Raw genomic sequence first — 144,179 nt, 5'->3', positions numbered from 1 at the left:
AGCTCACTGAGAGGAGTGATGGTGCATAAGCAGCAAATGAATTTTGGTGTCTGTGTCTAACACACTCCATAGCTCTGAGGGGTTCAGGAAGGCAGAAACCTTTTTTTTTTCTTTTAAGGTATAAGGCTATCATAAATTCAGAATTGTCCATACTAGATAAGGGGTGTACGTGTGTTATGATGTTTATTTTTTGTTATTTATGACAAGCAACCTGGATCAAAGTCAAAGCCCATTCTCTTATCTCCTGTATAATTACATGGGTAAAACAAACCCCAGACTGTCTTCTAAAAGTATGAGAGATGCTGATTTACTCCTCAGTTTGTTTGTTAGAGGGCAATGCAGACAAGGTATCCAGCAATAACTCTGAAGATGCAGGAAGGGGTGTTCTAGTAAGGTGATGTCTCTTTGCAGCATCTGCATTGCTTTGGTTGTAAAGCATAACAAGTGACTATGCAATAGGGAAAATGTCTACTCCAGCAGTTTTGTTCCTCACAGAGAACTCCCTGTACCTGCTGGGACAGCTGGATCAGTTGACTGCTACCTGCTCTATTTAATTGTCTGTTTTTGTGAGTGCCAAAAGCTGGAAAACAGGAATAACAACATGTTTAGAGGTCTGATCCTTTCTCACGACCCACAAGGACTGTTTCCACCACTCATTCCAGAGGGAGAGTCGCAGGTAGTGGAAGTGGAAAAAGTTATGAGGAAAGATAGCTGTGAAGGTTTGATTTGGACATGTTGATGTGAGCTAAAAACAATGATTATTTCCACTTCCCACCCTCCCTGTCCCACTCTCATTGTTCCCACCCTCAGCAGACTGTGGCTGCCTGTGAAGACACAGATCTATTGGCATACTTCTCTGTAATGTGGGTAAGACAAGTCATGTGAGAAGGGAAGATTTGGGATTCCCACTTTTTCTCCACTCTAACCCTCTTCTCTGGGCTCTCTTCTCCTCTGCTCTGTGCCTCAAAGGAGCTGTTTACAAAGTAGTGAATTACTCCAACCCCCAGAAGGTACCACTTCTTAGCCACAACTATAAAAGCAAGACCAACTATGGCACCAAATAAAGTGCTGTCACAGCAGCTCTGAGGACCTGTTATTCCTATTCCATTTCCATTTTACCCCTTGGTTTCACACAACCAGATTAATTCAGGGGTGGACAAGGTCTCAGGCACAGAGAAATGATTTTGGTAAGAAACACTGACTGTTGCCACAGGATGCTGGTGACCTTCAGACTTGCGTAGCTGCTCAGCCTGTGGCCATCTGAGACTGAGAAGAAAAGCTTCTTGAATAGAAGATTCCAATCATTGACCTCATCAGTACAAAATTTGTATTTTGTGGGGGGAAAAAAGCTCAACAGTAAAGAGCTGCAATTGGAAAGCACAACCTTGAAATGTGACCAAATGGGAATTGGAAAAACCTGGAAGTTACAAATGAATGTCACATTTTTCCCTTATACAAAATTTAGTGCTGTCCCTAGAGACCAGTGATTTGTCTTTACTTCACAAAGCTTACAGCAGCAGACCTCAGTGCTGCATTCTTGAGAATTTTGATTTGTGGGGCCTGAAGATTTCCAAGCAGCACTGCTCTCATAGCTAATCCAATCCTCTTGCTAGCACACCCAGTTTTCTGTGTCTTGTGCTGGACCCCTGGAGCTCCTCCAAGACCCTTGGGGACCTACAAATGATGGGCTGAATGTCTCTGTCCTCCAGCTCTGAAGCAGCATCCCAGTTTGAGGGTTCTTTTGTAAGCTGCACTGACTGAATGGAACTTTGGATTATGTTAGAGAAGGTGGTGCTCTGCCTCCATCATCACCTGCCTAGGAGAGCAATATATTGCTTAAGAGCAGCAAGTAGGGAAGCAGCAACTGCTGTCATGGCTCAGCATCCTGAAAATTCCCCAGGGGCAGAGAGCTCCTCCCCAAGCAGAGTAAAAACTAGGCTTGAAATATCTTTATTATTATTATTAATTAAAAATCGCTGTTCTGATCTGCCTTTGCCACAGCACAGGTTCCCCACAGGCTGAGTAGATTCTATCCAACTGAAACACACGTTCAACAACAAGAACATCCCCTGCCAGTTATTTAAGCAAAATGCCTCGTGACTGTGTGGGAGCTGCTTTGGTGCAGACAAGCCTGGTGCTTGTCTGAGAGCTCAGGGTCCATTTGTGGAGTCACTGTGACACTGGCTTGGTCACAGCCACTCATTTCTCTGCACCATCCTGACATAGAGTCAAGCACAGCACAGGAGAGTTTCCTCAAAGCCAGGTAGCTCCTGCTGCTGGGAGCAACTGGTTTGAAACCCCACACATGTCCAGTTTAACCAGGATCCTTCTTGTCTGGGAGTGCTGGTGACTGAGAATTCAGCTGAGCTCCCATGGAAATAAAGCCAGTGATCTGCTGCAGTTCTTGGCTGCGTGATGTAACTTCTCAGCAATTTGGTTTCCTCAACTGTAAAACTTAAATAAAAACTTTGAGGTGTTGTCTGACAAAGAGCTGTAAAAGTTGAGGGAACTTTGACTCCCTCTGCTCCAACACAGAATAACCCACTTCAGTTAATTATACTTCATTTTAAGGTTTAGTCAATATTTGTATACCTACAGGAACATATTAAACACTGTGTGCAGGCTATGAAGTTTTACCAGCTTTTTTTTTTTTTTTGTACTCATAATTCTTTAGATTTTTTTCCTCCTTCTTCTCTCTTTTCTCCTCTCCCCTTTTGTACAGTAGTAAGCACAGAGAAGGTATAGGAAGGGCAGAAGAGTCGCAGCAGAGCCTGTGAATAATTTTAGCTCTTCATCTACTGGGGTGATGTGTGTGAAATTCGCATGCAAGTGTGAGTTCCTTAAACCTTGGAGAAATTGAGAGTGCAGAATCACCTAATAAGGAGACTGGTTCAGGAATTGCTGGTCTTAGAAACATCCTCTTTGCACTTAACTTTCAGACCAAAGTCTGCTACTGGTGGGTAACTTTTATCCCTTCCTCATCTCACTTCAGTAAATTGTTGTCAAGAGTCATTACCAACAACCAAACCCCAGGTGAATCTACAGCTCCTGCCCTGTTCTGTTTGGAGGTTTCACTTCTTTTGATCTCTCTGGGGAAGCAGGCTGGCTACAGTCCATGTGTTTTTCTCTACAGCAACAGAAACTGGTGAGCACTTTGTTCAGCACTGTGATGGTAAAGGGCAAAGTCGAAGCAAATCTGGCTTTGCCTATTGTGGAAACACCAGCCAAGGGTGAGGTTGTTCACAGGGGTGGGTGGAAAGGGCTGCACAAAACAGTGTCAGATCTTCCAGTTCAGCCAGCACAGGGATCAGCACTGTGGGTACCACTGCTGTGGAAACTGCAAAGGCCATGCTTCCAGACAGATGGGGGTCTGCCCAATCATTAGGTACCTAACTTTGTTGGCATCCTTTAAAGACTGGGAGAAGGACATGGCCCCAAACACATACCCCAAGATACACAGCATTTGACAGGGCAGAGATGCTGCCAGGAATTTCCTCAGCAATACCAACTTGCATGCCCAAAGCTAAGTGTCTGCACCTGTACTGAAGGACTCTGTTGTCAACCAGCATCCTGTTCATCAGAAACACTGAGTGCCTATTATTTTCTCTTCATAAGATCTAAATTTTCCTAAAATGACACAAAGGAAGTCAGGAAAAGGGAATGTTGTAACGCACACATCCATAGAATCACAGAAGATTTGGGGTTGGAAGAGATCTTTAAAAGTCACTTCAACCCCCCTGCAATAAACAGGAATATCTTCAACTAGACCAGATTCCTCAGAGCTCCATGCAACCTGTGCTTGGATGTTCTCAGGGATGGGGCCCTTACCATCCCTCTGGACAACCTGTTACCATGGTTCACCACTCTCATTGTAAAATTTTTCTTCCTTATATCTAAATGGAATGACCCTCTTTTAGTTTAAAACCTTTACTCTGCATTCTTTTGAAAGAGACCTTGCTAAAAAGCCTGTCCCCATCTTTCTTGTAAGCCCTTATTAGGTACTGGAAGTTGCTAGAAGGTCTCCCCAGAGCCTTCTCTTCTCCAGGCTGAACAACCCCAACTCTCTCAGCCTGTCTTCAGGGGAGAGGTGTTCCAACCCTCTGATCACCTTTGTGGCCTCCTCTGGACTGACTCCAGCATGTCCATGTCCTTGTTATGTTGGGGCCCAGGAGCTGGATGCAGCACTCCAGGTGGGGTTTCACCAGAGTGGAGAAAATGGGAAGGATCACCCCTCTTGAGCTGCTGGCCATGCTGCTTTGGATGCAGCCCAGGATGCAGTTGGTTTTCAGGGCTGGGACTGCACATTGCTGGCTGAAGTCCAATTTTTCATCCATCAGAACCCACAAGTCCTTCTTGACAGGGCTGCCTTCAATGCCTGCATCCCCCAGCCTGTACTGATACCAGGCATAGCCCTGGGCCAGGTGCAGGAGCTTGCACTTGCTCCAGTGGCCAGCATGCAGGGATGCCATTCCCCCTGCTCAGCCCTGAGTGCCCCCACAGAGGCAGGCCAGAACTCACTGCCAGTGGATGCAAATGGTGGGGATCTTAGTCCAGCGTGCTCTCACTGCATCCTGGCAGCCTGCTCCAGCTGCAGACAGGTATTGATTGGGGTGGCCAAAGGCTTTGCCTTTCCTCAAGGAGTTTTGGTTGAAAAGTCTGGGATGTTTTTATCCAGTCACGATGGGTTTTCCTGGTACACCCAACCTCTTCCACTGCCATCTTGCATAGTTACACTCATTGGTTTGAGCTTGGCCTTGGGTTCATTTCAGATTTCTCTTCTATAGCTGTGCTCTTCCCTTCCATTGGTAGCTATCACAACCCTTCACCCTCTGCCATGAGCTCTGCCTTCTGCAGTCTGGCCCTTGCATAATCAAGGGAGACAGCCTTCCTGTTGTTACTGTTGAAGCTGCAATAAATAGCATATCCATTTCTCCATTTATCTGCTTTTTGAAATCCAGCCCGTAATGCCAGCAATAATTACTCTGTTTCTATATTTAGAGATCATCAGCACCTCATGAATATCAAATTGTACTGTTATTATCTCTGTACAATATGGGCCAGTCTCCTATCAGTGTAAACATTTATAACAGTGATTATCAGTAGGACTGCTAGAGATCCCAAAATAGACAAGGCTGAACAGGAGTCTGCCATTATTTGTTTACTGGGGGAGGCAGGGAGAGAGGCAGAAGAGCCAGCTGAAGGTCTGACAGCACAGAGCCCATCTAGCACTACTGTGGGAAGGCTGGTATGTGGGGAATTGCACCTGGTGGGAACATTAGGAGGAAGTGTGGGGAGTCTGCTAGCCCAAGTACCATCTTAAATCTTGGAATTAGGTTGCCATCTGCACAAACATCCTGCCCCACAGGAAAATTCCTCAGAACACTTCCTTAGGGTATATTTTTAGTATCTTCATTTGTCCAAGAAGGTGTTTTTTAGAGCTGTAGTCTGACTGGATTGGTAAATCATAGAAACAATTTCCAAATTACAGATTCAACTAATTTTGCTGTCAGTATCAGCTCACCAAGGGGAAATGGTTGGTGTCTCATCTTCCGTGGCACTAAACGGCTGCATCTGAAGGTGTCTGGCCTCCCCAGGCAGTGCTTGCTGTTGGCTTGAAATAAAACTGTGCTCTGAGCTCAGGCAAATGGCAGGATGCACAGACAGGAGGGTGGTGAGAGGCTGCTGGTGAATGTTAAGGGCATGGGTGAATGCCAATGGGTTTTTGCACTTGCTAACTTGTTTGGTTTTTTGTTTTGATGGATGTGCCGCATTGCATTGAGAAGGGCTGATCTAAACCTCTGTCAAACAGCTGAAGCTCAGTGGATCTGGCTGCCTCCTAAGAGACCTTTCCCCTGCTCTCCAGGAGGCTTCCAAGGAACAGTCACTCACCATCATCTTTCAGAGCTGTCAAGATGCTTCAGCTGCTCAGCTCTTGGCATGGTTTTCCAGCCCTTGCATGCTCTGCTGTGGCCCTGGCCATGTGTACAGTTTTCCATGCAGATCCATACCCCCCCACCTCAAAGGCTTTACTACCATAGATGACTGCAGTGCTTAATGGAATTGCCTTTTCCTTTCCCTCGCTTTTCCCAAGAGTTATTGCTCCTGAGTGTTTACTTTCCAGCTCTTTGGGTCACCTGGGCATGGCTAGGCAGAGCCACCTCCTGGCAGGACAGTAAGGAAAGCTCCCAACCTGCTAGCCCAACACTTGCCACTGCACAAACATTTGGCCACTATCAAGGGCATGTTCCCAGCCTGCAGAGGCTGGGAGCCTGAGAGGGCAGGGTTACAGCTCAGTACCCAGCTCTTCCCACCCATAAATGGTACATCTGTGCTTCATAGCACCCATTTTGTATTTAAAGTGGGGGTGAAGGTGAGAGAAAATTACTGGCATTTGGAAGGAGTTGGGCAGGAAAGTGACTGTGTAACTCATGTTGGGGCAGGTGTGCTCCTTGTAGATGGGACTGGTGGCACTGAGGGGACACCAGGAAAGTGGTAAAACCTTGTGAACACAGTGGATGCTGTGCAACTGCAGGTCCTGATACCCAACACTATTTTGCCCCATGACAGCAATATATCCATACCTAAGCACATCCTTTAGAGTCTAGCTGAGAACATTTTAGTGACACTAAAATCAAGCCCTAGAATCATATTTACTAATCTGAATAGAAAGTCAGTAAATAAAACTGGCTTCTTATCAATTCCTCATCCCTGAAAGTGCTGTAATACACCACTCGGCAATTTCTGTCCTAGCTAATTTCTAGAATCAGCTCTCTTTTCAGAGAAACTGCTGCCAGAAGAGGACATGACTAAGCAAGAGAGGAAACTCAACTGTAGCAAAATGTGAGTGAAACAGAAAATAATCACTGAGTAAACTAGTACTTGTCGGTTCAGCAGGGGAAACAAATCTAGATCATTCTCTGCAGCTTTGGAGAGACCTCACTGGCTCTTGTACAGCTGGCTTGGAGAGGCAAACAGAATACAAAACAGGAGTTAAGGGCTCCTGGGCTGTGCACAGCACCTCGCACTTTCATCTCTTGCACAAGGGGACGTGTCCTTCCGACAAGAGAGCTCTTGTGCACGTTTGTGCTGTGAGAATGCTGTCTATGTTTGGTTTGGAAAAGCTATGCTTGCTTAACAAAACCTGAATTTATCCCTGTAATCCTTCCCTGCATCTCCATGGCCAGATTGGAGCAGCCTGTGGAAAAAATTCCTGTCTATTTTCAGAAATAGATAAAAGCATTCAGATTACAGAGTGCAAATCTCATCTCAAAACGGCTGGAAAAATCCATTCAGCGCCACTGTCACTGACCCTTGTGACCTCTCCAAGTAATGAATTTCAGTTGCCTGTGCCTCTCCCCCCTGCTGCCTCCTTCTCCTACGACCACTGCCAGAACTGCCCATGCTCCCAGCATCTGCAAAATGTCAGCCTTGAGTCCCACTGTTTATCCCATGGGGAGCAGGAAGGGAAGCGTTATATAAAAGAGCCGAGTGTGGAAATTATTATTGATGCCAGTGCTTGAAACCACTAGTCGGATCTTTTCAGTCCAGTGTCCATGCTCACAAATTTTGGCAGAGCACTCGTGTGCCAGAGAAGAACTGCTCTTTACCACAAAGGTAAAAGTGCCAGGAGCTAGGTACAGTGTCATCCCCTCCACTGCCACGAGATCCCAGAGCAAATGAGCCTTTAGCACCACTTATTAGTTCATGAGATGGAAGATTCCGTGGAGGAGATTACTGCTCATTTAGAGGGATTGTGTGATTTAGGGAGTCCCTGAGGTTTGATGAATTCCTGCTCATGGTGGATTAGATGCCCCGTTAGCAAGCAAAATATTTAAGACAACAGCAGCGAGCTTACATCTCGCTCTATTTTGTTTATGGATTACAGTCTTCATAATTAATACCAAGGAAGAAGGCACCCAGATGGACTGTGGCTTTTGAAAGATTAACCTTGATAGAATTTCTTTTTTTAATTTAAAACTTTATTAGTCTTTCTGTGATGTTCAGAGCAGACCTGGGATGCTGATAGCTTTGTGTCTGACTCATCAAGTGCCTAACAGGAATCCTGTGGTCCTCCCTTGGGATTCACACAGCTGACAATCACCATGCTTGTGTTCCCTCTGACAAAATCAGGCTGAATCCTGGGAGGTTCTGAAAAAAACATTTTCAGAGCTGAGGATGCCTCAGATGTCTCTCCTTCTGCTTCAGGATGATGAGCAGGATATGAAAATCTAAAAGAGACATGTACGGCGAAAAAGAGATGTTGGAGAGATCACCAGCTCTGATGATGAGTATATGGTTTAGAGTGATAATGTGGGTGTTGCTCCTAGCACTGCTAACCTTCCAGGACCTGGGGGAATCAGCTCACTTCACCAGGAAACCTATAAATATATCCACTTTGCAATAGAGATGAGAGGCTTAGTTGTTACCAATCTAGTGTGGACAGAGAGAAGCACAGAACTGAGTGAAATGTGTGAAGAAAGGACAAGGTATTTAAATGACTTCCAAATACTTTGAGATCTTGGATTACAAGGCAGCAGCTACAATATAAGCACAAATTCTGTATTTAATGCATGTTCATGTTCAGAGCTGGATTTATCTCGTGCAGGCACATGAATGTGTATTTGCATGCACATCCTTTGAAGCCCAAACACGGCTCAGCTGAACATGCAAGTGAAGAAAACTGGGCAGTGTGTGTGTATCTATAGATACATGCATGGTACATGGAGTACATGTGCCAAAACACACTGGAAAGCACAGTGCACCTATTGCAGTCTGCCTGAAAGTCTAATGCTAAGATCAGAATTTGTTTTGTCCCACTGCCTTATTTTTTTAAGCCTAGAGAAATACGCACACTAGCCAAAACAATCTGATTCCTGAGCTTGCTTTGGTATTTTCCACAATTTTCAACCAGCTGTCAGGTGAAATTTTCAGCAATTGTAAATGGCTGTTGAATTTTTTAGAAATGCTCTAAATGCACCATTTAAAAGAAATGCTAAATGGTTCTTCTTTTAAGATATTACGAACATTTTTTATAATTTCTAACAAAGCCAATAGTCTTTTTGAAAATCATATATCTGAAAAAATGGATATAACTTAATTATTTCAGATAATGGTGCAAAACAAGGATACCACAGGAAAGGTCATTATTGCCTATAAAGGTTAATGAATTTAATACCTCTTAAAGTAGTCATGAAAGGATACATATTGATTCAAGGTTACTGGATCTATAGATAGGGAGTACATAAACCTGAACTATATTGATATATATATATAAATGAAGGTGTTTGTTACAATGTAGAACCAAACTGCAGGTTATAAAAAATTTGTTTTAATTATCTTCAGAAGATCTGGAGGTGTTTCTGTTGTGATCATGAGCCTGAGAACTATAACAATGCCTTCTCCAAGTGAAAATCTAACCTGTTAAGAGAAAATAAATGTGGAAATCCAGTAAAAGATTCAACTATGACCCATTTGGAAGACAAAATAAGCCTGTGATATCCTGTTCGTTCACCAGGGAGTCATACTTATCATTGAATTGTTACAGCTAGACAGAACACAGGTATTTATATATTCTGTATGATCCAAGTGCTTAAAATTGCTTTCAACTGTTGACTTCACTGCAGATGAATGAAAGACATTAATAGGACCACTGCGATCCAGCCTCTTCCAGCACTGTGTAATGGCCCCAGGAATATCTCTTGTGTACATCATTCCCACCCATTCCAGGAGTTCCCATGGCATTGTGTAAACCCCAGCAGAGAGGTCACCACAGCTCCTGCTGCCAAGATCCCCCACCAGCTGCTGCCAGCTGATGGCTGCTCTGCAGGAAAACAGCTCTACAACACAGGCAGCTCATGGGGCCACTTGGATGGGTGCCTTCTGGAACAAAAAAGAGGAGGGGAGGGGAGGGAAAGGAATGGAAAAAAGAGGAGAAAAGAAGAGAACTAAAATGAAACACATGGATATGGGTGGGAAAATGAGTTCTGTTCCTCGCTGAAGCTGCCCAGGCAGATTCTCTAACCTGTGTCCATGTCACACAATGTGTTTGGTCAGCCAAGAGAACAGACATGTTATCCAAACACCAAATAATGCTCTTCACTGCTCCATTAGGACACTGACCAGTTAACGTGACTTCCCCTGGGCACCATCCCTGTTTGATGGAGGCAGAGATGAACAAATCTTCTTGGATAAATGCCCATGGACAATTCATGTTGCCCCTTTGCTTCTGCTTGGACTATCTCTATCTTTTCCATGTAAGTCTCCTTTACTCCTGACTCCTGCTGTTTCTTGCTCTGCATTTAAAACCATGTATTTTTGCAATGAAGGATTTCATGAAAGGAGAAAGCACCTTCCTTTTCTTCCAGGAAAGGTAGGTTTAAAGGGTCTCAGAGGGATTATTTTAGGTCTTCTGATTATGTTTCTAGGTTTAGAATGGATGTAATGTATAAATTAGACTGACAAAAGGTTGAAATACGCAAAACCTGGAAAACGTCCAAATCCCCCACACATAGGACTTTCCACATACAATACACCTTCCCAACAATTTCTAACTCTTCAGCTCTGAGAGTAATGCTTAGTTTTGAACTTAGCTTTAGCTAAACATGGTGAAGAATCCATCCTAGACCTCACTGAATTGGTAGCCAGCCCATGGGTATGTCAGTAAACTCCAAACAGACTTGGTAAAACAGAGTGGAAGGGGAGAGTAATAGACACTGTAATTAGAAAGCTGTCAGTCTCCTAACATAGACTAAACACGGTAAATCCTCCAGGACTTTCAGACTGAAGATCAGCATTTACAACTTCAACCTCACATCATTCACAAGCAGTTGTAAATGATGGCACCCACGCAGAAATCCCTCACGTGGTAAATACTACCCTGGGCACAGCATAGTTAGCATGAAGCAGCAGCCTCCAACCAATCTGAAATTATAAGTTCTGGGCAAAGCAGGTTACAGCAACCCAATAGGCAGGAGAAGTGAAGTTCCCACCTCCAAATTGGCATGATGCAACCTCCTAGTAAAGCACAACTGAGAAGATCAAACAGTTCTGGAGACCACAGTGATTCCTTTCCAGCCGTCTGAGGCCCAGAGGCCTTAAAGACACTTGTGCTTAGGACATGCTGAAATGAAAACCTGACTTTTATGATAGTGCCGTGGAGGAAGCAGCATCACAGCTGCATGGGAAAGTGGTCTGTCCTTTGGTTCTACATTCTAACAAACACCTTCATTTTCATATATATCAATATAGTTCAGGTTTATGTACTCCCTATCTATAGATCCAGTAACCTTGAATCAATATGTATTCTTTCATGACTACTTTAAGAGGTATTAACCTGGATTACTTTCATGACAGGCCAAAAAAAGGGCTGGAATATGTTTCTTCTTCCACCTCTGCCTGTAGGCTCCACAAGGAGGTGGAAGTATGGGTACACTGCACTCCATCACCAGTTTGTTGACAACTGGAGGACATGAGTTGATGGCACTCTGCTGCCTGAACTCCTGCCTTGCAACTCTGGCCACTCTGTGGCCTGATTCACCCGGAGCTGTATCAGTGTGTGTTCTCACCAGGTCCTTGGGTGGTTCTGCAGGCAGCTGACAGATCTTCTGTCCATAGCACCAGTAGCTGGGGTCCTTCTTTGCTCCTTGGGTAGGCCTGCTCCCTGCTCCTGACCCTGGCTGAGGTGTGGAGCCATGGAGCTCTCTTTGGGGCACCTTTTCACTAGATAGGGGGAAGGGACGTGGACCTCTGCCAAGAGATTTGAAAAAGTGGGTTCTTTTGCTCATTATCTGGATATATATTGCCATTGCTGGCTTTGCCTGGCTTTATGACTGTGCTCCCTCTTGCCTAATAAAGATCTGGGAATGCAAGTGAGTGGTGGAAATCCATCTCTTTAAGAGCTCCTGGGGAGGGTATGTTTAGTTTTCTCAGGTTTCTAAGTGGAGATTGGAATTTAGTCCTTTATCAAGAGGGGCCATGGGTATATTAAATCCAAACATTTTTCTCTGCTGTTAACCACCTGGCAGAAAGGTTACACTAATTACATCAGATGTATTTTCTCAAATTTTCCTGCTTCTATTATAAGCGTGAGGCTTATGGCAGGGGAACCAGTCTGAGCACTGGGAAATGCAACCTGTCTTATTCACAACTCAGTCCCCAGATTAACCAGGAGACAGTAACCCTTATGGGAGGTAAGATATGGGGACAGAAACAGGCAGGTCATGGGAGAAGAGCATGGCAGAAATTATCCAATTCTGTCACCACAGAGTGCCAGGTCCATACTCTTGGGCAGGGAGTGGACAGGCACTGTGCCAGTAGAAAGTGCACAAGACCATGGTGCTTGGAACTTAGAGCAATGAAAGCAATTTCTGCGCTGTGCAAATGGCTCTTTACCTTCCTCCTAACAATCAGCAGACATTTTTTTGGGGTTGCCATTGTGAGAGTGGTGGGAATGGCAATGCAGATGTTGGCTTGGTCTAGAGAGGGAGGAATAGAAAGGAACAAGAGGTGGGAGAGAGGCCATGTTTATGACACTAAAGATGAGCCTTCATACTCTTCAACAAATCTGTGCCCCTCTGACAAATGCCACAGCGTGGCCAGCCATCATCTCAAGCCCTGAAGTACCACTCACATAAACTGGAATGTCTGGCCTTTTATCATGTTTTCCTGTGTAGTATTTTTGCTAAGGGTGTCTCAGAACTTGGATACATAGGCCAGGTTTTGGTGGAAACTTAAGGTTCTAGGATTTTCCTGGAAAGCAACAGTGTTAATTTTTATCTCCATCCAAAACCAAATTGCTCAGAAGTGACAGTGGTAAAAACAGTATTTAGTAGAAAAACACTGTCCTACTCAAAAGAGAGTATAGAGAAAAAAAAAGTCACAGTGAAAAAAGTAGAGGAGTAAAATATGATTTGACTGTATTCTTTTAAGTGAGACTCAGGCATTAAAGTGCACTGGGGGCTGAACTTCTTACATTTAGTGACAGATACTCTGACACGCTCCCACCAGATGCTTCTGTAGATTGGAAATGAGCAACAGGGAAGAAATATGGTAGGTTTTTTTTCAAGATGCAACAAGATGTTGTACTTCCTGGCCACATGTAAAATGAATTTACAACGGAAACATGCCAGAAATGCCTGAGGGTAACACTAGCCATAGCAGAATGCTGAGTCTTTCTCTTTTTTTTCTTTTCCTCCAGCATTGAATAATAGTCCTGAATGTCATTTTTCTTAAAACAACCCAGCATGGGTGACTGGTGAGTGAGATCAAGGTTCCATGTTTCATAGGGCACATCAGGAAAAAGTTATTGTGCAATCTGATCTCAACTGCACATACGTCCTCTGTCACACACACTGAGATAGCTCTCAAGGTTATTTATTGCAACAGGCCCCTAAAGCGATGACATTGTGAAATTAATATTATTACTATGAATAATTGCATAATTTTCTCTGACTCTAGTTATTCTTGTTTTCTGCTAATACATGCATGTCAATGCTGTTCATTGCTGGAGTGACTGGAAACAATTCACATGGTTTGCAGAGAACAGTTAACATTTTCCAAGCAAAGGGGAAAAATGCTCTTTGACTCTTTTTGGCCAGGTTTGCAAAATATTTAAGCACAGGGCTAGCAGGTCTCTGTCAAGGTCACTGTAACCTTAAAAACACTCCCCATGATTCATTAGGTTTTCAATTACACTGGAGTGAGCAGAGCTGCCTCTTAATTCAAAGAGGAGAAAAGAGGGACAGCCAATCTCATAATGCAGGTACAACAGTAAATTACCCTGCACCAAGCCCTGTGTGCCTCAGAGGGCTGATGGCAGCGCTGAGCTCTGGGTGATGAAGAGCCAGGGCCCTGCAGCCTGAGGGGCAGATTCAGGTGCTGGCTACAGCACTGCAAATCTCCCTTTCAAGCACAAGCAGTGCTTTATGCTTTGCACAGGGAACAGGAGAAAATACCACTGGGCAGTAAGCTGAGAGACCTGGAAGATTTTTATGTCTTAGTTAGGGCTCTTTGCGTTAGTGTCAGCTCTTCCACACTGATGCACATATGCTTTCCTAACCACAATGCTATCCAAAGCCTCCATCTTGGTTAACATTTCATCATTCACACTCCGGGAATTATCATTTCCTCTAGACATGCTGACAAAGCTCATTGTTTATTGCTCACAGCATGTCAGAACTGCTGGTTTTGCTTTGGACTGCAAGATGTTTGGAAAGCCACATGCTTTTTCTGAAGCCGGCTCAGTCCCCTCTGTGCCAGCTTCAGCTGCTGCGTTCGCTTTCGCCCAGAATGTCGGATCCTGTCCAGATGAGCCAGAGCAGAGGAGAGTGTCAGCTTCAGACTGACCAAACAGCACTGGATGTCATGTAACCGTGGCCAAAGTCTTCCTGGCAGCCACAGGTACAGACTTTCCAGCAGAGAGGGCTGGCACTTAGCTACCTTGCTCTCCTCCAGACCCGCGGATAAACATGCTGCATGAGTGAGCCAGTGAGTGTGACTGGGACACGTGCCTGTTGTGCCATTTCCCAACCCAGGGGAGATTACAGCTCTTCCTGGCAGCAGAATTGCCCATGGAGAGACTATAGCAGGGAAGGAGGCCATGCACCACCCCTTCTGGAAAAGTAAACGATCTTCAGCCATGGTTCTGTGCTCCACATCTCCCCAGCCAGAAATGGGGGCAACACCTGTCTGCTCACTGACCTGTTACAACACTGCAGTCATGAGCAGTTGCTAAATGGTGCAGAAATGCAGATCATTATTTATTAGTTACTGCATTTCATATGACAGGACATATATTTTTCCCTAAATCCCTGAAAGCTGAATGAACACAGAAAACACAGCACTACAGTTTCTACAGGTCTGTACAGCATTACCTCTGGCTGCATGGCTGAGCCTTCCTCTCAGTCTGGGAGGGGTGAGAGCTGAGTATTTTGGTGAAAGCTTAATTTCTGTCTTGCAGGTAAAGTCCTGAGCCACATAATCTGACCTCCCTGGCTAAAATCTCTCCTGGAAGATCTGTCTTGCCCACAGCAGTACCACAGGCAGGAGAGGGGACACACAGCACAGGAGCTGCCTGTCCGGGGAGAAAGAGTGCAGCTGCACCCATGAATAGAGGCAGAGCAGTGGGAATGGACTGAGAGCTGTAACACCAGCAAAGCAGCAGTCAGGGGATGTCCTCAGCACACAGCAATTAATAGCCAGGGATGAGCAGGGTGACTTCCACACTCCTTACTGCATGGACAGACATGCTCAATGGCACAGAACACATTCTCTGCAGGATGGAGGTTCCTCTGCATCCAGTGATTGCTCCTGAGGTTGTTACTCCCCCCACAGTAACCCCAAAGGGACTAGTCCAGCCTAGGGAGGTAGTAAGGAGGGCTGGAGAGTCTGTTGTCAGTGGGAAATCAGTAAGTGGTTTGAGTAAGTTTTTGGGAAAGCAGGCAACTCCTAAGGGTCACTGGCACTGATGACAAAGAGAAGCTTTACCACAAAGAACCCAGGCAGATCTGTGTTCCTGGGAGCACTGCCCTTCCTCACCCCTCACCTGCACCTCACTCTGTCTCACTCTGCTGCTTTGGCCTGACAAGCCCCTGTAGCTGTGACCTGTCTCTTGGAGCCTGTTATTCCACATCTTATTTGCATCATGCAGGATCTGTCCAGGTGGTTAAACAGAAGACATCTTTTCATTATTGTTGTTGTTTTTACTGTGCCATTGCTATGTCCTTTATAAAAGCTTTGCTTTTCCTGTGAGGAATAATCTCTGGAAACTTGGATAGAATCCTTTGGCTCACACTAGAAAAGGTAATAAAATCCTGGGAACCCAAAATGTTTCTCTGGTTTTTTTCACTAAACATCTTTTTCCAGCTTGAAAAATGCATTTCTTGTTTCTGATTTGTTTCCTGATTTAGGGAAAATTTCTTCCTAACCTGCCAGTTTTCCTCCTGTCCAGCACACCTGGGCATTTGGAAGACTCTGCCCAAGAGCTCAGAGGGCTCCAGAGACCTTTCTCTTCTCCCTACCACAACTCTGACTCTCCCTACAGGTACAAGGAAGCCCCTAATTTCCTCATTGCTCTGGTTTCTCCATCTGCCACCTTATGATATAATATTTACTTATCTTTTCAAAGCATTTTAAATCTCTGTAGGAATGCGTTATAAAAGTGCATTAGTGTTATTACTTTACTCCATTGTGTAACTTTGAGGAATGGCTTACATAAGGCCAGCTCCTCTATCCCCTCTCTGACCCTCATCCATTGTCCTGCTGCTCTTGCTGCCTCCTCCCAAGACAGCAATAATTAAGCTCTGGTTTCCCAGTACCCTCCTTGGTTCCTACCAGAGTTTGGGGAGTTGGCATCCAGTTCTCTCTACATCAGTCCAGAGATTGGCAGCTTTGGATTCAAAGGTTCTGCTGCTTCTGTCTCCACACCTCTGTCACCTGCATTAGGGTCACAAGATAAATTTTCAGAGGCTCCAGAATTAGTTGTATGAACTCAAAGCACCCTTTTCTGGCATCTAGAAGTACACTATCAACCACAATCTTTGATACTTCTTATAACTGTGACATGAGTTTTATTGGGAGGGCATTTGTAACTTCTTAGCCCCGTACTCTCTCAGGTTAAGCCTTCACAAACCAAGACAGCAGGACCAGAGGAGCAGTCCAGCAATAACCTAAAGCAGAATGTGTTCAGATGGTGTGGTGAGAGGAATGGAGTTCTTAATGAGAATGACATAGCTGACTCCTGATGAGCTACTGTGACATGCTTTTTTTTCCACAGCATTTTTCTTTTTAGTAGGTAAGTGAATTTTTTTTTGCTCCTTGTATTTTCTGTCATGCCAAAACACCTATTTGCAGCGAGATAAAAGGTTGTCAAAAAAGCAGGAACTTGAATTAACAATACTGTGTAGAAGAGCTTTCACTAAAGGGCCAGATGACAGGAATATGAAGAGTGCAAAGTAGTCAGACTCCTCCTCCATGCTCTTCCTCTTTCTCTTCCTCCTTTCCTGAAGGATATTGGTCCACATCTTGACCATTTTATGTGAAACAGCTGCCAGGTTTCATGCCAGAGGTGACTGCATTTCAGAGACAAGCAAATGTGCTGCTGTACTACTGCCAGATACTGACCTCATGTGCATTAGCCTTGGCTTTTCAAAGTGCTCCATTGGACTTTGGTGGTGCAGCTCCAGCCTGACCCCAGCACAAAAGAGATCTGAGCCCATTCCACTAATTTTTGGCATTGAAAACCATAAAGTGTGTGTCCTATAACAATGTGTTCACACACTGCCACCCTGCTAACACCCATCTCACACAGGCTGTCTCTCTCTCACAGTCAATTATTTGGACAAGAACTGGTGACTAATAGAAGCAATTTGTAGGAAACACGCTGTTCCCAAGTGACCAGCAGCAAATTGCTAATGACTGACATGAACGACCATTCTCCAAAGAGGAATAGTTGAAAGCTCACTGTGCACAGCACTGATCACATTAAGCAACAAAACAACCCCTCCTGATTCTGGCATCTGCCATTTATGCTGGCTACTGCTTGCTTCCTTTCCCTGGTACGTCCATAGGACCAATTACACTGAAATTAAGCAACCCCATTCTATTTGTTGACATAAACATGAAATGTAATGAAAGGTACACTTCACTAATGTGACCTTATAAACTTGATGGACAAAACATTAAAAAATACAAATGCACTATAGGGAGAAACACTGCATTTTTCAGGAGATGGATCATTGGGCTTAATAGATCATTTCCATCACTGAAATTTCTGAGTTGTGATGAATGGAATTTCTTAGTATTTGAGGCAAGAGAGGGGCATGTTTAAACAGACTGGAGAGGGCTGCAGTGTAAAATCTTTGCACTATAAAAAAGGCAGCCTTGGTTTTTATTGCCCCTGTGGGGAGTCTCCTGTGAACCAAACAGCAACTAAATCAAATAAACATTTCTGAATCAACTCCATCTTCTCTTCAGCTTTGGAGAGTTTAAAAAACCCTGTAATTTATTGAATTGCCTTTTATGGTTGTACCTACAGATGTCTTTTGAATTTGATAGTAAAAACATTTAAACTCATAATGTTTCCCAAATCAGCTAAATCCATTATATCACCTGTGCCAGTTACTATATTTGTAGGGTAGTAAACAGTGGCCTTTATTGTTTGCTGTTCATGGGGCTGTACATAAGAACGAGCTTAGTCTGTCTCCAGAGATATACACCTACCTTGCAGGCACCAGAAATATTATACCAGCTTAAATCAGTGCAAGCTTTCCATGCTGTCACTGCCTCCCCTGTTTTGATTTGGTGACGGTAATCTCTATTCACTGCTGTGCTGATACCCTTCGAGTCAAGGCCCCTTCTCTACTTTTGCTGTTTCTGGAAGAAAAATTAACAAGTGCAGCTTAGGCATGTTATGAACAGTTAGCAAATTTCCACACCTAGGAGGGTATGTGGGCTCAGATAGCTGATTTTCTTTGCAAGCAGATGGAGAGGTGAAAATCCTTATGCAGGCTTGTCATATCCTTATCTCAAACCCTCCAGAAAAGTAGGCAAATGGAGGTGAGACGGTGAATTATCCAGACATCAAGTAACTTAGCTCTTCTCACAGGCAGTGAAATTTGCTCAGAAAAACCCAGAAGAGAGGAAAAACCCAGGTGGATGTGGAGCATGGCAGTTTCAGAAAATGAGCTACATGAGGTCTGTTAGGGGAGAGCATGGGTGTGAGGGCAGAGCCATCCCAAGGTGCCCTTGGAGTAAAGGCAGTAGGGGCCCTGAGGATCACATCTGCACTGCTCTCTGGGGCACAGGGCTTTGGGGAATGCAGGTCATGAGCTCCCACCTCAGGCATTTAATAGCTCCTTCTCATCTTTCACTTTCTCTCATGCAATCCTTTCCTCTTCCTCTTCTTCCCTTCCTTGAATTTATCATTTAATACCATCTCTGGGGCTAATTTTGCAACTGTTTACATGGTATAGGACATTAGGAAAGCAATTAACACATTCTGATGAGATTTAGGAAGTGGAAATAGCCATGTAAACCGCAGATCCATAAGTAGCTTGTGAATCTCAATTTGAAAACCATTTGACGCAAGCACAGCCCAGGCCATTTCTCAACAAGAGCTCCTAGAAAGTCTCTTTATTCAAGCGACTGAGGCTTTTCCAAGGAACAGGAGAACATGAGTTATCTTTCTGCTGTTCTTTGGCAGTTATAGAGAGGCGTGACTGGCTGCCTAATGATATTTTCCATACTGTTTATCTTTTCTTCCCTCTGAGTGCCACATGGTCTATCATTCCCTCAGCTCAGATATGGGCCCCAAGGGGACTGACTTAGTCTGCAAATAAAACACGGAGCTAAGCAATAGTGATTAAAACCCCAAATGTTTTAGGCATACTGCTCTTGTTAGTAACACTGGTTTCAAATGATTTCCCTCCTCACTGTGTCCCCTCTTGGAGACTTGTTATGAGCTCCATGATGCCACTTGTCATCCAGCTGAGCTAACACAAGATGAATGGAGGGGTCCCGCTACAAAGCATATAGCCAAAAAATGTTTTGTAAAGCTAACCCCAGCTATAATAAAAGAAATTCCTTTCTCTTGTGTTCCGATGAAGACCTTAAATTCTTCATGCCATATGTTTCCAGGTCCTGTCAGTGGACGGATAGTAGCTTGTATCATTTTCTGTTTTCTCTTTCTATTTCTCAGGTGCTAATACAAGTTGAAGGACTTGATAATTTTCAATTTCACCCCCTTGCAAAAGGATTTTAATTGTTGTAAGGTCTTTTCCCCCCACTGTGGGCAACTTTCTAGTTTTTCAATCTGTTTTTTCACATGAACTTTCCTTATGTGGCCATGTTTTCAGTTGGCTGCAAGTCCCTTTCCAAGAGCTTTTGAACCTACTTGATGAATTTTCCTCAAATTTGATGGAAGGGCAGAAAGGCAGAATTCTCAGAAACAAACATGCTCTTACAAGATCTGTTAATAAAGACATTATGATAGACAAGTGAGAACTAAATTCATGCCATGACTGAGCAAACATTATTGTTTCTCTTGGCAGCTGGTACTCGCTGGCCCACCTGCACCTACGGCTTCTTGCTTTGCAAGGATGCTGTCCATGGAGTGGGAAGGAGACAAAATTAATGCAGTGGGGATGGAGATGGGCTAAGTGGCACAGGGAAGCATGTCTGTTTGGAATCAGGCCTTTCTGCTTCCAGCACTCCCCACAGGAATTGTTTTGTGGCTAAATTAAATCTATATTGTTTTATTTCAAACACGTGGAAAGCTTGACTTCAGCATCAAATGGCATTATTTTTGTGGACATAAAGCCAATACCTTAATATTATTTTAACAAAGCCTTCTGAAATGCACATACATTTCCAGTCAGCCGGATTCTTCCTTTTTGCTGAATACTGAACATTCTTTTCTTCCCCTCACTGTTGTCTTTGGCTGTAGAAATTGTACTTTCCACTTTCACAAAAACTGTAGGGGCATTATGAATGCCTATATTTTTCTTGAGCAGACTTTTTGCTTTCTAACAAAATGCCTACACTAACTCACTTCACACAAGTTCAGCTTTCAGTGCCTTTGTGTAAAGCACAAGGTGCTTATCTACTTTGCCTGTGTAGTTGCAACTGAAAATTAAATTTGCCTTTGTATTTTCTGCTAGAGTGCTAGGGTGAATGCTTGAAAAGATGCCATGTCCTTCTTCAGCTGCCTGCATGTCAATGTGATAGACAAAGAGATTTATCTCCAAATGGTACAAAATTGCTCTAGGGTTCTTAAGGAAAACAGGAACACCATTACTCATTATTGTTTGTCTTACCAATTTGTTTTCTCCACAGTTTTAAGTAAAATATCTTAACAGAAAGTTTATATAGCAAGGTGTTGGCATTGAAATGAGTGCTGTATAATGTTACACATTTTCTAATCAAATTACAAACTTTGATTATCATCTCCTGACGGCACTCTCAGCAAGAAGAAAATGTCATTATTCTTACTACGCCGATAGGAAAGTGAGATGATTTATCCAGGATCACCCTGCAAGTGGCAGAGAGTGGGCTGCAGTAAGATTCTGCTCTACATTTTGGTGCACGGAGTGCCAAAGCTCCTTACTTAGCTACTTGGAAAATCTTTCTCAGTATTTTATTAACCCATTTTAGCATGTATTTCCTCCATGCAGAGAGCTTCAACCCAAGAGGCAATTAGCCATATGCATTTTTGCCCAGTTTATCAAAAGAGCCATGACTGCCCTTTGGTACAAATGCCAAAAGCCACATGTAGACATGACTGCAGTTTCACCCCTCTCACCTTTCCAGACTACAGCAGTATAAAAATCTGGGGACAGCTTTCCATTTAGCATTACAGGGTTGTACCAGGAATTTTTGCAGATACTGCAGATGCAAACTAACTATTGCAGATGCCAGCTTCAAACTTCTGTTTGCAGTTTTAAGGTTGCCCAGGAGCCTGGCCACAAGTCTATGGCCGACAGCCCACGGCACATGTTATCCTTGGACACATTCTGCTGATGCTATGTCTTTCATGCTAAGTTATTGCTATTTAAAATCTAGCAGTTTGCCTTGCTCTTGTCCTTTTTTTCAGGAGGCACCAGTGAGGATTCATTTCACCTGGCTTTAACTATGTCATCAGCCAGAGTGACCTCAAGGTGAGCCATTTCAGCTCCCCACGTGCTGGGCTGTTTTAGACATCCAGTTTGGGACAGAATGGGTCACTTTTTGGAGCTGCCTAGAGGAGGGAACTCTTGGTGACTAAGTCTGACCAAATGCCTGTTTCCTGGTTAGCACAAGTCAGCTGAGGTGAATCACACAACAAAGAGCCTCCCAACACAAGAGGCAGAGCGCTCCTACACAGAGCTGCCTTTGTCTCTTCAGCTAAAGCATTTCGAAGGATTTGGGATGCTATTGTTAATTTTACATAAGACCTAGGTCCATTCTGGGTTTGAGATTGCACAAGGTCTTTGGGAAGCCCATTCCAATGCTTGACTGCTCTAATTTTGAAGAATTCCTTCCTATTAACTAATTGGGATTTCTCCTGCTGCATCGTGGCACCAGTGCCTCTCATTTGCTTTCTGTGCATCCCGGAGAAGAATCTGGTGGTAACTTCTCAATTACCTTCTGCCAGTTCTAGACAACAGCTAAGTCCCCCACTTAGCTCCTACTTCTCCAGGCTGAATGAACAAATGAGAGCCCTCAAAAAGCGATGACAGCGGAATTTCCAACATTTTTATGACTTTTAGGAAGAGATTCCCCAAAGGCTCATTCCCTATTTTTTTTTTTTTTATTTCAAGTTTTGACCAAATTGATGACTGATTCTCAAGCCCACAAAGGTACTCTCTAAGGCAACAAATTCTCACTGGATCATTGTAGGCGTATTGGAAGAGACAATGTTGTCCTCAAAGCTAGCTGCAGTGGGAAAGAAGGATCTCACAGGGGGAATGGCTATGGGGGATATATTCCTAAGTGAATATGGGATCAGGTTTTGCCCTGGCATTTGTCAATTTGCAGGAGTTTTGCAGAGGAACATGTTCATCTATAGATATGGAACTGATGTAGAATCAGAAAGAGCGCCCAGGTTGCTTTGGTCCCCATCCAGCAACCAGGCATGGACTCACTTTGGTTTCACACAAACATAAAACTTTATTTAAAACCTCCTGGAGTTTCCCTTCTTGGGGAAGGGGGTTTCACCAGCTTTGTTTACCTTATAAAAACATACATGTGGAAAGACTGTAAAGAGGTTAATTCCATCAACAGAGCGGTGGCAAAGGCGGTGCAATAAAAACTGAAAATACGGCCCGTTTCGGGGAAAGTTAAGACAAACCATCTCCTCACAGCAGTGGAAAACACGCCACGGTCGTTTTCCACTACTCTCCCCCCGCACAGGCTATTTTATGACGAATTCCGGAGCTAAGCAGGAGTACGGTTTTCCCCTCGGTGCAGCGCTGTGGGGCGGACGAGCCGCTGTCCCTTTTGGGCTCGTGCCCCACAGACCCCGAGCCCCGTCCGCGCGGTCCCTTTAAGGGGGCCCTGCCGCGAGCGCTGCCATGGCAACGGCGTGACCGCCGTGACCGGAAGTGAGCGGGGTCAGAGGCCGCGGGAACATGGCGGCGGCCCTGGCGCCCGTGGGCGGCGGCGGCGGCGCGGCGGCTCCGTGAGCTCCTCCCGCCGCGGCGGCTCCCTGGGCTCCTCCCGCCGCGGCGCTGCCCTGTCCCAGGTGAGGGAGGGGCGGACGGAGGGGAGGCCGGGCCGCGGTGCTGGCGGTGGCAGCGGCGCCGGGGCTCCGCAGCTCCGCAGCTCCCCAGCTCCCCTGGCCTCGCCGGGTGGTTCTCGCCCGCCGGGCTCTCTCTCAGCCGCCTCCCGTTTGTCCCTAGGCATGGTCGCCGCGCTGTAGGACGGCCGGGAGCCGCGGCGATGGAAGAGAGCGCTTGAGCTTGTCTGCGGAGGCGTTCCATGTGTGTGAGACGTGTACGGTACCCGAAACCTCGGTTTCAGTGCTGCTGCTTTTGTTGCACCTGGAGGAATAAATAACCGGAGGCCTGTTGTTATAATCTCATCTTTAGCGTCTTTCCTTTTAGCTTGTACATACACAGAAGCCAGTTAGGGTTTTTTTCCAGCTGTAACTGAGTGGTTTTCCTTGGTTATTGTGCCTGTTGTCACTTTTCCCGTTAGTATTGGCGTGTGTGCTGCCGCCTGGGTTGGATGTGCCCTCTGGCAAAGCTAAACTTTGACCTGAATGGTCTCTTGTGCAGTGAATGCAGGGTGAGTGCTGCAACAAGGCTCGTGGCTTTGCACAACCGGGCTGTTCAGCGCATAGCTGTGGCTGCAAGAAGCTGCACACTAAAAATAAACGCCGGAGTTTTAAACTGGGCGTCCAGCTTCACACTGGTGCTTGTGTGTATTCATTGCAATGCAGTTCTTGGTCACTGGGCTTCTTTAATCTCTACTTCTGTTAGTGTGTGGAGTGGGCTACACTAATGGGTAGTGTATTTTACTTACTGATTGAAAACATCACCATATCTCACTTACTTCATAGCAGCTGGGTGTTCTGTCCAACAGCCCAGACACTGCTTTTGGACATTTCAGTTGTAAATAGTATGGTAACCTTCTAATGTTTCTCAAGCATGAGCTTATTCTAACACTGTAAACCAGAGATGAATAGATGGGTCCCCCTCCATCCTGCTTCTTACTTAACAAATGGGGAAACTAGGATTAAAAAAAAAAAGTCAAAATATGTCTTAAATTGAGCACAGAAATCTAAAATGAGTTGGTTGACTTTGCAATCATGTTTTACGGTATTATCTCATAGTCTGAATGTAGAGCTGTACCTCAGCACATCAAGGTAGCCTTTACCAGTGTGAGTTCATAGTTTGGTCAGTGTGTGGGCTGCAGCTGAAGAGTGTGGTCTCACTCCTTTCCATGGCTGGCCATGGGTTCTTGTTACTCTCTTTGTAGTGGATTTAGTGGTTGGATGATTTCAGGGACAGCTGATCTAAGAGTTTTATGGGGATGGAAGTTATTCCAGTGAGTGCTTGCTCTGATATGAATGAAAGCTGTTTCTCCTTCTGCGCTAATGTAACCCAGCTGTGGGTCAACCATAATGTGAAACTGTACCTCGAGAAACCAAATCTCAAAGTGGTCATTCAGAAAATCAGAACTACACCTCAAACTTCTGAAAAGTTTCAGTTTTAAAAAAAGAAAAGTCAGCCATGTGTAGGGAATATATGGTAAAACTGAACAGAGTATAAGCCTGTGAAGGAGCTTTCTCATCTTCCAAGGGTTTTTTCTCCATTCACTGCTTGCCAAAGTGTTTCTGTGCTGAAAGAGGGAAGTCACTTACAAACCTTTATTTAGACCTCACATGGTCCAACATGTGTACTCAGTGAGGCAGAATCTTGAAGGAAAGATAATTTTGTACCCTACTGTGAAAACCAGACTGAGATTGTGCAGGGAAACCTTGATTCTGGTATGGTCCAGCTCCTCAGTCTCAATGAGTTTCGCCTTCTTGGCGTTGTCTACCCCTGCCCTCCCCACAAACGCAATCTGGAAGGAAGATTGGAAGTGGAGTAAGGTGTCATCTTCACACCCACCTGGGGTTTTAGCAATGTTAGGATTTGCTGGATCACATAACCCTTTCTCCAGTTGCTCATGTGGGAAACTCTCACGTGTTTCATCTGTTCCTGCAGACTATCTACTCCTTTAGCAGCTATTTTTAGTAAAGCCACATTTTTAATCCCTAGGTTCTTAATGTGAACTGCCATAGGTGCAAATCCTCTTGTCCTTCTGCTGGCTTTCTACCTGATTCTGTCTAAGAGTTTTCCCCATAGAGTATTTATCTTAATTTTTGTTTGGACAGTCTCATGTATGTCTTTTCTTTCTTGTCACTTGTCCCATCCTTCAGTGTGCTGCTACCCCTTACTCCTCTCATCTTTGCTTTGCCAAAGCACTTTTTTTTTTTTTTTAATTTTTTTTTTTACTTTTGTTGGCTGCTTCTTCCATCTTCTTGGGATGTGCAGAGTCTTTGCCTCAATTTATGCTTTCTTCCTACCTCATGATTATTTATAAATAATTGTGTTTTCCTCTGTCCTTCTTTCCTTATTTCATTCTCCTCCACTTACAGTCTTGTTGAAGGCTGTCCCTTCCTTGTTCCCTTGTTTCTTCAGGTCCTGGTGCTGGGAGCACACAGACACGAGGCACTGAGCTCCACAGTCTGGTTCAATGTTTTCTTGGCACTGGCCTGAGGAGAGCTGGATTGTTTGTGTCGTGTGTGTGGTGCTTGGTCAGCACTTAGGGCTAAGAGAGGGGGAGATGGAGCCTTTGGAGGGTTGAATTTTTGGAACGGGTCCCTGCTGACTGTGGGCAAAAGCTCACAGTTTGATTTTACTGTTTGTTGCCTTGGCCTAACAAGTAAATTGCTCCTGAAAGACAATTCTGCATTGTGAATTGTCCAACTTTTTGCTATAGCAGGGCACAGTGAGATATGATAGAGCTATGATAGCAGAATTCTTCAAACATACCCAAAATGTCTCTTCATTTTCCTAATTTTTTTTTTCTCTTAGCTGAGCTAGTTCACTTGTGAACTTGCCCTTATTTCGATACAATAAATATAATTTACCTAATTACATTTGTTTGTATTAGAGTTCTTGAATGCTTAGGGGTTAAAAACTGGGAGAGTCTTTACTTGCCAATGCAAAATTAGTAGCTTTGCATGCTATCTTTTCATGAGTTTGAGGACATTAATTTGCCTTTAATCTGATAATAGGCTTAAGGTGGTTTCCCCTTAGGAACAGAACAGCTTTTTTTCACCCTGCTTTTCCAAGATTTTGCATGTGTGATCCTAAAACTCCCCTGACTCTTGAGGAGCTTGTTTCAGGCATCCTTTGGTGTAAAACCTGCTATTGATGTTATTTTAGGTATCAAGGGAGCAGGTATTGCTTTCATTCCAGTGTTTCTGAAAGATATTTCTTAATTTTGGGTGCTTTTTCATTGAGCTTACGATGGTTTTATTGTTTTTAAGGCATCCAGCATCTCTTACTGTTGAGAGAAATTGATCTCTATTTGCTCTTCTCCTTTGATGGCAGCTCCAGAGGTGCCATGAAGGCTAAATGAAGAGTTCCTCATGAGTCTGTATGAAGCAGTTATGTGGATCAACTCACACTGCTGGTAGAAAGAGAATTAATTTTTACTGAAAAGTTTCTCTGGTCCTTTATAAAATTACTCTTTGAATGGTGGTGGTCCTGTGAACTGCTCTGTCCCCAGACATGCTCCTCACAGTTCCTGTGTGTTTTTATCTATAAATGACAGATTGTTTTGTACTCCTTTCACCAAATCAGTGAAACAACAGACTGGGCTGAAGTCAGAAGAGTCAAAAGATAACTGAACACTCAGGCTTTCAAAGGAGACCCAGAAATAGAAAACAACCAAGTCATTAATTTTTCTTCTTGAATCAAAGCCAGACTATAAAAGGCAGTGCAGGTACTGACAAGTACATGCCATCATGATTTTTAAACAAGAATGGGGTTACTTTGAATTTCTTACAATCCTGCTAATTGCATCAAACTGTTCATGATTGTTGCAGATCAAGATTTAACTTACTTTTCAAAGTAACTGGAATTTACAATGGTTATACATGAAATGGACAAATAGATCCGGGGTGAGCATGTGGTTACGTTTAATTTTTATCTCCTTTTAACTTTTGCATGGTCAGGTATGATAATGATCCCATGAAGATATGAATGTTAATTTTTTGAAGTAACAGAACATATGTTCTATGACCCTTTGCATCTATTTGAAGACCCTCTCTGGTGTTTGAAGGTAAAAATGTTGCTGTCTTGCTACACATGAGAGCTTGGGTGAAATGCTTCCTGATGCAGTTTTAATGGGGATAAAATGGCTGAGGACCCTCTGTTCAGCTTGAGCAGCTTTTGGAGAGACAGAGGCAACAGAGAGAGATTCTTTTTTTTTCTTCTCCTCAGAGAAAATTCTTGAAGTAATTAATTCCACATCACTTGGTAATTCTGCTCTAAGATTTCATTATGGTTACTCCTATCTAGTGTTGGTATTGATGTTTAACATTGATTTCCTCAGTCTTCACACAAACAGTCTGCATTTGTTCAGATGGAGTATTAGCATTGTGTTTGAATTCAGAAGATAATTGTATATCTTGCAAATTACCCGATGGCTGTTTCATATTGAAACATTTAGAAATCCATTTCAGTTTCTCATAATTATAATGTTTTAGTCAGACAGCCATCTAAACTTAGGACTGCACTTTGGCAGTGATATGCTTGTTTTTCTAAAATGAGCACAGTTTTTGTGGTTAAATTTTCCTTTCATTTAAGTATAGATTTTAATCAGTGTAGGCCAAACTTTTCCAACCATCTTTAAAATTAGCTCAAGCCATATTTTAAAGAGTATGTTCTCCTAATGGGATTTGACTTACATAGAAAAATGTATGCAGAAATTAATGTTTTTAAGCTGATTAATGTTTTTGAACTGTTTTTACAACAGCCTCAAATAGGATACTAGTAGTCTCTCTGTAATAAATACCACTGAAAGCACTTCACGCTGTATTTCTGAAATTTGAAAGGTAGCTGTTCAGAAAGAAACTGTAAATTCCATTCATCGAGCAGCTAAATTACAACATCAAAACACAGTAAAATGCCTCTGTTTTTCCAGACTTCTCTGCAAGCAGTGTGTGAAGTTTTGGAGATTACTGAAGTTTTCATTGGTTGTCTTGTGTGTCCTTGGGCAGGTTATAGTTAGCATTTTCAGTTGGTGAGTTAAAGCTGTAAACAGATGTCCACCAAGTGTACAGCTCTGGCTAGATGATATTCAGCATTTTATGTATTCCCACGCAGAAGTGGGAAGGAATTTGAATTGCATCTATCAGGTGACTATTACGACCTTCTGAGTTGCTGCTAAAGCTTTGCTTGTTTCAGTTTCTAGAAAAGTGCTAGAAAAACCCTCAAATAAAAAGACCCCAAGAACTGTTACCAATCTTGTATCACTGTTTTATACCCAAATGCAGAAAAAAAGGTCTTGGCTATACTGAGAGTTTTCCAGTTGGCAGAGTGTTCAGAGATCAAGGGAGTCAATCTGTCAGCAGACTTCTCTTCAGATAGACCATTTCTTCTGATCTACACAGGTAGAGTAAATTCCTTTCCCTAAGTGTGAGGAGAAATGTAAGAGAATGATGAGTCCTCTGGATTTCCATTTTGTGTTTTTATATGAGATGTGCTGGTTAGCTTTGATAAACTCTTTCTCCAGTGAAAATAATGTCAAAAAATTTTGTCCTAGTTTGGACATGGAATTGTGACAAAGCTCATTCGGTTTTTTTAGATGCTTTATTTTATTATTCAGATGCTAGAAGGACTAGATCCTTCTGGTTTTTAATACCTGCAGTAATCAGACATTTGTTCAGCTGAACAATTCCCTTTGTTTTCAAGATCATGTTTGTGATCTGCTTGAGTGTAAAGAGCATTGGTTTTGAAAAAGCAGATAGTACTTTAGCAAGAATAAAACATAATAAATTTAATAATGGCTGGTAAAGTTTTTTTTTTTCTTCTAATATTTGCAGCTTGTGCTATTACCTTTAAGAAATTTATATGATGAAGCACTTTTAATTTCAGTGAATGATTTTTTCTCATAAACTTGACTAACTCTTCCCCAGAATTCTTGTGGTACAGTGGGAATTTCTTAAGCATTCTGTTCACTGAAAAGCAGTTACATGTTTTGTCCTCATTGAGAAACAACTTTTAACTGTTCTGGTATGATAAGCCAGGAGACAGTGATGACCACATGCTGATCCATGGAAGATATAACTGTTCAAAGTGAGCCAAGCTGCAGATGAGCTTTCAGGCTGGTCAGAACTTGGAGCTTGTTTCTGGTTCTGCTGGGTAAGTTTTTGAGATTGTGTATCAACATGGGGGCCATGTGATCCAGGAAGTCATTGCTTGGTTCTTTAACAAAGCCAAGGAAAACTGCAAAAGATTTCTCAAAGAGCAAAACAAGTAAAAGAAATTCTTACCTGTTAAGTCTCTGTTGGGAACCAGTTCATTTTTTTTTTTAACACTTCACTCATGGAAATCCTCTTTGCTTGAAGAGCCCAACATTTTAGAAAGTGTGAGGTAATACACTCATGCCAAGGTTATCTAGACAACCTGTAGTCTGGTAAGGTAAGGCAAATAATTTCCTTTCAACCTCCTAAACAGACAGTAGCTTTCTTCTGGTCCTCCCTCTTCAGTGTGAAAACACCACTAATCTGTCAATTTACCTAGTGAATTCCTTTAAAAAGAAAACAGTTTTAGCAATTTCTTTTAGGATCTCTTGCCCAGGTTAATAGATTTGTCCTTGGGACAAGCAAAATGATGGCTTGCCAGTCAGCTATTTATGTGTAATTCATCATCAGATAGTGGAGTTCCCAGTTAATGCCCTGGGAATTGGCATGCACTTCACATTTGGAAAGGGGGTTTTTGGTTTGTTTGAATCTCTCTTAAATAATTACAGACTGTCTAGGAAGATGGAATGTAGTGTTCTGGTTATGTTTGATCTTTCTAAACTTTGGTGATAGACTGTTTGAGGAAAGGATTGGTTTTGCTGCATTTTGTGCTGCCTCCATGAGATGGATTTTGCACTAGAGTTTCCTTAAAAAAATACTCGTGTCTCAATATGATTTACAGTAAATGTTTTGCAGACTCATCTATTTCTAACCATTGGAAGTGACAAAGGGTGTGTCTCTCCCAAAATTATGGCTTTGCTCAGAGAAGTGTGTTCTTTTATTAGGAACATCAGGTTTAAATTTTCTCTTGAATACCAAGTTTGAAATGAAATCCTTATAGTTATCTGCTATTTTGAGTGCCTGCATGGGTCTACCATTCATTACAGAATGAATACTTCATTAATTTGTCATAAATTATTCTATCTTGAGATGCCAATTTCCACAATTTACTTACATTTTAATAGAAAATTTTAGAAATTATTATTTTATCTCATAGAGTATTTTTACTTATGTTGCAATAAAGGTAGGCATTGTATGTATTGTATCTCAGTCCTGCTATGAAGAAAGAATCTTGGTCTTTTTGGTAAATATTGAGAAGCATTTAGTTTTGCACCTCTCTTGGATGCTGTGTTAGATGTTGAACAGTGTCAACTCCACTCAGCAATAAAAAACCCCACACTTTCAAACAATACTTGAATTGAACAGCACATCTCATTTAGACTATGACAGTGGGTAAAAAAGCTGCATGTTTATCTTGTCTGCCACCTTAACAGTTTTTGAAAGACAAATGCCTGCTGAGTTGTCAGAGGTCAAACAGCTATTTTTTTGTGTGTGTTCTAATTACAGCAGCCATCAAAGGACCTTGAGAGATGACTGACCTGCAAAATTGAGACAATGGCTCTGTAGTTATGAAAGTAGGGAAATTAAGTTTAGGCAGAAGCAAATGTGCCTGACGTGGTCACAACAGGGATATTGCTAAAATGATTCTTGATATCACAGGAATACATATTCTGTCTAAAGGGAAAAATAGCTGAAATGATGTGGGTTTTGTTGAAGTAATTGTGGTAGGCTGGTCTGCTGAAGAACAAATATGATGTGTTACACAGCACTCCTGTACTTCTCTTTGAAAACATACTAATAGCAACTATTTTTAATTGGAATGAACCTTATGAAAAGCTTAGAGGATTTAGTAAAGTTTTCCTTTCAGTCACATGTTAGCTGGATTTTCTGATAGTCTGCCTTCTCTCTGTGTCTTTGCAGCTTGGCAGACTTTCACCTTCCTGCAACAGCATGGGGCCCCTGGAATGGCTGTAGGAAATCCTTCCTCTTTTTAAAGGGAAGCTGTCAGTTATTCCCATGTTCCTTCAGGTCCTTGTTCATTTAACATGTTGTCAGTGGCAAATAGAGGTGCCAAATACAGTTGTTCTTTATTTTTTAACCTTATGGAAGGCATCCATAAAACTCTTTCAGGCAAACTGGCACTGCACGTATGTCCCAAGCTTTGTTATCATGGGCTCTGGGCATTCAGCTTGCCTTCAGAACTGAAGGTAGCATTGCTGTGAGCAGAAAGCTAAAATGAGTTTGCATACTAGAAAGAAAGATTATATTCCCAGTCTCCATGATCTCTCACTGTGTATTGAAGTACAAAAGTCGCTGGAAAAGGTATATTTAGGACAGGGTTTTGTAAAGTTCAGAAATACATAATATCTTCATAAATATAAAATAGGCAAGCCTTCAAATTTTGGAAACTAACTGGTAGCTTTGGATTTCAGTGCAAGATATTCTCTATGAACACAGTATTAACACAGATGATAATGTTTACTAGAAGTCTCACAAAATGGCATGTTGGCTAAGAGATGCCCAAAAATGGAAAGTAGCAAAATATTACTGTAAATATAGTTCCACAGGCGGCAGAATATTTTAGAATAAAAATTTTTGGCTGTACAGAAAATTATTTGATCTGTTAGAAAAGTAATATTTTAATGAATACTTATAGTGTAACAAGAGGAAAAAGAAATTATCAACAGGTATTTCTTTATCACCTAAAGACTGCTCTTACTGCTATTGCCCTCCAGCCATTTAGCCAAAAGTTTACAAACTTTATAGGGAGTGTATATTACAAGCTGCAAACCCAATACATTTGGCCTGAGTATCCTGCAAAGATATTTCCTGCAAATTCCATTTCCCCACGATTTTTACTTGTGGAACCTTAGTTCTTCTGCATCCAGCTGATACAAGTCTCCCTCTTAAGAACTTGTGTTTTGTTGTTAATATGGAGGAGTGGCTCATCCTTAGGAGCCACATCTACTTCTGTGAGACCTCAGTGTCTGTCCTCCTTCTGAGAAAGATTATGGTGTGCTTTTCTGCTGATTTCAGGGTTTTGATTGATTTTGGAGGGAAGGTATAAGAACTTTCCTTTCTGGTTTGGGAGGTATTTGTTACAGAATTACCAGTCTGTTGTTCTTGAAAACAGTCACCCAGTTAACATCTCTCTCCTAAGCTGAACCTTACTGAGATCTGTCAGATTTCACCAGACATGGGACTGAGGAGTAGAACATAAAAGAGAAGTTAATGTTGGAGTGGGATCTGGAGAGAAGCAGTGTTGTGGGCAAGTATTTTTCCATTTTCCAAATGTTAAGCTTCAACCATGTTAATAATATTTCTACAAAAATATTACTCGGCTAATTTAAAGCAAAACTCTAGAACGCTTATATCCCACATGGCATGAAACATTCCTGTTTTTTTTTCCTTGGTGTATGAACTTCTTACACAGAAAGGAAATGAATTTTAGAAAGAATGTTATACATAAACCATTTGAGACAGTCTCTGTTAAGGAAATACCATCTGTCAAGAAAGATGCAGCCAATGTTGAGTTATATTAAAAACATTGTAAAGGAAACATTTCTCAAGGAAAAGTGGTTTAATTAAAACATTTTAACTGTTTTTGTTCTGGAAAAAGCTTAGTAAATGTCTGTATAAGCATTCTAAATGCAATCATAATAAAGGGTCAATTAATTTTTTCAGAAGGAAGTTAGCTTGGATAAGTTGTTCCTTAATGTAGAATAAAGAAATTTTCTGACTACAATGTAACTAGTAGGAAAAAAGAAAAAGAAAATACTTAGAATCATTACTTTATTACCTTCAAATTCTATAGTTTGATTGATGTAATTGATTTTTCTTGATGGGCAGAATTTATTTCAAAGGGTAAATAGGTTACATTTTAGGATTTTCATATTAATGTTTTTATTTGAAAATCAGTTCTTTTATGAGCATTTAATAGCACTAGAAGACATTATTTTGCCTCTGTGGAGGAAAATAGTGAAGTACTCATAAAAAGGTACCTAGATTAGGCATAAGAAACATTAAATATGATAGGATTTGCTCTTTCTTTAACTCAGTTGAGTCTGCTGGTTTAAGGAATTGTACACTGACTATACAGATTTAAACTAATGGCTTGAAATGAAAGCTTTTGCTTTAATTAGCACTTTGCTCTTCCATCCATTAACTTGTTGGTAATACCAGACCTACCCTGAAACATAACAAATACAGAAACAGTTATGTCTGATCCTTTTCTAGCTCCAGTTGGTTTTTCTGGGTTTTTTTTTTTGTTTTGTTTTGGGTTTTTTGTTTTGTTTTGTTTTGTTTTTTGGGTTTTTTTTGTTTTTTTAATTTAGTGAAAGAATTTGAAGGGAATGCTTGGAAGTTATGGGTTTTGGCCAACTTAAATGCTGAGGTTTTGATTTTTAGGAAAGCGTGCATATCGTACATGGGAATGTTGGGTCTTCCTCTGTTCAAGACATCCCACCTTGTCATTGGAGTGTTTTCCTTTCCTTTGTTCCTTGGAAATAATAAAATGACATTTCTTAAGTTACACGATTGCTATTAGAGATGAGCAGCTGTTACTCTCCCAGATTCTCTTCACAGTAGGCTCATGATCTTAGACTTCATTAAAATACCAACAGAAACATAAGTGACAAGTGATATATGGGCTAAGTTTTTTAATGTCACCCACATCTCCTTATTTGAATTGACAGGATGTACTTTCATTAACACGTTTTTTCCCCATTAAAAACTTGCTGTTTACCATGGCTTTTGGGAATGCCTTAGATTTAAAGAATGTGGTCTGTAGAACACATTTTACTTGTTGCATGTGCCTGATGTTGTATCCTGAACTGAATAAAGGATTGGAGATGATCATCTGAAGGTTTCTGTAGTTAAATGTCACTGAAGACCTGGATTTTACTTTTTGCTTAAGAAGCAACATATGTAACATTATTAACAGTAACCACTTGAGATCCTTGTATTTGAATAGTAAGGTTCCAAATTGGACATCTATAAAATAAAGAATGCAAAGCTTTCACAGCTGCAACTGAAGCTGATAACAACTGTGAATTGTGCTTGTGATGTACTGCACAGTGACAAATATTCTGAAAAAAAATTAGTCTGGAAACATTCCAGATTAAGCAGACACAATTCATATGCTGTGTGCTGAGTTATAATATAGGCCTTGAGTTATAAAAATAAAAATAGGATCTTTTGTGAAAATAAGTTAGTGAAATACAACACTTTCAGATAGCAGTATAATAAACTTAAGATGGAAGACAAAGGAGAAAAAAGAGGGTTTTGCCCTAGAATTTTAATATCTAAGCACTCTACTATGGGAAGAGGAAAAAGAAATACAAAGTAATTTCTCCTTCTTCACCCTGCTGTCATGGCCTGTGCATTAGATAAGGTGGGGTTCCTGTGTGAAAAAGCAAACCAGCCAGGGAGCAACAGCTTTAAATCTGGTGCTTTATAATTTCTCTATGTTTCATTGTGCAGCTTCAGTATCCCAAATGTTTTTTTGAGTGGTGCTGAATCCCCTGATCTCCACTGTGGATGTAGCAAACTGTACTTACACTGAGGATGACCCCTTGATTAATGTCATCTTCTCCCTCCTGTAAATTCCGATGTTGTTGTATCTGACCAAAACACTTTCTGGGCCAAAACTAATCATTATGTGTTAGATTTCCACAGCATCACTTCATCTGTAGTCTGAGACTATGATTTCCTGGCAGTCTGTTTTATTGTAAGCAAATGATAGATACCTGAGATCAATGCTGACTCCACAGAGATGTCACTGGAATGAGTTCCTGAATATAGGATCAAGAACACCAGAAAAACAAAACTGTCAGTATTCCAAGTTATTTCTACAAAGCTATTTACAATCACAAATGGTCCTGTAGTTTGACTGAATTCTGCTTTATGCCTCTCAAATTCTGCTTTATGCCTTAAATCTTGCTTTGGTCCAGAGTGAAGCAGTTCCTTGTCTATTTACATATGCATCATTGAACACACAGGTTATTGTTCCAAGAAGTAGGAGGAAAATAGCCTGGTCTAATTTCTCAACTCACATTCTGAAATTTTCCTCACAGTAACTTGTGAAAATTGTATTGGCCATCCAGGACCACTTCTTCTAGTTTCAATCTGATAGCTCAGCAGTCAAGGTGAAGGATGTTGATTGGGATGCCTTTCTCCCAAGGAGTTAATACTGAACCTCTGTGCTTTGACTTTTACTGTCTAATTGGTGATAGACAGCTTTCCCTAATCTTTGTTGGCTTTCACAGTGAATTTCAGCCTCCTAAAAATGTACTTGAAGTTACTTGATGTAAATATACCTTAGTTTTTTATGATATTTAGAATGAGACAAAGCTGACTTGATGAACTGGCAGACATCTTTGCAGTTGATAACTTGGAGAGATTTGAATGAAGTGTGAAGCTTGGAGTTTTAGATTTATCATACTTTACCTTATTTGGTAATCAGTTCAGTCTTTTTCAGCTTTTGATGGAGGGCACAGTGGTTGCCTTTATTGGCACATCTGATAACAAATTACAATTAATGCCTTACCCTGCTAGCGGTAAAAAAAATATATTCCTCTATGCACCAAGTAAACTTTGATGGCAAAAAGTGTTACCATTTCTGTTATGTGGTCTGCATAATAGAAAGTGACTAAATTATGCTATCAAAATGTGTAACAGCTTTACAGAAATTGCAGGTTTTAGATATTATTTTATAGGGTATCTTGCAGTTGACTTGAGGTGGTTTGTAATGTATAAACAAAACTACTTTCAGCTTAAAAGAGTCAATTATGATATCTCTTAATATAGTTTCCCATTTATATGCTTGATATCTCTATCTGACAGTATGGAAGCTAGAGGTAGAAAGTTATAAAGAGAAATTATTTGACTAGATAAAGTGTTATGGGAGAGTTCATATTGAGTCCCATTAGCTATGTTGTGTTGAACTGCAGCCAGACATTTTGAAATACTTTAAATCCCTAACGTTCCTGAACAACTGGAGGAGAATCCTATTCTAATATTCCTTCTAAAAAGGATTATTATTTATTTTTGTTGTAGTTTGGTCTAAGAATTTCAGTGAAGTATCAGGAAATTATTATATTTTTCCTTACTGCCTCATGCAGTCAAACCTGATTTGAAGCTTGGAATCTGTTGCCAGTAAAAAAGACTTATAAGTATGCTGTTAGAGGCTTTAGATCACTTTCAATTTTGTATTTTCCATAATATACATAAAATCCTATTTCTTGCTTGCTCTGTTGCCATTAATCTCTTTCTTCTTTACTGCAGTGTAAGTTATTAAAAATTCTGACATCCTAAGAAATGCTCATCACATAACGTCTCATTTTCTTTGTCTGTTACATCCCTTTTTCATAGTGCAGATTACTGCAAACTGCTCTGGAAGCACTGTGAAAGAATAATGGCTTAATATAAATAAGTGTAAAGGAACTTGAAGTTTTTGCTCATGTCTTCTAGTCTGCCTGGGTATTTGGTCCTCTTACCAAAATGTGGAGGGAAAAAAGTTGGAAGATGGGTAAACTTTTTTTTTTTTAATATATTTATGGTTTCCTAAAGTAATTTGAACTATTTTAATAGGCCATGCTGTGACACAGATTTGCTATTTTTTTCTCTCAGCCTTGCAATATTTCACAACAACATTATCTGCTTTATTATTTGCTTCATGACGCTTAAACTGTTTGAAAGAAAGCTGAGGTCTGGTGAATTTTTAAGTGACTTTATAGTCTTCCTAATTTTGCAGCTAGGGAGATATTTTCAGACAGAATTTAGTTTCCTGAAAGCTGGCCTTAATTGTTCTGCTCTGAGTTAGGACCAGGACTGAATTATTGTAGTGGCTAAAGTAGAAACCCCCTCATGGTGAATTTGGAGGGCTCTGTGCCTTCTTGGAAAACCCTGTGCAGCAGCTTAGGTGAAACTTTTAACCCTTCAGGCTTAATTTCCCAGCTTATCAGAATACTCTATTTCTTTCAGAAATGTTTAGGATTGATCCCCTGCACAGACACATACTGGATGTACAGGAGAGAGTTCAGTGAAGTGCCACAGAGATGGAGAGGGGACTGGAGCATCTCTGACATGTGAGGAGGGGGTGGGAGCTGGGCTGCTCAGCCTGGAGGAGAAAAGGTTTGGGGAGGGACGTGTTACCAGTGTGTGCAAGTGCCTGAAGGGAAGGTGCAGAGAGGATGGAACAAGGCCCTTCTCTGTGGTGCCCAGTGACAGGACCAGAGGCAATGGACACAAACACAGACACTGTCATATTTATGAGGTGCCCCGTGGCAGGAAGGAGTGATGAATCTGACTCCATGTTTTAGAAGGCTAATTTATTATTTTAGGATACTATATTATATTAAAGAATACTAAACTATACTAAAGAATACAGAAAGGATACTTACAGAAGGCTAAAAGATACTAATGAAAACTCGTGACTCCTTCCAGAGTCCCAACACAGCCTGACCGTGATTGGTCATTAAGTCAAAAACAATTCACAGCAGAAACCAATGAAACAACCACCTGTGGGTAAACAATATCCAAACACATTCCAAAGCAGCAAAACACAGGAGAAGCAAATCAGATAATTATTGTTTTCATTTTCTCTGAGGCTTCTCAGCTTCCCAGGAGAAGAATCCTGGGCAAAGAGATTTGTCAGAAAGCATGAGAGTGACAAGACACATCAGAAAACACCTTTTTTGACTGGGAGGGTCAGTGAGCACCAGCACAGGTTGCCCAAGGTGGTTATGGAGTCTCCCTCAGATATTCATAAGCTCACTGGCTGCAGTTGGTCCTGCTTGAGCAGTATAGGACCAGAAGACCTCCAGAGATCCCTCCCAACCTCAGCCATTCTGTGTGGATCTGTTGTCTGTAGGGTACTGTGTATGGGTTTGAGATGACTCAGGGATGATTCTCTTCAAAAGAAAAAGATGTCTTATTAACTCCTGTAAAATTCTCACAGGAAATAACTACTTAGCTTTAAGTAAGCTGCAGAATAAGGGGTGTTATTTGGAAAACAAATTTCCTTTCCACTTTTAAGTCCTGGGAATCATGGGAATTGAAAACAGAAGCTGTAGTTTTAGCTGCTGTTGGAGCAACTTAAATGTACGTTTTAACTAAGCCACCCTAGGAAAATAATTCTCTTTCCTGAGGAGGGGAAGGACAGAGACACTTGCTATCTAGTTTTGCTATAGGCTTTTTCTCCTCTTGTGTTAATGGTCTTGCCCTGTAAGAAAGGAAAGAAGCACTTTAAAACACAGGAAAATGTGGTTGTTGAGCCACAAAAAATAAGTTTCAAGAGTGGTTTTGATGCTATTCACAATCTCTCTCCTTCTTGATTTTTGCTTTGATTTTGATAGTGACAGTTTAAAGAAAATTATTTGAAAACCATGGTTTTCCTTAAGGTAATGGAAATCTGCTTGTCGTTTTTGTCATGCTTCCATTTTGAAAATGCTGGTTTATTTTCATAACTCTAAATTCAGTGACTTCAAAACGTGCCTGTACATTTTAATTGGCCTTCTTAACACATGCTTTGTTGTTAAATGAAACATTTTTATTGGCACAAAGATATTTGCCCCACCTATTTTCATTTGCTAGTGGTGGGAATGGTAACATTAAAGGCTGTTTAAAATATATGAAGGGAGTTCTGGGGTCATTCCCCACCTGTTGTTTATTTTGGTTTATGCAAGTACAGTCAAAAGTAATCATGTTGGTGAAGCTCTTTCATTTAAGTAGTGCTTTTGGAGACTCGTAATTTACACATCAACAGGTTTGGCTTCTTCAAGCAAAACTTGGGACTTTTATGTTAGTGAACAGTGAATACTGGCAAGAAAGGTCATAGCTTTAAAGTAACCTGGAGTACATTGTACTGTTATGGAACAAAAGACAGTAAATACAGAAAGTCTTTGATTAACTTCTCCTGTTCAAAGTGTCTTGACCTTTATTGAGTTCCTCTAGCTGACATTTTTAGAAGATTTTTAGTATTCCTTTCATTATAAAGGGTTTATTTGTGTATTTGATCCCACATATTTCATTGTCATCTTCTCTGCCATTTGACTTTCTTTAGTTACAGTGGCATCTACATTTCATATCACGATGTTTTCTGTAGTAGTGGAATGATGTAGTCCTTTTTTGTACAAAATTCTAGAAATGCATTTCTGTGACTAGATGGTATCTTGGTACACAAAAGAAATAGAAAGCAAAATTGAGTGAAAAACAAAAAAATTACCAAAGCTGAAAGCACCTCGGAAAACTTTTGAAAGACAGCATAATATATTCATGTTAGGAGTAAGTCCTATAGGATTCACATCACATATCTTTCTATTTTTAGTTTTAAAATTATTAGTTGCCATTTCTATTTAAAGATAATGACATATTTAGTCAGACTTAATGCAAGTGAATCATAGTATTGCATTATTATTGTATTAAACAGTGATTGTTGGTTGTGTTTCTTATACTCCTTATATTTTGGAGGGTAAAAATAACTTCTCAGTGCTCTGGAAGTTGCTCAGACATTTCAGTCTGGGGTGAATAAATTATACTCTAAATAAGGAAGGCAACAGGAATTCATATTTTTGTTTTCTTCGACCAGCCTTCTCCAGCTGGCCCCTTTCCTTCTCTTTACCCCCTGTGGTCTTAGCCATGTAGGCTGGATAAGATTACAGATACTTGTTTTACAAGGAGTCACTGCAGACTTGGTCTTTTTACATGACTGTTTGTGCTGGTTCTGCTGTCTGGTGGCTCCCAGCTGTTCTTTAAAGGGTGTGCCAGGGGTGCTTTTTAGTATGGTTGTGTCCTTCCTTTGCCCAGTTCCACTCCTGGGCTTGCTGCAGGAGAATAAGAGCTTCCTCCAACAGTTAAAGGTTGAATAATCTTAGTAGTTGGTGCCTTGGACAGCTGGCCCATCCAACCAGACCTCCTGGCTTGGAGAGGCAGCTTCTCAAGAGCATCCCGTGCTCTGTAATAACTGAACAAATCCCAGATGTAAGATTTAATCTTCTCCTTACTACTTTCTTCCTCTGTAATACTGTGTTCCCTGAAGCCTTGAAGCTGTTTTACACACTCTGAACCAGCATTCACAGCTATCAATGTCTCCTAGTAAGATAGTCCATAAAATGGGAACTTTTCCTTAGAACAAGATACAGCATTTAGACTTTACAATAAAGTGTGGGGCTTCTGACTGATTATCTACTGCTAGTAGCTGAGGGAACCCGAGGGTGTGATTTGTACCTTTGTTGCTTGAATGGGCAGGTTGTCTGGCTGCTGTCAGTCCTTTTCCTTCATGAATTTGGATACTCAGCAAGAGTGTAGAAGGCTTAAAAACTGCTTGTAGAACAAAAGGATTAGGTCTTTTTATATAGAAGACAAGAACAGTCTGCTAATGAATGAGTAGTAGTGAGAAGAATGTAAGCCTGAGTATTTTATGGCATAAGATAAATGTTACCAGAGGCTAAGAATAAACTCACCATCTCTGTCTCTTGCAGGCTTTCTTCCTGCACTTTCTTATTGAGGTGTCTGACAAGACACTGTCAGACAGGACAACTAGCCAGCACTACTGCTGATTGTTTGGCAGTTTCTGTGGTTTTTCCACTGGTCATTTCTTTGAACTTCATACAAGATAACAAAGTTTCCTAGGTCAAGACACTGGAAATATTAATTCTCCATAAATGTTGTTCTGTTCAGCACAAGTCAGATCTGAGTTTATAGAATACTTTCTTTCTTCAGCCTCGGCAATTTTCCAGTTTTCTGAGGGCAAGCAGCCCAGCAAACACTCCTTCAGACAATTCCTCATCTTTCTCCTTTTTCCAGAATGAAAATCCAAAAATCTTGGCAATGGGGGCCAAAATAACAAAAGAAAAGTGGGTGTTGCCACTTCTTGCCAAGTTTTTTGTAAATGTTTCTCTCCTTCCCTGTCCCAGCATAACAGCAAAACTTCCCAAAAATCCACAAAATAAACCAGACTCTTTTTCAACCTCTGCTCTAATTCAGAATAAATGCCATAAGGAAAATGCTAGAGAACAAGTACTGTAAAGGGTATATGGTTTATCTGACTGTTAATGTTTTATTCCTCATCAGTTAGGTCGCAGGAAACTCTAGGGCCACCGGTAGGTCCTTGATGATGCTCAGGTTTTATTCTTGTTTCTAGGATATATCAGTTGAGTTGGTTCCAGTTGCTTTTTACTTGGTTGCAAGGAATCTTAACTGGGGCATGAGTGGATAGATCTGTAGCTTTGGGCAGGCAGGAGTGAAATACTGTTTTAAAGAAGTGGAAAACAAGGGGGTACAAGCTTCAGAGAGTGATTGTAGGCTAGGTGTTCTCTCTTGCTTGCTTGTTCCTCCTCCAGTGTCAGTGAAATGATTAGGAATAGTAGGGAGGGGGAGGGGGCATGGCAGGCAGTGAGATCCAGGAATTAGTGTTAAGCAGACCAGAGGTGAGATTAGAAACCAAGGCTGTGCTGGCAGAATGAGTTCATACAACTGCGGGGGCAAAGAGCACTGCTGGATCAGAACCTAAGACCAAAGGGCAGCAAGAGGGACAGTAAGCAGGTTCTTAGAGCAATAATCACGATGTTATCTGTAGCTACAGAATAAACCCTGTTTGGGTTTCTTCTGTACCAGGAGTGTGTGGCAGCCTCCGTTGGTGGAGTTCACAAGGTCAGCTCTTTGGCTCATGTTATGCTGGTGGCTGGCTGCAGGTTTTGTCTTGAGTCACATGTGCTGCTTTTTCTACAGGTTGTTCTTATTTTAATTGAAATTCTTGCAGCTACAATGAATTCATTAGTAGGAGAGTTTTAAGAGGTTTTTTCCCCCCAGAGATGTTTTTTATCAACTAACCATTGAACTTAAACGTGTTCATAAGTGCGATAAGAAAGAATAATTTTTTCACCAGTGGCTTTACTAGAAGAAATTCTGTTTGAATTTACACATTCAAACTGTTGAGATTGCTGCTTTTTTATGTGTCAGGTCTGCAAAATTGATTTGTATAATGAAATGGCTGTGTGTGAACTGTGCCATGACACATTCAAACAGCTAATAATTGATTCCTTGAAACTATCTATATGTGTGTGAGTCATGGTTGGACTTGTGACCTCCCTAAAATGTTGGGGTTTTTTTCAGGATCCTAATTGTGACCTTTCCCCAGGAGTTAAGTGTCTATAAAGTATTTCCAGGTCAATGACTGTCAAAGTAGAATTCCAAATCAAAGGGAACAGCCATCCAAATTGAGACATAGTCTGGAATCTGAGTACCATGTCTGTGTAGGAAAAGAGCTTCTCAATTCCTGTGCTTTTGCTTCTATTTTGATTGCTAATATAGTTTCTTTTATTTATTTTGGAAAGTGCTAAAGCTAGAAAATCTGATTCACTGAATCCAGGCAATGTCTCATTGGAAGACTCCTGGAAAACCACACTAGTTCAAGACAAACATGATGTCATTTCAGTAGCAGAATCCTTTTGTGAGCCTCCTGGAAACAAATGTTTTGCATGAGGGCTCAATTTTTCTTGTTCTGGATTAATTCAAACAAATTACCCTGCAGACTGTATTTGTGGTAAACTTTTTTTGAGAAAGCCTTTTCTTGGGCCACATTCAGAGACAAGACTGACTCTGAGTGATGTTTAGAAGCTGCAGAGGTTGTTAGCTTGTGAACAAGTAAATGTATCAAGCAGAGCAGTGTGCTTCAGTCTTCTGAGCAGCTGGGAAGATCAGTGTTCTTTAGAGCTTCCAGCAGGTGTTTCCATCTGCTCTACAAACTATTGTGCTCTCCATAAGCAAAGTATGTTGGCCTGGAACAGCAAGGCAGCTTGCTTTTCTTTCTTTAATTAGGTGATGGCTTAAGATATTTACAGAGGAAAGAAGATAATTTGCTTAAGTAAAGCCAATTTATAATAGGGATGTTGAGGACTCAGCTTTATCTCTTGGAATCTTTTTTCCCCTTCTATATCTGAACATTCCCAAGTTTCTGGTTTCTCTAGTGCAGGAGCAAAGACAGAAGGCTGCCTCTGAATGTCAGGGAGGGACTTAAGATATAAATCCAAATGACCTTATTGGGACTTTGACACATTTGCTTTCCAGCTGATTGAGAACATAGCCATGAGAAGAACGTGCTTGGGAATTTTCCACCTGCCCATTTGACGTAGGAGAAGAAAGAAACCATTCATTTCCTGACAGCATGTCTGAAAACTGGAGATGGAATGGTTATTTAATGTGTTTGGGTTTTGGCAATCTGATTCATAGTTTTTGAATGCTTGTAGTTGCCAGTTCTTGATGCAATGCATTTTTTTATTCCATGAATAAAAAGATGCAGCAGACAAATCTTCAGAGTGTCAGAGCACACTGTGGCCCGTTCTCTGTTTTGTTCTCCCTCTAATAGCAGGATAAATAAAAGTATTTTGAGGCCTGTCCTCTTCCATCAAGCTTCTGGGAAAGAAAAAAGAAAGGACGGGGGGGGGAGAGGGGGAGGACAACAGCATGGAAAACTTTATGAAATTGCTTATGGGTTTCCTTTTCATGAGAAATTTCCCTGAAATTTTCCCCATGACTCATTTCCTCCTTATTCCTTTTTAAGTCTGTAGTTTGGGCTTTTTAATTTTTTTTCCTTTTCAAAGACAAGTTGGTAGCTTTTTCCGGCCCAGTGTGATGTTGATTTTGCAATGGTGTATATTTCACTTATGGGCATTGCAGTCTATTCTCCACGTGGGCAGTTTTCCTCTTGTCTCTAATTTCTCTGCACAGAGCAAAGACAGGAAGCAAGGAATGCATTTCCACAGAAAACAGATGTAAATCATGTGTATTGTGTGAGGGAAGAGGTGGTGGGAAGTAGTTTTTTTATTTTAGCAGATGTGTATTGATGCTTGCAAAGGTCCTGTGCTGAAAGAAGGTCAGTGAGAGAGTTTGTAATGATTTCATAGCTTCTGGCTTGCAGTTTTCCATTCATGCTGATGTACACTCCCTGCTGGGTATAGAATTTTCTAGAACTCATTCCCTGAAATGTGACCCACCATCTTCTGAGTAATAAAGGCAGCTCTTTTCTGGATTGAAAACTTGTATAATTAACTCATTTTCCTTGTCCAGTGTGGGAGATGCAAAAGCTTGACAGAACGCCAGTCTTTAACCAAGACATAGTCATTGCTACTCAAAAACGGAACCCAAAAATATTTACTGTGAATCCATCTAGTCTGACCCAATTCTTGCATATGCTTACAACACTACAAACTGTCTTCTCTTGCAAGGGAAAAAAAAATCAATACTCTCAGGGTTCTTGTTGTACTGCTAAGATAAGGTTTACTTCTTTTACGGAAATATACACAAAAATGTGTTCCTCTTGTGCAGCTAGTGTTTAGTAGAGCAATTCAGTGCATCTGAAGAATTATAAACTCTTCAGGACCTTGGCAGTGTTTCTTGGAATATCTGATTCCATAGGAGCTTGTGTGATCAGATCACCAAACTATCTGAGTGCTCCTCACAGTGAATTAAGGCTACTCCTCTCCTTACCCTCATCCAGGGCTCAGATAGATCAGTGTGAGTATTTAAGAAAATCGTGTGATCCCCCTAGCGAAGCAAAAGTATTTAAATTCCCAGTCAATAATTTACTGGGAAATAAAGCATAAATACTATAAGTAAAACTCTCTGCAGAGATAAATTAGATTTTGATCTCTACATTGGTAGAGGTCAAAATGATGACATAATGATTTACATAAACACATACTACTTCTATCACTAACTGTTCCCTTTTTAAAACATAAGCAACCAAATGGAAAACCTTGAAAGGAGAATGTCACTTGCTCTTTAATTAGAAATACCTGCTCTCCTCTTAAGCAGTACAGTCCTCCTAAATGTCGAAGATTTCATGGTTTAGCATCCTCATCCTTTATGAAAAAAGAGCTTTTCTTTTAGAGAAATTGGCTTCTTATCTAGGCCCTTTCTACATCATTAATAACATAATTTCTTCTAGTTGGACAAATTGCTACATCTGAAACAAGTTCAGGATACTCAAAAAGAGGTCTCAAGAACAAACTGGAAACTGAAATCCAAAATAAGATTAAAGTAAGTTTATGAACAATATTAAACTACCCATGCACGCCTTCCTATCCCAATATAACTAGAAAAATATCCCCTGCATTAACTTACAGCTGTTACCTGGTAGGATCTTGCAAATACTAAGAGAAAGGGGCATTTTCCTCAGCTGTGGAAATGATGTCTTAGTTCCTCATTCTAAAATCAAGTGAATTTTCCATCCAGGAAAATTGCAGCTCACTTTCAATTCTGTATTTCCATGTGTAAAGGGTGAATTCTTAGCTTGTTCTAGGATATCAACGCATCTAAACATTGATAGATGCTCTCTAATTGTTTGTTCAGCCAGATAGGAGCCCTGAGCAAAAGGTTTGCAATCTAATTTTTATGTTCTTGTCTCTGAACATACAAATAAATGTGAGGAGTACTTGTTGAAAGGCCAAGTTCTTTAAAATTGCTCAGAAAATCTCCTGTTCAGCTAGGAAAACTAAATTTTTGAGCTTGATCACTGTTTATTCTTTTGGATTATGAATAACTTGACTGGAGACTGGCTGAGCATGGTATATTATTACTTTTATCCAGTTTCTCTAAGTGAAGACTGAAGTTTTGTGGTTAGCTTGCAATTCACTTTATATATCAAAATTACTGTATGAAAATATGGGGAAACCTTTTTGCAGACCAACTGTTGTTGAATATTGTGGAATAGCATTCTATAAACATTTGATTAAGTGAACTAATGACATCTTCCGACCTTCAGCTTTGAGGAGGGCAAGTCCATGATAATTAAAATACCACCTCAATCTAACACAGTTTTTCCAAACTGGTGGCCTTGATTGAAGGGTCTTCTGTATGTTCAACTCAAACTGAAGGAAAACTGAAGAGGGAGCTATTTTGTAGAATCAATTAATTTTGCAAACAGGGATTTTTTTTGTTACTGAAGTTTGTTATGATTCTGCACATTTAGTAATTTTTTATATGTGAAGAGGAGAATGGCAATTTTATTGTCACTTTTTATCCTTTACATATCTCAGTGAGTCTGATGATCTGGCTCTGGAACTGATCTCCAAACCAGCTTGAAAGGGCTAAATTACATTCTGAAATTCAGTTTAGAAATCCAAGATGTGTGGGTCTACAGAGATAAGCATGTTCTTGTAAAGAAACCTTTTATTCCTAACAGGAAGCTCTTCCATGGCATCTTGTACCTTTTTCCTTCACCCTCTTTTCTCAGAGGAAAAACTTGAAAAATCTTTGCTCTCACAGTAATTTGCATTTGGAGGGTCCTAATGGCATTCCTGAGGTTAAGTGTCTCTTTAGCTTTTCCTACTGTGATTGCAAATTTTACCTAGGAGTTCTAAAATATTAACCCCCTGTAGATCAAGCCTTCATGAAAATAAGCTGTATGTATATTTGCTGCTTCACAGGGAGAGAAAGTGCAGTTTTCTTTTGTGAAATTAGATTATAGGATGAGCCTTCTGAATAGAGTGAGATGGGATGGGGAATGAGGGAGAGTAATTCCAGTGACCCAACTTAAGGTACTTATGTAAATGCCCAAAATGAAATGAAGGAAATCCTTCTTTGATGGATTGGTACTGGGCTTGGCAAATTCAGAATTGCATAAGGTAGTTTTGATCCAGGATTTTAAAAAGTCTGTACTACTTTGCTGGTAGGAAGCAGAAGGCAGCTAATTTCTTTTCAATTTAATCTTTTCTCAAAGATTTTTGAAAAATAAAAACAACCAAACCCTTACTCCAAAAACACAGTAATGTATGTATTATACATACAAAAGAGGTGAAAGCTGAGTTAGAAGACCATTCTTAAAAGTACATTAATATCTATTTAAACTAAAACACTTGAAGAAATGTGCTCCTTTACATAAGCAGGTCTGGCTGTGGAAGCTGCTTGTGGTTTAATGTTTCATCACAATAATGGCAGCTTATATGTGCTTGCCAAGAGACCATTACTGTTTCTTCTGCTGCTCAGGCTCTTCCAGTGAAATATCTTTAAGGTGAGAAAATGCATATTTAACAGAACCTGTCATCACTGCCTGTGCAGTGAGAGAGCTTTGTGTGAACTTCTTACCCCATTCCACCAAGCATAATTGCTGGTGTTTCTGTGGAGCAAAGTTTAATTAAAAAAAAATTAAAGGAAGAAAAGGATAAAATAAAACCAAACAATAGAATTAAATGTGACTTACAAGGAGAGATTTTAAAAGTGACTTATGTAAATAATAAATTTTTTTGATTGTAAATACTGTAGTATTCTACAAAAAGTGTTTTCCTTTCTGTAAGGAAATAATGGGTAATGTTCATCTGATGTTGTCAGAAAATGGATTGTTCTGTAATAAAATCTTGATGCTTTGAGTTTTTTATTTTTATCCCTTAATGATATTCCTTTCAAAGAACCAGCTGTACCTTTACCTCAACATCCTTTGCCTGATGGAAACAAATCAAAGAGCAGCACAGACTGGGACTAATGAGGGCTGCCCATGTGCTATTTGATCAGTCAGCCTCTTCCAAACAGAGTTCATATGGCTGTGTTACTTCACTGGCTTTGTATACATTGGTTATGTATTTCTCTTTGAAAAGGGTGTTAAATTGTCATATCTTTAAACTAGTAAAGGTGGGGGAAGGATCTAAAAATGCTGGGTTTGATTACTATTGCTAGCTTACCTTCTATAGCAGAAATCCTCAAAGGTGTCACTTTTTTTTGTCTGTTCCCATTTCTCTATGGCAAAAACGCCCAAACAAAATAAAACTTTGATTGCTTATTTAAAGCTGAATTTACTGTATGCATTGACCATAAAACTTCTAAAAATATTGATGAAGAGGATTGTTTGCATTTCTTAATATTCAGATCCAGGGCAGAGGGAAAGTAAAGACTCAAAGAATAGTTTCATGAGCATTTGCCTTCAATTTATTTTCCTCAATACTCTGTTCTAAAGTTCTCATCAATACATTGAAATTAATAATGGGATTTAAGTGCCCAGCGATCCTTGCCATCACTTAGTCTGATGATTGATTCCTCTTACGGGCATTGCTTTAATAATATATCTGTTTGATTCCAAAAGAGGAGAGCTTCATAAAGTTGTTGTGAAAGCTTCTTTTCTTACTGTAATGGTTCAATGAAATGTTCAGCTGTGGCTGAATTGGAAAGGAAACACATGCTGTTGTAGCTTGTATGTAGCTTGGAAAAAAATTTCAATACAATAAATCTTAGCTGTTGTTGAAAACTCTATGCTCAGCAGGAATCCATGTTTCCTCAAGTTGTTTTCAAATTTTCTCCTTATTGCATGTTCTAAATTCTAAGCAGCTCTACCCCTCCTTCCATGAGTTAGACAAGGATTCTTGGGAAACACGGGCGGTGGAAAACTCAGGCTCATCTATGCCTGAGTCAGTACATTAATCTTCTGGCTTGTAATTGGTTTCAAATTGTCTTTGTTAGAAGGCGTGTTGTATTGCCTTGCTTAACTAGAGTACAGGGCTTTCCAATGACTTTAGGCTTCCCCTTTGACACAGTGTGTTCCTTCATTCCCAACGCTGCATTGTTCTGCTGCTTTCTGTCCTCTCTCCCTGTTAGTTCATCTGCAACAGCAGCAGGAGCAGGTGAAAATTATTTCAGCAGGTGTGAGAAGGAAGTTTTGAATGTTAAGCAACTTAATGTAAAATTAATATTCATATGTATTAGCCTTGAGAAATTATGGCCTTCTTTCTTTTAAGTTATTTGAGTTCGTCCAAGTATCTAACTATACTTTAACTGCCAGGGATTTTTCTCACAACATATTTGTAGAGACCACTAGAAGTTGCAATTTATCTTCTATTTAAACTATGAAAAATGCATTATTTATTTTTAAATAAAACAATACAATGCTGTTTGCATTTCTAAAGAGAGCTTTTAAGGCCATCTACATATTAAGAGCTATCCTCATGGAAGCCTGTGCTCCTGTATGAATTCAGATCAAAGTATATTCAAGAGCTCATATTTAGTGTTAGGAGTGGAAGCTCTTAGAAGTGTCCACATATGTTCTCCTGTGGAAGTTGGAGAAATTAACAATCAAAGCTAACTTTTTCAGAGATGCTACTTCCTCAACCACTGTTCAAGGAGGGTCTGCTGAGGGGAGAAGTCAGAACTATGAAGAGCAAGGCCTTGCTTGTCACTGGGGCTCTTATTTCACTGCCATTCTGGAGAATTAGGTGTAAAACCCTACTTAGTAGGAATTAAGACATAGGAGTGAGTTATCTTCATTTGGAGCCTCCAGTAGAGCAGAAATTCCCATACTATTCATTCTTCCCATGAGATTGGAAAGTGTTGTCTCTGTGTTGTTGGGTTTATGCCTTTGGGAAAGACAGCAAGTTGACCCAGCTGCCAGTTAATTAATTCATAACATTTTAGTAAAGTGTTGGAACAATTTTCCTGTACCTTGTTTGATGAAGATTATGTAACTACAGTTTCTCTAAATAGTTACCATGTACTTACTTATGTTACCATAAATTAATGGCTTTAAGAGACTCCAAGTGATCTTGTGTAATTTTAGGTCTTTGATCTCTGTGTTGCATCTTTTGCTATCACTACTCTTGCTCTTGTTTATCAAACTCTGATGGTCTTTCTGGCAACAAAAATATTTCAGAGGTGAACATCTCAGTGTAGGAGAATATAGTTGTTTCTTTGTTGCTCAGATGAAAAATGTCACTTAACTCTAGAACATAAGAATATTTCATAATCAATGCTCTTACTTTTAGCGCTGGCTTTTCTGTGTTTAACTTTGTACCTGTGTTTGTGATGTTTTTTCTTAACTTGAGCATGCCTTGCAGTCATACTTAAGGTGGAGTAATTTTCTTGAGGCTGTTGCATTTGAATACAAAGTATCCCAGTAACTAAAAGCATACTGTCCTTTGATTATTTGAAACTACTCTGGGAGTTTCAGCATCGTGTTTACTTTCAGACAACACAGGGAGAGAAGCCTCAACCTGATGAGGAAGAGAGGGAAGTGGAATGTCATAAGCAACTATTTTTGAGAAGTCCATAATTTATAATTTCCCCAATAAAAACATCACTTTCTCAGTGCCCATTGCAATGAACTCATTAAAAGCATTTCAAGAGCTGTGGTTACATTTGAGAATCCTTCTACAAATGCAACTAGAAATATGTGCTTGCTTTCTCACATATATCCTTAATTAGTTGCCCAGTTACTAATGAAAATGTTTTATACCTTGAAGGTAAGTGCTAATCAGAAAGAGCAAATTCTTTCCAGGAATTCTGTGTTTTTGTATAATCTTTTTCCTGCAAGGTCATGGCCCTTGCTAAAAGGGAAAGTGCACACCAGGGTGTGTTCCCACTTGGAAATAACTGAGACAATACTAGGTCTTCTTGGAGGAGATTCTTGTAATAAAACAAAAAAGGGAAAAATCCTTTTAATGAATTGGTAGATCATTAAATCTTTCTGGCCCTAACAAATAGTGTGGATATGGCTGATGTTAAATGTGTTTCATGACTATAAGAACTGCTGTGAGAAGATTCTTGATTTAGGTATTTCTGGTAGCATGACCTGCACAGCCAGATTTGAACAGTATCTTCCTTTTTTGGATAAGATTTATCTAATGCAAAGATTGACCCACTGCATTTCCTCTTAGATTCCTTTTTCATTGTCATTTATTTTAAGGGGGAGAGGGGATACCAATAAATAACCTTTTCTAGACTATTTCTACCTTGTCACCTGTTTCCTTTATCTTCCACATGATAGTTTTGGTGTAAGTCAGGGTATTATTTATCTTTTGGCCTCTCACTCTCTAGGTATGTGCTGTGGAGTTTTCTGAATGATCCAAATGAATGTGTTTTTTTGCTTCAGTGGTCTTTTAAAAGTTGTTCTTTTTGTTTCTTTCCGCTATCACTTTTCAGCTTTTAAGGCACTTTTGTAGCAACATCAGTGGTACTGAGTCAGAGACTGGAAGGGGTTTTACTTGGTCTATAACAATGCCCCAGATGTTGTTGGGAGGCTCTTTATCTGTAGCTCTTGCAGGCTTTCCTTCTCGCCCGCTTTTTTCCTAATAGCTCTTGTTAAGCCAAAGCATTGCTCACGTGTGTAAAATCTAGTAGTCCCTGAGTAGCTGTAATAGGTTATTTCCCTGACTGGGTCACTTGCTGTTCCGTAATTATTTCATGGATACTTTGTTCTTGGATTGACTAGCATCTATGTGTCTGCCCCAGCATGTCTGTCTAAAGCATCTGCAAGTGCCAAATGTGTTTGCAGCTGACTTGAAGCTCATTCTTACTGTACATTGACTTGGTCTTTGTGATGGGGAATGCAGCACCTATTAAAACACTTCTAATTATTTTTATAAGCTCCTTTCAGTTCTGGCAAACTTTATTAGAAACCGAGTTTCTGTTTCAAATGAGCTACTATTTTACATAATAAAAGGCTAAAAATCATTGTCTTAGATGTTGCTTTTTTCCCCCCTGTTTGTCTTCTGGCAGCTTAGTAAAGTATTGCATAAGCACTGGCAGATAAACTTCCCCTGTTGTCTCGGCATTGAATTGCTTTATTTAGATTCTTATGCTGGTAATTTGTTTTAGGCTAAAATGACCTTGATAAATTTTCATGGAAAACATTTTGTTACTCGTTTGTCAATAGCCCTGGATCCTTTGCATCTAAATGCCAAAAAATTTACAAGTAAGAATCAAATGGTCACTTATGTCTTTGTAGGTGTTTGAGGGACCAAAGCCATTCAGCTTTAACAAGGAACAACATGAATTGCTTTATGGTACTGTACTGATGAGACATTTTCTGGCTTTGAGAGCATTTAAATCTGAAGAAGAATGTTTCATAGAATCAGATTCAGTAGCCCTGGAAGCAGAGGCAGCCATGTCTGCATCAGGCTGCTGCCATGAGTACCCCTGCCGAGCCCTGGAGCTTTACTAGCAGAAGTACAGATGGACCAACTTAGTTGTGCTTCTTCCCAGGCACAGCCTGCATCCATGCACAGCACAATACCCATGGTTTACACCCTGAAATGCTCTCCTAGAAATGGCTTTGAAGACCTCAATCCACCTGAAGCCCTGGGGACATCCTTTTGGAGTCTTGTCAGGAGAGAAAAGCTTCCCGTTGTAGCTGATGGAAAGAGGAAATTCCAGAGCTGAAGATGGGGTTAAAGGTACCCGGCTTAGCAGTAGTTTGTAATGTAATCTTAGAAATAGCCAGGTATGATTGATCTTACTGGTGAGCTGTGCAAATGAGATGTGAGGGCTGTTGTCTAGAAGACTGAAAAGCACAGCAGATCTTCATCTCTGACTGTAAGGTCCTGAAGCAGAAATATTGTTAGTTAATAGTGGGATGGTAATTCAGCAACATGTGAGTTTTGACTATGCTTTGGATATTGATCTACATCAAAATATAGTAGATTGAAAACAGCATTTCATGTCCAGAAATGGAGAAAATGCAAATAAACTCTTTTCTGCTGCTTCTGATGGGAATGAAACATTTATAAATTTTCTGCAGAACTGCTGCATTTTTCTTCTTTTGCTTTGGAGCCTGCCAGGTAACCCATCTATTGTTTGTTCTATGCTTACCTTGGAAAGCAGCCAGCTTGTAAGCACAGCTCACTAGAAAACTACAATTTATGTGACTTTTAAAGTTGTTATAAACTTGTGATACTTGCTGATGTGTAGGTATGCTTCAGAGTGCTGTGTACTCCTGACACAAAGGCAGCCCTGCAAAATTTCAAGTTCTCAAATGGAATTTCCAATTAAACAGCTAGGACTTTTTTAACATTATTTGCAAATGGTTTTTTTCTTTGATATTTGTCTTGGAAATACATTTTTAAAAGCCTGAGGCGGTTGCAGAGACTCAGAGGCTTGGCAGAGTTATATTCCATTGATAATAGCAATTTATCTTTATTATTATTCGAAAAAAATAGTGGCATAACTTTGTCCATAGGTGCTCTTCTCCATCTCTCATCTAAGTACTGTTGAGCCAGAATCACTTACATGGTGGGCAAATGAAGATAAGTGTCTAGTCTTTCTCTTCAGTCATTTAATAATTCTGAGAGTAGATAAAATCCATAATCTGATCTTGTATCTGATTTTAGGTGGAAACTCACTGGCTTCAGTAAGTTTGCTGTTAGATTTTTAGCATAGGGCCTGCTGAACTTTTGCAGCATGTAATGTGCTATTGAAAACAAGAATAAAGTAGTTTAGCAATTGTTGCTGTACCGGTGATGACTGTCACAGGATAAAAGATGCTAAAAACCAACAAAGCTGCAGTGGATAAGAAAAACAAACCAGACTGCAGTATTACCCATCCAGAATCAAATTCATTTGCAGCATACATTATAGCTGGAAAAGGAGGAATTATTTGGGACAATATATTCTGTTATGAAACTGAGAGAGGTTTTTATAGAGGATGGTCACAAATACAGAGCTCTCAATGAAACTTTTTCCAAGCTGGGTACCTTGCTTAAGGCCTCTGGAACTCTGCTTTTACATCCCCCCTCGTTCTTTTCATAATTGCACTCTCTGAGTAATATGATTTAGCATAAGCTGCCATGCTGTTACTGTCCTGGTGATAGCCACTGGTTTTCCCAGGCTACATGAGTTTTCTTCATATGCCTTTCCTGTATTTCTTGAGTTGTTAACCTGATGAGAAAATTCTGTCTAAATGAGGCCAAAAAAAAGCCATTTGAAATTTCTTGGATGTCTCCTTCTCCGAGAGTGATTTTTAGTTCAGTGCCAGTGGTAGAGATTTAAAGATACTCCTGTGAAAATTCTGGTTTTCTATTTGAGTAACTCTTCTTCAGCATGGAGTCCTTTATTTCTGTTTCCCTACTGAGGATTTTATTGTGAAATAGATACTTCTGAAATTATAAATGTCACCCCTTCCCACCAAGAATAGCTCTGAACTAAAGTGTTGGGGTGCTCTTATGCAGGGAAAAAGAAATTGATTTATTGGTTTGTTTGTAACATCTCCAGTTACAAAGTGGAATATTTTATCTGTTTTTCATAATTTCCACGTGGATTTGTTATCCATCAATGTTGGTCAGCTTTTTGGTCTGTAGACTTTGAAAACCAAAGGACACAGATTTGCCAGCTGTTGACCACAAGTAACTTTTTTGAAAAACAGAGTGGGCCTCAAGCTGACTTGCAGGTTTTATATAAAGTACTTAATAAACCCGTACAATTGACACTGCTCCATGTTTATTGCAAGGTTATGTTGGTTTTTTGTTTGTTTCTTTTATTTAAAGAGGAGCTGGGAGGAATACAGCAGCTGTTTTTCATCTGCCAAACCTATTCTTGATGACTTGTCAGCCAGGGCACTCTATTTATATTGGTTGTTGTTTAATACAGGCTTGTGGGGCCCCAGCAGCTTGATGGATGGTGCAGAGCACAGCTCCATGCATAGAAAGCCATGAAGAAGGAATTCAGAATTATTAGTGTCTGTGCAATATGCATAACAAAAAAAAAAAGATGCAGCTTTTGGGAGTAAAAGCTCTTGTGCAGTTCTTCCTACAGCAAATTTGTCAATTCATCTAGATTTTCTGATTATAGTAAGGAATAAAAGCAAGCTACTTTTCCATAAATCATTCTTTCTTTTTTTTTTTTTTTTTTTTTCAGGAAGCAGCTGTAGCTGTTGCATGATACCCTCTTACAAATGATTTCAAATACCTTTGCTCATGCTTTCATTCAAGCTTTATTGGTCTAATGGTTGTCTGGAGCAACAGTGGAAAGAGAACAGGTAATCAAGGGTGAAAAAGCATCAGACTGATTTGATGTCTATACCCTGACTGAATTACCTGCTTACAGTGTCTAAAGGCTGTACTGCAAAGAATCTCAGCCAGCATTTTTGCATTTGGGAAGACACAATTACTTGGAAGAGCAAATTCAATATTCTATTAAATTTTTTATTGAATTATAATAGTCAGATTAAGTCTTGGCAAATAAAAGAGATAATAAATTGTAGGATGCAGTAATAATCATATTTTATTTGTAATATTCACGGAAATTGCTCATTAAGTTTTGTATTTTTTGTATTTTGTGTGTAAGCTAATATCTGCTATACTGTCAGGTGTAGGGCTTGTGGTGATATTACCTTGTATTACCCTATCCTATATTGTTTTATGATGAATGTATCTCTTAAGTTTTTTAAATGCAAGAAGTGTATAAAAAGGAAGTAATTTCAGTGGTCAAGTGCCTTTTTCTTTCACTTTTTTTTTTGTGATAGTGATCTGTGCCATATTTGTATCTTCCTTAAAATACTGAAGTGCTTAAGAGAAGGATCAGAAACAAAATACAGTTCATGAAGAGTTCTGTAGAGACTGATGGAGCTTCCTGCCTGTGTTGCATGGACTTCTGATTAGAGTGGCTATTTCTGCAATTAATAATTCAGCTTCCTCCTGCCATTGCTTCCCCTAGAACATCTTCTATTTCTGCAGTTCTTTTAACTGAGGCACAAGTGAGAAGTTACGTGATCAAAGAGACGGGGTGAGTTGTAGATCTGGAAATACAACTGAGTCAGTCTGCACAAACTTGCTGCAAGCAAGTTCCTTTTTAAATACGGTGCTACACAGAAAGTAGTTTCTTGCTCTGGGTGCAAGAATTGATAAAAATTTCCTTTGAAATGCTGTTATGGAAAAAAAACGTAAAATGCTCAAATAGAAAAGCGTGGTGATTTTGTTGGACTTGAAACCTTCTGCTAGGATGTGTTATTTCCACTGAACTTTTGTTTGCTTGGCTGATGTTCAGCACCTGCTCAGACCTCTCATTTGCATCACTAAAACTGGGAAGGGTTGTCAATCTGCCTGCTCTCTTGTCTAGATAATTTTGTTTAGTAACCTGAAAAAACAATAAACAAGTGAAAGTTTGGGTCATTCATTTGCTGGTTCATTTAATGGACACCTAAGTAGTTGGCAAACTTTGTTCCTCTCTTGCCCACCTCCTGGAACTTCAGTTCAGTGCACCCAGATCAAAGGTTTTTAAAATTGTTGTGAAAATGGTATCTTCTGATTTGGAAATTATGTTTCCAAATGCAAAATTGAACATGGGATCTGGAATTTACAGGTCACCTGTTTAACTTGCCCTGCTTGGAGGAAATGCAGAAGTTAAGTCAGTTTGGAGTTAAGTGCTGGCTTTCTTTGCAGAGCTGTTAGAGAAGAGGTGTCACTGGCTGTCTGTGTGAGTTTCTGCTTGATTTTAATTGAAGATGTTTACCTTTTCTACTGGTAATTGACTGGAAGAAGCATTAAATCCAGTGCCTAGTATTTCTCATTCAGGTTTGAAGGCTAATGAGCAGTTTTATTGCCCATGCTGATTGAATGGAAATGTGATGACCAGTAATCCACCGTTGTTTTATTGGCACTGAAGAGCGTTTACTTTTTCAATGGTGTAATAAAACCTGATTTGCTCACTTGGTAGTACTAAGTGCTTGAAGATTTCTCTCGTTATCAGGCAGCTGGCTCTGTTTGTCAGGTAGTACTGCTCAGTGCTATGCTGAGGCTAAAATCTTGTTTTACATAGAGCCTGGAAGATGAATTAACCTGTTTGTACAAGCACTTTGAATTAGCTGGGAGCTGTTAAGGAAGTTTGAATCATGGGGTGAGTTGACTATGCTGAGACTTTCATACGTTAAAGTTTTGAACTTTTCTGTTTCTTATCAGATAAACTTATTTTGCATCCTTTGTCCACTTACGAGCCACAAAAGCAGTTGTGAAGAAAAGTTTTGTTGTAGAGAACAGTCTGTTTAAAACCTTTTGAAATCACCATCACAACAAGCTGTGGTTTGTCTGTCATTTCAGTTGTACCTTCAATAAAAGTATTTAGATGTCAAACGAAACAAGCCAAACTCCAATCACAGGAAAATATCTTTGCTTTATGTTACTATGCAAACATTTTGTTTGCATAGTTTATCAAAATAATTTCATGTAAATATTCTAATAAAAATGAAGTTTACAAAAACTGTTTGGGAAAGTATTTTCTCCCCTTGTAGCCAAGAATTTTTCAAATTAACTGAAATAGAAAGCAAAAATTTTATTTAAAGAATTATTGTTTCCAGTTACCTGGAGACAGAGCATGTTTCCCTTCTGCTATGGCAACAAGAACATGTGAAGTACAGTACCCCAATAACTTGGAGTTCTGCCACGAAATAGATGAAGAACTACAAGCCCAGTATGAGGGTGCTGTCTTTATCACTTTTTGCAGCTTTCAGTCTGAATTGTAAAATAATTTTGACTGACTTCCCACAGCTCTGACCCCTAATGGAAAGTGGCTTAAAGATACATAAAGATCATCCTACACGTTAAATTCAGTGTTGAGGGAGATTGCTACATTAGAAAGAGAATTGTCAGCAGCAGTAAGAGAATACTTCTGTACTTTGAAAATGCTTGCATCCTGTTCAGGCTTCCTGTTGAATCCTGTAATTCATTCCTTGGGTGTCTAATCTCTGACATGAGTCAGCTCCAATTTTCTTTGTTTTGAGATTTTTCACATTTGTTTTAGATCATTTTCCAAGTCCTCATTAAGAACTCCTTTCTTTGGCTGGTTTTTATCATGTTTTGAGGTTGCAGGCATGTATTTTGCATTGATTTGTAGCTGTTGCTTGTTGAATGCAGGTGTTAGATTTGGGATGGCTGACATATCTTAGAGACAGTTTGTTTCTGAGGTAGGTATTTAAGGGCTGGGGAGTGCAAAAGGATGAAAATAGTCAGTTCCTTCCTGTCCTTGGTGGTGGGTGTGTGGAATGGTAAACTGGGTACAACAGCCTGGGTTTGCAGAGCCTGGCCTGGCCCAGCTGTGTGCCAGCCCTACATCCTCACCCTTACAAAATTGTGCACTGCACTCCCAGTTGGATCTGCTGAATCTTTCTCCCTTTCTCTCCTTCATTGTGGTGGAGGTAATTCAGAGAAAAAGTCCAAGTCTATCTGTTACTCTAGATAAATGCATGTGTAAAGATATATAATGTGTTAAATAGAAGCAATAAGCAAAATGGGGTATTTATCACACTAAAAATGTGGCTTTTAGAGTGATAAATGGCATTGATTGAAAACACACGTGGTATCTTTTGTGTCTTAGAAATAAACAGCGCAGCATTTAACCCACTGGAATGCACTGTAACTTATAATGTATAAAATGGAATGTAAAAGAAAGTAATGCTTGGTGCTGGTTGAAGAAGGGGAATTTCAGAACATCCTCAGGTCTTTTCCATAGCTCAGATACTTTCATCTAAAAGAAACAAACAAAAAAGTGTTTATGAGGCAGTTTTTCACAGAAAAGACAAGATTTTTTTTTCCTTAAATCTTTGGTTGTGTGTAATAATTTGAGGGAAGGACCAGTATAAACTGTGAAAAAGACAGCCCCTAAATAAGTGACCCACATTGCTTTTCTAAGAGTCTAGAAGGATGACAGAGCAGTGTCTCCTCTCTTTAGCTCTGGGGGTACCTGTGTGCAGCAGTCAGGTGTTTGGAACTGGAGCATGTCCTCAGTCCCTGTTGTCTGGCAGCCTTTTGGAGCCACAGTGTCTGCCTGGCAAATGTCACTGTGTCTGACTGATGGCTCTGAGAGCCTCACAGAGGACCAGAGCAGCTGGCTAAAGCCTAACAAACTCCTGTTCTGTGTCTGGTGGCAGGTTTTACCTGTCTTAAAGCTGTTTCCAGTTGTTTAGATACATTTGTTCCTCAAAAAATGCCTGTTCAGATCAAGCACATTGAATTTTAATTCTGTCTGTTGCCTTTTGCAGTAGGTCTCAAATCTTGATGTCAAGAGAAGCTTTTTCTTCTGGTCCTGCTGCAACTAATAATTCCCCCCCAGCCCCCCTTTCTGTTGGTTCCTGCTTTTTTCTGGGTTTTTTGTTTTGGTTTTTTTTTTTTTTTTTTTTTTGTCCTCTTCTGTCTTTATTGTGAACTTCCCCCACAGAGGTTTGCAATAACAAATAGAAAAAGTCCTAACAAAAAGAAAATTTCCTCCAGGGCCTTACTCTTCAAGGATCCCTTAATGTGTCAGAATTGATCCTACTTAGTGCATGCATATGTGCAGACATGGTTATTTAGTTCCTGGTTTTGTACTCCAGATATAAATATTATGTATTTGTTTGAATTCAAATTTCATTTCCAATGCAGCAATCAGCAAACATTTGTATTTAGTGTTGCTTGTTTTACTATGCTGCAGAAGCAGAGTTAAATACAGCTTCCTATATCCTTCTTGCATTAAAAATTTGCATGGCCCCTTGTCTCAGACTTTCTCCAAATACCATACAGTTTAGGCAATTGTTTAAACCTAAAAGTATCTCAAGAGTAGACCTTCTTTCTTGTTATTTGTCAAGATGAAGTAGCAGAAGCAAATTTCATCTGCTAGCAACCCTAGTGTTGCCATTTCTTGACTGTCAAATACTTTGCTGTGCAAACATCATTGCTATGGACATTGTACAAAACATGCTTGAGATAAATCATGTATGTTACAATACACAAGGCTTAATGGATTGCTTTTCCATTGCTCATTTTAAAATTAAACCCACCAGCTTCCTGTTTTTCTTGTCCTGAAGTCCTGTCTATCTGAGCTCTTAAAATTTCTAAAATAGCCTGTCAAAAAAAGGAATTCAGTAAAGTGACTAAAAAGTGACTTCTGCTTAACCTTTGGTTTTATAAACAATTGGCTGAGTCCTAAATAGATGAAAACAGTCTATTTTTAGGCCCTAATTTAGAGAATTGATATTTCCACATTTGCTTTGTCATAGCTGGTAGTAGTTGCTAAATTGTGAAAGCTTGTAGCTATTACAAATGCTTGGAGGATTGCTGAGTGTTCTGCCATAATGCACTAAGAAGCTCAGTGTACTGTACATTTCAATTTATAATAAGACAGTGCAGCTGATAGCACAGACACTGAAATATTTCAAGTCTAGACTATGCCTTAAAAAACACAGGCTTTTTGGTGCAGCAAGTTGGAAAATAACTGATAAGGGCAGTTGAAGTACAGCAGACTTCAAAGAGTGATGAGTTCTCTAAGCCAGGATGGGTTGGGAGGGTTCAGCCACTGCTTGCCTGCCTTGTTGGGATGAAAAGGGAACTGGTGTTTGAAAGGGCTGGTCAGCCTTGCCAGCTTTCAGTGGTTTGTGAGGGAGGTCACACATAGATGGGGAAGAGAAGTTTCTGCAACGCTGTGTTTAGTAAGAAGAAATGGGATGGAGAAATAGAAGAGCAAAGTTTCCTCTCTTTAGAAAATGGTAATATTAGTATTTCACCACAGACAAAGGTAATGGCCAAAAAGTTTAATGTCACTGGTGTTCTCTTAATAGCCCTTCTGTACCTTTGGATAATAAAAATAGCTTGCTGAAGGTTTTGAGTGGAGCTACATATTGTAGTAATGGGTGGAAATTATGATGTAGCTGATACTTTTATGGCCCCTTTAATATCCCAATTCACCTTACAAATCACTGTGTTTATAAAGTCCTTCTCTTACTGCTGCTGGGGAAGAAGAACATTTTGGTTGTGTTTACTGTTGTCCTGTGTTGTTAGCTTGTGGTGTTTCCTTGTGGAAAAAAGGAAGAATATTACCTCAGACCAAGCTTGTGGACTTGAAGAATTACATAATATCTTTCAGTTTGTCTGTGTCTAACGTAATGCCAACCGTGTTTTTCAGAGCCATGGTGTCATGGAAGGGGATGTACTTTGCACTTGCACTATTCTTGGGAAGTTTTTTTGGAAGTATATTCATGCTGGGCCCTTTTCTGCCTTTGATGTTCATCTCGCCAGCCTGGTACCGCTGGATCACCGACTGCATTGTGGCCACTTGGCTCACACTCCCTGTGGTAAGTGGCACATCATCCAGGTCTGGGCAACTCTCCATAATCCCACAATTTAGCTTGCTCACTAAGACTTTAGATTTTATTTTAGTGTTTTTAAAGCAATTTATGCTTCTGTCTAAACAGGCCCCTGCATACTTACTATCTGTGGAGACTTTGGTTTACAGTGTTGTAAACTGTGTGCCTATTTACTGTCCCCCTCTTCTTTCACAGTTTAATTTATAGATCAGCTAATGTTGTGTGTTCATTTTATTCTTGAAACGTCTTTTTTTGACATCTTCATCCAGTGTCAGATGCAGAGAAGAGTAGGTGAAACTTTAATAAACAGAAGAAAGGTTTTTTTAACTGTTAACTTCCTTAATGAGTTGTCTTGTTAACTCTTTCTTTGAACTGTGCTCCAAGTGTTGTATTAGGAAAATTATCCACTGTCTGGTATATTGTTGTCAACCTTCACCATTCTGTTGCTTAATCCTTGTAGAATTTAGCCCTTGTAATTGAATTAGAGATAAATGTTTTCAGGTGAACAAGAAGAGCTCCCCCTAGAAAGGATGTATTCCTCACGTATCATCAGCTTTACAGCTATATGAATCTGGAAATCAATAACAAAGCTCTTCCCTGAATTGTTCCAAAGGAAAGGCAATGTGAATGGGATCTGTCTCTTCTTCCGTTCTCTAAAAGCCAGGGAACGTTGTTCCTCTAGGCCATTAGAGATTTGTTTAACTTTTTCTGAAGTGAAATGCCATATTGGTATGCAGAAGTATGTGTCTTGTGGCATAAAGGAAGTTCTATCCTTATTGTAGATCAAATAGTCTCTGCTTTTGCTGTTTCTGCCTTGTGTGTTTTAAAGGGGTCTCAGCTGTTTCTTATTCTAAAACTTTTGTAGATTTTATCATTACTAAATGCAGTGAAATTAGGAGGGCTGATGTAATCAACAGTAAAGGAAATAGATTGTTATTTCTTGTCATGATGAAATTTAACTGGGTACTGATACTGTCACAAAATAACCCTTTCTCTGTTTGTCTTCAAATTTTTTTTATAATTTCAAAATCTCCAAAATCTAATACCAGTCTTTTCTATGATTAGTTGCCTGGGCTTTATAATTCTGGGTTATTAAAACAAGTTTATGATAACTTTTTCAGTCTAGAAGTTTGATTTTTAGCCCACACTAGAGCTAGACAAAAATAATTTTAATGTCTGTGAAAAGGATTCTATCTTCTGAGAATTGTGGGAATTTAGATTCAGGAAAGGAGTCTCACAAAGATTTTGTATCCAACCATTTTGAGGCTCAGACCTTGTCTGCCTTAGGTTTCTATCCTTACACCCACTGCATTCTTAGTCAGGAGAAACAGGTTCTTGGTTTGTGTCTCCAAACAATAAAGTGTTCTTGTGCCAGTTGGACTCCAGCAGGGAAATTCTGACCCTGACCTCTGTGATGTAAGAAATTTTCACCTTCCTCACTCTGCTATCACATTTTACTTCCTTTCTAGGAGTCAGCAGGATGGGACAGTGAGGTGGGTCTGAACTGTTTGAGTTTAGTTTGGCTTCTATTAGGCACACACAGAGCTGGCAGAAATATGAACAGAAGTTGTTTTACTTTCTAGAGCTCTGTTTAAATCCCCAGTGTTTTCTCTTTTGTGGTTTTTGGTGGGTTTTTTGGTGTTTTTTTGTTTTCTTTTTTTTTTTTTTTTTTGGAGAGAGAATGGGGAAGAGAGGGTAAGGAGGTAATTTGAAGGCCTTTTTCTGATGGTATTTTGCTGGTTTCTCTTTCTGTGCTGACTGTGTTGGACAGTGTGCTGCCAGTAACCCTGACCTTAGGGGCAATAGATATTTGTGTGGCCAATCTCTCCTTAGATTACCTACCAAGTTATAATCCATACTGAGTCACTTATGTTCCTACAGGATAGTATTCCTGGAAAACCAGGGAAAGGTAAGTTTAATGCAGTGATGGGAATAGAGTGCTTTTTAAAAAGTGCTGCTTAATTGTTGCTTCCTTTTCCATTGAACAGCTATTACTGGAGAAAAGCTGTCTGTTTTATTAGAAAACAGAAATTTGTTTACGAGTTGTAATGTGAGCGAATAAGTGAAATTATGTAATTCAAATTAATTTTTATTGCTAATGGGGTGATGCTTTTCTTCTGGGAGTAAAGCCATAACACTGAGATTCTATTTCTAGGCCTTGCTGGAAATGGTGTGTGGTGCCAAGGTGGTTGTCACTGGAGATGGATTTGTTCCTGGAGAAAGGAGTGTCATTATCATGAACCATCGCACACGAATGGACTGGATGTTCCTGTGGAACTGCCTGCTGCGATACAGCTACCTCAGACTTGAGAAAATCTGTCTCAAATCCAGTCTCAAAAGCATTCCGGGATTTGGTATGTCACTAAACCCTTTAATTTGAAAGGAAAGTATGTTTAAATTATGTCCAGCACAGTTCATAACCTGCTAAATCACATAGGTTTAAATTCTGTTTCAGTATTTAAAGAAAAATCTGTGTAAAATATGTGGCATGTGGAGTGATTAAACCATAAATCTCCAGAGGACACCTGGACTACATGCCTAACCATTTCTTTTTTAAGATACTACATGTGCTGCTGTTGCTTGTAGGTAAATATATTTCTGCTTTACATACCAAAAGCATTTCTCAGGATGATGAAAAATGATTTTCAGTTTTTTCGAAGTCTCTTTCAGCATTGTGGTTTGGGTGCTATTTCACCCCACATTGCAAATGCTCTCATCAAGCTTCTTTTTTCATTATCCAATGTAAACTATTGAGAAGATTAAAAAAAAAGCTCTGTAGGCATTGTAAAGTTAATGGTTCATTTTAATAACTAATTTTAAATTGAACTTGGCTATGCAAAATATTCTGTGCAGGATATGAAATCATCAGGATTTATAGTGATGTAGGCTGGAAAGAGATCTGAGTTGCACATATTCAGAGAAATTGTTTCAGATAGTCCAAAAATCGTTGCACAAATGGTTTCTGAATAAATAGGCAGACTTATCTGAAATAAAAGCATCTCTGCATTTTATTTATCTCTTAGATTTATTTGCTGTTTTATACAAAACTAGCTTGGGCAGGATATGCGTCAACTTTATGATGTCGAAAGAGTAACCTTATTTATGGTTGCCTTTTGTCAGGCCATTTATCTGAACAGATAATTTTGGCAGGATTCCATCCTGAGGAGCCCTCCTACTGTTGCACTGGATTGCATTCACTGTTGCATTGTGTTGCATTCAGTGCTCTTTAAGTAACAGCAGCAACAGGGTAATGTGCTTTTATTTCTCTAACAGTCACATATTAAGATCAATTTTACTTGACAAAAGAAAAATCTCTTTTAATATGACAGGAAATGAGAAAATGCTTATTAGGTATCTTCATTATACAGCAGAAATGTTTTGAAATCTTGGAATCAGTTGTGTATGCAACTTTTTATAGCAGAGATGGAAGATGAAGTCAGGAGTGTCCTGGGGAAGATTGATAGATTTCTGTCTTCAAAAATAACATATGTCTTGTTATTAAAAATACCATTCGTATTTGTGCTTATTAATGTGCTTGGTAAAATGTAGTTCCTGAAAGGATGTTAGGAGTCATTTAGAGATTTTTTTTTTCTTTTTTAATTTTTAAAAAATTCAATTCTCAATTTTCTGCATAAACTCAGCACATCTAATAGATTTGATCAGTGGACTCAGGCAGATGGATCTGTGTCAGGTCAATATTAGCAGACCATGATGCCATCTTTGTTCTGATATAACAGCTTAAGCCACTAACAAAATTCTGGGCTCGTCCTCCACTTTGTGATGTAGAGGTGACACATGCAGACATTTGGTCCTGTTGTTTCCATTACAGAATGACAATTTCTGGTGGTAGAGCTGACACTTGGGTCTGTAGTGTTATAAATAACTATTTTTATGCCTGATCTCCAAGAATTCTCCACAATACACGGGCTTTGAGGACTTTGGTTGCAATTTTGTGAATTATAGCTTATTTTTCAGTAAACTGTTAATGTTGGGTTATTAATCACAGAAGGAGTGTTCAACTAAACTGCATCCTTCACTGAAGCCATGATTTGATGTCCCAAAAGTCTGAAAGATAAACTTCTGTTTTATCTTAGTGTATCTAAAAAAGAGGCCTTAAAATGCATGTCTCTGTGTTCAGTCAGGCTGCTGTGTTTTGGGTGGCATTTTCTTGCAAAAATAAAGTATTCTGTGTATCTATGTAATTAGGAGATTGTTAGAATGTGAGACTCTTGGATTAAATGAAGACTGATGGAAACAGATGAAGCTGTATGAAGTTTGTTGGGGCAGGATCACTGCAGAGAATGGTGTCTAAAGAGGAGAACCCTAAATCTCATCAGTGACAGCAGAATTTCTCCCACTTATTGCTCTCAGCCGTGCTGTGTTATGTCATAGACCTTAGTAAGTGTTTCTTCAGGTTTTTGGCTTGTTTTTAAGTTGTGTCCTGTGGTTTTTAACTAAATGTTTTATTTTATGAGCTTGTAAAAGCCAGAAGATCACTTGGAAATCAACCAGACAATTTCAGTGCACTGCATCTGTAATTGATACTTTAGATGTTGGTCATTTAAGATATAATATTTGTGATAATTCAATGAGCTATTTTTATCATGTCTTTCAGATTTATCTTTTCATGTATTTATATGGATTAGTTGTACATAGTCAGATGTATAGGGTTAGGGAAGTTTGATACACTGGCTAAATGCATCTTCTAATAAATCTTAACCTAGTGGTAATCATGCTCTGAGTTTCAGAAATATTTAAGTGACTATACCATATTTCTTTCTGTGCAATTTTTTGTGATCTTTCAAAGGCTTTTTTTTAACAAGCATTAAATTTAAAATTATGTTTAAGATAAGGTTTGTAATGCAAACCTTCCATATCCATGTTTCTGAAAGCCTTGCTGTATTCAGCATAGCACTTCTGTTGTCATAAGTAATTTCCCATTTGGGTGTAAAAATAGGTCTGTAAGAGATTATGCTCTTTCCAGTGGCATATATGATAGGTGAAAGGCAAGGCTGGGAATGGAAATAGATCCAGAGTTCTTGTGGCCCCCTTTGTAGGTTAAAAGTGTAAAGGTATCAGATTTAATGAGTCTGTATTACAAGTAGGCTGTTATTTTCTAGTTAATTATAATTAAAATTAGAGGATTCACTATTTCAAGGAGACACATTGAGTCATTTATCTAGTTCTTAAGTTATTAATTCTTTGCATTCCAGTGTATGAAAAAAAACTTTAAAATTGATTAAAGGTGAGCTTTAAAAAAAGAAGTCCAAAGAAAAACAGATGGTCCTTTCTTCCTGGAACTGTAGCTTTGGCTTGATGAATTGTGTGCAGTAAAGTTTTCAAAAAGAGATATTACATTTCAGTAATCTCAATTTCAGAAACATTCTTGCAGCATTTCAGTACATCTTGCCAAAGCTGGCGTCTCCAGGGAGCACTACTCTGCTCTTGGCTGTTGCTGCAGTTTCTCATCTGACATCATCAGAAGCTACTGACACATTCTGCAGTATCAGTTTTCAAGGAGAATTTCTAATGGCATTGACAGTTTCCTGCATGGTCTGACATGATAGGACTTCTTTACAGTACTTGTAATAGATAGGAGCAATTAATATTCTCAACTATTCTCATTTAATTAGGACTAGTTTGGGAAGTGATACAGATTATGGTGCAGTCACGTTCTATGACTGCACCATATGTGAATGTCCTATGGAACACATACTGTTCCAGTAGGTACCAAGGAACATACAGGGTAGTGTGGGATGACCAGATAACATCTAGGAGATGGTTTTAATTTTTTTCTGAGCATTTGTGGAATTTCCACATTCATTTGTGGAAGTCTTCTTGTGATAACCAGTAAGACTTCACTGGAAATAGGTATGTGTTTTAATGATGGACAATTTGATTGTGCTGGATGAGCTTACAGTAATATTTGAATTTTAATGGTTAAATGTGCCTCAATATGTATGTGAAAAATAAATTGAAATTTGGGTTTAATTTGAGTGCTATCAGATAAATTTATGGAAAAGTGAGAGAGGGTAACCAGAAGGACTAATGTCAGAGCATGGCTGCCACATGAGATAATATTAATTCTAGTTTTGCTTAGTGCAGATGGAAAAGATAAATACCATCATAATTCGGGGTACAAATGTAAAGTATGCAGGTGTTGCAGGTACCATTAATGGACATATCTTCAAGACATCTCTGTTTTGAAAAGGCTCACTAAGGCTGCTAAAGGAGGGAATTATAGTTGAAGCAGACTGGACAGGATCAGGTAAGGAAAGGACAAGATGACAAAGAAGAAAGAGGAGAATAAGCAAAGCTGACAAGCCTGGAGTAGTTAAGAACAGAGATAACTGAGTAACTCTGTCCAGATCTTCATCTCTGGATTCAATGTGGCTAACATTAACATATAATTTAGAAGATTGCAAGATGTTGGAGCTCTTTAGTCATTTTTCACTCATCTGTTCACTCACATGTTGTAGCTCACAAAGGCTCAAGTTAAATGCCGGGGGGGAAAAAAAGGACGTTTGCTCTATTTCAGCACTGGGCTCAGCCCCACCAATCTTCTACTACACGTCAGTAGATCCATTATAGCTGTCCAAGTGTGCGAGCCTCGCCTGAAGCAAGCTCAAAGTAATTTGAGTCATCTTGTTTTTCAATGAAGCAGGGCAAAACAACTCAAATTATCCTGCCTTTGCCACAGGCTAAGAGCATACACACCGGCAGCTATGATGGATCAGCTACCAAGAAGTAAAATATTGTTGTCACTAAGCCTAGAAAATTTTAACACTTAACTCAATTGGAGTATGGCTAAAGCAGTGCACTGTGGAGGATCTGTACACATTTGTATTGGCATGGAAATGTTTGTGCTGCCACAGCTGCTTCCATAGGTAGAGATGGAAATGCTTCAGCATAAAGCTCCTTTGCTCTGGCAAAAGCAAATCTATAGCTGGATTTATGTTAAAATTCTTACCAATAGAGCGTATTATTAAAAAAATTAAAACTGTAACCTACTGAACTTCTTAGTATAGTTCCTGTGTCAAGTATCTTACATTAAAATAGGCTGAGAGTTTTGAGGAGCTGCAATGTTTTGTCTTCTAGCAATTCAATTATGAGCTGCCAGACTTAATTACCATAGAGTTGTTAACCTACGTGATTTTGAGAGTAGAAGTAGAAAAGCATGCTCTCTAATGGCAAGCACAATTGTTATTCTACCAGCTATTCCTGCTGAAGACTCTCTTGAAGAAGTTTTAAGTGTGAATGAAGGATTATTACTGTGCAGCAGAAATACAGCTTAAGTTGGCTGTAACCTTATGTGCTTTTTTTTTTCCTTTTGTAGGGAAGAAAAGCTTAGGGGCCTGTTTCCCAGCTTGTCTCATCCAGGAAAGGCATAATAGGTTTCTCCCACCCCTGTCAGGGAAAAAAAAATCCCACAACCAAAGCCAACAAGCCTGTGTTCCATTAAACTTTCCTTATCCTTTCTATATAATAAGGAATCCATTTGTTCTCTACCCCTTTTCCTCTCCAAAATGCACATCAAAAGTGTGAGATCAGATGCTAACTTCTTTCACTCTCCCCATTTTACAAACAATAAGTGATGGAGGGAGGGGTTATTTTGTCCAAGCTCACAGAGCAAATCAGAGCAGAATTAGGTTGGCATGTTTTCCTGACTTGCATTCCTTTGCTGTTACCAGTGGGTTATGCAGCATCTGTACAGCTCAGCTCTTCAGGCTGCATTCCTTTCATGGTCCCCCATGGAGGAGATGAAGCATCTGAAGAGGATGCAGGCCTTTGGAAGATGTTTTTTGTTGTAGAATCTCTCCCAGTTCCTGACTGGCAGTTCAGATGACACATCTGTGGGAGAGTCTCACACTGTTTGGTAGAGCCTGCTTGTTCTTCCTCACAGTCTCACAAGTGGAGGTTGTTTTCTGCATGTCTTTGGAGATTTTGCAGTGACGTAGGGCTTTTATTCAGATTCGTATTGGGCAAGACTCATCTTTTTTAACACTTAGGTTTTCATGTGTTGTTTCACTGTATTGATGTATTTTTAAAATGCAACAGAAAAAGCTACTTTCCAGCCATCCCAGAGCCTTTGCTTTAGTTTCCTTTGCTTTTGAGTGATGTTATGTTCTGTTATTCTGATTTTAAACAGTGCACCAAATCAAATAAAATTCAAAATAAAATTTAAGATGCGTACTATAACCAAAGAGGTTTAATAGTCCGTAATGCCATTTATGGCATTTTGTAAGTAGCACTAATATAATGGTAGAGTTAATCATCTAATTGTCCATATTCTATAAAAATAGCATAATTTAGGAAATGAAATGAATTTTTGTATATGAAGCATCCAATAATACCCTTCTGAACCACAATTAAGGCACTGAATATTGAAAGAAGATGGTATATCTCTGGGTGCTTTATATGCACACATATCTTGTTGCTCCTGTAATGAGTCTTTCCCACCTGCTTTCACATGCTCTGTGTTTGTTCCTTGGCTGAGAGATACCAATTCTTCAATGGAATATTCTTTCTAGAAGGTTCCACAGTTATATTTTCACAGGCCACTGTATCTGACTAGCTTGTTGACAACATTGTTCTTGCCCTGACAAGGAAATCTTGTGCTGCAAACCTTGTTTGAAGAAGTTTTTATTCTTCCTCAAGAGAATGAAGCAGAGCGAAGGAAATTAAGAAAGCATTAAGACTTGAATATGATATAAATGAACATAAAATTTGGAATAATTTGTTACTGAAATAAATGCATGAGAACTATGGGGAAGTCAAAGATAAAACTAGCTAATCAGAGCAAGACCAGAATATTTTTGGTTTTTTTTCAGTTACCTTGAAAATCTGTGTTTTTAACATTGCTGTTTGTTAATTGTTTTAGTAGGGAAAAAAAATTTGGTTAGGCTTCACATATGTTGAAGGACATGATATTCTATAGAATGCATTGTAGACTACATAGGGATATATATATGAAATAGATAATCTGAACATAAACTGGACATGACCATAAAAATAATTTTTAAACAGATGTAGATTAATGTTCAGAGTCTGTTAGTGCAAGGCAATAGCAAAAGCATGGTGGTTTTTAAATGAACACCTCACATATTGAATCAAATTAACAAATAGACTGAATCTGATGATTCACTATAAAACCAAGAGCACTACTGTGAATTTGTATTTGTGAATTTTATCTCTTAGTTTATCTTGTAATTTGCTTAAAGAATTCACCCAATAAGATAGTAATCATTCAATTCATTATACTCCTATTAACTAAATTATTGGAAATGAGCATGGTTAAAGAAAACTTGCCAGGAGCAGAGATTGTACTTTACGAGATTGTTTCAAGAAACATTTTTTTCTGTATTTCTGTATTTTTCTAGTTTCTGCTCTCAAACCATTACATTAAATATTAAAAAAAAAATTATTTGCTTTGGACTTTTAGACATAAAACTACCTAGGAACAACAGCAAAATGCCCAATTCTAATTGAATTTGCAGAAATGTGCTTATGAGTCTATACTGATTAAAACTCAATGCACAGTAACTTTACACCCTGGCTTCCTGTGTGATTTTCTGTGAGCCAGCATCTTTTCAGTACCACAGATCTCTGAAACAGGGAACATTCACAACTGCATACTTGTTGCCTTGTGGTAATTTTATGCAGCAAAACACTTGGAGTAACAAACTGTTAATGGGCCCAGTTATTTGTGTACAGTGGGATCATGAGCTCCCAAGTGATTTCCCTTATTAAACCTGGATGTCTGGTTCCCTGATGCCTCAAAAGCCCTGATCAGGACCAGACTCCTGTTGAATACAGACACACTGAATAAGGCTTTTATTTTTGACCAAGATAGTGCTATGAAGAAACAGTGAGTAATCCAGTTGTAGAAAAGAGAGAGGATGAATGAATATAATAGCAAACCCCATACTTGGGCCTTTTACCTTCCTACTTTTTTCTGTAATTTTGAATCATTTATTGAACTTGTTTGCAGGGGTTTTAGTATTATTAGTTGTTCTCTTACATTGCTACAGGTAACATACTGAAGATACCATTTTCTTGAGGGGTGTGTGTGTGTGTATGCTTGCTTTCAATATCAGCCATAATATCTGTCTTTGAGATGTGACATTTTGGGGGATATCTAATTTCTGAGGTTGTGTAGATAAAATTGTGATACAAAACCAAACAAGGGCTTTTTTTTGGCACAGCTCAGCTCTTTCTTGCTTTTGTTCGTTGTCACATCCATGTTTGGTATCTGCTTACTTCCAAATTACCTTTGCAATGAAAACACATAAAGGAAATTTCAGCTTTGAGTGTTGTTTTCTTCTAAAGGATTTTGGGGTTAGGAAAATAGAAGTGCAGGGTCTTAGAATTTAAAAAGCTTTAGACTTGGAGCTAGCATTTTTAATACAATGCTGCAAATTCTTGACCTGCATAAGCTGTAGTTTGCTTTATCCCCAAGGCACTAAGAAAATTCTGATGTACAGCACATCTCTCTATTTCAATAGCAGGCTTTTCTTTCTGTGCAAGGACTTTTATTTTTCCTGCTCAGAATTGCATCCTAATAGGATACATATCATTACTGTGTCTGTGTTCCTAGAGATTTTAAGCTGCTTGTTTATTTTTTCAGCTCTGAAATGTTGATTTAAAGGTCAATGTGGCTAGCTATTCTCTCTGGTTAGTTTTTGCACTGTTGTTTGGCAATTTGGAACAAGAGCTGTGCAGTGTGATGCTTTTTGTGTGCCTTTGCAAGCAATGTTAGTCATCCAAAATGTCGGCTCCGATAAGAAGATTATTTTAGCAAAGAAATGGATGTGCATTGTTATGGTTTCTTTAGCTTTGCTGTTTCTCTGCTGTGTTTTTGTCATCAATGATTTCTTAAGAATCTGCAAATCCAAAGACAGCCATTTTTCCCCAGTCAAGTAAATGCTGCCTTTGCTAGGAAAATTCCTGTTGTCCAGGAGCTTTTAGACAACCAGAAATGCTGTGCAAAGAAAGCAAAATATATTTAATTCAGTTGAACAATATGTTGACCTAAACTGAATAGCAAGTCTTACTGCAGGCTGCACATGAGAAGGGACTGCCTTCTGCTGCTTTTTCATAAATATTACTGATTAGCAAAACCTTTCATTCTGCCCATTGATTTACTGAATTCCTCCTGTTTCCCCACACATTCCTGTTTGCCCACCACATCGTGTCTTGGATTTGTAACATGGTGTTTCTGCTGCAGCACAATGCAGACACACTGGAATAGAAATCAAAGCAAAAGTTGCTTTTGCTTTGCACAAAGACAAGGAAAAGTGAGGTTTCCTTACCCACTTGACACTGGTGGGGTGGTGAGACACTAGAACAGCAGGCCCTGTCCCCACTGGTGCATGAACTAGGGTTTTATAGAAATCAAGAATGCACAGTTTTGTGTCCTGGAGGCCTTGAAGCATGAGCAAATGTGGAAATTTCTCCACGGTCATAGATGGTAAAATAGCTCAGCCCAGTGTGCCGTGCTGGGGTAAGTCAGGAGGAAACCCTGGTCCTTTACTCTTAGTCATCTATCTGTTAGATAATCTCTTCTCTTTTGAACAGTCAGGACTGTTTTATCTAATTAGATATACACTTAAAGGCAGACACATTCTTCCAGAACACTGGATGTTATTTATTGGAAAGGTTAGAAAATCAAACCTGTTGTTTATCTTAAAAACTGGATGCCTCCCAACTCCTTTCCCACTCCTTCTCCCTGACATTGTACTGTCACTACATTACAGCTTCTGTTTAATTATTCATAGCCCATATATAACACCACCACTTAGAGCAGGAATGGGAACCTACTGCACTCTATCCTCTGTTTTATGCAGTTTAGTCAGGTAAAGTACAAGTCACCCAAGCAGCATCTTTTGTTGGTAGCTAAAGGTGTTTATAATTGGACGGTCACAGTGCTGTTGAAGAATGATAGCTAGAGTGAGTTTATGTGCAAGTTTTGATATAATTTAAAGCCTTGTGCTGCATGAAGAAGGGTAGGAGAGAGGATGGGATCTGGCACCTTTCTCCATATTTCCTTTCTTATGGACCCAAATCACTCCTAAGGAGCTGCTGACCTGGGAAAGTATCAGCAGGCTTCCTTATAAGTGAGCATTTACTTTGCTTTTTGCTTCCATTCTTTCAGCCTACAGACTATGCTGCAATGAGAACACAAGGACTGAATAATTTAGGCCTGATGTGTGATACCACACAATAAAATGGCTTAGCACAGTAGAGGTTTCCATATACTAATTTTGGTGTAGTGTCCTATGTACATAAAACATACAAAAGGTCTGGGCTGAGGGCTAAGAACAATTGGAAAACACAGCAGAACTTTCCTAATCTCTGTGTATTTTTCCACTCTGTCCTGTGGAGCATCTGCATTCTCAGTTATAAATGGTATGGTTCAAGGCATCTCTGTTTCTGCTCAGTGGAATTTTGTCCTTTGTACTGTCCATTTTTATGAATTTGATATCAGGTGAAGTATCACAGGATATCTCAAGTTGGAAGAGGCCCATAAGGGCCATCAAGTCCAACTCTCTGCTCCTCAGGGGACTGCCTAAAGCCAAACCATGATAGGGAGCATCAGTCAGGTGCTCTTTGAACTCAGCCAAGTGAGATGCTGTGGTGATTGACCACCCTTTCAGTGAAGAAGCTTTTCCTGACATCCAATCTGAATTTCCCCTGATGCAGCTTTGTCAGTCTCCGCCTATCTTCTAGAGGAACCAAGTGCTTGGGCACCATTTGGTATGAAAAGATGTCCTCTTTATATAACACTAGTGTGGAAATGAAGGCCTGATTAGTTAAATTTCAAATACTAGTGTAGCACCATTTTTTGCCATGTATGGTAACAGTAGAAGATGATTACATGCCAAAATATAGCATAGTTAAATTGCATCAGTTATTTTAAAGTTACTGTAAAATGTACTTTTATTTTTTTTCCTTCCTTCCATTGTTAAACATGGATAGTAAAGCTGTTAGTAAAGCTGTAATTACAGTTCTTGATACTGCAGATGTGGGAATGTGATAGGTGCATAAATGCACATAAAATGTTGTGGTCAAAGTTGAGCTTCCTTTACAAAGAATTTTTCACAAATATAGTATGCAAATATGAAAAGATTTGCTGAGACTGCATTCTGGGCATTTCTTTTCTTAAGTCATATAACCACTTCTAGTATTCAGTTATCTGAATATCACTGATGGTCTGGATATCTGAGATGCATTAGATCCAGATTGCAGACAGCTTGTTAGTTATTCATGTTCCATTTGTTTAACTGATTTTTAAAAATAAGAAGTATTTACCTCATGATATAGGTCACAAATCTTTAACAGTACAATTAATGTTTCTGACCAATACAGAACAGATAATGCAGCAGGTTAATGTATTTTCCAGGCTGACTGACTTACAAAGTTGATGGAAAAATGAGTGACTTTAATAAGTAGTTTTCTAGCATGTGGTCCTTATGAGATACTGCTATGAACAGAATATAAAGGAATCCTGTGAAGAGGAGCTGTAATGAAGGGCAAGAATAACATGCTGTAAGTCACCAGCAAAGGAAAAACAGGCTTTGAGAATGGTGGTGAGCAAAGAGGAGAATGGGCAGCTGTGATGTTTTCTCTTTGATGTGCAGGATCTCACTGCAGGTTTTCTGATGAGGTACAAGCTCACCACGTTTGGTGGCAAGTCAGTGTCATGCTCTTCTGAGCCCTGTTTAGGAAGGGAGCATCTCAGGCATGTGGTGGAGCTGGAGCCCTGATTTTTCATCCTGCTGTCTGAGCTAATGGACAGAACTTGTAATATTATGTGATATGCTGTACACTATATACTTGTGCCAAAAAGAGCCAAGAAGATACTGAAGATAGTGGGGTGGGACCCCTGAGCTGCAGGCTGAGCAGCAGTTGCACTTACTTCACTGCCTTAAATTGTCAGTTTGATGGTAGGCTGCAAATCTTTGTGTGTATTAATACAAACAAATAGATAGATAATTTTTTTTATTCCATAATCAAGTGTAAAGAAAAGCTGAAAGTATTTTCTTCTGTGAGTAATGAAAATTATAAGGAGCTATATGTAATAAAGCCCTCAAAGGAACAGATACTTTCTGGTTTTAAATGTTTCACCTCAGAGAATCATGGCGTTGTTTAGGCTGGAAAAGACCTTTAAGATTATCAAGTTTGAGCACATCCCTATGCACTGCATCCCTAAGCAGCGCAGCTACACAGCTTTTAAATGCTTCCAGGGATGGTGACTCAAGCACTCCTCTGGTAGCTTGTTCCTAGGGCTAGGTTGACAGCACTTTTGGTGAAGAATTTTTTCCTGGTATCCAATCTAAACCCGGTGCAACTTAAAACCATTTCCTCTTGTTCTGGTGCATGTTGCCTGGGAGAAGAGATCAACCCCCATCTTGCTACAACCTTGTTTCAGGACAGCATTTACCCAGTTCTTGGTCTGAGTTTTGAATGCATTTACACTTTCTTTTTTTTACCAATCCAAAACTCTTTCTACAAGGTAACCAAGTGCTCTTAATCAGAGTTGATGACAGGCAGGCAGCAGATTGGGTCTAACACAATTTATAAAGTTCTTTGGAATTACAGACACTGTGGAAGTATCAGAGTGAAATGTTGCTGAAGCTGTGTTTTTTTAAACTTCAGGCTGGGCGATGCAGGTTGCAGCCTTTGTTTTCGTTCAGAGGAAGTGGGAGGATGACAAGAGTCACTTCGAAAAAATGCTGGATTATTTCTGTGACATTCGTGAACCACTACAACTCCTCATCTTTCCAGAGGGAACTGATCTCACAGGTAGGCTGCACTTGTCATCTTCTCAGGGAATATTCGACATGGAAATTCTTTGTTGTTTACGGAAAGAGTTTAAGAAAGTCCAAGGCAGGATCAAGACTTGGTTCTCATGGGTAGTAGAAATGATAGTAAATGATCGAATAATGTGCTGATTCATGTGAGAGGCACAAACACAGTTCCACCGGGAGACTTTGCCAGTCTGCCTGAAATAACTTACGTTGCAAAGCATCTACTGATTGACACTGCTTTTTATTGGTCAGTGCTGTACATACACTGCATTAGCAAAAGCAGGTTTCAAGACCTGGAATATATCACTTGCATGCTCCTATTTCCTGAATTACTGTGACAAAATCATTTCATACCAATGAGGAATCAATTTCAATCCCAAAGAGGGATTGAAAAGGACTAATGATTCTATTTGATTTCTTGGCCAGTGTTTTAAGAGGGGAACATGGAGATACTTGTTCCTTAGGCCATGTAAGTACTGGAAGCAGTCTCTATCTGCCTCTGTAAGGGAAATATCTCTGTAAAACAAATGTTGAGGTTATCATAGGAGTAAATGTAATGAGTTTGGCCCTGTAGTATTAATTCTTAATCAAATATCTACCTTGATACAGGTATCTTATGGTATCATTAGGAAGCTGTTAATCAATGTTGAAGACAACTCAAGTGCCTATAAAAGAAAATATTGCATCAATGTTCTGTGGTGGTTTGTGCCTCCAGCATGATGCCTGATTTGATAAGTACTATCTTTAAATAGAAAATGAATTGCAATTAAGCTTCTAACTTTTGGCTTATTTTAAAGATTTTTGCTATACTTTTCATTGCAGATATTCTCAAATCATATTTTATTGCAAAGCCATGTCAGTAAGTAGTAGACATGGTATAAAAATAACTAGCATATGGTGCTATTTTTCCTTCTATATTCCAAATATCCTTAAAATGGGTATGTGTGTAGTATTCAGATGCTATCACACTGTAGGGAATTATCACTTGATCAGCTTTCCTTAAAGAAGGTAAATTCATTGAACTTCTTCACATGACATCTCTTGTTGAATTATCTTGTATCTAAAGATAGGAAGAAGGATGGAATTTTTTTCACTAAAAAAATTGTGAGGCACTTGGACAGGGTGCCCAGAGAAGCTGTGGATGCCCCATCCCTGGAAGTGTTCGAGGCCAGGCTGGATGGGGCTCTGAGTAACCTGGGATAGTGGGAGGTGTCCCACCCTGCCCGTGGCCGGGGGTTGGAACAAGGTGATCTTTAAGGTCCCTTCCAATCCAAACCATTTCAAGATTCTATGAAATTATCTCACTTCAGCTTTTTTTCTTGGAATTCATGAGGAACTGTTTCCTCCTAGTTCTAAATTATGAGGTACAATCTGTATCTTACTCACAGAGTCAGGAGACACCTCCTTGGAGCACTCACACTCTCTGAACGGACATCTCAAGATGTCTGAAAGAATTGGATTGTTTAGAATTTATCCATAAATTTTGTATGCCTTCTAATCTCTAGAGGAATCTGGTATTCCTGAGAGACAACAGATTTTTAAAGAATTGAGGAAGCTTTGTATTGCAGGTTTAAAAAAGATTTGGCTGAGGACTGAGACAGCCAGAGTGTGTTAACATTTGTGCTGCAGTCCAAAAGACAGTGGTGAGGATGCTCCCACCTGAATATAAAGCTGCTTAAGGAAACACAGGGTTTTCTCTGTGCTGTAGTAACTGATTTAAATTACTTAGGCTAAACTTGGGTGTAAGCTGTTTATATCCTCCACTGAGAAACTCATGGGAACAAGTTTCTTTATTTAATTAATTTAAAAATAAAAGCTAATTGAATTTCTGAACACAGGTTGTTGACAGATTTTTTTTCCCTTTGGTAAGATAATTCTGTTGTTCTGATTTCCCCTCTTTATGCCTGTGTAACATGTTCTCATGAACTTCACAAAGCCCAATGGAGATGTACTAACTGTGCTGTTCTGCTGAAGCCACCACAGGTGCGTGTGAGCAGCCCAGGAGGAAGCAGAATAATGGGAATGATGGAGAGATGGATAGGGAAGACAATAGGGCACTGCTGTGCTGGCTTCTGACATGTTAAACTGTCCGGTGTTTACCACTCTTAAATTGCCATCAAGTATTGAATGCCACTTGGATACTACATTTGTGCATAAAAGGATGAATAGAGATGGACAAAACCCTGTATTTTTTTCTCTGGAAGTAAATAGCTCTCCCTCTCTGACTGTCTTCACAGGAAATATTACTTAATATACATTTTAAAATACTGTAGGAGACAGAAAAAATTCTCTTGACAAGCTAATCCTGACCAAGCAGTAAATGTATGCCATATGAGAATGCTAGAACATAATGTATGTACCCTTTTGAAGAAATTATTTTCAGAAAAATGTTGCATTATTAACATATTAGGACCTGTTGCAACTTCATGTTCCATCCTTTAGAGTAAGAAATAAACTGGGTTTTTTTCTGAACAGTTGCTCAGAATTGTAGGGAACATTTTGCAAAAATAGAGGCAGTGACTCTTGTTTTCTGGCCAAATGGTAAAACTGCTAACTACTTCTGAAATCAAAATTCCTCTGGTGCTTAAAATGAAGAGTAACATTCTACATCACTGAATAGCAGAATTGCTGTGCAGCTCTGTGCTGCTGTCATTTCTTTATCCTCTCAATGGGCATGTGACAATGATAGATTTACTTCTCTTTATAATATTTGCAGGTATTCAAGAATGAGATTTCCAGGAAATGTAAAATAAGACTGTATTTTTATATGGGCTACTGCCTGACTTTAAGGTGGTGAAGTACTTTGCTGTGGAAGATGCTACAGAAATAAATTTTAGAAATAGTAATGTCATGAACCCTGAACATTGTATTTGCAGACTGGATTGTATAGGGGCTGAGGTAATAATTACGTAATTGTATACTTATTTCTGATAGGTTGGCCATCTTTTCACTCTGGAGTACTTGAAGGTTAAAGCTCAAAGGTATTTTGTTGTAATTGCTTAAAAAGAAGCTCTCAGCAGGTAAACGTGTAGCCAGACTTTCTGAAGCCCTGAGGAAAACAAAGCAACCATGAGTCTCATGCTGCTGGAAATCTGGAATACAACCCACCATATTGTCTGTTCTTTTGTTTTTCCTGGTGTTCCTTACAAGATTGTTTGTAGTAACTCTTCAGAAAGCAATAGCAAAAAAATAAAAAAAGTTGCTGTGTTGCTCTGTGCCTGGTGCAGCCTCATTTCCTCTGGATTTGTGTGTGCATCCCTGTACATGTTCCTTTCTTCACACCAGTGCTCCTTTTCCCCTGTGTTCCCTTCCGTGTGACGTTTCCTCCCCAGAGCTCCACTGCCGCCTGGGCTGTGCTGCCCCGGCCAGTCCTGGGGCACCCGAGGGGCTCTGCATGCTGTGCTGAGAGCCCTGGCACACCAGCAGCCCTGCAGCCTGCCCTGCACTCTCCCTGACTCACATCTCTACTCACAGAAGCTTGCCTTTACCCAGGGTTTTCTAAAGCTTCTGCTGGGCCGGATTATCTTTGAATCTCTTGTCCCCGATAAACGGCGTTTGCAGGGGGCAATAGCTTCAAAAGTTAAGGGGAACAAACAGGTGGACAGAGTGTGATTGCACAGAGCTTTTTTCCTTGAGGAACAGCTAAAAATCAAATAGGAAAGCTTGCTGAAGTTCAGATTTTTGGCAGGAGTGATGTGATGTGGATGACAGAGGGTAATAAAGATCTGCAGTTGGATTTTTAACTTTGCTAGTAAATGTGATGTGATGTGCTTTGGTAGTGCAAAGAAAATATTGATCAGAAGCACTGAAAGGGGTAACTCTAATGTGGAATAGGTTGAAAGTAGCACAAGTAAGAAAAATTGCTTCATTTTTTTCTCAAAGTGTTAACTGTGAGCCAATAAAGCTTTATCATTTCTATGCAAACCTCTAATAGGTAAATGAGGATTTTATTTTTTATCCAATTTGAGAGACTTTTGGAGTACTCATTTATTCTTTCACTGTCTGGTACTAATATAATTTGAGAGTACTTGAAGTCATAGAAGAACATGCATGTTTTTATCAGTGTGTTTTTATCACAAGTGAAATTAAAGGAAAAGGTAGTACTTAATATCAAATTTCAGCTCACAAGCTAAAAATACCATTTTACTAAAAAAAAATTGAATTTGTTAGTTTTATGCACAGCTTTTCAGGAGCACTTGTTTAAAATCTGTAACTCAAAAATCAAGAAAATGTGTTAGCAACATTTCTTCCTTCAGTTACTTCAAATGAAATTTTGAGGCGTGGTGCTTCTAGAAAATGTTGACTTTGAGCTTTTCCAGTAATTTTAGAGTGAGGCAAATGGGATTTAGAGAAAAATGGGAAAAATATAATCAAATTATTTACCAAAGGTGGCACAGGAGCACAAAAAAAATGAAGAAGTTTTGGCAAGAACTCTTAAATTCTTGTCTTTTTGTGTAGTTTGATAGTTGCTCTGCAGATGAGTCTAAATACTCAAATAAACTGCATGGTTGCACCTGTCAACACCCCAAAGAACATACTCTGAGAGCCTGCATGCATTTGCTGAAGGAGACAGGGGAGGAGAGGCAAGTTGGTGTGAGACCTGAGGAGACAGGGCATGAAGCAGCCCTGGACATGTCCCACATCACCCTCAGTAGATAAACTGGTGCTTTCCATAAAAATAAGTTATTCTCCTTATTTTTTTTTAACAGCAAATAGAACCAAAGGGTTAAAATACTCCTAATAGGAATGATGAGCAAAAACTTGGGGACTAAATTTGCTTTGACTTAAATACAGTGTAGGAAAGAAAATACTCGTTCCTAGAAAGCAACACTTGGTCAGCTTTTCAGAGGGCTTGGTGATAGGGGACATTACCTTTAGTCAACCAAATGATGTGAGTGACCTTTTGAGACTGAGGTAAACTAAGTGCATTTCTAGGACCTGTTTCAAGAGCTACTTGAAGCTATTTGTGTTGGTAGTTTGAAGAAAAGAACATGTGTTTCCTCTTTTTGAGGAAGTTTTTAGGCATCTTTCACTTTTTTTTTTTTTATTATTCCACCTAAGACTGTTATAAACTTGCCTGTGGAACAATAAGACATCTGCATAAGCTTTGCTGCGCTGACAGTGTAGCCTGGTCTATTGATTATGGGATTTTAAAGAGGCATTGGTTGTGTGAATTCCCTCAAGCTGCTGAGGATATAAAAATGGGTTTCTAATTTCCTGGATCAGTTTTCTACACTCTAGATTTCATAGAATGGGGAGCATTGCATGTGCTGCCTTTTGTTGGCTCTGGTTCTGAGCAGCTGAATTTGTTCTGAATCTCCCCCAAAAAGTTTGGGCACTGGTGTCTGGCACAAGGATCCCAAACAGCAGTGGGCACCAAGGTCCTTACATTGGATGAGATGGCAGTCAGAACATTTATTCATAAGTAATAAAAGAGCAAGAAACTGGGGTTTTTCCAATGCCAAGATTACAGAAGGGGGAGGAAGGGCATCATTCCTACTGTTTTTGTAGTGTGGAGGCTTATGCTACCCTTGCTTTCAGTATATCATCAGAGCACATTGACCTTCCTGACTTGCTGTAATAAATAATGTTTAATGCACAAAGACCTGTGGCTTTATAGTTGTTAGGAAGGGGAGAGGGAGATGATTTTTCCAGATGACAATGATCGTTGTGTTAGCTGGGAGCATTATTCTAGTTGTAAAATCCCATTACACTAGGGTCATGCAAAAAGGGAGGGGAGCAGTCTCTGTTATATAAAACTTACAGTCCAGAGGCAAGACAGGCATACAAATGTCAGGAAATAGCTGAATAGTGTTGGCCAGTGTGCTGATGTCCAGCTGTTCACACATTTCACAAAGGCAGTGTAGTAAAGGGAAATTTGGAAGATGTTTTGCAGATGTTTACAGTGAGTTCTTGCCAAGTACAGGGAGGTGCACTTAGAAGAAGTTTGAAGATGATTACTTCAAGGTGATGAGCACTGGAGGTCCCAGATTTTTCTTGCGGCATCAGTTGGGTTTTACTCAGAGAACATAAGTGTCCTTTCACTCCTTGCTTATCTTTGGTGCAAGTAGGAGTGTTTTGAAAACACCAAGGAGCACTTTCATGCTGCCTCTGAAGCAAAGTGCTAGTGGAGAAGATACACAGAGATAGGTCTTCTGAGTGCTCATTAACTGTGTGCACTTTGAGGTCCTTAAAACTTAGAATTCTTGTTTTAGACTGCTTACCTTTTTGTAGATGTATATGGCACTTGTGTCTCAAAGCTCTGATTGACTTGATTTGCAGATTGCAAATTTTCTGAAGTGAAACCCAAACTTGGATATGCTGAAAATGATGAATATGATACTTCTGTCCTTTGGAAACAACAGTACATTACCTTAAGAACTTTTGTGATAAATAAATTTAAAACATTTTACTTGAACCATTCCAGAATCTGGAAAGGAACTCTTGATTTTGGCATTTTTTTATAGGAACACACTTGGTCATCGGTGTCATTTCTTAGAAAATAGTTTTAGTTCTTGAGCTAATACTGGTGCACCTAAGAGGTAGAACCTGGTTTTTTTGGAGGAGCATTTAATAATTACCAGATTTCTGTTGCCTTTTCAGCCATTCCAAGTCTGGCTCATGGTTCCCTTTGCGAGTTTTGCCATTGCAGTGGGAGTCTGCAAGGCAAGTCCCCTTTGCTGATTCAGAATAGTCATTTGCAGTATTGAATGGAGTAGTAGTTGAGCAGACAAAAATAGATATTCTGACCATGTGGTTAAAGACATAATGTATATGTCCAAGGGAAGATAAATTAAATTACCTAGCCAAGTGTAATTTTAGTATTTCACACATTCCATAATTTTAGCAATGCTTTTTGAAGTTGTAATATTTTTCAAGTATTTGTATGTTTTGGCAATTTGGCAAGAATTAAATCTTTAGATCCTCTTTGCTGAATCACTTGCTTGGCTACTGTGCAACAGCTTTCCTTTCCTCCAAATCACATGGTCAGGAGATCTGTGCAGTGAATCTTAAAGTCTGCATGTATGAAAAGCAGCTCTCTCAGGCATGGAAACAGTAGGTCATAGGGAAAAGATACTTAGTATGGTAATATATTATAGCATTTATTAATTGATTGACAAACCTTTAGGAGGGGCACCAGCATTTTTGAGAAATAAAGAGGTCATATAATTTAGGGACAAAAGAAAGATAGGGGAATGTTGCATTACAGCAAAAAGGAAATCTCTCACTGCTGTTGATTTGTTCGCTTGTGCTATTGTACTTTTACAGGAAAAATTGGGAGGACTGTAAAAGGAAGGATTTATCTCTAAGTATCAGTTATGTTAAATGATTAAACAGTGATATGTTTTCCATTACTTTTATCTCCCATCTCTGTTAAGTTTAACTGTGGACCCTTAAAAAAGAATTTTCTGCTTTAAAAATAAAATAGATTGCTCCAGCAGTGATTTTGTTCCATACATCTGTTGCTGGGATTTTGTCTTTTAAGCACCTGTAAAATTTCATAAATATGAGTTATTAAATAAGTTATTTGCTCAAATTGATTTTTTTCCATGTTTCCAAGGGAACACTGCATATGTCCATTGCCTTTTGGCCCCAGGGGAGGCACAGCAGGGCCCACAGTAAAGAGCTGAGTGTAGCCAGCAAAGTCCTTTTGGCTGTTGACTGAGGCTGCTTGGATGAGCCTCCTGCACATCACAGGAGAACAAATTGCCTCTTCTCCACCTGTCTCCAGAAGTTTTTGCTTTGGTGTCCTTGTCTTCCTTGCTTAGTGGGCTCTCTTAGTGGGCAACGAGCTCTGGAAGGCCTTTGGTTTTCTCATGAGTTTTTTTTATTAGCAGAGGTTTGAAACACGTTTGTCATGGTGTTTAGCCATGGTGCTTTCCAGCTGCCTTGCATGTACTCTGTGTACAGTGGCAGGCATGTCTTGTGGCACTGAGGTGCTTGGTCAAAAAGTTAAAATGGGGAACTATGTGCAGCACAGGTTGATGAACAAAGCATGGTGAGTTCAGAATGAAGATGTAAAATACCATTTTAAGCTATTAGATTAACTGCTTTCCTCTTTTTAATATTTTCTTTCTGAAATAGGTGTAATGTGGTTAAACACTGACTTCAAGGTATTTCTGTTCATAATATCGAATCTACATTACTATAATGTTGGGCCTTTTGAGTTGGAAAAAAACCCCAAAACACAATTGAGCCACTTAATACATCTTACTGTAGAATGGGTATGGAAGTGTACAGAGAACTATTAACAGACTATTAATTTATAAATTTCAGATTGCATTTGATAAAGTATGAAAGATTTGCTGATGATTTGCTAAAATGAAATGAGAGGGTAAAAAGGCTTTTCTTGCAATCCACATGGCTCTTCCTCATACCATGGTATGGCCAACTGAAAGCACACTTGTGTCTGCCTCCACATCCGTACTGTGTGAGCTGCTGTTGTGCCGTTCCTGTCGTGTTATCATTCCATTTAATCCATGGTCTGTGTGCCCAGTAACACCAAGTGCTGCTTCTCCTTCTCTCCTCAGACAATACCAAAGCCCGCAGTAATGAATTTGCTGAGAAGAACGGACTGAAAAAATACGAGTACGTCTTACACCCACGAACAACCGGATTCACCTTTGTGGTTGAGCGTCTAAGGGAAGGTAATCCTGCCCTGTCCTTGTTTTTCCTTTAAAATGATTGTAACATGGAGAGATTTGAGACTTGATAACAGACACTGACATCATCAGGAGGTACGCAGGGAATGAAAGTAACTTTTGTGTTGTTTAGTTTTAAGTATTTTAGCTTGTTTAGCAGTCTTACTTCAGAAAACCAGTGGAAAAAATCTCAAGGAAGTTCAGCCTGTACCGTCCTCAACCCTGAGTGGATGGTTGACACTGAACACACAGGCACGTATGTCACTGCCCTCTCAGAAAAGGCTTCTGGGTTTAATTCTGAGAGCTGGGTAAATTAATTGTTAGGTTAAATGGACAAGGGGAATGCACAGCAGCATGGAAACGCAGCTAGTCAGCTGCCCAGTGCTGCCAGATGTTTGGGGTGATGGTGACTCAGAGAAGCTGTGTGAAATACAGGTTGTGCTGCTTGGCAGGGTAGTGGCAAGCGAATGTGTGATACTTACTTTTTACTCAGAAGTGGTTTTCCATCCCAGTATTAATCTAGGTGTTAGGGTTGAGTCCCTTTTACAGGAGAACAGAGTATGAAGATGTGATTGTTACACTGAGATGTCTGGGAGTTGTTTTGGGAATGGGCACTTTGAGGAGGTTGAGGCCATCAGGATGTAACTTTTAAATGGTAGAGATGTGGCAGGGATTCAAGTACAGATGAGTGAATATTTGCAGGATATATGGTTGAGGAAAATAAACATGTACAGTAGATATGAAGTGACTTTTTTATAGGCTGGTTCTTCTGGGAAAAGCAACTCTAGATCTTTAACACATGCTGGTTATTTTGAATGCCAGAAGAAGAAGTTTGAGATTATTGAAAAGAATAGGGCCCTTCTGATAGGCTTTTTTCTAGCTGGAATCTTTGCTTGGGTTTTCGAAGCAGACCTGGCTTGCATTTTACCTGCTTCCTTCTAAGCAGATACCCTAAAATCGCTGCAAGCGCTTTGGAATTTTGTCCAGCTGGACAATCCCATTTATCCGTTTGACCCTATTAGTATTGCACATTCAGAGCTGGACACCTTTGATTTTCATCTCTCTTGAATGTTTATTACTCAATTTGCTGTAGTAAAAAAATTTGCTACATACACAGTTTCAAAAGCTTCCTATACTTAAAACTTCACAGCATTAAGTTAACCTAGTGCATAACAGTATTTCAAACTGGAATAAATTTTCAGTTAAAGAAATGTTTTCCAATTGAAATATTAATAACTTTTTAAAAAATCTGTATTTGCTGCAGGAGCAAGCTTTGTGGTATAGAGTAATTTTCTAATTTTATAAAAATGTTTTTCTCTTCCATTGCTCTATGAGCAATCTTTGCAAATTAGGCGGTTGGGTTATGAAAAGGAAAATATTTGAGGCTGATTAACTGATTTTATGCAGTAGAAAGCTGGGGAAAAAACAATAACGGTCCAGCCTTTGAAGTGGTTTTACATCTCCTTTTTATTTAAGGCAGGCAAATATTGTGTGAAATATTAATGTCCCTTTTGTGTTGAATTTACTAGATATTGGATACTTTGATAGGCGTTGTAGGCTATATATATTATAACTGTATGCTATTATGTAGTAAATTGTGTGGGAGAAGGTAGTTCAAGTAGCATTTTAAAGTACTTGGTTATTACTTCTTAATTTAAGAATTGGTTTTCAACTGCTTCCAAGTGTGCAAAATGGGGACCATTTGTGTTGAAAAGTTTCGGGTTTTTTTATATATGTGTGCATATATATATAACCCGTCTGTAGTTGCTGCATTTTAAAATACTTCATTATATTTTATAGATGTGCAGATATATATCAATCTTTATCTTTTCATCTGTACAATATAGATATTCAAGGCTGGTATTCAGATGCAGATGGCCCAGTTGGTACTTGGTGTTATTGTGCATCTCTGCTTTGAGTTATAACTTAAACTGATAGAATGCTTTCTTATAATCCTAATTTCTGATGCTAGCAGTAGTAAATAAAACCAGGACTGTCAAGGGATATAGTGTTAACCTGAGTCTCCATTTCTGAATTGTCTTAATGCTACAATCATAGTAATAATCATAAAACCAGATTTATTTTCTTTTTTTACTCCTCATACCTGCAGGCACAAAGCAGTGTGTGTGACTTCAACATGCAGGAGGGAGTGGTGGAGATTTTAACATCATGTTTATGTCTTTGAAAGTATTTTTGTGCATAGATGACAACCTTACTGCCCTATAGCTCTCCTGTGAATACATTTTGGCTTGTGGCTGTTTTCCATTCCTGAGGCTCAGGTGTCTTTTCTTCAGGCCTATGTACATTATTTTGCTCCAAAAATAGGTTGATGAAAGAGAGGAAAAATGTAATTAGAAGTTTAACTGCTTTTCAAATGTTGAAGAAACTAATTTAATTTGGCAAGAAGCCTGATTAATATGCATCACAAGCTGTAGCATGAAAGAGTTACCTATTATTATATAAAAATGACTATTAGTGACCCTTCTGAATAGGAAATGAAGAATCAGGTGAAAATAACCTTCAATAAAATTTTGCCTGTATCTGTGCAAAGGAGTTTGTTCCTGGAGGAAGCACTGTCTGCGCCCTGCCAGCATAAACCGAGCAGTTACCTGTTCTTTGCTTTCCATAGGTGGCCAAAAGCACTCAAACTCCTCTGGCTGGCTTCTCTTTCTTACAGGGTCATTATTCAACTGTTTGGTTTCTTTGGCCCATATATGTTGTGGTGATGGTTTCTAAGTCACTGCTGAGATTATGGGAGCTAAGAAAAAAAAGATCTATATGATGTCTGCCAAAACCCAATGAAAGTTGTTTACATCTCCTTGGCTTTTGACTCATACCTTTTCTTTCCCCATTCTGGTTCATCTAAGTGGTAGCTCTTCCCCCCTAAGCTGTCTCTTCTAAACAGAAACCCACACAGAAGCTGACTGGTTTTTCCTTTCATTATGCTCAAGTGCCAAAACAGTGAAAATAATTGTTTTATTTTTAAATTATCACATTGTTGTCTTCTTATTCATAGAAACCACAGAATCACCCAAGAGTAAACACAGACTATGAATATGCTTTAGATGTATAATTAATAATAGATATACTCAAGAGAACAAGGACTTCAGCTGTTGCTAGTTTTCAGGCAAGAGATACCTGGTTAGTTGACTATTGATGGAAAGCTAAGAAAAATAAAATAGGTGATTTGCTTCTTTCTAATTCTGTTCACTTGATCAAGTGAATCATTTGTCTTGTCTCAGCTGTAAGGAATCGTTTTTACCAGGATTCAATCTGGTAAAAAAAAAAAACATTTTTGCTGTATTTCTTTGGGGAACAAAGATGAGCATTTTTTGAAAGAGAGAGGAAGAACATGTGAATGCACAACAGAAAGTGAACTCCAGGCTCCAAAATGGGGATTGATCATTACTTTTTTTAGTTAATCCCTCTCTTTAGCCATCTCCTAAAATCATATTTAATCCTTTTTTTTAAGCCTGAAATTTTGAGTAGATGTTATGTGTGGAGTAATTTTTGGCAGAACTTGGGTTAAGGTAAATCATCTCCTTTTACAAAATGTGGGACTTTGAAAAGGGCTGAAGGAATTTAAATAAGACTTTTATAAAATCATGCCATTAGCAATGTTAATTGAAAACATTTGTGGTTTATATAATGTTCTTGAAGATCCACTTTGTGAGATCCTTCTATAAGAGGAGGTTTCAGGAGGTTACTCAGAAATTATGTATAGGTTTTCAGACCTGTTTATATTTTGTAAAGTTTTTTCTGAAGTGCCAAATGACATTGAAAGTTCAGCTGACTTGAATGCTCAGTTTCAAAGAGATGGAAAATAATACTGGTTTGATTTGATTCAATATTGTCTGGATTCATTGAATTACATATATTATCTTGGCATAATATCTGTAATTGTGGCCAAATAGTCTGTCAAGAGAAAATAGCTGTTTACGAATGTTTTCTTGAAATTGCTTCATGGCTTTTAAGCATTTTCTCAGGACTAAATAAACAGTAAGTGTTAAGACAGAGCTAACACTTTAAAGCATCATTAGAAGATTATTCATGCTTTTGTAGACAGTCATTTCTGCCAACATTAAATTTAAACTGACCTCTTTTTGACACTTCCTCTACAGCCATCAACAGTCTTTAATAGCTGGATACATTGGACTGGATGTTCCCATTGTGGGGTTTGTATTTTACTGGTTGTACAGTATAATGACTAGTCAGAATTGGTTGTCTTATTATAGTATTTCAGCTTTGAATTTATTTCTGGTTCATAATTAGCCAACTGAAAAAAATATTGCAGATAACATCTGCCAACTGCAGGATCCCAAAATAAACAAAGATACACATTTAACATGCTTGCCTTCATTGCACATTCTTACTGATGGAAAGAAACTGTGATTCTCACCCTTTTTCCATGATTGATTCAGAATTGATAGTTTTGCCCTAAAATTAATGTTTATATACACACAGTTGAAGCTAATCTGTATCTTCTGATGTTCATACCTGGATTTTACAGTTGCTCTAAGTAATTACATGCAGGTATTCAACCTGATTCATTGCTAGGGCAGGAAAGTTTTCTTTAGGTGTTCAATCCAGGTTATCTCTATATAAAACTGTAAATGCTTTAATCCTGGGATGCTTAGTGACTATTATGTAGATTCAGTAGTAGTGTAGATTCAGATTTTCTGGGAATTAGAGTATCCAGATATGCATATTTATATACTGAACTCTTCATGACATTTATTTGGGTTCTGGTGCAATTTGCTTACACGGCACTTTTGAGCTAATAATGTAGGGAAACAGTTTGTGATTTGCAGATCAGTGTAGAAGGCAGTCAATAGGAGATGATGATTAACAGTTCCTGAAAGCTGAACAGTTTGGCTCCCCTTTGCTGAGGTGTGAAGTAGCCAGGGTTAGGCAGCAGGTCTTTGTGAGCAGTGCCTGGACATCTTGCTGTGCACCAAGAATATTTATTAATGAAACCCTTCAGATTGAAGTAGCCAGAGTTTATAAGCACTCAGAGCTTTTTTCTTACTCTGACTTTGAAAGAGAGGCAGGGAGTTGCTTGTATGAGTTGATGAAATGTCAGTGAGAAATGCTACCAGGGGGCTTGTCTTCTGGTGTTGATGACACTTATGTCCAAAGCACCTACAGCTTACAAGGCAGGTGCCATTTGTTCTTTCAAACATAAATCAAAGTAATACCAATTTCTAAGTGTGTTAGATTTTTTAAAGAGAAAATTGATGCAAGTGTGAAAATCAGGTCTACTCATTGACTGAAATGTTCAGGCTGTGGTAAGGGGTGTATGAATGAATAGATGTACATATTAAATAAACTGCTTTTTATTTTGATTACATAGTTTCTTTCCTCTTCACATATATATTAGGTGAGGCATGTGGGTCTCAATCAGAGAAGTGTCTGCTGAATCACCTGCAGAGGCTTTATGTGCTCAGAGCTATGTAGCAGGACTGCAACAGTTTCCAGGTTTATGCATAATTTGTCTTGTGTGTAGCAAAAGTATAGGACATAGAAAGGCCCCACATCAAATGACAGAAAAGGTTAGATTTGTTCTTTCAACAAAATTTTGCCTCCCTCTTTGTGACTGAACAGATTTCTGACTCCTAGAATTATACATTGGACCACTGCCAAAATTTCTGTGGGTTTTGGCAAGGCCAGAGCTTGCACACTGACCAGCACTGCCATCTCTCAGAGCAGCTCTTGCCTGTTTGTGCTGGTTGCTCAGTTCTGTAAACTAAAACCAGTCTGTTTTTGAAATAGGAAAACATAAGTGTCCACATCAGCCTTAGCTTTGGGTCCTCAATCAACTAATTTCACCCGTACGTCCATCAGATTTGCAGAGATTAAACAGCAGCTCTAAACCATCATTCCTTAATGCAAGGAAATTCTTTCTTCAGGATTTCTTTTTCCTCTATGCATGTGTTCCTCCCAGAGTCATGTTACTAAGTAGATTGATACTCTGAAATTACTGAGCTATTGTGAAAGAGCTTTGAGCAAGTTTTTAGCTGAAAATGCAATATTAGAGCTTCACTGACTGCTGTAATTGATCTTCTGCTTTTATGAGAATTGGATCCTGTGCATTAAATAGCATAGCCTTTGATACAGAAATATCAGTATGTAAATTGAAGCTTGCATACTTTTTATGCCTTTTGTGTCTCAGTAAAAAATTCATAACATTAGTCATATAAAAAAAAAAGCAGAGACCTGGTTCAAAAGCATGCTTTTATCACTGGGCATGTCTGTGAAATTCAGCAAAGCAGAAAATCGGATGCAGGCTGTGGTGCTTTATTGCAAATGCTGACAGTTGTCTCTGTACTCTGGAACATGGGAAAGGGCAGCTCGACTTTTTCCAGAATCATGTTAACTGCTGATGATTACCATGTCTTGCAAACATCTGCGTGTGTTGGCTGTGATGTACTTCTCAGAATGAGCACCAGCTTTCTGTTAGATATTTTCTGGCCTTCGGTACACGTTGAAGTTTCTGTTTCTCTTCTTTCATGTCTTACTGGAGCAACATTCTACACTGCTCGCCCCACCTCTGTGGAAAACAGTCCATTGTTTCATTCCTCCAGGGAAGGATTTGCTTTTTCTGAACCACTCTTTTCTGTCAGCCCCCATCCTTTCCTCTTTCCACCCCTACTGCTATTGAGAAGGGAGCAGAGCCTTTCACTGGAGGGTTTATGGTGTAAGAATCGCTGTCCCTTCAGTGTTTGCAGGGTGACATGTTTGAGTCACCACACATCTGTGGTATTCATCGGAAATATTTCAGGTTTTACGTTCTCGAGCCTCTCAACGTCCACCTACTGCAGTAATTCCCTTGCAGTCTCTCATGTGTGAGTCATGGCTTGTGACAAGCAGATACACCATGCAGTGGATCATTTTCCATTTACCTCCTCACAGGTTATTAATAGTTGCAGTGGTAACCATACTAAAAACTTACCATTTGCCAGCAGTTACCCCACAGTGGTATTAGAGGTTTCCACTGTTTTCCCTTGACTCAGAATACACAGTATCTGTGGTAACGATGTGGTAATGTTTGGCAAGTGTGGACTTTTTTAATTGCTTCAACTGGAGGCCTGGAACAATGCTAGCTCATCAGATTGCATATGTAAAAACTAAGCTTGGCCACCAATGAGTTCAGGAAAAATGATTTTTCAGGAAAACTAGAATAATTTTCTTCAGAATTATGAAAATGTTCCTGCTCTTTGATTTTATGTTTATTTCCTCTTGAAGATATTTTTAAGAATAAGAATTTTTAAGAAAGGTTTTTCGAGTAGTTAATGTACTTTGACTAGGTGGTGGACCAGGAGTGTGGGTAACAAGGTGTATTTGCTGGTCTAGACTGGGTCAGGATCTCTCTGGGTGTGTGTTTTGAAAGGTTATTCATTGATTTGAGTGTTTTGAGTACTGAGCTTTATGGTTGTTTTTAAAAACTTAGGACAGACAATAGGTGAGCCTGAGGTAAAGTACAAGTTCATTAGTTACTGCCCTTTCTTGCCAGCCACTGATCCAAGAATTTGCAGATGATATTGGTTGGATTGGTAGCATATTTAATTATTGCTGAAGTTGAAATTAATTCTTATAAACAGAGGAGTAGTATTGGCATCTATTTGTTTCACATGCTATTACCAAATGCTTTGCACAGCTTGGTTTATTAGTAAGGCAGATAATTGCTTCAAGCAGTCTTGAGTAGAGAGGAACCTAAACATACTTTTTCCATAGTCTCTTTTTTCTTTTTTGTTTTTTAACTGCTTTAGTTTCCGTTAAGAGATGATGTTTCCTGATGTGTTTTATTAGAAAAATAGCAGCATCTACGGGCTGAATAGACTAATCCCAAATCAAGAGTCCTATTGTACAGGAGATTCTCAGTCATTTTTTTGGATTCTCTGGTCTTCTACTTTTTGCAGATGCTAGCTGTTTTTATTTCCAGCTGCATTAAGGTTGCTGCAAATGTGTTTTGTGTATGCTTGATAACCACTTTTCTGTATGAGTAATTACTGGCAGGGGAGAAGGTCCATGGAGTATCCTTTCAGTCACTGGACATGTTGGAATCCTCAAACTGTTCAGATATAGCCTCCAAATCTGTAATAGAGTAATAAAGCTCTCAATCTCATCTACTTGCAAAATATGCTGCTTATGTATCATTAAACCTTAAGTAGTTTGTTTCTTTCATTCCTTTCTGCTGTTGCAGCTTCAGCTCTCCTTCCCTTTGCCCTCCTCCCAGTCCCCTGCCACTATTTTCAGGATATAAAAAATGAACCCAGCATCAGACTTTTCCAAGCTGACTCAGATCCCTGAGTTTAGCAATCGTTTGCAAAGGCTCAGCTCCAGAGATGTTTGAGTAGTGCCACAGCCATGAATCCTGGATGTTGCTATGGGACTGATACTGAAAAACGAAAAACATCAGGGGGCAGAGGAGCTTGGGAAAAATTGTAGTAAAGCATAAATGCTTTTTAAAATAGATTTTTATCAAAACATAAACTTCAGCATAAATTCAACTCTATACCTCATTCATCACTTTATATGTAATCTGAAATATTCCTGTCTTTGAGACTTATTTTGTCAACCTTTTTCTGAACTGCAGGATTTTGGAGGGCAGGAAGCAAGGTCTTGGCTCTCTGTGTTCTCACTAAATGTTGGTGGGACAGAGGAAGGATTTCCCTTTACTGCCTGTGTGCCATGCCAGTAATTTGAAGTGCAACATGTAGTAAGTGTTATAATGAAGTATATTACAGCTATAGGATTTGAATATATTTTCCCATAAATTCATTTATTTGTAGAATGATTACCAATTAAGAGTTGGAGAACTGTTTTAATACACGTTTGAGTCAGTAGTGTCTCTCTCTAATTCTTATTCATACCATTAAAAACAAATAATATCTTAAAATAAGCATCTCTGAAATGCCTATCATCTATATTTAGACTTATGCAAAACTGTCATTTTGTTTGCATAGATAGTCAATGTTGCCCTTGCAGTGCAGCAATAAAAATAAATGCTCTTGATGATTATTAAATCATTCCAGAAGCAGGGACCTGAGCAGGGCTTCTCCTGATCACTAGTCCTTCACTGCTCTGCTCTGAAAGGAGCCAGCCTGACCTGATGGATTCTGGCATGGCAGACAGTAAGGACATCTATTAGGAGAAAAGAAGAGCATGCACAATAAATAAAAAAGAGAGGCATTTTGAAAATGCTTCAGAGACATTGGAATTTGTGAGCAATGGCACGTTTGCGTTGCCTTGAAGTTGCTATGGGTACTGGCGTTTAAAAGCCAAAAACAGAGGGCAGGCCTTAGGGACATAAGTCCCACTTAAGATCCTATAAGAATGAGTGTCCTTTTAAATTTGCTTGGATGCTTTTGAAAAATCATCCCTCAAAAGCATTCTTTGTCTAAGTGCTCTGCAGGTTCATCCTGTCAGCAGCACCATTGTGATTTTAACCAGTTGACTTCTGCCTTCACTTATCCAAAAAGCATTCCTTTCAACGGACCTGAAATCTCCCTGCCATCCTTTATCAGCCCTTGCCTGCTTTTGTAGCTTGTATCAGAGAATTAAATGAAACATATGCTCAGCAGCTCTTTGGCTCCTTCTTTCCTCCCCGTTGCTCACACCCCATCTGTGAGGCCTGTGCCTTTTTGAGGCAGGGATTTTGTTTTGTTGTGTCTGAAACACCCATCTCACTGGTGTAGAAGCTTTGTTGGAACAGGTAGCAGCTAAGCCACAGCTGTCTCAAACAGGGATGCCCACAGCATTGCAAATATATAATAAACCTGTTAATAATACATTCCAAACCATAGAGACTGTGGAGATTCACCAGGATTTATGCTACCTGTTGTGCTGACAAATTCAGTTGACATTATATACTGAGACACACATGTAAGCATGCACTCAGTGTTCAAATATATACATAATTTCTGATTTATAATAGCAGTGTTGCACATTTGGATAGAACATTTTCAAAGGATTATTCTCCTCCTTGAAAGGATAAATTCTCTTGACTTTCAGTCTTGTGCCTTTTTATTTTCTGGCACATGTAATCAACCAGCAGCATATTCTTTTTCATGTCTTCTTGTTTGAACAGCAGTGGACAGCACAGAATTCATTAAAACTGAACAGCCAAAATGCTGATAGAATATAATGTGTGCGTGACTTAAATGGTGGGGCTTTTTCTTGTAAGGTGTGGTACACTGTGTATATGTATATATATACTGTCTATATACAACTGTGTGTATGTATATAGAGGAGTTTTAGTGGCAGATTTCCATCTTTCTTGGAAAATTGTCTAGGACAAGGATCATATTGTAAATATCCCGTTAACACAATTACAGAAAACAAATCTTACTTAGCCTTTGTGAATTTATGCATAAGGATGTATGCCCCATGATTGCTACCTCTGAGCTGGGTGAGGGGAGGAACTCTATTAAGTAGGTTCACATTGCTTGGAAAGTGTTCAAGCATCTGCTGTCCTGGATGCCCTGTCCTGATCTACAAGTGAAACGGCTTCACAGGGCGCTGCTTCTTTTCAAAGTAACACTGGAGGAAAGTGTCAAGCATTCAGATTGTGTAACTAAATACTGAGAAATGGGAATTTCAGGAAGGAAGATTGAATGCAGCCCTCTTGTGGTGTTCGCTTTGGAACAGGAGAACAAACGTGTTTTGCCAGTTTGGTATTTTCTTTGCTTAGAATGACAAGCTTCTAATAATGTATTCCATGCTTTTTCGTTTCAAACTACAGTAAAAAAAAGTCAGAATGGAGAGCTTTTGCTGGCAGGACCTTGAAGCTGATCTGCTGTCTGAGAAGCTATGAAAGGATAAAGAAAATTCCATAGTCAGTAACATTGTCTGGAAGAGCCCAGGACCTGTGAACCTGAGGAAATGCAGTTTCATCCTAGGAGAGAGGTGGAATTTAGGAGTACCTGGTCATAACTCCTGAAATGGTGCCTTAATTTTCAAATATTATATAGTAACTCTTTTACAACTGTTATTTCAGCGTTGTTTTCTCAAAATATTTTGCTATTCAGAAACACATTCCTAAGATATTTTCATTATTTTAGTAGAAGAGTTGTGGCAAATACAAAAGGATGGAAGTAGTGGAGATAGATGAAAGAAATGAGAGGCTTGAAGATTCATACTTTCACAGCAGTACATGCATCCACATGTAGATACAAAAATGGGGTTTATGCCCATGAGTAATTCAGACTACATGTTGGGAAATAGTGGTCTGTCAAAGAGATACTTGCACATGGTTACATAATAGGCATCTAGCTCTCAGATTTTGTTCTCTTAAGAAAAAAAAAAAGAATAAAACCCCCCAAAACACAGAAATAAAAGACTACACAAAAGCTTTTCTAATTTTCAAGTGATATATTTCTTTGTTAACTTTCATGACAAAATTTTACTTCTGCTTTATGGAGCAGAAATGTCACGTTGCTTTTTCTTCCCTGGAATTTGCTATGCATACCTGATGTGGAAAAAAATTCAAGAGCTGTCTTGAAAAGGAGCACCAGCGTAGTTTTAATCCCAGAAGTATGACACTTCACAATAATCATTCTCTGAAAAATACTAAACACACTAAGAAACCAATTATAAACAAATAGGAACATGAACAGTATGCTGGTCAGGCTTTTGTCACAAAATAAACAAAGACTGTTGAGACCTGCATATAAAATATATTTTGTCTGCTACTTTGCACACACTGTAGCTAAAATGGAAAATTCTGTAGAGCCGAATGATAGCACTAAGTGAATTGGCATTTGCAATTAGTTTTCCAGTGGTTTGGCAGTATTAATAATGCAGCAGAAGGACAGGATATCCTTCAACTAAGTCAGTATGAAAAAAGGTTTTCATTAGCATTACAATGAACTCTGAGAACCAGGTATTCTTACTCATGGGAAATAAGGTTTGGGGAAACAAATTTTGTGTTTGAAAATGTTGGGTGAATTTTGAAGCATATCTAAATGTGACTATTATCAGAAAATGGTTTTAGAATAGTTTAAGGATAAAGTGTCTTTCTCAGGCTGTTATTGTAATTCATAAGATATTATTTTCGGCAGTGTTTATTATACAAAAGAATGTTCAGAACCAGATAAATACACAAGGGAGCCTGGTTAAATAGGAATAAACCAAAGGAGTTACTTAAAGTTACAAGAGAAACAAAATGCTGACATAGATGAGAGAAATTATTCTTTCTGTTGTTTTTCCATAATACTCTACTTTGGTCAAAACCGAAGAGCATTAACTAATATATTTGCATATTTGTGGTTCAAATTTACATGAAGATCACAAACATTCTGATTTATCAACCAAGGTAAAATGAGATTGAAGCAATCTAGTCCAGAGGAGCAGATTCTTATCAGCACAACCTTGGCACTGAATTAGATTAATTGGAAGCCTTCTGATGCAAGTTGCTGACAAGGAAGGGGTAGAAGAGGAAGCAGAGTGCCTTCATGTAACTGATGTCACCACAGGCCACCTGTGTTTGTCACAATGGCCAAATTAGTCTAGCCTTAATACCATAGTGTGTAATTCTGCTAAAATTGAGCTGCCTTTCTAGCAGCCTACAGCAGCTTTGGAATTTGGTGCCTTTGCCAGTGTACCCCATCCTGAACAGCAGCATACTTAGATTTTAGCCTGATGGCCAGCTACCTCTTTATCAGCCAGTAAGATCTTTCAGGTGAATTACAATGTGTGCTATTACACAATAGCTCAGGGTCATCCAAATTCTTAATCTTTTCCACATACTTGGTTAGAACACTAGCAGGGTTTTTAGGAAGGCTCTCTTCCTACACTTCCCTGCTATAAACACTCCAAATACACTTCCATGTAATACTTTTAAGTCATTGTGGGTCTGTCCTCTGCGTGTCCTGATGCCTCTCCCTCAGATAGGCCTGCAAGAGTGTCCTAAGTGGCATTACAGTTCTGCAGAAGACCATTCATTCTTCTTCATTCTTCAGTGTTCCTTCTCTCTTACAACACCCCCTTTTTTTTTTTTTCTTCATCTGAGAGCAAAGGGAGGAAACTCTCAAGTTCAAGAGAATTCAGAAATCTTAAGCATTCCTGATTTTGGTTATTGGACATTTCTTCTTTCTGCTCTGTGCACCCAGCACCATATTCTTGCTCTGAAGCTGACTAGTGTACAATTAATTGCTGGTAATTTCTGTGTATTTTGTTCAGCTTGTTGTCTTGAAAGAAGCCATACCTTGAATAGGCCCCTCTCTCAAATGCGAAAAACATGATGCTTTGCTAATTTTCTTCAAGAAAGTCACTTCAGATCAGGCATTTGTCAGAAGGACCCTTCTGTAGCCTCTGTGAGACTTCTGCTCTGCATACCTCCATCCAAGGCAGCCTGGTTGTGCTGGTGCCTCAAAGTTGCCCAGTACAACAATGTTTTAATCCAGCATACAATGGATAGAATTTCTTGCCACACAACAGACACTTGTGATAGTAAACTTCCAGCTCAACACTGCTGAGATGTAGTTGGTTTCTTTTTTTTGTTTGTTCGGTGTAAATAATGCACCCCATAGATGACATTCTGAGTGAAATTCAATGAGCTCTCTTTATGAACAGTCATGATCAGTAGAGTCCCCCAAACTCGTGTGTAGGATGACAGCCAGCCAGCTGGTCAGTCTCAAAGGAATTGCTTCCAAGGGATGTTGTGCTTGAGTGATCTTATCCATCAGATTGGAAGGCAGATCCATGTTGAGAAAAGCTCACAGAGATGTGTGAGTAAAGCTGGGTGAGGGGCAGGAACGTCTGTCTGTACCAGAAATTCAGTGATGCTCTGGGCAGGAGGTAGAGACTTGGGGGGCAGGTGTCCAGCTGTAGCTTTGCCATAAATTTTTGACTAGCCTTAAAAATAAATGCCTGGAACACCAAATCTGGAAAGGAAGAGAGATTAAGCCTCTGCTAGCAAACAAACAGAATGTAGTCACCTTGGTAAGTGTAGGTGAAATTTGGTGCAAAGTGTCTAGCCCAGGAATAGCAGATGTGAGTGGAACCTAATCCCAGAACTGAAAACTGTTTTAGGTATCTTAAGAAGGAAGGAAATGGCAAAGTTGTTTTTGTCAAACATGTGTCCTAGTTATTCCAATACCTTGGTATTGCTCAGTCTTAGTGTATTGTCAAAATACAAACATTTTTAATGTTTTGGGGTTTGGTTTTTTTTATTTTTTAAAGCTCTGTCTTTTTAAAATAAAGTTCTGTCTTATCTAGTCATTATCTAGAAATTCCTTTCCAGAAATTTCAGTGGCTTTTAGCATTAAGATAATTTTAGGTGTCTGTTTTGGCCACCACATCTTTGCAGAATCCCTCCCTTGGTGAAGTTAGTAGAAAATTTCATATTGACTGTACTAGAAAGGCAGTTGCATGTGTTCTTGTATGTGACAAAATATAGTGTATAATGTCTATATATGGCAATCTTTAAAATCCCAGTGTGTCAAACAGGTATAGATGTATTTATTCTAAATTCCAGTGAGGCTTTCTCTGCATATCTTGTATGTCAGTATGTTGGGATAGGTAGAATGACTTTGAGAAGGGGCAGTACAAAGGAGGGGAGAGCTTTAGATGTGTGTTTGAACTCAGTTGAGTAGAACTGAAATACTCATCTCCTTTAAATGTAAAACATCAGAAAAAAAAGAATCAAAACACAGAAGAGGTGAAGATGAGGGGAAATAGCTACTCATCTATTGAATGGAAACTTGATGTTAAATAAGATCTTCTTATGTTTCACCGTTTGAAACACAGTAAGAGTTCCAGGAACTAATTACCTAGCAATGGATGATGACATGGAAATATATTAAATATACATAGATAGCTAACCATGAATACTTGATGCATGCAAAAGAAGAGTCTAGTTAATTTTTATGTAAATTAAGCAACTTTGAAAGTGGCAATATAATAAGCAACAACACTGTTTTGCATTTGAATAGAACAAAGCAGCAAATTCACACTTGAAAATAGAGCCTTTCTTCCTAAACTGTCTTCTCCTGGGTAGATATCTTAATGTCTGATTTATTCACAGTAAAAAAACCTGTGGTCCTCATAGGTAAAATTCTTGTCCAGAAACAATCAGACAATTTAGACTTTTAAAAGCTAATTTAATTCTTTGGTGGGTTTCATGTCTGTGTTCTCTCTTATAATAATGGAAGGGGTTCGTGTTGAATCAGTGTGCTGAAAGCACAGTTAAAGCCAAGATTGTGTAAGGATTAGCTTATTTCCAAAACTTTGTGGAAGTCATGAAAAGGGGTGCTCCCTCCAAGGATGTGTGTTGTGAGACTGGTCTGGCAGAGGTGGAGGTGCTCTGAGGGTGGGCTCAGGTGCACCACGCTGCTTCTTGGGGAACAGCTCCAGCACAAATTCAGCTCCAGCCTGTTACCTGAAAGAAAGAAAACTCACCTGTGTGGAGAATAAGAACTGAGGAGCATTGAGGAGGAGGAAAAAGTTCAAAAAGAGGGTACATTTGTCTTCAGCCTTCTACTGCAGGTTGCTTGATAGATGGCAATGTTTACAATGACTTTATGCATGGTTTATTTATGGTCCTCATATTACTTCAGTTCAGAGTTGTCAGTGGATACACAAAAAGTTCAGATGTAGATGTATACACCTTTTAAAACTCTCTTGGAGCTGTTAGTCTTTGAGTGTCACGGAGGAAGGTATTAAAGCCATTATTAAATGTATTTTTATTAATATGTACTGGTAAACAAACTTCAAGCCCTGTGAAAGAACAGCTGCCTTTGGCACATTTCAGTGGTAAGCATATGGCTATTCAAGTTTGCAGTACAAATCCCAAGGCATTTAGATCAGTGACTGTCAAATAGTTTGTCATGACAGAGAGTTCAGCTTGAAGCTGCAAATTTGGTGCTATTCCTTCTTTCTAATCTACTGTAGAATTTGATTAGTTGAGCCACCACTCAGCTTCCTGTAAGACAGGAGTCCTTCATCAGCAAATAAACTGCCAGAGGCATGCAGGGCACAGTGTTTTACCTCTGTGTTATACAGTGCTGTGTATTACAAAGGTTTGAATAACTTTGGAAGGGCTGAGGAAAAGTGTTTGTATTAGAGATAGTTAATAAAATTAAAAGCATCATCTGAGTTCATGTTATGATGGCCAAAATAGAAATAGTCTCTTATTGCAAATGCTTACATGTACAAAGTTGGCGGGTGAGGCTTTAACAACTGAGCTGAAAATCAAAATGACAAAATTCTGATTTTTTTTCCTTAGCTTATTTCCAAATCTACAACTTTCACATGGATTTGAAGTCTAAAATAAATGAATAATTTTATTTATATATGTCTGAGAAACAGAATCAGAAAAATCATAGTGAATTAGCTTTATAGGTGCTAATGAATACTGGTTTTATGCATAGAATGTGCTAAGAATTGATCATTGACATTATAAAATGTTGAGTCTTCCTGCACAGATAGATTTGGGCTTTGAATTTAAAAGCTGGTGCAAAACTGAGTATTTGAAGGTCTAATGTATTCTTTAGGACTGAGGCCAGATTTCTTTAACATGTTTCTGCATCCAATATCATTAAATCTTACAAGGTTATTTTATTTCATTAGTTGCAGAACTGGTAATTTTAATTGGATGAAACCAGCAATGAAAGCAAAATTAAAAAGAGAAGGAGAAAAAAAGTACAGCCTTTGGAAAATTTGACACTCAGAAGTTGACAAACATCATAAAGCTATTTGTAGAATCTTAATTTGGCTTTCTTACATGTATATATGAGATTATTTGGTCTTTAGCTAAATGATTGCATGCCATTCTCTCCACACACACATCCTCTGCCTCATTGAGCACTCACTGAAGGAGCAACTTTTAAATATTTTGTTTTCCTCTCCTCTTCAGTGTGTGGCCCTGGGGCTTATGTGCTGCATTATTCAAGCTCTTCTCTGAAAACAGATTTCCTATGTAAGCATCACTGCTGCTTGCTGCTCTAGTGCTAGAGTGCTTCCTGATTTTGAAAGAATTTATTTTCTCAATGCCAGTATTTCTCATGTGTGTGGGAAATGGACGTGTGCAGCAAGACTAAGGTCAGGTCTGCTGTGTGGTTTCAGCCACCTGTGGGTTTGTTTTCCAGCCAGGTGCTTTCCATGCCCCGTGCAGCTCAGCCTGCTCAGCAGCGCTGCCAAACTGACCCCAGAAACATCCACTCAGCCCAGCCAGAAGATGAGAAATTCAAGTCTGTTTATGAAAAAGGCATAAATAGCATGCAGTTCTCTTGGGTTTTATTTAGCATGAAGAGTGGTTTGAGACTCAGCTGCCTAAAGTTGAACTTGTCCTTTTTGCTCCCCTCTCCCTCTGTTTTGTTTGTTGCAGACCTTTATGCAGTAGATGAAGCAGAGCTCCTACATTCAGCTGTTAGCCCTGATTCACTGGAGGTTCAGGTCCTGGGGCAAAGTAGTATATAATCACAGAACTACAGATAATATCCATTATATAGGCAGAGGGAACCTCAGATCTGGCATTTCCCAAGATGTGAGAAATGAACTTTACAACCTAATGTTCTTCACTACTGATGTTTTCAAACACTAAATCAGCTGCCGATCACACAACAGATACTGCCACCATCCCTCCACAGGCTGGGTCTGTGCTTTGGCTGCCAAATTCCCTTCAAGAGTTGTTAAATAGTTGTCCCCTTTGTATTTGAATCAGATGGCTTCCTTCCCTGTGCTGCATGGGTGGTCACATGCAGGAGCCACAAGGAGATGGGGATATAGTGTGGTCCTTTACTTGGGGAATTGTGCATGAATTAAGGACCAGAAGTTGAGAATACTCAGTAAGGACAGATTCTTTTTAAATTTCAGCTGTAAACTCTACAAAATGTTTGCTGAGCATGTGCAAAATTAAGATTCTTCAAAGGCTCATAGTTGTTGGCCAAATTTGGGATGTTTTCTTGAAAGTTGGCAAAAGGCATATTACTGACACAAATACCATCTCCTGCCAAACTTCAAGTCCCGGCTCCAAGGCTTGGGGATGTTATTCCCTTCCAAAGAACAAACCATCTGAAATTCTTTGTGACTTTTTAAGTAACAAAAACATTTTTTCCATAGCCTCAGTCTTTGATATAGCTGAATTGCTTTAACTGAGATTGTGGTGCTCCTTCTTCCCTTCAAAAAAAATAAAAGAAAGAATCTCAGTCTGAAAGAGCCTGGAAATTTAAACCACTTCAGTCCGAGAGGTTTAAACTTGTTGTTACACATAGCAATTACAGTAGGTTCTTTTAATGAAAGACTTGGGAAATTGTAATGTGGAGGTACTAAGCCTGCTTTATAGTAAAAGAAATTGGCTGTTGTCATCTGAGTTGTTCCATACTAACATAAAATTTGTGTTCAGGAACTCTTCTTGCCCAATCTGGACTGGACAATCTGTCCTACTTTGATTTTTGCTTGGCTGGGAGAATGTGTGCTATGTTGGCATTGCCACTGTGCAAACCTGGTCCAGCCATCTAAGGCTGGTTTGTTAGGGTATCGTCTTGCAATAGGAAACATCTTTTTGTGACAAGAATGTGAAGAATTTTGTTACTAATAGCATCTTGTCCTTTATGGGTAAAGTTATTTTGCTGCCTTCCAAGTTGAATCCAGCTCTCACTGCTTTTCTGCCTTACTGTTGCAAGTCTGGGGTGAATTAGTTTAGCTCTCTTGAAATACAGATGAATTTGTCACTGTACATCCAGTCAAGTATTTGCACTTCTTTTAGCTAGAATGTGTGGGTTTGCACTTGGAAGCTCAGGTTTTTATTTCCCAGCTAAACTTTAGTAAAGATAAACCAGGAAGCCATTTGTAAGTTGCTTTGGTTCTCAACACGTTACACAACTGGGGTGGAGGGGATGGGGGGATTATTAATCCACCCAAAAGCTTTGTAACCAACTGTGTAGTTTTATGTGCATGTAAACCAGTGACTGCCACTGGGGAAAAATACAGGAAAAGGATTGTTTTACAACAGGAGAATTTTTCTTATATGATTCACCATCTGGCCTGCAAATCCTGATGTCATAGCAGTGGTTGTAGGGGGAAGGAGCAAACCTACAATGCCACAGCCAGAGAGCAGGGGAGGTGGTCGAAGCTGTTTCATTTTGATGGCTGTGGAGAATGCCACCTCAAGTGCTGCAGCTTCATCTAAAACAGCAGGGCAATCAGACCAGCTGGCAAAAGAAATCATTGATTCTTTCATGCACCAATAGGCACATGACTCAGTTTGATACATCTGAAAAGACCACAGGGTATTGAACTGTTTTACTTTCGTGGGGGTGGGCACATGATGAGTCCAGATGTCTGCAAAATCTCCTCTTCACACTCATGTGTTTGCTGGACTATAGAATAAATAGGTGAATCTGGTACATTTGCCATTTTCTGGTATGCTGTTCTTCTCCAGTTGACTGTCATCTCATGAAATTTAGTATTTGCTGTCTCGTCTTGTATATGAGCTGAGAATTCAATGCTTTATTAATATGGATCAAGGAAAAAACACAAATTCATTTGAAATCAGCTTGATATTAGGTGTTGACATTGCTGGTTTTAAATTTCTCATGTCTTGTGGATAGAGATGAATCAAAAACATAACCCACAGCTATTAGCAAGTGTAAATGCCTTCTGATACTCTCTGGTCAATCTGTTATTATCTCAAGCTCTTCAAGCTCCTTGTTGAGTTGCAAAATACAACGAATCTCAGACACATAAAAAGGTTTGGGTTGGAAGGGACCCTAAAAATCATCTTGTTCCATTCCCTCCTATGGGCAGGGCTACTTTCCACTAGACCAGCTTGCTCAAAGCCCCATCCAACCTGCCAAAGCAATTCATTACAAATATTTAACAAGGAACAGTTAAACATTTTTCTTTTCTAGAATATCTTTTGGGTTGTGGGATTCTTTGATTTTTTTTAAGCTTAAAAAAACCACTGTGCTTGGTATAAAATAATATGGTAAAATACTGGTAGTCTCTATATTCAGATTAGTCTCTCTTTGAAAATGAATGTGTTAGAAATACCAAAATATAAAAGATATTTACTGGAATTTATAGAGCTTCATCACTCGTTTTTGTATGCTTTTTCTTATACAAATACTACAGGTATTGTTTGATTTAATTCCTGTTTTTCTTTTTAAACAACAGGAGTCAACAAAAGAAGCTAAATGTTCCACTAAATGTGGCTATTATCCTGTATTTAAAGCTAAATAACTTGAAATTATAAGCCAGCAGTGGCTTGTGTGTTGTAATGATCCTAATAAAGAAATGGTTTTGATAAAATCATGACATGGCCTGCTCTACTTCATATGAGATAGGATCATTCTAAAATCAGCAAATATCCTCCTCACTCCAGACAAACAAACAAAAACCCTTAGACAGAAACAAAACAACTTTTTGTACTTCATGAGCTTGTTTGGTAGCCTTACCAGCAGTTGCAATTTTAGTGGTTTTGCAAGAGATTGCATAATTTGAGTTTAACTCGTGAGTACTTCAAAAGGAGCTGTAAAAGCTGAACCTCTGGGTGCAGCCAACTTTAGGGTAACAATGGGATCAACCTATCTTCAGGCACAGCCTTAGGAGCAAATACCTTTCTTCCTGACCATCCTAAGAGTTTAAACGAAGCAGGAGTATTTTCAGAAGATTGTTTTAGAGATTTGAAGAGTAATTACATGTATCTAATGCAAAATCTGTCACCTCTGGTGACAGTTGTTCTGGCAATTTAAGAAATCGTTCATTTTGTGCTGACTGCTGTAGCTTCTCCGGGAACATCTGATGAATGGATACTCCTAAGGAAATATGCAGTCAGTTGTAATAAGTGAATATAAAAACAAATGTGTTTTTTGAAGGACACCAAAATATAGGCTAAGTCATGCTTGTAAAACAGTGATAACCTATTTTCTCCTCTGAATTTCCAAGAATAAGAGACACTTTATTGTTTTTCTTACTTGGCTAGAGCTTGAAATTCAAAGCCTCAGCTACAGAACGGTTTCCTAAAAACATTGTCTTTAAATGTCCATTAATCTATCAGTGGTTTTGATATTGTTTCTTACATGAAGATTTGTTTGGGAACCTGACTTTTTGCCAGTTTCAGTTCTATTTAGCCTTCTGTCCTCTTTTCTCTCTCTTGTTTTCCTGAAAAGGGAACATGTAAGTGTTGGTTGAGTTAAAGCTTCCATTTAGTGGTTTCTTGAATTAGGCCTTGCTTCCACTGCCCTCCCACTCCACCCAGCATTTTCTTCATGACTCGCACTAATTTGTAGGTATTAAAAGTATTGGGAGCTACAGATTGTCCCTTTGCCACTACTGATTTTCTTCCAGGAATTATTTTAAACTGTAACGGAGCATATCTGTGAGGCCCTCTGCAAACTGTGCCTGAATCTCCACCTCTTAGTAACTCACATGAAGTCTGGCTTGTTTGGGGCACATTGCTCTGTTTTGTTCTTTTTTTGGTTTTGTTTTTTTTTTTTTTTTAATAGATAGCTCTTTCTTCAGTCCACTATAGTTTAAAATGCTGAACCAAGGAATTCACAGTCAAAATAAAAAGAATATCAGGCAGAACACTGTGAAATGGTGGTGCAGCAGTAAGTCTCCCATGCTCCCTTTGAAGACTTCAGGAAATAGAACCCTGTCCACTGAAATTATGGTTGAAAGGACAGGGTTTAAAAAAGCATTGTAGTGCGGTGGCAAAGGTCTTTTAAAGGAAAGAAAAATTAAGAAACTCGTATCCAAACTCCTTCAGCAGCTGCTTTGGGAAGAGATACAAGAAACAAAGAAATTGTGTAATAACCAGCCTATCTAGGAATCGCCCAGAGATGTGAATGCTCTGAGTCTACCACCTAGATCATTGCTGGTTTACTACAGAGAGAAACATGGGTTTGTACATGCTATAAATCTGTGTCTAGCAAAATTTACTTTTGTGAGCTGTGGCAGTGGGCAGGCAGACTGAAGGGGACCCATTCTGCAGCTCTGTAGTGTCATGTACCAGGTGTGTGAGGAAATGGCTGAGCTTAAAAATTGGGGTTTTCAGTAAAAGAGGTGCAGAATATCTTATCAGATGCTAGCAAAACCCATAATGAGATTCAACTCCTTCAAGTACGGGAGCCTTGTGAAATGTTGGTTCTTCCATCACTAATTACAACCCTGTAAGTGACATATCTGTTTTTTTGTGTGTGTGTCTGTAGTTATTACCCTATTGTTTTGTAACCTTAAATGGGACTTAAGTTTTCGTGTATTGTCTGGTTTTATTCAGTCTTAATTCCTTAGAGTTTAGTTTTTTGGAGGGTTCCAGTTATTGATGCATTGAAGACTGTCATGGACAGAGGTTACCAAAAAAGGGTGTGACTTGGGAGTGGAGTAAATTTAGCACATCCACATTTTATTAAATTTATGACTCATAAAATGCTCAATATTTCACAGAATAGCCAACTGACCCTCATTTTGCTTGTGCTGATGGATGTCCTGAAGTTTTGCCAAATAGTTTTGGAATTATATCCTCCAGAAAATGTTATTGCCTATTAAAAGCTTGAATGTGACCTTTTCTCCTTTCTCTTTTCTCTGACCTCTTTCTCTGGACAGATCCCATATTGAGATTCTTTTTTTTCCCCTGTCCATTTGGCAGAAGGATTCCATCTCCTGCACACCCTCTGTTGTGTTTTAGTAGATGTGAAAGTGGACATTTTTGCATGCAGCATCATCTTCAGAGTTACGTCTGTCTTCGTACATTATCTTTGTTTCTGCATCTGGACAATCTGATACTTTTAGACAGGATATTTGTAATAAGCTTCAGCTCTTCAGTGAAAAACTGCTTAATTGTTAAGAGGGGTTTTTTTTGTTTAATCTTGTTATGAAATGTTCCTTTTTGTTTTCTGGGTGGTTTTTTCCATACAGCTGTTGATACTGTAAACTGCACATTTGCAGGGACACATGTGTCTGCAGCCTATGAAGCTGTCGGCTTCTTAGTAGTTTTTCCTGTTTATGGACTGGAGGACATTTCAGATGGAGAGGAGCAGCTGGAGGGAGAGCAATGTCAGCATACCCTACTGGGATTTTGATCACACTAAATTCTGTTAATAAAATTCAGGGTCTATATATCAACATAGAATAACTTGGAAATGTTATATAAACATTTTCCAGTGAAGACTAAGGGTCTGTGAGATGCAACTTAAAAGGTATTATCTTTCTTTAAATCTTTTCAATTCAGAACTGTAAAAAAGCCAAGGTTTTCCTAGCTTCACTGGCAGATTTTAAAAAACAAAGGTTTAGGAGTCCTTTTCGGTAAATGTTAGAGGTAATACTTTTAATCATGAGCTAAGTCAAATCTATGAAAATAACCTTTAGTGCTGGTTTTAAAAATTACAGCACTAAAGATAGGTGGGCTCACAGCAAACTCTGTAGGTCGGGATATGCAGATGTACTTTCCAGAATGGCAGTGTGCACTCACCTGACCTGTGTCCTGTCAGAGCAACTGCTTGTGCAAACAGAGAGAGACCTGGGGTCTGTGTTCCTCCTTTTAAACTGCGTGTCCGAGAAAATACATCAAATAATGTATGTGAGGAGAGAATAACACGTTATATAATGCTCTGCTTCTCTTACTCACTGCCTCAGCAGGCTCATTTGCCCGCTTCATGGCTTCCCCTGCCTGCACAAATGTGGTTTGTGGATTGCAGGAAATAAGGAGAAGTGAAAGAGCTGGCACAGGGAAAATTAATAAGCGTACGCAGAGGGCTTGTAAACTGTTCAAGGCACTGGTGGCCGTGCATATGAATAAACAGGTACAAGAGGTGAAAGGGGCTTCTTTAAATTTTAGATCCTAATCTAGCAATTTCATTTGTGGTCAAGGGACTGCACAGATACACAGGGCAAGTTATGCACATGTGATTTCAGGACTGTCAGTGCATTAGGTTTCTGAAAATAAAAATAAAGCAATTTATATGAAACTCAAACAGCGCTCCTTATGTAATTCATCTTCTGCAGGCATCTTCTTTCTTTCAACAAACATGTTGAAATACAATATATTTTTATTAGTTACCCTGTCTAAAAAACTAAAGAAAACAGGCCTGATTTCTATTTTATTGTATTTTTCCTCCAAATGTATTTTGCACATTTTGTTAAATGCTGTCAGTAGTCACTTTCTGTCCAATTTGAATAATTTTTTACTCTAAAACCACAGGAATAAAAACCTTCAACTTGCTTTTTAAGACATTTAGATAAACAGATACAGCTGCATATATATATATTTTTTTCCTATATGTAGTTTTCCAGATGAGCAGTTGATATTTTTAATAGTAAATTTTAAAAACTCTACTTGCATTCCTTTTTAGGCTAGTTTAGTAAGGTTTGGTATATGAAAATATATTTACAGAATGCTAAAGTAGGTTACAGTTTCTTTGCATTTCTCTCAAAACCAAAATTGGCCATCTTTTTGTGTAGTACCTAGCTTGGGGAGGAATGCAGATTTTTGCCTCAACAAATGCAATGCAATCATCTTCAATTCAGAATGGCTGCATAATTTTTTCCAAATAGCCTGTCTCCTTTCTGTTTTGGAGTGGAATATAAAAATATCTTTTCTGAAACCTTGGTTGATCTCCTCTCCGAATGTATGAAGTTAACATTTAATTGCAATTCTGTGCATGAAGCAAGAAGTGAACATAGCATTTAGTTGTGTGATCTTGTTTCCACTTGAGAAAGGGAAAAGTACAAACTCAAGTTCTGTTTGAGTGAGGCATCCTTAAACTGTCAAGTACTTCAGTTAAGCAACAGGAGAAAGTCAATCTACTGCACTTCGGAGCTAATTTTCAGAAACAGGCAGTGAAACATCATAGAAACCATTTAAAAACCTGAACCAAGCTTTTCAGCAACCAGTCTGGGTAATTTTAAATATAAATTATGTGTTCTGTCCTAGTAAGAGCCTCCCTGGAACCCACAGGATTGTTTTGAAATTCATCCATAAAGCTGAAAGTAGTTGTAATGAATTGCCTTTTAATAATCTTCTGCAGGTTCCAACCAGGACCCAAAGGTTTGATTCATATCTGCCAAGCACAGAGAACACATGATAAACAGACAAAAAGATACTGATCCTCCCTGGAAGAAAATTGTTTCCATGCAGAACTTCGGTCATTTTGCACATGGTCGGAGCATTCCCAAAAAGCAGCATGAAGCATCTTTGAACTTTAACACTTTGGAGATCACTTTTTGGTGGGTGGGAGAGCAGGGACTGAGGTAATCCATGTGCAGGGGTGCCAGTAATGTGCCTGCCATGCAGTTTTTGGCAGATTACCTATACAGGGGTGAGTCACATCATTTGCAATAAAGAATCCTAGGTGTAATTGAGGATGGAAATTCTAGATGCGTTTCATAAAGGCAGAAAATAAACTTAGACAGGTTTAAGCATGCATGTTTCTCGTACACATTGTGTATGGAAAAAATACTCCTGTCTCCTAAAGCATTGTAAATCCCAAGTGTTAGGCACACAGACTACAATCTGGTTTTGAGAAAATGCATTAACCATCATTTTATAGCTACTTTTTCATACCTGTAACAAAAGTCACAGTGAAGAATGCCTGTGTCTTGTTCAGGCTTGTCTTTTCCATGCCAGTTTGATGGGAAATCTCTTTTTCTTTGTCTGAACCAGGATTTTTGCAGCCGTTTACTCAGAGTTTTATTACTGTATAGGTGTGTTTAGGCCTCACATGGTTTCTTATAAACAACCCTAGATGGGATTTGGTTACTGTTTCTGTCTCTGCAGTTAATTTTTTGGTCAAGCACTTTGCCATTTGGAAAGTGGTATAAACTCAAGGAAGCAAGACTGAAGGACTAGGCAAAGCAGGGCTTGTTTTCTTTCTTTTCTTTTTTTTTTTTTAAACATGGTTACTCATTTTCAATAGTGCTTTCTGTAGCAGAAGTAATTATGTTGCATCAAGCATTAGCACTGTTTGATCTGTCAGTTTACAAGTGTATGTATTAAGCCTTCAATAGGAATTCTTAACGTTGAAACTGAAAAGCACTGAAAGGCAGAAATGCACTGTTTACTAAGACAATATCAGCTCAATATGTCATAGAGGGAGCTTTAAGCATCTTGCAGTGTAATAAGGAATATATGTGTCTTGTCAGTTCCTCATCAGTTAAGATCAAGAGCTGGATGACTGATGGAAGGCAGGAAGCATCTTGTAAACATTGCTGTATTGAAACACAGGACCTCAGTTTGGAAAAGAAAGGAAACAACCCCCAAACCTAAAATTATAAATTGAATTCAGTCCTGACTTTTTTTCTGCTGGTGGAGGAGAAGAAAAAAAAACCAAACAAACCCTAAGAAACTATTCCACTTGTTTTTCTGTTTGCACTTTAATTTTGCTTTTAAGATGGAATCTGTTACATTCCAACATCCAGGACTTCAGGGCAATGCATCTGGAGGCAGTGGCATAGCCCAGTCTTCATTGTGCTCTTCTCGTGAGGCACTGCTGTTTTGAGTATCTACTATTGACAACAGGAACCTTTTTATTGGTGTGAAGGTGTCAGAGCTGATCACTGAATGATGTCACAGGGTGATATTTTAATATGGATTTCTTCCTCCCTGAAAGTTTTTACTTCAGGAATACGCGGTAACTTTTGCTCTTCTAGATGAATGAATGCATAAGGATACTGTGGGAGGGATTAAAAAGTGCTAAATGCCACAGTTTCTTGACAACTTGAGTCCATCATTGCTGTTTTCTTCTCACCTAGTTTGGGGATGTCTGTGACAAAGCACTTGAGGCAGGTAGGTACCTGTTCTGTAATGCAATTTCTCTTGTGTTTTGTCAGTGGTGAAGGGATTGGGTTCTGAGCAGCAGCGACGAGCGTGTTTGTCTGCAGGGATGGAGTGAGTGCCTACACCTCTGGAGGGAGGAGGGAGGGTGTGCCCCTCACTTCTGATGGAGTTTGTAGCTCAGAGGTCCTCTTGGGCCCTTCAGCATTTCAGAAAAGGAACAGCTGTGGTTCCATGCCTTTGTTTTTCCATCTGTTGCTAGCCAGGAATTTGTGAACATCCTTCTCGGATGTGGATCTTGCTGAGGTTATTCATGTCTTTGTCACCTCCCAGGCTGAAATACTGCAATCCATACTTGGAGTAAATGTTCCTAAGTCTCCCCAGCATTTAGTGTGGTGTGTACAAAGCAGTGGCATACTTCCCAATGGGTTTAATCAGCATGGGCTTGATTTTTTCAGATAGCTTTGAGCCCTTTAGCTCTGTGATGAATTTGCTGAAAGCTGCAGGTGTGTTGTATCTCTGAAAATCAGGTCTTGGTAACACACTGAGCTCATGTCTGTTACTCTCCTCTGGCTACCTAACTTGTTCCAGATGCTCCTTCTAGGCAATAGCAGCTAATAGAGGAAAATGCTACTCTAGGCAGTGGGAAAATAATGAAGAAAAAATGTCCCAACCCTTGGCCCAGAATTCATATGAATTGCAGGAGGACGCTGTGTTCTGTGTAATCTTGTTTTTGCATCTTACCAACACAACAGATGTCAGCTGCAGGTTGGGTCTTCTGCTGTGAGAAGACAAGCCTGGACCCACATCTTAGATGGGTGGGGGAAACAGCACTTTACCTTCTTTGGTGGATGAAGAAAGGGGTTTCTAATGAGAAAACAAACTGTTCCTATAGCATCCAGCCTGATGAACTTACCTGGCTCCTCAGGCTAGCAGTTGGAATACCTGTAGCCCACTTCTATCCATAGTCAGGGGTTCAGATTCCTCAGCAGCCCCAGTACAGCTCTTCAGCAGGTCTGGCTTGTGCTGACTCTGTGTGCTGAAAGGACTCATTGCAGGATCTGGTGAAGCAAAGGGAGCATCCAGTGTGGGGCAGGATAGTTCCTTTCAGAGTTGGGATATTACTGGATTGGTTATCACCTGCATCCCAAGAATAAAAGTGGCTTAAAACCTTCTTTTGGAGGGACAGTTGTTTGCTGTCAGACTGAACAGGCTACACTTCTGGTTTGGTAGCATATTGAGCACTCGTGTTCTTCTCTAGCCCTCAGTCCAGGACAGTTGTCTCAACAATTAAAGGAGTGCAAGCAGCAGATCAGAAGATCCATATTCAAGGTGTCCCCAGGGGGCAGAGAGCAGTCCTGGGCTCAGATGTGTTTATTTGCCTGTGAGAACGTGTCACTGTGCTGATGATGCACGAGCATCCCCCATGCATGTCTGCCAGCTGTACCTCCTGCTCCTGCAGTCCCTTTCCCTTTCCTGTTGCAGGGCATGGAGCACGTTCCATGAAGTTCTTCCAAACAGTCTCTCTGTGCCTCATACCCAGTAAAATCACAGAATCCCAGAATGGTTTGGTTTTGAAGGGACCTTAAAGATCATCTTGTTCCAGCCCCCTGCCAGGGACAGGGACACCTCCCACTACATCAGGTTGCTCAGAGCCCCATCCAGCCGGGCCTTGAACACTTCCAGGGATGGGGCAGCCACAGCTTCTCTGGACAACCTGTGCCAGTGCTCACCAGCCTCACAGTAAAGAATTTCTTCTTAGTACCTAATTTAAACCTACCCTCTTTCATTTTAAAACATTATTCCTTGTGTCACTACATGACTTTATAGAAAGGCCCTCACCAGCTTTCTTGGAGATCTCAAGTTGTCAAACAGGAAGAAATTTCTGGGAATTTCTGCCTTCACAGGCAGGAAGATTGTCTGGGCATGCTGTGTAGGGGTTAGGGGTAGCTTAGCCATGGTATGACTCTTACATTACCAGTGGGGCCATTTTTTAAACCTAGTTTCAGAGTCCTTAAATGTAATCCATGTGCAACAGTCCTTGTTCCCATGGGGAAGAGAGGAAAAAAAGAAAAATAAAAAGGAAAAAAAAATTAGGAATGTAAATACACATATTGTATCCAGAGATGCCTCTTGCCTGGAAAGCTGATGTCTATAAAAGGCTTACAGGCAGTCTGTAAAAGTAGTAAATATTAGTGGTCTCATCTTACAGAGAAACAAGGGGCTTTCCTGTGAGGTTTTAGATTTTAAAAAGAACAAGGAGCTGTTGATGGGCTACCTTTATTCTTGCTATGAGCCTAAAACTATGTATGTTGTAATGGGAAAAATAGAGAATATCTAAAATAAATCCCCTCATAGCACTTCTTCAGCTCTTGATCACAGAGAAGAGCTGAGTTGGAAGGCAAGTCAATTTATTGTCTGTTTCTCCAGCCCTGCTCCAGTCTCTGCTGCTGATCAATTATAACAGCAGTAGCAGATTGCATGTCAGGACATCTTTGGAAGTGAGAAATTAGAACTGTTGAAGACTACTTCACAGATATATCAACCCAGGAATTAGGTGAGAATTAGACCTAAATAATATGTGTGGTATTAAGAACTGGCTTTGGGTTAGGTTTTTTATTAATTTTTTGATATGGTGTCAAGGGGTTAAAAGTGAAACAGTACTAAACTATTCACAGGATTTCACAGAAATTGTGAGGGTATGTCCCCAGCAAAATGATTGTCTTGTTCTCTAGGTAGAGATAGGGTATTTAAAGCAAAACCAGTGTAATTTCATTCCTCTAATAAAAAATAATGAAAAATATTTATACACATCTATTCACTCTGGATAGTGAAGACAGAAAATGAAACACAGTGCTCTCAGTGGCATTTAGGAACATGGAATTTATGATGTGCTGCAGTTCCTTGTATATTGTGTTTATTGTGTTTCACAATATATGGTGGTCTCACATTTCCATCAGTGTGCCTTAGTGCCTGACATGCCTCTGGTGCCAAAACATCTCACTGTGGGTTACCCACAGGCTATGCTGGATTTACAATTTCCTATTTCACCTTCGTAAGCAGAATGTTTTCTGTGCCTGGATAGATAAACGAGCACATCTTGCAGTAAAAATTTTATATGGGAATTCCTGGAGCAACCAGCACAAAAGCTGTGGCATGCTATACAATTAATGATAACACTTGGGCTTTCCATTTGTGTTGAATTGTGAAAGGAAGACTGAAATCCCTTTTCTTAACATAAAATATTTAAAATCAAGCATTTATTATGCCTAGATTTGATAAGGCTACTTACCAGCCTAGACATGTTTGCACACAGCAGTATCTTCTCATTTAAATTCAATCACAGTCACAAAACAAGGCTGGCTTAGACTAGCTGAAGATATAAACTTCATTTTCATCTCATTAGGCCACCTGGAAGCAACAATCAGTGAGTAGTCCTGACGTCAATGGTCCCTCTACTTCATTAAAATGTTAATTTCATGGCTTTAATTCCCTTTGTAAAACGTGCTGCTGCAGGACACTATATGCAGATTTATTCTGAAGCAGACAAATCTGCATGCCATATTCCTTTTTAGTGCCTTAGGTTCTTTTGGATTTTTATTTTTAGCCATCCCTATTTTTATAAACTACTGTGAAAAGATGATCACCATAACAACCAAAAAGTAAATATTTTCTTAAAACAGCCCTTTGAGAATGTATACTTAAGAGTCAGGAATTCAGGGCATCATGCATTTACTGATATTTTGCTCTGCTGTTCCCTTTTTCAGTCTTTAAAAATGAGACAGGTATTGTTACTGGCTAACATTTTCAGACCATGGATCATGAAGGGAAAGCATGTGTGGTAAATCAGAAACAGCTACATAGATCAGCTATAGCATCAACATTTTTAGTTGAGGTTCTGCTTAATGACAGAACAAAATGATGGTCTTCTCAATTTTGGAACCCTTCTTTGATAATAAGTATTTCCTCAGCATTTAGTCATCTTCATCTTGCTTTAGGGGATAAATTTCTGGTTGTGTACTTCAAGTTTGTACGTCATAGTTTGACTTCAACTGTTGGCAGTAGAATTGTGTCTCCAGTGCAGGAAACAAGAGAAGATAATTGTTCATCTGGTCTTTCCCCTTTTATTGCATGCAGTTCTTTTTAAGAGTACAAGCACTCTTAGGTATTATTTGAAGTGCTGTGTAAATGACTGTTGTGTGTTAGTGTGCCTGTGGCACCTCTAGATGGATGAGCTGTTTGCTCCTGCTGCAGATGGTCAATCCAAACCTCAGGGCCTGGCCTTCTCAGGAGCCATGGCTGGTGGAGCTGCCTGCCTCAGGAGGAGTGCCCTGCTCAGCCACTGATGGCACACTTGGGGCTGGGCTGGTGACAGCACTCAGCAGCACAGTCCTCCTGCTCTCCCCTGGCTGATCCTGTCACTTTAGGCGATGAACAAATCCCACTGAGGCCCCGCTGGCATGTGGTGCCAGGGCCCTTCTGTGCAGGACCTTGGGCTGTGTAGAGGGTCTGCCTGGAGTTAACCTGGCTGGAGAGGACAAAGACCACCAGGTCCCAACACAGCAAATTAGGAAGGGTATCTTTGCTAGCCACTGGACATATCTGAAGTTTTCCCTCTGAGAGTCTCTATGGGATTTCCCTGCTGCTTGCCCCAGGAGGGTGTTCCTGGTAAGTAACTAGGAACAGGTAGGTAATTTGGCCTCCTGCCTGCCCTGAGACTGCCAGGAGAGCAGTGGAGATGTAGCTTTATCAGTCTACTACTGTATACATCTCTGCTGCTTCTCTGAAGATGTGTAGCACAGGGAGCAATATAGAAATGTACCCTGCGTTGTAATTGAGAAGCAGCCATAATAGCTTCAAAGGTGTGAATAAAGGTGAATAAAGTTAATGTTCCAGACTTCTATAAGTTTCCTATTTCAGATTAAGTAAGATAATTTACCAGCAAGTCTAAAAACATGTTGGTACCTAATTTTTCACTCTTAGTGTCAAGGGAGAAGTTTTTTGAAAGTCAGTGAAGACAAATGGACAGTAGCCAATTCATTTCCATCTTGGGTCTCTTGCCTACAATATTATTTCATCACAGGCAGTGCCATAACTCAATGTACTAGTCAATTTAAAATGCCAAAATGTGCCAGGGTTTTACTCTATGGATAGAATTATTCATTCATGTCTGCAGTTGGTGAGTGGAGTGATACTATGACAACTTCCTGGATCACAGACTGATCTAGAAAAATATTCCATTTGTAACCTGAGACATTAGCTGTTACTGCAGCAGTGTACTCACTCTTCTAACACTGTGTTTTGATTTGACCTACAAAATCTCTTATAAGCTAATAAAAAAATTCATCACTTTGGTGTGCAGGCCACTTAAACATAAGTTACCACAGGTGCCTGGACAGTTGTCATCAGATGGTCAAATGAATTTTGTTGTAGCTTAGATATTTGAAAGGCTGTTTCTATGATAGAGCAACACAGTTAATGTTGCTGTCATCACTTTAAGAATTCATGACTGTGGATTGACATGGCATTGGGAGAATAAAAATAAGAGGTCTTACTGTTTGGTTTGTATTTCTTTTGTCTCAGACACTAAGTGTGTGTAGTTCCAGAGATATTCATGCAATAATTGCTTATTGTTTGGTGTGTTTATTTGTTTTAGTGCTCCTGGAAGCAGGGCAGATGGAAGAGTTGGTGGGAGGTAGTTTGTGTCACCATTGCTTAGGCAGCAAATATACTGAGTGGTGGACTGTATGCTTCAGCATTCCATGTTTCAAAAAGTATATCAAAGGTACTTAAGTTCTCCTTGCTTGTGTTTGCCCAAAGAGAGAAAGATTTTGACCAAAATTACCTCTCAGAGCTAAACTATCTTTACTCAGCCAAGCTACACTGGATTTTTCATCACCCACCCCATTGTTTATTTTTGGAAGACTAACTGGCAGTTCATCATTCACCAGCTCTTGAAAAGCCTGACTCTTCCTCAGAAGAGAGATTATGCTCTTCAGATAAGCTTCAACTCTCTCACCACCTTTGTTGACCTGCCCTGTGACCCAATGGCAACTTCTTTGTTCTGTTTGGAAGGACAGCCTTCCCTTCCCCATTTGCACCTGGCTGAGGAGGACATCATGCTGTACCACAGCAGAGCCTTCCTCCAGGCAGTTGAGAGTTTTACATCAGCCCAGGGCTGGGTCTCTCCCTTGGCTCTCATTCCTCCAGAGCAGAGATGTTGCTGTGTTCAGTGGTGTTCAGGAGGTCTCTTCTCCTTTCCCTCCTGCCTGAAGCCCTCCACAGCTGTTTGTGTCTGTAGGCCAAATATGAGTGGGAATAGCAATCTTCCCCTGAAGGCTGTGCAGATGGTGTGCAGCTTGTCCACGGGCACTGAGGCAGAATTTAGCAAGGCTAAATGTTGTTTGCAGTGAACAGGGTTATGTTCACGAGCACTTGAGGGAAAATAGCAACGTTCTGCTGAGGAGCATGGAGTTTTTTGGGGTGTCTTCCCAGTGTGAGTGTTTCCCATCTGTTTGCTGTTCCTGAACACCTTGGGATCTCCCAGTGGAGGAAGCTGTGGAATGAAGATTTTTGTGATGCCTTTTGTGCTTTCAGTGGTAAGCCTTAGGGGAGCAACATGCAGATAGAATGATTGGTTGGGTAGTTTTGAGGGAAAGTGTTTCTGAACTCAGATGTGTTAGGTGTAGCAAAGGGTATAAGTGGAAAACGTTGCTCAGAAGGATTTTCTGTTGTGACACATAGTTTCTCCCTTTAATTAAGCATTGTCCTCTCCATGCACTGTGTGAAATTTAGGGGGCTACATTTTTCCTTGAGTTAAAATATTTAAGGAAAACAATTGTATACTGACAACAATGGGCTTTTTAAATTGCAGGCCATTTGTTTCTGTAATTCGTATGAAATAAATTCAACTGCCTAAATTGATTCTATTCATTGTGGTTTAGTTATGTACATACTCATATTTGTGTTAAAAAGCAATGTTAAAAACATCAGTGATGAGTGCTTTCAGAGCTTTCTAGCATGCAGTGCCAATGGAGTTAAATGTTCCACTGGAGTTCAGAAATGGAAGTTTATAGCAGATGTTTTTAGGAAACCAATTTTAGACTTCTGTTCAAAGATGACTCTACAAGAAGGATTTACAACATTTCTCATCTGTGACTTCAGCTGGCAGCATGGGTTTGCCTTCTGATCAGTATAAAAACCAGCAGACCACTACTGTACACATCTTTAATACAAAGGTACAAAGCACAGAGGATGACCCTACACCTGGTTGTCTTTGCCTTAGCAGAGAAGCACATTGGTTCAGTGTTGGGCCATTGCATACTGGGATAAATGGCCTCTCTCAGTCTTGTTCTTGTGACACTGAGACCAGATCTGAAGATGAACCAATGGCCTGTATCTGATTCTTTCACTGTCCTTGCAAAAGGAATTCAGTTTTTACTTCTCTGGCTGGCAGAATGACAGCACCACCCATGTGGAATACAAGATGGGTGCCCAAAATTCCCCCCTTCCGTCTCAGCACAGGAATGACTATCCAGGCACTCCCAGCAGTCTTTGTTCATTTTCATTCAAGGAATTGACTTTAGTGTAATTCCTCTAAGCATCTCTATGAATTGCAGTAGTTGGGAAAAAAACATTAGCAAATCATTTTATCACTGGAGACAGATCTTTTTGTTGCTGTGCATTCAAAATCGCTGCAATTCCTCATGCATCTGTAAGGCCATGCTGTACTGTGTTTCCACACATCCCGTGGTATGGAGCATCCCTTTCTCTTTTCTGTGGCATTGTCATGACAGCTCCTGTTGGTACAGCCATTCTCACATCATCATAACTGAGCTGGAGCTGAGAAAATTGTTCAGTGCTTCCAGCAGTCACTGTCAGAGGAAGCTCATTTGCTCCTGGACCTCCCTGTGTCTGTTTTCTGCAGGCACTGCTGGGTAGAGGAGCACTTCCTTCAGTTTTCCTACCTTTTAACCATGAAGGGAGGAAACACTGTTTGCTCTGACACTCTAGAAATGTGCTGCAAAGTAAACAGCTCACATCCTTCACCTTGTCTTGAGTGAAGGGAGGAGTAGCAACTAGCCCAGTGTTCTGTGGGGACCACCACGCCAGTGCCACCAGGATGCCATCAGGAGGGTGTTTGGTTTTGCAAGAAGAGTGGATTGGGCAGCTTTTTATTTTTTATTTAGGAAAAAAAAAATAGGAGACAATCAGTTATGTGCCATGGGTACCTCTAGGGCCATCCCTTCTTAAAGAAGTGCATCCTGATCAGGAACAGTCAGTCCTGCAGTCAGTTCCTACAGGTAGGAAGGACTGGAAGGGTCTGCACTGGTTTTCTTTTCTCCTTCCACAGTGGCTGGGAGGGTGCTTGTGTTATGTGAGGCTTCTCTGCATGAGGAGGATCCAAAGGCCGTTAGACCCTTCAATGTTATGGCTCATTTCCATCAGAGGAGCTGCACCAAGTAGCTGCAATGGGGTTTGGGTCTGATCCTGTGTCATTAGGGAGGAAAGAAACTATATAATCATTATCCTTTTTAGAAAGTTTAATCACAGCCTGCGGAGGGATGGCAGTGTTTTATCTGACAAATATGTCACTGTCTTTCATCAGTTGATTATAATCATCTTGGAAGTTCCAGTGTGTCTGTTTTTCCCTCTTCTTTTTTGCTATCGTGTTTTGTTTAACTTTCCCTAATGAGCCCAGTGAAAAGCAATTGTTCTAAATAAATCATGTGCGCTACAAAGCAGTATATCACAATTAGGTTTCCATTATACTTTAATTAGGCATTCCATTATTAAATTGATGTCTTTGGCTTCTTCCAGGTCTCAGACTAATCCTGAAACAAATTCCTCTTTATGTATAAATATTAGTCAGTCGTAATTAAAGAGTATTAATTGTCGTTGTGGCTTTTCATTAAATCCCTTTCTGATTAAGATGGCTCCCCCAAGTACTGGGCTGATTAAATTTAACAAGATTTGTTCACTTGTGTGTATCATGGTCTGGTGGAAACTGTTTTAGCACCAGGGGATTGGGAACTATAAGTCCATATCTTGGTGCAGGCAGCCATGGGTCTAAATGCCTGTTTTGTGCTGTGCTGTATACTCTTGTTTCAGGGGGCTCTATGGTTTGTGTGGTCAGCCAGCAGTGGAAAAAAACCAGGGAAATTGAATTAGCAGTGTTAGAGTTGAATTTCAAAGGGCCAAGTTACATCTAGAGGGTTACAATAAAGAAGGGAAGATTAAAGTATGTTAGAGGCTCTGTTTTCTTGACTCTTTCATGACTAGGGCTTTGCTGCTGAGTTGAAACCTGAGTGCTTTTCTACCCCAAACCCTTTTCTCTCTCTGAGATGTATAGATGAGCTCATTTCTATGTAAATATGCCTCAGCTGAAAATTCAGATAATAAAACAGATGCTCCTGACAGAAGTTCTGCTAACAGCAGAGAATGAAATGTTTTCAGAGCAAAATCCTTGTCCTGGGTTTCAAAATCAAGGTTAAACTGAAGCGTTGCTATGGCTTTAGTGTATATATCAATTGGAGAGAGCTTATAAGCATCACTATTTTCTGTGTGCCGAAATTATGCCTTCTCGTGGGGCTGCTGGTGCTGTTCTGCATTCCTCCTGCTTTGTACACAGAAATGAAAACAAACCACTGTGACCAAGAATGGCAATAGCACAAATCGGTGAGGCGTGCAAGAGATCGGCTCAGGACATCTGCAGAAGCACTCCATCCAAATATTTGAGGTGGCAGCTAGCAGGTGTTTTTTTCAATATCCAGTTCATACTCTATTTTTGGTTCAGGGTACGTTTTCATTTAGTGTTTTGGTTTGGGATGGGCCATATTTGTAATATCAAATATCTCAAAATGCGTTTTCAGTTTCATGTATCCCAAAAGCAGTGGTACTGGGTATATCATCTAGCCAGTCTGTCATATTGCATGGAACCAGAGTCGCCCCCTGATTCCTGATTGCTCTTGCTGGGGCTGCTGAAGGCTGAGAGTGATGCCTGGTTCGGTCTGAAGGGGCAGGGCTGGAGGCAGTATCGGGTCAGTGCACAGCTGAAGAGTTCTCTCTAGCGGTTGGTTGTGGGTAGTGACAGCAAAGTGCCCTGAATTAAGGAAAGGGTACTCATCTGTAGCGACTGGAAAAAGGGACCAACACAGAGTAAGTTGAGGGAAGGAAGCTGACCTTTATATCTGAATTATAAAAAAGAATAGTTGTAATGTACTAGAAGCCAAGAATAAAAAGTCTTTTCTCTAACAGTCATCATTTATTTTCTTATTGCTGCTGTTGCAGTACAGCAGTGGATGGTGTTATGCTATTCATAGCACCATCCTTCCACTGGCCTGAAGTGAGGGCTGATGGACAGCAAGAATCCATGGCATTTCCGAGGAGATGGGGTGCACTTTGATCTGTTGATTACCAAGCAAGAATTGCCACAGCTGCTTCCTTCTGAATATCTGTGGTGAATTAGTTTCCTCTACTCACAGTGACTCACACTGATTTTGTAGTGACTTTACCAAAGACAAGGCTCAGAATAAGTTGCATGCTCAGTCTGCAGCTTTGGCAAAATGTTTATTTAAGGCAATGATTAAAAATGACGAGAAAATGATGAGAAAATTCCTACTTTGCGTGCTAACAAATCCTAGAAGCATAGAAAAGAGATAGAAGCATTTGAAAAGAGCATGAGCAAGGGTTTTGGAAGAATTGAGGGAATTAAATAACATCTAATAAGAAGACCAGGGAGATTGGGAAGTATAACCTCTTTAACCCTTGTATTTTAATTGGGAGCCCAAAAGCCTTTGTATGCTGTTGCACTACAGCATGGCAGTTTATACATACTGCTACTGCTTGCATCTTTAAAAATGTACCACTTTTCTTCTCCAAAAATTCCAGGGTTTAAGCCAGCTCCATTGTTTACCTAGCAGTAACATCCTGCAATGTTGAGCATCATTGGTATGACAGTTGTGTATGTAAACTGTTCCAGAGTGTTTTGCTTTACTGTTAACTCAGTGAGGCCAGTCAGAAGTGGCAGTGGAAATTGCAGATACAACAGCTGGATTCTGGTAGAACTGGATTACCTCAAATAGGAATGTGTTTTCTGTTGTAGAGATTGATGCTTAATGTCATCTGCATTGGAGAGAGATTGTTCATTCAAGTAGACAGCAAAGAAATGTACATTCACACAGGGATGGATTATTTCTTTCCCAGATTCCCAGGGATTTGAAATGCCCAACAAGTAACAGAAAAAATTAGGTGAATAGTCTGTTATTTTATAGATAAGAATAAGCTCTGTATGTCTGTGTATGATTTATTTTAAGGGTATCTGGTGTCTTATTTTTGCTTAATTGTAATGATACTTAGCTTGCCAGAAATACCTGGATGTCTAGTTTAGCATTTTTAAAAAATAAAAATAACTCAGCCATTTCCTAATTTAGGTACATTTGCCTGCCTAGCAAGACATCTTATTGTAACATGGTAGAGTACACATGATGTTTTTTGAAAAGATTTCACTGAAGTGTAGCAAATTATCTTCATTTCAAGCAGAATTGTGATTCTCATCTGAGCTGGTTGGCTGTTTGCCAAGAAATGCATGTTTGAGCTCAGAGGAGTTGGAAAGTTGCATACCAGTGTGTCAGTGTCTCTCTGTTACATAAAACATCATTTTTCTGTTTGAAAAACCAGTGGTGTCCTATAAGCCTAGAAACAGCAATGTCTTCTTCTACCTAACTTGTAACATACCAATAAAAACCAAATCCCATATGTGTATGTCAAGAAGACTTGTAGCAGGGGAGGTTGGAAGAGCAGATATGCAGTCAAGGGAATAAACATGGCATTTTTGTTATCTGGATTTGATAAATATAGTTTGGGAATGATAGAGTAAAGAGTGGTGAGTCAGTTTTGCCTGGTCATCTCCAGTGACTGAAAATAACTTGTTATTCCAACCCTTTTATCCCTTCATTCCTTTCTCTCCACATATTTTTGTGTTTTATTTATAGCTCGACCAGCTTTTCCTTTGCAATTTGTAAAATAACCCTTCAGAGTCAGGGAGGGAAGACTGAGGAGCAGCAGCCTACTGGGCAGTGTTGTGGATAGAGCCAGTGGATCGTTCCCTGTTGCTGTGGCTGGATCCCCCATTTTCTGTGCACATCCTTCCTTCATCTGCACAGGGATTCATTCCTCTTTTAGCAGGGAGCCTTCGTTCCTGAAGTCCTTCATGGGTTTGTGTTGACAGGAGCCACATGAGATGTTTCAAACCAGCTGGCTGTGACTTGGACAGCAGCAGGATCAGAGGCCTCAAGTCTGGAGAGGTGGGAAGGCTGAGTTTTATCAGTGAAACCTTAGTGGAGGCTGTAAGCTGTCCTGAAACACATGAAATCCACCAGCACGACCCATACTTGCATGAATCCTGTAAAGCACAGCTGTGTAAACAATGCTTGCAATAATTCTGAGCTAAATCTTCTGTGTTTTGCTTCAGTACCCATGCCCAGAATTTTTGTCCAGTTTAATCCACAAACTAAGGGTCAGTTTAGCACTTGATACATCTTAACTTGCAGATCAGGATTAAAATACTTCTTGACCTGCTCTTAAGTCTTCCACAGTACTGACTTCCTATAGCATAACTGAAGAGTTCCATATTAAACCATCTGATTTGGTCTGGAGAGGAGGAAGGGAGCTGGCAGGCTTAGCTGCAGTCCTCCTTATTAATTTGTCCGTGGAGAGGGCAAGGGGAGAGATGTGTTCGAGCAATAAATGTTAATCATAAAATAAATAAATAAAATCATAGAATGGTTTGGGTTGGAAGGGACCTTAAAGATCATTGGGTTCTAAGCTCTCTGCCATGGGCAGGGACACCTTCCACTAGATCAGGTTTCTCCAATCCCCATCCAGCCTGGCCTTGAACACTTCAAGTGACAGGGCATCCACAGCTTCTTTGGGCCAGTGTGAGCCAGTGCTTTACCACCCCCACAGTAAGGAATTTCTTCTTAGTATCTAATCTAACCCTACTCTCCTTCACTTTAAAGCTTTAAAGCCATTCCTATTTGTCCTGTCACTACATGCCTTGTAAAAAGTGCCTCTCCAGCTCTCCTGTAGCCCCCCTCAGCTACTGGAAGGGGCTCTAAGGTCTCCACAGGGCTCTTCTCCAGGCTGAGCAACCCCAACTCTTTCAGCCTATCTGTAGCAGAGATGCTCCAGCACTCTGAGCTTATTCCAACAGGCCCATGTCTTTCCAATGCTGGGGATCCCAGAGCTGGATGCAGCACTCCAGGTGGGGTCTCACTAGAGTGGAGCAGAGAGAGAGAATCCCCTCCCTGGACCTGCTGGCCACACTGCTTGGGATGCAGCCCAGGATGCAGTTGGTGGAGCCAATTAGCAGATGCCAGCCTGGGGTGTGAGAATCTCAAGCTCTGTCACAGGCAAGAGTGGAAAAACAAGAAGCAAGTAGGAATGTTTGTACTAGATGCCTGTGTATGGACTCAATGAGGCCATTTGGAAAATTGTACTGGTTCCAGCACCCATGCTTTGAAAAAAGAAGAGATTCAGGGTGCTACAGAGGGGTTTGAGCTTTAAAAGCTATGTTTCATATTGAGATCTCAGCAAATAAGTAGGTTTAGTTTGTTCAGGAGCAACTTCTGAGGTTGACAGATCATACCACCACTTACCTCTGTGAGCAGACAGGTCTCTAATTTAGCCAAGTTACGTGGTCAGGAAGTAGAAGAACAAAAATAATGCACACAGACACATGCACGCCCCCCTGATTAATTAGGGGAGCTGCTTGTCTCGTGGTAAAAGCTTTAGGGCAGTGCAGGCTGTCTGTCTCACCACATCCATGGCAGAACTCAAAGCATTCTGCATAAGCTCCTGTGTCATTCAGGAGATCAGATTAGATGATGATAACATTCCAGTCTGGTCTTAGAATAATTAAATGAGGTATTTACAGAGATTTCAAAGTCAAATCGGATCTCCTTCCCCACCACCACCCTCTGAGCAGCTTCAGTTAGTGGTATTGTTTACATATTAATGAGATGTAGCATCAGGCTGCAAAACCATGTGATTTAAATGTATTTAGCAACAGAATTAAGCACATGTAATGGTTGCTGATAGCCGTGAGGATGTCCTTACATCTCTTGATCTTTGTATATCTCAGCTGGAGGTAGCTGGTATGGGATCCCAGTAGTCCTCTACTCCTGTATGCAGCAGCCAGAGCACATTTCCTTCCTGCTGGGCAGCAGAAAGCAGACAGAGCTGTCCTTTCCCCTGGCTCCCACCCTCAGGGACCAGAGGTGCAGTGTCCTTAACTCCTTAGTGTCAGCAGGTGGAAGGGCTCCTTCTCTCCTTGTATCACAATGCCAGTGGAAAATCAGATAGGTATAGAAAGAATTGGTATGCAGGACCACTCTTCTCTGTTAATCAAAGCAGCATTATCATTCTGTCTTTTTTTGTTTGCTTATTTGATTGCTACACTTACCTAAAAAAGATTTCCAATAACTACTGAGTTGAAAGTGATTTAGATTAACCCCAGCTGACACCACTGCTTTAAAGAGGGCTGCCTGAAGTTTTAAATCCTCACAAGCATGATACTTCCCAGGAGGAGCTGTAAATCCTTGAAGCTGCTCCCTCCTGATACTGTGTTCTCAAGGAAAAATCACTCAAATCTTGTGAGCCAAGACAGTAATATTTCCCAGTAAGCAGTTTTAGATGGCTTTTGTTTTAATGTCCAAAAGTGTATCTGTGTTTAAGGCTAACATAAAATACTCAAATATTGTATAACCTGACAAGTTTTCTTCTACTCATTTCCATCTTTTCTTTCATTATCTTCCTGATCATTTTATTTACAGAAGTGCCAAGCCTCCTCCTGTTGGGTTTCCTAAGGAAATGTGAATAGGGTGGAGGATATTAAGGCATAGGTGGGTGAGCAACAGCCAGTGTTTAATGGAAACCTGGAAATGTATGAAATAGCTGGAGCTGTGCAATGAAGGGACAGGTATGTCACTTTGCAGCAAAGTTATATAAATATAACTTATAAAAGTTATATTGGGCTGGGAGATAGGATGAACAAGGACCTCACATATAGGTCCCACTTTCAACAGAGCAGTTTAATTTAAGAATGGATATTCTGTTGTGGGAGAATCTGCGTGTGCCTCTCCCCGTGGTGGCTCAGCAGCTCATCAGCTGCTGTTCTGTGATGTACCCTGGTTAAGAATAGCATCTTCTCTGCTGGATCAGAGCAGGGAAAGAGCCAGTATAATCCTTGTGAGGTGTAAAGGAATGTCAATGATAACCAAAGTAGGACAAATTAGGGCTGCTGAGATCCTTGGTAGGGATGGAGATGGGTAATAGCCACCCCTGTTAATGCCAAGGAGACTTGAATGCACCTTTGAGGCTGCTGAGAGTCTGAGCAGTTCATTGCATGGATTTGCCTTGGGGCCATCCTCTTTTTCAGCTCAGTGGTGATCATTTTGGCTTTCAGAGCTCCTGTTCTGAGTCACTATTTTGGCCCTGGTTTGTACAGATCCCTTTGTCTCACAGTGAGCTTGCTCAGCATCGCTGGGTAGGAGCAAGGAAGTGTCCTCGTGGTTGGTGTGAGTCAGAACTGAGGAACAGACTGTGCTTGAGCTTCCAAACAAAGCTTTAGCACAGGGAATGGGTCCATCCATCCATCCATCCATCCATCCATCCATCCATCCATCCATCCATCCAGGAGCAGGGGCTGGGTCCATCCCCCTTGCTTGGGATGGTGCTGTAGGGCTGAGCTTCACCTCTGGTAGTTGTCTCCAATTGTAGCTGCACTGCAGTATTCTCTTTGTGAATGTGTTTGAAGGAAGCTGAATATAATTTAATCCTGCCTTCTACATTCAGGCTGGGTTTTTTCTCCTGGAATTAAAATTATGTGCTGGCATGGTATTATTGAACACACTATTAAAAGTAATTTTCAGTTTGCCTGTAATATCTTTATTTTGAACCTAGTAAGAGGCTCTTGGTAGTAAAGTTTTATGATAAGCAATGAGATAAAAGATGCTGGCTGGCTGTGCCAGTGTATAGTGCACTTGTGTTGTGTGTGAGCACACTGGGGATGTGTGCTCGGGTTTGCTGGGGCAGGGGGTTGCAGAAACTGAGCTGCATGGGGCTATCAGATGCTGCAGGATAAAAATTCGTATTGAACAACTCGTGTAGTGAAAGAAAACATCCTCATTTTTCCTTGGAAGTGTTTTTTAAAAAAAAATATGTCTTTCTCTGATGCTGATGTTTTGGTCCTGAGCCTGGTCAAGTTCTCCCTGTGCCACCTGAGTCCAGTGCCCAAAGCAACCAGCTGTGCATTGTAACTGCCTGAAGTAATGTCGTGTATCAATGGAGCTGGAATATAAATAACTTTGATTGGGCACAGAAAGTTCAGTAAGTTAAAGAATAGTGCTTTTGAGGCATTTTGTCATCCCAAAATGGAGACTGCCACATGGATTAATCATCGTCTGCATGTTGTGCAGTTTACAGCTGGTTAACAATAGTTAGAAATAAACTTTATATTCACTCCTGAGCACTGCAGTAAGCTTTCCTTTTCTGAGGTGCTCTTACAAACCATAGGACAAAATACTATTCTTGGGTGCAAAGGATACATAATTCCACTACTGCAGGAAGAAAGTCATGGAACTGTAAAGCTGCTGGAATTGGTGTTTTTATTTGTCCTGAGGAGCTGGGCTACCTGCCTGATGTTTTAGCCTAAATAGCAGTTTCTTAGCTTAATTAGATTTCAGATGCAGATCTCTGAACATTATTTGATTTCCTTTGTCCTTCATTCCTTCCTCAAGGAGTCATGGATACTCACAGGATAAAGACAATCCCTCAGATGTCACTGAAAATATTGCAAGAAGTGTTTTGTCCTCCTCAGCTTCTCTGAGCTGTATGTTTGCTTACTTCTTTTTTGACCCACCAGAGACATAGAATGATGTGGTTTCCCATGGGAAAATTTTTCTTCAAAACTAGCAGAAACAGGTTGTTCAAGCAGGTCTTTAAATTCAGGTGGAAAAAACATCCTTAAGTCAGTGACTGCCCTATGTCTTCACTTCTGATCACTGATTTTCTGGTTGTTTGGCACTTTGCTATGTATCTGAAACACATGTTGTTAGATATCTCCAGATTGCAGAGGCAAGAGCCTAACTTCACAGGGAAAGAGACAGTAAAGATGCTCAAAGGATGCAGGTTCAGAGCTGCCTGATTAAACCTAGCCTAAGGGAATTCCCTTTCTCATGAATGGTCTACCTTTGTCTGCTGTGGTGACTTTTCTTCCTTTTAGCAGATTGTCTTGTAGCTTGCCTTGCCAGGGAATTAAAGCTTCAGGCTGCCATTTGTGTGGAGCTATTAAATATGGATGACCCAGGCAAGGGGCCTCTTGCATATGAAACCTGGTATTCTGGTCTTCTCTCTTTCTGATATTTCTGTTCTTTCAGATATGCTAAATAAACCTTTGAAGTTTCTTTTCTTCTTGTATAAAATACACTTTCATAGGTGAATCTTGCAGCTGGAATTAGGAGATACTGGTTCCAGCTGGACACACAGAGCAGGCCATGTAATCGTTGTTTGCCTCAATTTCCCCGTGTGTAATGTTGAAACAGTAACAACCTCCCTCCTCTGTGCAGCTCTTTGAGCTTTCTTCTGGGTGACTAAGGCCATAAAAGCCAAAAGAAAATGTGCAGTCTGGTGGGAAGCCCTGCTGGAAGGTATCTTGTCTGGGGAGGCTATTGATCCATAGGCAAGGAGCAGAGGCTTTCCTGTTTCTGATCAGGAATTCATGGGGAGAAATATACCTGCATGCTAAAGACATCAGACCAGCTATGTGAGTGCAGGGAGTCCTGCCAGTCCTGCTTGCACAGAGTCAGAAAATCTGTGTCTTAAGCAGATCTGATGATTTATGACCTGTGTTCTGTATGCCAGTGGCCCTTAAGTGTCAAGCCTTGATTTTTCAAGTAGTTCATGCAGTTGGCAGACTGATAGTTTAGCTGCCCAGGCATGAATGACTGCAAGATGTGCAAGAAACTCATCTGGCTAAAAACTCATTTCATGAAAGTCTTTTTTGATGCAAGGATATCAGGAAGGCTGGACTTTTCTGGCCTCTCTTTTGGGGTAAAGTGTATAGGCTTTATGTTCCACTAGACCTGGGGAGCTATGGAGGATCAGGAGGAAGGAGATTGTAAGAGATGGAAATTTCTTGGAGGTTTATGTAGCAGCCCTTCTCCTGGTTGGGCCAGGAAGTAAGGGATGGATGTCTGTGCTGAAGGATGACTGTAAATCTGATGGTAGAAATATTTGGAATAGGGGAGTTAAAATGCAAGCTGCTCTCAAAACTAAAATGTTTTGTGCCAAGGTGCAACAGGCTGGCAGTTATTTCCCTTTGTAAGGGCTGAGTTTCTAAGACATGATCAATTTTGGTATCTCTTGGAAAGAGATCTGATAGGTTTTACCTGTGCAGAACACAGGGATTGTCTGCTCAGTTCAGAGGTGATCCCAGAGCTAGACAAAAGATGGAATATTGAGATTTGCTGTGATGGACCTCCAAGGAGCCATATAAATCTCTTTAAAACCCCAACTAACCTACCACAAAACTGTCCAAGAGAGATTGCTTCAAGACAGCACAATTATAAAATATCTGAAAGGCTGAATAGGGTTTTTTCCCCTCTTGTGATATTTGGAGTTGAACTTTAGATACATCATTTTGAACATGGCCTTTTAAAGTAACTTTCTATTCTAGCCCTGTCATTTTTAGGGCTGTAAAGAAAAACCAAAATGCCAGGGAAGGAGAGGAAATGAAAATGAAGAGTGGGGCTAAAGAGTAGGTTTTGATCATCTTTGCAAGAAGTGGCATCATCTGTGAGAACAAAAGTCTTCAATTGCTGCAACTGGAGACAGCTTTTAGTCTCCAATTCTATTTTGCCCTGAGCCAGCCAGCCAAATAAAAACAGCAACATAAATCACTGCTGGCAGAACTTAGCAGTTATGCAACGTCCAGTGCACCACATGCCTATTTTTAGATCAGTTTTACACTAGCAGAATTTACTTTATGAAATCTAAAAAGAATGTCTGTTCAGAGGCTGGGGGATAAAGATGATATTTAGAAAGTGCAAAATGTAAAAACACTTAGAACAAGGATGCTCTAGCAAGCCCTGCTTTGGCAAGACTGATATCCTTTCAAAAATGTTGGCTCAATCAGGCATGCTAATGAAGACTAGGGGGGTTTTTCATCAATAGCCCCTTGAATTTCTAATGTGCAGTTGCTGTTTGAATGGTTAGCTGTGCTCCCTTTACCCAAACAGCTGAACATCAGACTCACATACAGCACTCGTTATCCAAGACCAGATGTGCCTCTTCTCTCCTTTACATTTGACTTAATTCTCTTACTGTTGTAATTCTGCATTAGTTTGTACAGTGTGTAATCTTGTCCCCAAAGCTTTTTGTTCAGATTCAGAACAGGCAGTGATTGGGAAAAGTTTGACCTTTCAGCCTTTAGATACTCTAGCAGATGAAACACAGTCTGCATAGTTAATGTATCTCTGGGATTTCTGGGATTTCTGCCATGATTTTGACAGTTTTCAATCATGTCTTGAAGGAGATTAGTATTCTGACTGTTGCATGATCTGTATTGATCTTTTTTCCCCCACACCTTTCTTCTAGGTGACAACCTCGATGCCATCCATGACATAACTGTGGCGTACCCCCAAAACATTCCTCAGACAGAGAAGCACCTTCTGAAAGGAAACTTCCCAAAGGAGATTCACTTCCACGTCCAGAGATACCCCATCGAGACAGTGCCCACTTCCAAGGAGGAGCTGCAGCTTTGGTGCCGGCAGCGCTGGGAGGAGAAAGAGGAGAGACTGAGGCGTTTCTACGAGGGTGGAAGATGCTTCAGTGCAGCTGGGCAGGGCATTGTCCCACCCTGCAAATCCGAGCTCAGGGTCCTGGCCGTGAAGTGCGCCTCGCTCCTCTACTGGACGGCGTTCCCGCTGGGAATGCTGGCGCTGCTCTACCTGTACAGCTTTGCACAGTGGTACTTTGCGGCCATGATCGTCTTTTTCGTTGTGCAGCAGAAGATATTTGGTGGGCTGGAACTCATTGAACTCGCTTGCCATCAGTATTTTAAAAAGCAACAGAAATTTCATGACACGAAAGTAAAAATCAATTAGTTCCGGGGTAGAGGAAGGGTGGTTTTCAGATGCCCTGCAAATTTTATGCACAGGGAACAATTTTTGCATGAGAAGTGTCTTTTACTATCGCCATTGTTAGACATTTGCACATGATTCTGTGAAGAGAAGGAAAAATGTTAGTTATTGCTCCACATGAAAATGGTAGTTTTTAATCTCTGAATGTAATTTTGACATTGCTCTCACAAGCAGCTAGCAACTGCGTTCTGCTGTCATTAAGAAACAAATTGCTGGATTACTGAACAATCATAAGGACATTAATAAATGTGATGTGCACTGAAGTTTCATGTAGAAACCCAAACAGTTCAGCAAAGAGAGGCAGATGTATGATTTCTTTAGAGTCACGTTGGTGTGAAGTAAGCACCGAATTTGGAAAACTGGTAAGTTTAGATGGTAGATGAAAGTTGAAGGAGAAGTTGTTCTGTTTCTTTTTTCTATTTCAAATACTCAAACTTATTTTGTAGTAATATTTTTGCATAAGCTTTTCCAAACACTACTGAACCTACCAACTATTCAACTATTCTGGCTTGGTCACTCAGGAGGATTTTCAAGCCTTGTATTCTTGTGTCATACCACAGAAAGCAGTACAGTGCTCACTCTGCCTCCATTTAAGTGTTTGCTGATTATTTAATAGACCTGTGCAGCTCAGTTTTTATCTCTCACTGTTTCATACTGTTCTAGTCTCCCTGTTAGCTGTGGGAGACTTGTTCCTACTGTAGTATGCAGAGCTGCAGGATAGGGGAGCTGGTTTTTTATTGGCTTATTGGTATTTTTTTTCTCACAGAGGCAAAAATAGCTGTTTGTCTCTGAGTAACTGGAAAATGTTTTTAAAAAAGGCTTCCTTGTATCCTTGTAGACCTTCTTTGGTTGAAAACATTTTATTTCGTTTTCAGAGTAGGCAAAATACCTTTTTTTTTTTTCTTTTTTAAAATTTTTGTAGTATTAATTTTGGTTTTCACATTGCTTCCTTTGGCATTTCACGTGTCCATGTACATAAGCAGGAAGAGTGCTTGTTCCTTGCATGTCAGACAGACCTGTTGAAATGCAACAGTTCTCTCCATGGTGGTACAAGAGATGGGTCTGAGTTTTGGACTTAGCACAGGGAAGAGCTGCATCTTCCCTTTGCATACTGGCTTTGTTTCCTGATGACATCATTACTTTTTCAACCTCCTTCACAACTTTTGGTACTTTCCCTTATTTTCATGACATTCACAAAACCTGAGGGCTTAAACTCAGACAAGGCATTTTGAAGTGTATCCCTTGTCATATATAATAAAAGTAATGTTCATGCTCATGTAGAAAAAGACAAAAACATTGCCAGCACTTCAGAGATACTTCAGGTCTTCAGGTTAAATTTTTTTTGCAACCTCCAAAATTTTAGACAACTTGAACAATCGTATTGCTGCAAAACCTTCCTGACTTACTAAATATTTGGTTTTTATTGCATGAGGGCTTGTTTGAGCTGGACCCAGATGGCCTGGCTCCGTTTGTTGAGTGGCATTGCTGTGAAATGTGAAAGTCCAGAGTGCAAAACGTACCTCATACTGTGCTGAGTGTCTCAAGTGTTGGGCCAGCATGGTGGACACACCTGTTTGCTTCTAAATTACAACACTGAGCATGTTGTCTAATGTGTTTGTTTTAAAGACCTGTTTTGGACGAATCACCAGCCTCTATTCAACTGTCCCTTGCAAGGTGACAAGTCTTTTTTAATCTGTGCTTATAATAACTAATTGTTTATTATGCGGAAAGTACTTGAAGCCATCTGGTTTACTCCAAATTTTTTAATCCCTTTTTTCTTAAAAATAAATAAAAGTAGGTTTATATTTAGGCTTATATTGCTTAATGATTTTTTCCATGTTTGTATTTGTGTACCTGACAACTGGTGTTGCATTGTCATGAGTGGAAGGAGGTCTTTTTTTAAAGCAGTTCTGTGATATCACAGGCGTGGTTGCAGCTTAAATTTCCATAGCCTGTCTCCTCTTCAGCCAATACCCTGCACATTCAGGTAACCCACTGCAAGGGAAAACCTAAAAACCTCATTTGTGGTTAATGCAGAGGAGACCTAAAAGGCTTCTTCAAGTCTGTCCTGAGCCACGGCTGTGCTTTCATACCAGGAGTAACCATAGCCAGCCTATAGCCTTAACATCATCTTCAGGAATGACTTCAGAGGACAGGTTCCATGTGTGGGTGACATAAAATACCAGCTACGCTTTTCTTAGTTGTTCAGAGAACTTTGTGGTGTCATCAGATGTACCAGGAGCACCAGTGTGAGTCTTGGTCATGGCATGGTTCAGGATTTATGTCTCTGTGTAATTAAAGTTGGGCTCTGAAAATGAAGTCAATGCAATCCATCGTTGACCCTTACAAGGGATTTCCTCCCAGTTGGAGCCAAACATGTAACCTACTGTAATGTGGTAAAAACATCCTGCAAAATCTGTAATTCATCCTCCTCCCTGTGTTTGGATCAAAGAGAAAGAATAATCTGCTTTTCAGCTGGTAATGTCACGTTTGCAATGCCCAACTCCATGGTGCAGAGTGAGTGGTAAGTGAAGAATCCTCCTCCATGTGTTGATGTAGATGTTTAGATTATGTGCCTCATTTTTCAGGTCAATTAGAAATGCAAGATGGGAAAAATGTTGATTAAAAACTAAAAGTTTTGTGGATGGAGAAGCTTCTTTGTTTAAAAAGTGATTAAGAAAGTGGGGGAAGATTTTTCTGTAAATGTCTTTTTCCCCTCTGGTGAAAATGTAGCTGTTTAATGAAAAGGTTCTGATACACAGATTTCTTGGAGAATACTTTGTTCCTACCCTGTCTCCCTTTTCAAACATCACAAAGCTGGCATTTAAGGATGTGCTTTAGTGGTGGACTTGGCAGTACTGGCTCAGTGATCTTTTCTCACCTAAATCATTCTGTGATTCTGTGCTGGGTGAATCACTTGGAAATTTTTTCAATGCTGTTGGGATAAGGGTGCTAGTACTCCAGGAATCCCACAGCCCTCTCCATGGGACATGGATTGGCGCTGGGTCTCATCTCACTCGGTAACAGGTTTGTCCCAGTTCACCTTCTCTTGCAGTCCCAGCAGCTGCCCCTCTGAGCTCTGTCTGCAGGGCCTGCAGGTCTTGCTGGGCCTTGCACACATGGTTTGGGATCAGTGCTGTGCTTTAAGGATGCTGCTCCCCTTTGCTCAATCAAACGTTTCCTCATCAGCATCAGGGGGTTTCTTTCTCTCTGCTCAGAACAGAAGGTTGAAATCCTGCCATCTCTGTGTGTCATCAGGCTCATCTGGGTCGCAGGATGTCAGACCAAGACATGTTTCTCTTGACTTCAAAGCTGCAAGGCCCAAAGCTGGTCTGTAAGGTGTTGTCTTGATCATAGGAGATGTAGTTCCTAGTTTTGTGCGTTGCATCAATCGGTGTTGTTTAAAAAAGCTCTGTGTTTTGATAACTTGATTTTATATGTGCACTGTGTGAAAGGAAACACCAGGACACTACAAACCTACAGAAAGCCTTAGTTTTCAGATTTCACTGATGATATTATTAGAATGTTTTAACCATGTACCAGTTACTCTACAGCAAAAATAAAGACCTGAAGCATTGCATGTGTTTAATTTTGCTGTTTTCTTTTTACTGCACCTGTAAGGAACAAACTTTGTCTCCAATGATATGGCTGGCTGGCTCAGGCAGACTGGTGTCTGTTTCCATGCTTGACTCATGGATTGTGGAAGGAGAGCCCCCCATCTCTCCATGGGAGGCTGGAAAGGGGTGTCTGGCTCTACCCTCCATTCCAGCTTCTTCATGTAAAGAAGGCACAGAAACCTTTGAGTGTGCAAGAGCTGCAGCTCAGCTTTACCCTTGCTGTGCTGCTTAACCAAGATTGCTGAAGAATAACCTGTCTTAGGACAGGTGGGTAAGTGCTCTATTTTAGCTGTATTCTGTTACCTCCCATGTACTTACTGACACAAGAAACCATCTATGGCAAGGTTCACATTCTTAGAGGGCCTTTCTTTAATGTAACTTCAGGTTACAGGGCCCTTGCTTTCTGTCTCCATTGCTTGAGTGCTGATCTGGTGTGGAGGCACAAGGGCTGTGTTTCTCAGCTCATGATTACCCAGTGAGAATATCCTGGCTGTGCTGGCCCTAGGGAAGTACCCACATCTCCAGCAGGTATCCTGTGGCATAAAGAAGAAACAGAGACCCTGGCAGCAGTTTCTGCAGCTGGAAATGATAATTGGCCATGTCTGTATACACTCAGAGCATTCAAATCCTTTCCCCAAAGTCAAAATGAGTGGCTTGTTACTCTGGAAAGGTGGTTGTCTCTTCCTCTTGGTTTCCTCACAAATATGCAATGAAAAAATGTATTTCTCTGTCTTACCTGTCCATACAGAAAACATTAGTAATGGAGGCCAAAGATTATTTCACCCTCCAGCTGCCCCAAACCCCTCCTTTGCAGCTCCATATAATGGGGGAAAATGGTCTTATTTCCTGAGGAAATAGGAATTTTGAATCACACTGCAGGCGATCTCAACCAGGCAGTGCTCCTGGGAGCAGGGAGCACAGGCTGTGCTTATAGCATGGCTGGGTTACTGCCAGCCTGGGGGGTTTGGGCTGAGGCATGTGAGGGAGAGAGAGTTTGCCTCTGTCCTTGCTGGGCTAGCAGTTTTATCAGGAGCTGATACCAGGCCCCGAGTTTTTAAGTAGATGTCTTTGTTCTGTTACAGCAGGGCCTCCAGGTGGTTTGTCATCCCCTTTTCTGGAGGTTTTTTCCTGGGAGCACTGTTTCTCAGGTGGGCATTGCTGCTCTCAGTAGAAGATGGGAGAGTGTTTGCTGCATCTGAGATGCTTCATGCATGAGAGAGGCAGATATGCAGGTAAGTGTAATGGTTTTGGTGGTCAGCAGCCTCTTCCCTGCATTTCTCTCTCCATCTTGCTTGTCTGGGGGAGGAGGTGAGAACCCCCAGCTTCAGGGTTCTATGCCCACAGCTTCAGGGAGCAGAGAAGCACCTCCAGCTTTACCAGAGAGAAGAGCTAAAAGGGCTCAGGCCTCAGCATTGCTTCTGCATCCCCAGGACAGGTAGCAGAGGAGGATGAGCTGCTGCATGGAGTGAGAGCACGAGGAGATGCTGTGGGAGGAGCAGGAGGCACGGCTTTCTGCAGAGCCCTAACCTGGCCCCCACATTGCTGCTGGGTCTTGCCCTCTGCCCCCCTGCACTATTTCTTCCCCTTCTTTCAGGGCTTGCTCTGTTCTTTGAACAGCTGGGTGTCCAGTCAGCCAGGGGAATGGATGTGGATTAACACTGAACCCACAGAGGAGGGAAATGTTAGGGATAACAGGATAGAGGTGCTGGGGAAGGTGTTGGCTCCTGCCAGTGCTGGGTGCAGCTGCTGGGAGCGTGTCATCCTGTTTTAGGGAAAGGTCTGTGTTAAAATACTTCTTTACTTAGATGTCTTTCAAGAAAGTGAGAAGAGAAATAACATCCAGCATAGGGTGGTTCCCAGCAGGACCATTGGACTGCCCCAGGAGTCCCTCTGTTCTTACCTGACTGGCTGCCCACCAATGCTGGCATTGCCTGTGTGGCCCTGTAGCTACTCAGGGTGCTGTCTCCTCTCTGTGCTCACATTTCTCACTTGATGTCTTGTGTTTAAAGATATGCAAATGGCTCCTCCTGCTTCTTTTCCTGGCAATTGTGCAAGACCCTGAGTTCTTTAAGGATAGAATAATCCCTCACTGTCAGTAAGATGCCCACTGGCAGGCTGGGAAGCTACCCACCTTTCCAGGGAATCTTGCAAAATCACTTGTAACAGGGCTGCCTTATGCAATCCATGTTTTGCCTGGCAGCCAGGTGCTTCCTCACCTTCCTGGCAAGGAGCTGCCTCATCATCCCCCTCCCCACTGGCACAGTTAGTTTCCCTCCCCTATTATCCACAGAAATTATTCAAGTGGAGTTGTTCTGCCTGCTGGTAGGTCCTGAGGTTTGCTTCCTACAGCTTTGCACCCCCTGCCAGTGCTGCTCAAAGAGCTCTCTGAAACTCAGCACTGAACCCACTTCATTCAAGTGCCCTTTTTATAGCTACCTAAGCCAAGGTCCCCACTTTCCCAGGGCTTTTCTTGGTGCTTTGTGAGGGGCACAAATGAACAGTCAGTGGGCTGGTCTCAGGGTCACAGCAGGGAAACCTTCCAGCACTTGATGATCAGACAATCATTCACAGTCCTGGACATGGGCAGGTCAGGATCTGAAATTGTGCTGCTTCTCACACACCTTAACACCAATCCCTGCAGGAGCAAAACCAGCATTTAAAGGAAATGAGCCAAACCTCTCTTGGCAGCAAACAAAACTTTTGTTATTCCTTTCTTGCTCTATGCCTTTCTTCTCCTCTCTCCCTCCCAGGAGTAAGAGATGAGAAGGTTTTGGGACACCCTCTGTTGCTTGAAGCAGGAGAATAATGATCCTGGAGCCACTACATGGATAAATAGTCCTGCATGGATCAGGCTGTGCTGGCCAAGTTCACAAAGCAGGAGTTGAGGACTGCTTGACACTGCAGGCTCCTTGCACTTGTCTGTCCCTGGAGAGCCACACAAGGAGAGAGAAACTGGGCCCAGTTCCTGCTGGGCTCTGGTGTGGGCACGGCCTGCTCGTTCATCTGCACAAAGAATGTGAGATCCTCATGGCCAACACAAGGACAAAGGGATATGGGGCATCATCCCACAGGATCCCAGAGCTTCAGCCAGCAGCTGGGAAGCCAGAGAGGAGCACCTGGGAAAGGATCTGCTGACCAACAGCCCTCAGGTGGCCTTGGTGCTCTTATCAGAGATGCTGTGAGTGATGTGTGCCAAGGGTAGGGACAGAGCACAGGCACCCTCAGTGCAAGCCAGGGCTGTGTCTGGCATCAGGCTCTAGCACTCTCCTGTGGGTTTGGTGCTGCATGTCCATCTGGGACAGGTGTTATTCCTGGCCCCCGAGGCCTTGGCTGGGACAAGGGCAGGACAGTGCAGGATGCAGCAGGACAATGGCAGCAAATGCCACACTGCCAGCAGCAGTGAGGGCTGGCACAGATATTCCAGCTCCAGCAAGCCAGGGGCCTGCCTGGGCCTGTCCCTGCCATGTGCCCAGCACACCCACCCCCCAGGAGTTCATCCTGCTGATTTGTGGGGTTTGTCTGACACAGCTGATGGGAGCCAGTGTTCAGCTGTGATCTCTGCTCTCCCACAGCTCCTGCTCCTGCACCATCTGAGGGATGTTGTGTGGTTTCAGAACGTGGGGTGCCTCATGCCCAGCCTGGCTTTAAATGAAGGTGTTGAAGCTCTCAGAATAGTCTGTTCTCCTTCTCTACTCCTGCACTGGGATGAGTGACCAGGGGCAGGGCAGCTGGCTCAGGCCTCCCTGGTGCATCACAGGGCACTTGGAGCAGGGCAAGGGCAAACCTGATCCTGTGCTCACTCTGTGGCCAAGTGTCACATCCAGTGGACATCTCCAGCCTCTCTCTCTGTGCTCCTCTAGAGGTTTTGCTTTCTGCCTGCACTAGGGAAAGGGAGATTCTTTTCCAGGAGCCCCTGAGAGGCAGCACAAGGAGATGTTTTATGCAAGATCACAGCAAGGTGTTCAGGTCTGCCTCCTCACAACATGTGAAGGTTAAAGGCAGGCTCTCAGCTTTCCACTGCTAATGACAGAAAGTGCTTTGTGAGTGAGAGAGAGCATAATTAGGGATTAATGAGAAAGGAGCCTGTGGTTTTATTACCCGTTGGACACCAGTCCCGTGGATGAACAAGAGAGGTTGCATTAGCTGCTTCCTGCTGAGTCCTTAGCAGACTTTCTGCATCATTTAAGGACAGGAGGTAGAGGAGGGCACTGCAGGCAAGGAGTGCTGGGGCTTGGTGTCCTCTGCTGCAGGCTGGGACAGGCCCCAGATCTGTGGCCCCACAGAGGGACTGTGGACCTTGGGGCAAAGACCTTGGGCTCCACTGTTGGCTCTGCCACTGCCCAGTGGCACGTGTCACACACCTCCTGCATCCCAGCTGGGTCAGCAGGACTGAGACACCTCCTCAGGTGGTGCCCAGTGACAGCCACAGCTCTCCCAGGAGAGGCACAGTCCGGGTGCAAAACAGAGCTATTTGCTTGTGTGAAGGTCAGAGCACATCCCACCACTCTGGGATGAGCCTTCTGCCCTGCTTCAGCCTGAATCCAACAGTGAGGGAAGCTGGAAGAAACCAGATAAAGGCAGGAATAAAACCAGGGAGGTTAAACACCTGATTTTGAATTAGCTTCATCATTCCTAGCCATTGCATAAAAGCTATTAAAGTTATTAGAGGACATGCTGGATGCTGGCACAGCAGGAACAACAAATCTAAGTAGAGTGGTCCTTGTCATAAATATCACTCAGGCTGTCTTGACAGCCCTCTGCCAGCCTGGCTGAGCAGTGCCAAACCATGGCTGCAGCTGATGGGAACAGCTCCTTCTCTCTCTAAATGATACAAGACTTGCATCCTCAAGGAAAGAAACCTCCTGCTGTGGGGCAGACCTGCTTTCCCTGGGTCCTTTCCACAGGGATCTTGCTGCAAGTGCCACAAGAAACCAGAGGCCAGGATTTGCAAACCATGGCACAAAAAGAAATCATCCCATTTGTGCATGCATTTGTCAAGTCTATTAATAATGTGCTTCACACTGTACTTTGAATGCTCTTTTTAATGACTGCTCTGCATTTTGCCACTCAACCATTGCAGTCACATCTAAGTCCTAAAATTATCAGACATTCATCTTGTAAAATCACAGCCTGACTCCCTTGATATCTCACTCCATGATACCAAGGCATCTCTATTGCCAAGCACACGGACTTTTCAAGCCTGACACAGCACACAGGTAGGTGTTTTTGCTGCTCTGTTAGCTGAGCCAGGTGCCTTTTCCAGTGACAGACCATGGCACCCCCTCGGTATAAAGTCCTCTGGTCACCCCTCTGGTCTGCCAAATGCTCTGACACATCCAGTTAGGAGACAAAGCCAACTTTTAGCTCAGTGTCTCCAAATCCTAATCCTCCCACTCTACCACGTCTCCCGAGCAGAGGGGAGAATTAGAAAGGGGTGCCTTGCCCCCCACACCAGCAGTGATGGGCAGAGCAGAGAGGTCGCCCTGAACCTGGACTGCTTCCAGGGCCATCGACCCTCCCTGAGTCAGTCGTTAAGAGGATGCAGCAGGAAGTTATTGAAAACAGAAGACAATGAGAATAAAACGAAGAGCGAGGCATCCATTCACACCCTTGGCAGAGGCATTCCTGTTCCCCGCCTGCCCGCAGGGAGGACGGGTGCTGCTTATTAGACAGGTTATGTAATTGAAGTGGTCTATATTTATCAGGAGAGCATGGCGTGCACACCTCGAGGGTCAGAAAGCCCAGCAGTTTGGAGAGCATTAGCTCCCCTAATGAATCAGCAGGGAGAAGGACCTAAAAATATGACTCGGCTGCAAAGGACATCATCGGGTGGCTGGGGGAGCCAAGGTCAGGAGGGCCTGATGTGCCTTTCCAGCTCTGGCTGGAGTGGTGATGCTGTGCTCAGATGGTCATTGCCTCAGAAAAGGCAAAATCCACTTGTGCTAAACTCCTTTCAAACTTTGGATGTTGAGCTGTGCCTAAAGGAGAAGGGAGACCCCCCCCACCCAGTCCATGCCATAACCCCTGTATTGTAAAGTCAGCCTCCTTTTTGCATCATTTCCCCTCTGAGCCTGAAACCTCAACACTCGTGGGATCTATCCTCCTTTTTAGGGCATAGAACCACTAAAAATGGTTGGTTTCCTTCAGGGTCAGGGTAGTCCTTGGCTGGTCCCAGCCATGGAGGCTGGTTTGTGCTCCCTGTGCTGAGCCCTGCTATGGGGGCTGGTCAGACACGAGCTTTGTGCCGGCTCCTGAACACTGGGGAAACTTGGGGCAGGTTCTTCTTCATCATGCTCAGTGCCCTCAGCCTTCAGGAGCAGCTGTGCCACCCCACAGCCCCCCAGCTGTCACCACATGGGGAAGCTGCAGCACATCAGCAGTGACCCACAGTCACCCCGCGTCAGAGTGGAGACACTGAGGTGAGCCAGCAGCTGGAGGGGTGTTCCTGCTCCTTTGCATGGATGGAGATGTTAGTGAGAGTTATTTTTAGGGAACTGGAGAGCATGGAAGGAAATAACAGATAGCCTTTGTTTTCTTGGTTTCTGCTATTTTAAGTGAATTTGTTTGCCTGTGGTGCCAGGGAGCTCAGCTCAGTGCCCTGGTTTACTCAGGGCGTAGGCAAACAGTGGCCATTGCCCCATCCTGTGTTTGTGTAGTGTCAACACCGTCATTTACCTTTATAAGATCCTGAATGCTGTGCCCTGGACCAAATTCTGCCTTCCTGTAGACAGGTTGGTGGACCTGCCTGCCCAGGGCAGAGAGCAGAGCCTGGACACTCGTCTGCCCCCTGAGACTGGCCATGGCCACAATGGTTGTGCTTTCCTGCCACATCCCCAGCAATGTTTTGGTCCTTGGCTTCACATGATTCAGATGAGCTCTGAGCCCTGCCTACCACTTGGCAGACACTAAAACTACAGAGGGGTAGATTTACCCCTCTCCATAATTTATATCATTAGATTGATTTATCAAAGCTGCTTGGCGACCCATCACAGGGCTGATGTCCCTCTCGGTGGGGTTTGCAGAGCAATGGTACTTGATTCAAATGCTGCACTCCCTCTCATCCACCTGGAACCTCCATGCTTTGTTGTTGTTTAGAAAAATTTGGTCAGAAAATCCTTTCTTGTTGGTATTTTTGTGTGATTCTGAAGAACTCTCCCAGCTCTCCCCCCAAGGAAGTCAAGGTGGAGGTTACCTACAGGAGCAGTACAGCTCCCCAACTCCAGCTGGTATAAACCAAGCCCTGAGAAGAGGATCCTGCTGAGCTCTGAGGGGCAGCAGTGCCGTGGAGGCAGTACAGGAAGGGGTCAGAGAGAAGAGCTCAGGGGATGGAGGAATGCAGGTGGGTGCTGTCGCTGTGTCGGTGCTCCATGTGGAGCTCTGCGGTCAGGCACAAGCTGGGATCCTGTTCCCTACACCTGGAGATGCTGGCAGCCCTGATGGCAAGCACAGGCCCCTGGAGAAGGACCAGGAGGTGAACACCAATGGTCACATCTGTGCTGTGGGCCCAGGGCACTGGTAAGGCATTCATCTGTGTTGTGCATAGTCTCAGTCCTTCCTTCAGTGTAAAACTTTGGTGTGTTTAACATAAACCACAGGAGGATGTTCTCCCATCACACTCTTACTTCTTGTCTGTGAGGTCTCTGTGGTCACTGCAAATCCACCCATGCCACTGGATCAGTCCTTCTGGGCTCTCACTTGGTCAAGCACCTGGGTGCCACCTCCTCTCTGTTCCCAGCAATGCCACTGGCTGAGGCTCAGAGACCCAACCCACCACCAGCGCTGGCCACCATCCCTGGCCTCTCTGGGATCAGGTTCTGTCCTACAGCAAACAAGGAAGAGGACTGATTCAAACATAGCCATGGGGCTGGTCTGCCCCATGCATTTTTCCTGAGCAAGGTAATTTACTTGAAAGAGTTGCTCTTGGCAGAGGTGTTTGATTACATTTCTCTGCTCCCATCCATCCTCTCTGCTGATAACTCAGCTGCCACAGCAGTTCCTCCTCCCCTGGCCCCACATCTCCTGGACAGACTCACAAGGCACATCCTGCTCCTGCAGTGGCTGCTGAAATTGCTTTTTATTTTTAAACCCTGGGACACAAAAGCCCTACCTTTATCATTTGCCTGCGGTCCCAGCAGCTCCACATATCCTCATTAAATAACCACTGATCATCAAGGCACTGATCATCACTGACAGGCCCCAAAAGCAAGGGAGATCCAGATGTCTGATGTGGCCACAGCTGGTCCCAGCTCCCTGTGGCTGTGAAATATTGGGGTTCTCCTCCCTGTGGGGTGGGGAGAAGGGCTGTCAGGAGGCCAAAGGAATGGTGAGCTTGTGCCTTTCACTGCAATGTCAGGGCAGGTGGCTGCAAGGACTGAGTTTATCCCAGCCCCACCAGAATTTATACAGACAAACAATAATAATGGTTCTTCACAGAGGGTTATTGAGATGGAAAAGTGGCAAACTGGATTATGGCCTGTGCAATTTCATTTTCCTCTTCTGAGACACAATTCAAATAATCCTTTTTCATAATTTATTTTTAATCTCTGTAGCACAGACCCTGAGGGAGGATGTTGCCAGAGCAGGAGGACTACCAGCCATTGGTCAGCTGAGTGTGAGGAGGTGGGTGTCCATGGGGCAATCTGGGTGCCAACCTGACCCCCAGAAAGAGAAGATTTGAAGGGAGGGATGGATCATGCAGGGATATGGATGCAGCTCTCTGTCCAGGGCAAACCTCAGTCTGATCTGTCCTTAAATGCCCAAATTTCAGAAGTGTTTGGACTCGATGTGTGAAGCTTGTGTCTTGGTTGGGATTAGCTCCCAGCTGGTTTTTCCAGCCACCAGTCTTGCTGCAGTGTCTCCTAGGGGAAAGGCCATGCTGCATTTTGGGAGAGATCATGCAAAGATTTGTACATGCACAGAGGGAGTCTCAGTGTGAAACATTCCAATGGACTCAGTGATGGGAAATGAGGGATCACCTGAGAGAGGTGACAGGAGAAAATGTGGTCACTGGTGGCTGTTTAGGGCCAGGAGTCTGCTTTCTGGAACAGGCTACAGCTGGGCCTG

The 144,179-nt window shown here is 40.5% G+C and overlaps 1 protein-coding gene and 1 long non-coding RNA gene across 9 annotated transcripts; both read left to right on the top strand.

Annotated features, from left to right (window-relative positions):
* The first annotated feature begins 23,056 nt into the window (after positions 1–23,056).
* On the top strand, positions 23,057–135,088 carry LCLAT1 (lysocardiolipin acyltransferase 1). Of its 8 annotated transcripts, none has more exons than XM_077176034.1 (9): positions 23,057–23,215; positions 23,373–23,453; positions 54,944–55,064; positions 55,742–55,810; positions 60,953–61,121; positions 63,289–63,487; positions 75,792–75,938; positions 84,475–84,591; positions 130,955–135,088. In XM_077176034.1, the coding sequence occupies exons 3-9, from the start codon at positions 55,003–55,005 to the stop codon at positions 131,461–131,463; spliced, it is 1,272 nt and encodes a 423-aa protein (XP_077032149.1). In that variant the 5' UTR covers positions 23,057–23,215; positions 23,373–23,453; positions 54,944–55,002; the 3' UTR covers positions 131,464–135,088. The 8 variants fall into 8 exon arrangements, with proteins under 8 accessions (XP_077032149.1, XP_054485308.2, XP_077032152.1 ...); XM_054629333.2 differs by having other exon boundaries at positions 23,373–23,466; XM_077176037.1 differs by having other exon boundaries at positions 23,373–23,466; positions 55,551–55,810.
* A 47-nt stretch (positions 135,089–135,135) lies between these two features.
* On the top strand, positions 135,136–138,515 carry LOC143693742 (uncharacterized). Its single transcript, XR_013181685.1, has 3 exons — positions 135,136–135,387; positions 136,199–136,348; positions 137,867–138,515. It is a non-coding gene; the product is annotated as an uncharacterized LOC143693742 (long non-coding RNA).
* Positions 138,516–144,179: the final 5,664 nt, after the last annotated feature.

This window comes from Agelaius phoeniceus, chromosome 3, assembly GCF_051311805.1.
Source record: "Agelaius phoeniceus isolate bAgePho1 chromosome 3, bAgePho1.hap1, whole genome shotgun sequence".
NCBI lineage: Eukaryota > Metazoa > Chordata > Aves > Passeriformes > Icteridae > Agelaius > Agelaius phoeniceus.
The sequence above is the reverse complement of the archived record's forward strand: the minus strand, read 5'-3'. Positions and strand labels throughout refer to the sequence as shown.

What these genes read in the sequence shown, in the direction of transcription:
- LCLAT1 (XM_077176034.1), top strand. Translation starts at nt 55,003, where the DNA reads ATGCTTTCATTCAAGCTTTATTGGTCTAATGGTTGTCTGGAGCAACAG. An exon ending in CAACAGTGGAAAGAGAACAG is followed by an intron (nt 55,065 to 55,741) that starts GTAATCAAGGGT and finishes TGCTTCCCCTAG; the next exon opens with AACATCTTCTATTTCTGCAG. An exon ending in GGTTGAGCGTCTAAGGGAAG is followed by an intron (nt 84,592 to 130,954) that starts GTAATCCTGCCC and finishes CCTTTCTTCTAG; the next exon opens with GTGACAACCTCGATGCCATC.